The sequence below is a fragment of the Pimephales promelas genome, chromosome 2, assembly GCF_988280905.1.
Source record: "Pimephales promelas chromosome 2, fPimPro1.hap1.1, whole genome shotgun sequence".
NCBI classification, from domain to species: Eukaryota; Metazoa; Chordata; class Actinopteri; order Cypriniformes; family Leuciscidae; genus Pimephales; species Pimephales promelas.
Window position 1 is genome coordinate 17828351 of NC_142770.1, and position 144179 is coordinate 17972529.

The 144179-nt window shown below is 37.2% G+C and overlaps 4 protein-coding genes across 5 annotated transcripts in view; all 4 read right to left on the bottom strand.

The window, feature by feature from the left end:
• pdcd4b (programmed cell death 4b) overlaps positions 1-259 on the bottom strand; it is a 12362-nt gene extending 12103 nt beyond the window's left edge. Inside the window, exon 1 of one of the 2 annotated variants that reach the window (XM_039695076.2) lies at positions 114-259. The gene's annotated coding sequence lies outside the window, so the exon portion shown is untranslated. Of the gene's footprint in view, positions 1-6 lie in introns of both variants that reach the window. The other variant, XM_039695077.2, reaches the window with a different exon arrangement.
• A 4262-nt stretch (positions 260-4521) lies between these two features.
• Positions 4522-77071, bottom strand: rbm20 (RNA binding motif protein 20). Its single transcript, XM_089119145.1, has 15 exons — positions 76980-77071; positions 72968-73120; positions 29768-30782; positions 28935-28996; positions 28451-28548; positions 26443-26528; positions 16577-16720; positions 14403-14534; positions 14246-14325; positions 13179-13788; positions 12000-12080; positions 9103-9661; positions 7835-7942; positions 7346-7467; positions 4522-5260 (listed from the first exon to the last, which is right to left on the bottom strand). The coding sequence occupies exons 1-15, from the start codon at positions 77069-77071 to the stop codon at positions 5192-5194; spliced, it is 3411 nt and encodes a 1136-aa protein (XP_088975271.1). The 3' UTR covers positions 4522-5191.
• Positions 77072-84601: 7530 nt separating this feature from the next.
• Positions 84602-115506, bottom strand: smc3 (structural maintenance of chromosomes 3). Its single transcript, XM_039694725.2, has 29 exons — positions 115305-115506; positions 114687-114762; positions 114540-114578; positions 113264-113331; positions 113056-113127; positions 112642-112721; positions 112481-112559; positions 110529-110646; positions 108861-109036; positions 108231-108311; positions 107642-107806; positions 105593-105714; positions 102892-103105; positions 102676-102779; positions 102316-102415; positions 101529-101689; positions 99937-100078; positions 97362-97512; positions 97119-97271; positions 96431-96582; positions 96180-96338; positions 93282-93389; positions 93086-93194; positions 92734-92981; positions 91801-92013; positions 89792-89980; positions 89515-89692; positions 87495-87601; positions 84602-85321 (listed from the first exon to the last, which is right to left on the bottom strand). Exons 1-29 carry the CDS (start codon positions 115317-115319, stop codon positions 85250-85252), a joined length of 3651 nt encoding a protein of 1216 aa, XP_039550659.1. The 5' UTR covers positions 115320-115506; the 3' UTR covers positions 84602-85249.
• Positions 115507-117086: 1580 nt separating this feature from the next.
• Positions 117087-124106, bottom strand: dusp5 (dual specificity phosphatase 5). Its single transcript, XM_039694959.2, has 4 exons — positions 123615-124106; positions 122546-122688; positions 121976-122195; positions 117087-117795 (listed from the first exon to the last, which is right to left on the bottom strand). Exons 1-4 carry the CDS (start codon positions 123976-123978, stop codon positions 117401-117403), a joined length of 1122 nt encoding a protein of 373 aa, XP_039550893.2. The 5' UTR covers positions 123979-124106; the 3' UTR covers positions 117087-117400.
• Positions 124107-144179: the final 20073 nt, after the last annotated feature.

Consider the following 144179-nt stretch of genomic DNA (forward strand, 5'->3'; position numbering starts at 1 on the left):
TTTTACCTTTATTTTGATGCAGCGCTTCAGGTAAAATCTTCAAAAGTGTAATATGTAACAAAATAAGTTTCTTCCCAACAACAGCCAGTCGATAAAGAACAAATCCCACCAACCTGCTTTCTCGAGTAGCCCAAGTGCGAACGTACTCTCTCTGCTGATGTTGATTTTGTGTTCTCTGCCCAGCAACTCGACAGTGTAACGGTGCCCTTCGAGCTCTCTGATTGGTCAGAATAATAGAGGCGGATAACTAAATGACTAATGAAAATTGAGTTTGACAAAGCAGGTCTTTCTCGTATTTTCTACGAGACGCCTCGTTCGTCGAAGATCGTGACTTTCCGCCGGCCGCCGATGGGCGCTGGAACATAGGTGATGTCATTATGTAATACACTGCGTATGGGTGAGGATGAAGTCACTTTTTCTCTGTCTAATATATTCTTTTACAGTCTATGGTTATCTTGACCCATTTAAAAGAAAAAGACGATGGGTAAAAAAACGATGCAAGGGTTATTTCTTAATGTGCTATACAATAATGTTCATTCAGGGCCATCATGGGACATGATATTTTCCAAAATGTTTATTCAATATTTGCATCAACGCAACCCAAAAATAATTATACAGATTTTTCTTCCAGAAAATGGGATGGTATTATTAACAGAATATAAAACAGTAATATACTCGCATTATAACACACACTCTCACTCAGTTTTTTTTAAAATTATTATTATAATTAAACAAATAAATTTGATAATTAGACATATAAGCATGGTCCAGTTCAAGTATCCCTAAAATCTGACCTCTGTGTACAGCAATGACGAAAAGCAAAATAGTATGACAGACATTACACATAAACAGCTTTCTGTTCAACCAATTTTCTTTTTTTAAGCATTTTGAGATTTTCACTACACCTCACCACCAAAAAGGCACTTTAAAAAAGTGATTATTTCAAGAATGAAACAGATTCAAGACCTGAACACTGACAAAAACAACAACATGATATTCACAAATATTAACCTGAGGATAATTTTACACCTCTTGAAATTTAAATAGAAATTTAAATAAGGCACATCTGAAATCTATAGAGGCAAATCAACACATACGCAAGCTTCGAGTATGAATGAGGCAGATGCAAATGATGTAAACACTACACTTACCAGTGCATTTCACATTCTAATATTCATATTAATATTTTTCACAGTGTTATAAAAATTCCTGGACTGCAGCGGACACACACCTCGCCTTGTGTCTACGATTAAGGGCAGTGTTTTAAAGAGACAGTTTACTGAAAAACAAAATTACGTTTCTCTCTGACATTCTTTCTTTCTTCATAAAACAGAAATGAAGATATTTTGCAGAATGTTCCTGCTTACTTTTTTCTCCATACAAAGAAAATAAATGGGAACTGAGGCTGTTACAGTGTTACAGTGGTTTTTCAAAGCCTCACTCATGACGTGGGAGAAAAAAAGATATTTAATTTAAGTTATAAGAAGATAACTTATTCGATCACTCGTTTCAGTTAAACTGTAATCCATTACTGAATAAAAATTACATCATGAAAATTGTAGTTATTAGCGTAACCGATTACGTGTCACATTTTAGGTAATATAATCGGATTACTTTTTGATTACTTTTGAATATCAAATCAAATATCAAATATGAAACCGATATGAAAATTTTGGCAGATACCGATAATTCTTTATATTTGAAAGCCGATAACCAATATGTAGGCCGATAAATATAAATCCAACTTTTTTATATAATTTTTGAGATCCTAATTACAAAAACAAAAGTCTCACCATCAAAAGCCAAGTCCCAAGTACACAATTATGTCGTTTATGTGTTGCATATATTATATTTTTTCCTTTTTGAAGCAATTTAAAGCCATCATGGTGAACAGTGTACATCTGAAGTGTCTCAACTGAAGGAAATCATTTATCCTTTATCGGCTTTAATATATCTGCAACATTTTCGTATTGGGCCGATAACGATAATATTAAAAATTACCATATATCAGCTGGTTACCGATATGGTGGTTGATATAGACCCCTTCACGGTTGACGTCACAGAAAAAAATGCAGTGCACATGTCGGGGTCAGAAAAGTTCATTCCATCGTGCTGTAACCATAGTTTAAACCAGCTAACGGAGAATTTCTCGTCAACATGCCTACTTGTTGCGTCGATAAATACTAACTTGCGATAAATACTAACGATACTAATATGCCTAACGTTACTATGATTTTTGTTTTATGTATTTTTACATCAGCTATGTACACTGTGCATGCTTGTTCTAACCGTGTGTTGTGTCTTAATGAGTTTTTTTATGTTTTTTTTTTTTTTTTTTTTACATCACGCACTGACGCGATTTCCACACATCTCAGCGATAATTGGTGAAATGACAGACACAAGTTTAGTTTAGCAATAATGACCCTGGAGGAAAGGTGACGGATGCTGGGTAAGTGATTAGTAGCCTAGTCGTGACAGTTTTCTAGGGAAATATAACCATCAAGTCAATCCGTCTCCAATATGATAAATAATTAACGTTATCCTGCCATGCAGGTGCAATTTGCAGTATGGATGTAACGTTAGCCTTCCCGCTTGTTGATCACGACCAGCTGTATATAGAGGTCTTTTTTCCCCTGGCGTTGGCTCGGTAAAACCTCCGCTTTTAACACACAAAAGTCATCGCTTATATCGCTATATAAAACCATCTGAACATGCCCACAAACTGCGTAATTATACGCGTCTAGCGATTTGTAGGGTAATACCCGTGCGATCGGAGTGCAATCTGAGTAGGGGTTCAATCTTCAACTGGCTGGCAGGAGCTACCACTGGCAGGTCACGTGACCTGTCAGTGGCTGACTGGCAGCTGCCAGTGGCTGAGTGGCTGAGTGGCTGAGTGCCTGACACTCTCGCTGAAAGGAAATAAAAGCTGCCAGTTGCTGACTGTGGCAGCTGCCATGAGCGTCCAGCAAGGGTCTGCAAGCTGCCAGTCGGATCACGGCCATTTGACTGGTTTAATCGTGGCAACAGTACCCAAAACACCAATCATACACAATAATAAAGGCATGACATTATATTCATAATAAGAAAACAATTTATTTCCTTTTAGCGAGAGTGTCAGGCAACGCGTTATATTCGCTGATCCGCAGCGGCTGGCTGGATGAGCGTCCAGCAAGCGTCTGCAAGCTGCCAGTCGGATCACGGCCATTTGACTGGTTTAATCGGGATAACAGTACCCAAAACACCAATCATACACAAGAATAAAGGCATGACATTATATTCATAATAAGAATTTTTTTTATTTCCTTTCAGCGAGGCTGAGACTGCGAGTCTAACGCGTCGCCTGACACTCTCTCTAAAAGGAAATAAATTGTTTTCTTATTATGAATATAATGTCATGCCTTTATTCTTGTGTATGATTGGTGTTTTGGGGCCGTTTATCCCGATTAAACCAAATGGCCGTGGGCACATTATACATTATGACATTATATTCATAATAAGAAAACAATTTATTTCCTATAGCCAGTGGCTGAGTGGCAGCTGCCAGTTGCTGACTGGCAGCTGACTGGTGGCTGGTGGCAACTGCCAGTGGCTGAGTGGCAGCTGCCAGTGGCTGACTGTGGCAGCTGCCAGTGGCTGACTGGCGGCTGACTGGCAGCTGCCAGTGGCTGAGTGTGGCAGCTGCCAGTTGCTGACTGGCAGCTGAGTGTGGCAGTGTGACACTTTCAATTTATTATAGAAAACAATTTATTTCCTATAGCCAGTGGCTGAGTGGCAGCTGCCAGTTGCTGACTGGCAGCTGACTGGTGGCTGGTGGCAACTGCCAGTGGCTGAGTGGCAGCTGCCAGTGGCTGACTGTGGCAGCTGCCAGTGGCTGACTGGCGGCTGACTGGCAGCTGCCAGTGGCTGAGTGTGGCAGCTGCCAGTTGCTGACTGGCAGCTGAGTGTGGCAGTGTGACACTTTCAATTTATTATAGAAAACAATTTATTTCCTATAGCCAGTGGCTGAGTGGCAGCTGCCAGTTGCTGACTGGCAGCTGACTGGTGGCTGGTGGCAACTGCCAGTGGCTGAGTGGCAGCTGCCAGTGGCTGACTGTGGCAGCTGCCAGTGGCTGACTGGCGGCTGACTGGCAGCTGCCAGTGGCTGAGTGTGGCAGCTGCCAGTTGCTGACTGGCAGCTGAGTGTGGCAGTGTGACACTTTCAATTTATTATAGAAAACAATTTATTTCCTATAGCCAGTGGCTGAGTGGCAGCTGCCAGTTGCTGACTGGCAGCTGACTGGTGGCTGGTGGCAGCTGCCAGTGGCTGAGTGTGGCAGCTGCCAGTTGCTGACTGGCAGCTGAGTGTGGCAGTGTGACACTCTCAATTTATTATAGAAAACAATTTATTTCCTATAGCCAGTGGCTGACTGGCAGCTGCCAGTGAATGACTGTTGCTGACTGACTGGCGGCTGACTGGCAGCTGCCAGTTGCTGAGTGGCAGCTGCCAGTTGCTGACTGTGGTAGCTGCCAGTGGCTGAGAATTATACTAATTAACTAACTTTGAACTGCACTAAAACATGAAATAGACTGAGGTACTCATCCTATCTACTTTCTATTCTTATTTTTTAACTATTTATTTATTTTTATTAATGATGAACTGTGTGTAGTTCAATATATGCTACTCTTTATGTCATTTAAATTGCCCCTTGGGGATGAATAAAGTGATTTGAATTGAATACTCATTGAATTATGAATAATTTTCTGCCATTTTGTGATTAAATGATCATGTAATCAATAAAAAGTAACTGTAGTCAGATTACAAGTATTTTAAATGTAATATAATCTAATTACAAGTTTTTAACTTTAGGAATCTGATCAAGTAATCCAGATTAATCCATTGTAATCCAATTTTTATGATGCTTTTAAAATTAGAAGTCCCCATTCACTTGCATTGTACAGAAAAATAGCAGCATAAAAAAAAGTTTAAAATGTTTCCAGTGAACTATTCCTTTAAAATATAATATTTTTTTAAAAAAAAATGTTTTTTTCAGAATTCAATTCACATTGCCATGACCTAGAGTACACAAAGTATCCAATTGCTCCAGTTCTCCTTGTGTCCCGTTCCTTTCCTCTTTGTGTTGTGTGTCTCTGTCTCTCCATGGCTTTGTCTCACTCAGTGTGTCCCAACAGTGATGGCAGTCTCAGGTGAGCTTCACTCAGTTTTTGGCGACTCGGTGTGGAAGTTCAAGAGACTTTCCTCCGCCAGCTGCGACAGATACTTCTATAAAAACACAAACAACCCCCCCATTAAATTACACAAACGTCGGTTTACTTTTAAAGGGCAACCATTCAGCCTTGAAGAGCAACAGTTTGGTTTCTCTGACTAAAATGGCTGACTGGCAGCATCTGACTGTTACACTGAAGTAACTCTATTAAAATACAATTTTCAAACCCATACGTTTATGTAATTTATCCACTGACAATATCCAACAGTGGATAAAATGACAAAAAAGACTAATTTTATAGCTTTTATGAATCCTAATTTAGTCATCTGAAATAATAGTGACGGACTTTTTTTTCATAATTTGAAAAAACTGTCTCACATTTTATAAGTGCTACTATTGAGCTGACAAGTATGGACTTTGAGGCAAGTAGAGGTCTGTTTTAATGACATAAAAGTGCCTTTAGTCGAAGAAACTCGTGCAAATGTGAGTCCGACCAAAAAGCGTACTTGTTTACCAGTGAAACAAGGAGAGCTGAAAAAGAAGAAGGTCAAAATGTGGGAGGAAAGCAGGTGTTTCCTGTAGTGTTTACAGTCTCTCTCTCTCTCTCTCTCGCTGGGTTTCACCTGTCGTGCTCTTCTGGTGTTGAGTTCTCACTGTAGTTCTTGTAAACTCAACACAGCTGGCAGACCTCCAGCCGGAGAAGTGAAGTATGAGGTGGCGCTGTTTGGCCGACCGCTCGAGTGTGAGAGACGTGACAACTGGCTGTGGTCGGACTGTGATGATGACGGGGAATGTCCGGCTCCGGGCCGCCTCAACTATGTTGTGTTGGAAAGTGTGTTCGTCTGTCTGTATGTGTGCGTTTTAATGAGAAACCATATCCCACCCCGAGGACCGGGCTCCTTAGATCAGTCTGTCTTACATTGCCGTCACCAGTGGTGGTGAGTAACTAAGTAAGTGTAGTAACAATTTCAGTAACAAGGAACAATTTCCAACAAGTAGCAGTGTAGTGTGACCAAATGCTACATCGATGTTTGAATTTCACATTGTTTGCAAGTGGCTTTAATGCCAAGAGAGCAATAGTCAAATACACTCTGTTAAGTGATTGTCTCAGTCCACTCTGTCCACTTCCATAGTTAGTGAGACTGTAGTTTAGCTCATCGTATATATGTTCTGCTAGAAAGTCTTGTTTTTCAGAAACACTTCACTGATTCGAGTTGCTTCCATGTACAAGTTAGTTAGTCGGTAGTTTAGCTAATCTAATTTTTTGTGAATCCGTTTGTTAGGGAAGAGATTTTAAGGAACGATTTTTTTTGTTATTTTATCATTATTATTACATTTTTGGAATATTATTTCGTATAAACTTTTATTTTGTATATTTTTACTTTTCATGTTAATTTTGTTAGAATTTTTTGTCATTTTGTTATGTGTTTTTGTCGTTTTATTAGTTGTTTTTTTCTCAAATATTGCATAAATAATATTATTTACAGTCGCTTTCATTCATTTTTATTTCAGTTTTATTTATTTTCAGTAGGGCTGTCAAACGATTAATCGCGATTAATCGCATCCCAAAAAAAGTTTGTGTTTACATAATATATGTGGGTGCACTGTGCATAATTATTTTATATATATAAATACACACACATGCTTGTATATATTTAAGAAATATTTTCATGCATATACTGTATATAGATTTATACAATATATAAATATTTTATATATAATTACATTTTTTTTTAAATATACATGCATGTGTGTGTATTTATAGATATACAAAATAATTATACACAGTGCACCCACATTTATTATTTAAACACAAACTTTTATTTTGGATTCGCTTAATCGTGATTAATCGTTTGACAGCCCTACTTTTCAGTAAATAATTTTAGTGTTTCAACTTCAACTTATTTCAGTTTATTGCCAACATTTTAAATTTTCATTTAATAGTTATATATTATTTGATTTCAGCTTTATTTTCAACACCGCACAAGAGTTAAAGCTGTTTAAATCATCGTTGTTTATGGTTTTGTATTGTCGTGGTGACAAAGCAGTAAAATTGCATTTAACTTTAAAGGTTAAGAAAGAGAAAAACATTCATATTTTAACGGAAAGAGAAAGGAAGACTGCATGTTAGTATTTCTGACCTGTAGGTTCCTGTAGTGAATTGTACTCCGACAGTGTGTCATCTTGGCTGTTTGTTCGCTGTTGTAAAACAAGCCACACAGGTTGCAATAAAATCCCGTCCTTGGCACAATGAACTCCACACCTGCCAAAACAACAAAACCAGTCAGAAATCAGAACAACACCAAACCGATACATTTTCTGAGCCACATTCTCATATACTGTGTGTGTGCAGGGGTGTAAAGTCAGCTCTTCTGAGGGAATCAAGTGCGTTAGCTGTGTGGTAATGAGTACACAAGCTCAGGCCTCGAGGGTGCAATTCACACCTCACTCAACAGGATGACAAATGCTCCTCTGACATCAACTGGCCTTAAAGGCTTCAGTTACCCACTGAGAGCCTACATCACAGCCAGAGCCGCTCAAAGCGCAGCTACTATTGCTCATGCTTTCTTCTTCAGGACTAAACAGCGTTTATGTCATGTGCTTGAATCTTTTGACTCTGGTGGACGTACCCAACGGTATGCTGTGTTCACTAATGGCTTTCTCCTGATCCTGAGAAGGTGCCGCAGCACAGATGTCTGTCGCCTGAGGTGAAGGGGCCGGTAATGAGTCGGGGATATCTAGAACAGAAAAGCAGGTGGAATGATGAGTCTAAGCACATGTTATTTTATCTACAGCCTGTAAATCACATTAAACTGCCGCAAAAGGTTCAAAAATGCCCTCTAAGATTTTATATCAAGTAGATTTTAAATGCAGCTTCTACAAAATGAGTTTGAATTTCACAGTTTTTGTACGAAAAAAAAATACATTTTGACAAATAGGTTTTGACAATTCTGACATCATTTACTTGCCTTTGTCAAAAGTTATTATTAGGGCTGTCAAACGATTAATCGCGATTAATCGCATCCAAAATAAAAGTTTGTGTTTACATAATATATGTGGGTGCACTGAGTATAATTATTTTATATATATAAATACACACACATGCTTGTATGTATTTAAGAAATATTTTCATGGATATACTGTATATAGAATTATAAATAATTTATATTATAAATATTTTATTTCTAAAAAATTTTTTCTTAAATATACACCCATGTGTATTTATACAAAATAGTTATACACAGTGCACCCACATATATTATGTAAACACAAACTTTTATTTTGGAAGCGATTAATCGCGATTAATCGTTTGACAGCCCTAGTTATTATCAAAATGTCAAAGCTTTCACACACAACAAAAATGCATGTGTCATCAAGTTAAATTTTTTATTGGCAAATCAAAACAAATTTTAGCAGCTTTCCAGAGTGCAACAAAAAATCCAAATGTGGTTTCGGCAGATATGTCGTTAAGTTACTTTCGAGTACATGCAAAACCGAACATGGTACAAGTGGTGATGTCCGATTCACAGGCAAATGATTCTCAAGAACTTGCTCTTTTTAATGAGTCAAAAGGATTCGCTTTTCAAACCCACTCGTGATTTAATGGTTTGAAGTACTCAGCCAGTGAATCTGAACAAACAATTACGCATTTGGCAAATGCTTTTATTCAAAGCGACATTCATTACATTCAAGGCACACAATTGATCAGTTATTGCTCCATGGGAATCGAACCTATGAACAGCGTTGTTAGTGCAATGCTCTACTTTTCGAGCTACATAAACGCTACCGTAGTTATGAGGAACTGTTAAGAACTATTTGTTAGTAGTATCAGTAAGTAACCCGCCCCAAAACTGGGTTTATATATGCATTACTGACAAACTTATATGACTGTGGGTACCTTTCTTCTGACTGTCCTGTTTGAGACATGGCTCCTTGTTGTCCAACTCTGCCTCCTTTTTTTCGTCATTACTCGAGTCTGTCACTTTTCCACTTTCACATGTGCTGCTGTGGTTTGGAGGCCCAGCTGGTGTGGCTGTGTTGGTCTGTGTATCCATATCAGTGGCGGTGCATGTCTCCTCCAAAGCGCTCTTGAACTCGTGGGACGGGAACTGGTTGAGTTGAGAGACCGGCTGCTCTGGGACAGATGACTTCAGGGGGGTCTCTCCAGGGCAGGACTGAGCACCTCCAGAGCTTTCCTCGGGGACCAAATCCAGTGGTGGAAGGGTAGGAGGGTCCACCACAGTGTCCTCAACTTTTGTTGGGGTTTCTGCAATTGGTTTAGGGCTCTCTGTCGCCGACAGAACGGGCTCAACTCTCTGGTCCTCCTCTTGAAGGTCAGGTAGATCAGGTTCAACTATAGAGTCATCTTCACCTCCGACTTCATCTACGGTCACCAGTTCCTCCATGCTTTTAGGATACCAGCTCTCCTCCTCTCCATCATCTCCACTTTCCAGTCCCTTGGCAATAAATCAATGGAGGATGCATTCATTTGATCGAAAGAGACTGTAAAGTCATTTATAATGTTACAAAAGATTTCTATTTCAAATAAATGCTGTTCTTTCGAACTCCAAAAATCCTGAATGAAAGAAATGTATCACCACAAAAGTATTAAGAAGCACAACTGTTTTTGTCACAGATTGGTGGCTGTAGTGAAGTGCATGACGGAGGAATAAACAAAATAGTCATCAAACTTCAAACACAAGAAACAGGAGAATAACATGGAGAAACACTACCACGCTGATGATACAGGACCAAGAACCAACTCAAACTGAGGGCTTAAATACAGAGTACACAAAAGAGATCAATCAGTTAAACACACAGGAAAACTGTCAAACAGGCAAACAGAAACTGAACCCAATGAAAACTAAGGGAGGACGGGCATCCTGGAGTAGTGGAGCTCAGGGGCTGGAATGGGCTTGTGACTGAGTTCAGGGGTTGGAGAGGGGTTGTGACTGAGCTCAGGGGCTGGATAAAGCTTGTGACTGACCTCAGGGTTGCAAAGAGTTTGTGACTGAGCTCAGGGGCTGGAGCGAGCTCGTGACTGAGCTCAGGGACTGGAGCGAGCTTATCACTGAGCTCAGGGGCTGGACATGCAGAGGGCCGTTTCTTGCGCTTGTGACTGAGCTCAGGGGCTGCAGAGAGCTCATGACTGAGTTCAGGGGCTGTAGTGGGCTTGTGACTGAGCTTAGGGAGTGGAAAGAGCCCGTGACTGAGCTAAGGGGCTGGAGTGGGCTTGTGACTGAACTCAGGGGCTGGAGTGGGCTTGTAACTGAGCTCAGGGGCTGGAGTGGGCTTGTAACTGAGCTCAGGGGCTGGAGTGGGCTTGTGACTGAACTCAGGGGCTGGAGTGGGCTTGTAACTGAGCTCAGGGGCTGGAGTGGGCTTGTAACTGAGCTCAGGGGCTGGAGTGGGCTTGTAACTGAGCTCAGGGGCTGGAGTGGGCTTGTGACTGAACTCAGGGGCTGGAGTGGGCTTGTGACTGAACTCAGGGGCTGGAGTGGGCTTGTGACTGAGCTCAGGGGCTGGAGTGGGCTTGTGACTGAGCTCAGGGGCTGGAGTGGGCTCGTGACTGAGCTCAGGGGCTGGAGTGGGCTTGTGACTGAGCTCAGGGGCTGGAGTGGGCTCGTGACTGAGCTCAGTGGCTGGAGTGGGCTTGTGACTGAACTCAGGGGCTGGAAAGGGCTCGTGACTGAGCTCAGGGGCTGGAGTGGGCTTGTGACTGAGCTCAGGGGCTGGAGTGGGCTCGTGACTGAACTCAGGGGCTGGAGTGGGCTTGTGACTGAACTCAGGGGCTGGAAAGGGCTCGTGACTGAGCTCAGGGGCTGGAGTGGGCTTGTGACTGAGCTCAGGGGCTGGAGTGGGCTCGTGACTGAGCTCAGGGGCTGGAGTGGGCTTGTGACTGAGCTCAGGGGCTGGAAAGGGCTCGTGACTGAGCTCAGTGGCTGGAGAGTGCTTGTGACTGAGCTCAGGGGCTGGACATGCAGAGGGCCGTTTTTTCTTCCTCAGCCTCCTCCTTTGGGCAGGGGTTAATGCAGAAATTCTGGACTGGATTCATGAACTGCAGCGGGCTCTGGAAAACTGGCTCTTGAACTTCACTCAAAAGAACAGGCTTGAGAATATTATTTATCGGAACAAGCTTGGGACTTTCACTCACTGTAATGGACTCTGCAATTTCACTCACTGAAATGGACTTGGGGTTTTCTTTCTCTGAAACTGATTTAAGGATTTATATTCACTGGAAATTCAAGACCTGTAATGGCAACAATATCAATCTGGAGCAAATGAAACGAGTGAGTGAGGTGAAGCAGGTTTGTGTGTAACTCACTGTCAGAGAGAGAGAGAGAGAGAGAGAGAGAGAGAGAGAGAGAGAGAGAGAGAGAGAGAGCAGCTGGTATCGTGTTTCTGTGGAAAATTAGTATTGGAAGCGTTTCAGATATTTCAGTATCAATATGTGTAGCGAAAAATCTATATTTGTGACAACACTTCAAAATGTGACAAAAATGTTTATACTATATATAAAATTTAACACGCCATGATGGCTAGTAGGAGTGACTGCGTTACACGCCACTGCTGAAATCGACCTGCATTTTGCAGGTTGGCGGGTGTTAACATCAAACCCTGTATATGTTGCTTGGTTACTTTCCTGCTCAAGCTAGACATTTATGAAATGCCAATCACAACTTTTTATTATATTTATTAATTTTAGCAACGTAATTTTACGGAAGAAATAAATACAGGCATACCGTAATTGAAACGCGGCACACTGTTTATGTCTATGTGAATGTGTGTGTTTACCTCACTTTCACACTTTGAGGACTCTGCAGGTTTGCTGTTATGAGGAGACACTGATCTTTCTTTTGCTCTATGTTCTTCTTTCTGTAATACATTAAAAAAGCAGTGTTATTCAAATATTGTCTTGAAGTGGATCATTTACGTTCCACTCCTTTTAATATATAACAAAGAATTATATAGGGAATCATAGTTTTCTTAAATCTATTTAATCTATTCTGGTATTAGTGTTACAAGCAAATGTCTAGTTGGTATCAGAAAGGTCTGACTCTGTGTTTATTCATTTAGGCCAGCTTCCACAGAATAAATATGCAATTGTTTTATAATATATTCATTTGATCTTCATGCAATCCTCATTCGTAATCTATATGAATTTTTCCTTTGCCGTTCTCACGACAGCTGTACAAGACATGTAAAGACAACTGTGCCTTGGGTCATGAAGGTCAGTAACGCACCACATGCATCCACTAATACATACTTGCCATTTGTAACTCTTAGGGTTAAAAATGTGACAACGAAACATTGGTGGAAGTCTATATCAGATCAAGTTTATCCCAACTTTTCTGGATTTGGAGTTGAAATATTGTTTAATAAAGCAGTATATTTAAAGAGTTTTAAATAGGACTGTCAAACGATTAATCGCGATTAATAACATCCAAAATAAAAGTTTGTGTTTACATAATATATGTGTGTGTACTGAGTATAATTATTTGTATATATATATATATATATATACATACACACACATGCATGTATGTTTAAGAAAAAAATATAATTTACTTAAAAAAAATTTACATTTACATATAATATAAATTGTATATAAATCTATATACAGTATATATATGAAAATATTTCTTAAATATATACAAGCATGTGTGTGTATTTATATATACAAAATAATTATACACAGTGCACCCACATAGCCTATATTATGTAAACACAAACTTTTATTTGGGGATGCGATTAATCGCGATTAATCGTTTGACAGCCCTAGTTTTAAAGTTCATATATTTGAAAGAGTGTGTAATATTTAAAATAAATATTTTATTATTAATAACATGTTTTATAAAATACATGATCTAAATGATGTGTGTATCTAAAGTGTGTGATTTCAAATTCAGTGACACATTATACGTAGTTGTGTTACAGTTGTTCTTAAAATGCTGTGAAAAGTGTAGGACGTGCCTTATTTTGGGACTCTTTCTCGTCCTCCTCTCGTCTTCGGCTCGACCTCTTGCTGCGTCCTCGGTCTTCATCTATCCGGTTGGAGCCGATGTCGTCCGTCACGTCTGACTCCGAGTGTCTCGGCCTGTGATAGTCTCCACCGTCCCGTCTCTTAGTTTTCCCTTCGTGTCTGTGATGTTGCGGCCTGCTCTGTTTATCAGTCTTGTACAGTGAGTCTTTCTTGTAAAAGTCATCTATGGAGTGGTAGGAGGAGAAGGAGGAACCCAGAGGACTCCCGCGGGGGTACCAGTCCCTCCCCCGCTCGTCCCCGTGCCCCATCCGCGGGCTGATCCGGTCCCCGGTTTTAAGGTAGGGTTTCCTGCGCTCAGACAGCCACCCGTTGGCTCTCTCCTCTTTGTCGTTCCTCCAGTCGTCTCTCTCACGGGGGTCCTCGTCACCTCGGGAATGGGACGTCCAGTCCCAAGAGGCCCGGCGCGGCCCCATGCCGTTGCTCCAGTCAGGCCGCGGGGGACTGTGTGCAGAACTACATGAAGTGAAGCTCGGACTGTGGGAGCGCGGACTCAGAGAACGACTGATTGGGCTGCGAGATCTTGCACGTTCTGGAAGGTACCTACACAAACCAGCAGCGGATTTGAGACAATGATAAAGAAAAATCTTTTTAAAAACACAAATGTACTCTCACTTTCACTTTCTTGGTCTTATGTTAGGGTGATTAGACGCCCCGGTTTTTTCAGAGGACAAGACAACTGAAACCCAGGACTGTCCCCGTTTTACAGCATGTTCAAAACACCAGTAAATACACAGCAAAAAAGCCTAACCATCATAGCCTGCTGGTTCCCAGAGCAGTCGTAGTGATTATGTTCACCAACAGGGGGAGCTGTAAAGCTACATTCATTACTTGGTCAGACGCCACTAATTTAGCCATGAAGAACTGAACCTGGCCCAGAGCAGAGCACATTTTTTGGGGGGGGGGGGGGGGGGGGGGAATGTGACATACAGACACATTATCATAGTGAAATGTATTCTTTGAATAAATGTAGTTTAGAGTCCTTATAAAACATCCTCACCTGTCAGCCTCCTGCACCTCATCTCGCTCTCTCTGGGAATTGATGTCATGGATGATTGAGTCGACATCTTTCCCTGGTTTCTGGATCAGAAAGCAAAACACTATTGAGCCGGGTTTGTTGGAGTCACGTGACGACGATGAGGCGAGACGACACGTACCTTGAGCTGCAGCTCCTTGTATCTCTTGGACATGCGGATCAGGAGTTTGTGTGCGTTGATTGTGGCCGGCTGCAGCTGGTAATACTGAACCATGGCCTGAGCCGCCTCCACGTACGCCATTTCAAGAAAAGCCTGACAGAAACATAAAATCTGTCAAATGGGATCCGAACAGATCTTTTAAGATATTCTTTTTAATTGCGTAATAAATCTTTAAGACAGTTACAAGATCGATTCAATGCCAGGCATTTCAGGCACATGTCAAACTTGGCACTGGACCCAGAATGGGATCCAGTTGGTACTAACAGCGCCAATCAAAAAGTCAATCAAACGTGATTAACGAATCGGGGTGATGGAGACATCATCGGTGTCAGGGTTTAAAGAGTAAGTACATAAATTGCTTGCCTAAATCTATTTCTGCAGCTTGGCAGTATTTACAACAAACAAACTGTACAATAAATCAACTCAGGACACTGCTATCTTAGTGTCAAATAACAGGTATAACAGTTATTTAACGTTATGTAAAAGTTTTAAGTCACCATGAAATAAAAACTTAAACTTCAAAAAATTGTATGGAATATATTAACGTGCCCTCATAATCTTTAATAAAAAATATTATCTTCTCCCTCATACAGCTCATCTCTTTTCTTCTCTGATGATGCGTTTACTGGCGTGAGGGCGGGGCCACCTGTCACTCACATGAGATCAACCAATGGCAAACCACAACCATCCAATCAGTTCCCCATTGACAAAATCAGGCCCCGCCCTACATTTATTCTTGTTCGAGAAGCCGTTTCACTCAAAAGTATGGAAGCTTGTTTCCGCCACTGAATTAAAAAAAAGGTAAGTGTGACTTTATGTCTCACAATTCTGACTTTTTCTCCGAAATTTGTGATATACACTTACAATTGTGAGTTTTTAAGTCAGAATTGTGAGTTATAAAGTCAGAATTGCAAGATATAAACTCGCAATTCTGACTTTTTTTTTTCTCGCAATTGCAAGTTTATCTCACGTTTCTGACTTTTTCTCAGACATACGTGATATAAACTTACAATTGTGAGTTTTAAGTCAGAATGGCGAGTTATAAAGTCCGAATTGCGAGTTATAAAGTCAGAATTGCAAGATATAAACTCGCAATTCTGACTTTTTCTCAGAAATACATAATATAAACTTACAATTGTGAGTTTTAAGTCAGAATTGCGAGTTATAAAGTCAGAATTGCAAGATATAAACTCGCAATTCTGACTTTTTTTCCTCGCAATTGCAAGTTTATCCCACGTTTCTGACTTTTTCTCAGACATAAGTGATATAAACTTACAATTGTGAGTTTTAAGTCAGAATTGCGAGTTATAAAGTCAGAATTGCAAGATATAAACTCGCAATTCTGACTTTTTCTCAGAAATACATAATATAAATTTACAATTGTGAGTTTTAAGTCAGAATTGCGAGTTATAAAGTCAGAATTCTGTCTTTTTCTCAGAAATATGTGATATAAACTTACAATTGTGAGTTTTTAGGTCAGAATTGTAAGATATAAACTCGCAATTCTGACTTCATACCTCACAATCCTGATTTTATAACAAAATTGCATGTTATAAACATATTTTCTCACAATTATTATAGATATAAACTCACAATTGTGAGAAAAAAAAGACTGTATATCTCACAATTATGAGTTTATATCACGCAGTTCAGAGAAAAAAAGTGAGAATAGTGAGAGAAAAAGTCGCAATTACTTTTTTAGTTTTTATTCTGTGGTGTAAACAAGATTTTCCAAAGAGGATAGTCCAAATCTGGATCCTGATCTTTATTGAGTTTGACACTTTCCTGGGTCGACATATTTATTTATTTTATACAACAATCCTACAACAATTTTATACAACAACAATCCTGTCCGTCCGAAAATATAATCCAAACACTGATGAAGAACCACCTAACCCTGGTTGTAAGTCTAAACGTAATGCGTAAAGAGAATATAACTGCACACAGTCGTGAGCACATTTTATTATTACCAACGTTTCGGCACAAGTAGCCTTTGTCAAGGCTTGTAAGTCTAAACTTGGCATAAACTTTAAACTTGTCCATCAAATCTGATTGGTTAATTGGAAGACATTGATGCAGGAACATGTTGTATTTGGTGAAATGAGGTTCTGCCCAACTCGAAAGCTGAGTCATACCTGATGCGTCGAGCGCATGAGGATGTAGTTGGTCACATTGCCGAAAGGCAGCCCCAAGTTGATGACATCATTTTCCGTGCAGCTGCCTTCTGGGAGATTACAGATGTGGACCACGCGCCCAGGACACGCCTTACGCTGAAGAAACTGAGAGAGGATGGGAAGCAGTTAAACATACAGTCCCTTAGATTATCCACACTTGTTCATCTGATCAACAATGTGGGAAATGTTTAAGAGCATTTGAACACATCATGTGATACAAACATATTTGTGGCTAGCAGTAAATGTGTGATCTTTTTGAAACAAACCTGAAACAGTTTGTTAAAAAACACCTGGCCCCTGCTGTGCTCACTAACACCCCCTACTGGTAATACTGGTGGAGCAGGCGAGGGTCTGCACGTACACCAGCAGGATGGGATTTATCATTTAAAAGCATAAGCGCACTGGAAACTTAAACCTGAGATATCAATGTGGGATATCATAAACGTCTCATAAAAATTAACCTCATGTTTTAATTTATTCTTTGAAATTAAATTAAAATAACTAAATTTAGCTAATTAATCCATTGTAAAATACCAAAAATCTTAAATTAATTAAAAAACTCATTAAACAAATAGAAATTTGGATAATCGAAATTACATTCCATGTATTAAAAACTACAGAAAATCTCTCTAATATGTAAAAAAAAAAAAAAAAAAAAATGTTACCACCAAAATTAAACCTAGTACAAAAAACACAAGACTCAAAAAAATATCTAAAATAGATATAATAAATGTAATAATAATTATTATTATACCATAATTTAAAGATTCTAGAAGGGATCTAAAATGTAAATATATATATATATATATATATACATATACATTATCGTTCAAAAGTTTGGGGTCGGTAAGATTCAAAAATTTTTTTTTTAAGTCTCTTATGCTCACTATACGGCTGCATTTATTTGACCAAAAATACAGCAAAAACAGCAAAATAGTAAAATATAATTACTATTTATTACTGTTCTATTTGAATATATTGTAAAATATAAATTATTCCTGTGATCAAAGCTGTATTTTCAGCATCATTACTCCAGTCTTCAGTGTCACATGATCCTTCAGAAATCACTTTTATATGAGGATTTGATACTCAAGAAACATTTATTATTACTATTAAAAAAATTGTGCTGCTTAATATTTTTGTGTAAAATACATTGATGCCACAATTTTACAGTAGCATATACCACAATCTAAAATAAAAATGTACATAAATATTTCTATATTTTGCTCATCATCACATTCTACAAACAATATTTAAAAATTCCATTTTCACATTATCTTTTTATACCTGTATAGCACAATCTACAGTAAATACTAAAAATGTCTAAAAAGAATTAAGTTATGTTATTATTAAAATTTTGTCTCAGTAATAAGCTAGTGAGGTGTGATGTATACAGGGTGTTTGATTGACAGCAGCAAGTGTGAGGGGCGCTCGGTCCACATCAGCGCAGGGTCAGTGTTAACACTGCAATTTACAAACAGTATTATAGTGGAAGGACCACAGAGATCTGCAGAGTGCGTGAGAAGCGATTAATGATCGTGACTGCTGGCTGTGAGAATCAAAGTAGTGAAACTTGTGAAGTTCCTGTAAATGATTCAACCATCAGACTCAGACCGGATCTCAAAGCCGAGACAAAACGCCCGTAAATCAATGTTAATCTGGACATCCTGTCAGACTTTCCCTTTGCCCAAATGTGCCAAAAAGGACTACTTCCATGAACACATACCAAAATAGCCCCCCAAACAGGCTGTTTATGCCTTAGCTATATGCTATTTAAGTTAGAACGTAACTCTGAAGGGCTTCTGTGTGCTGGGACAGTGGCAGTGAAACCCTGAGGGGCTCTGGCTGCTCCTGATTGGCTGGCAACGACTGCCCTCAAAAGATTTTGGTCAACCAAAGCAAGTAAAATTCAAAGCAGAGACAGACAGAATCTCATAATTAGAGAGAAGTGCAAAAAAGAAGAACATCTTCAGACAGGTTTCCCCTAAACACCTCCTTCTGTCTGTCATTGGTTGGCCAAACAGGTTGCTCCGCCCCAAAGTAACGCCATTGGTCGAGTCAGTGTTGACATGGGATTCTCAAACAAATCAATATTTTGAGCATCCAATATAAACAATAACGATTTTAACATAAAATTAACCAACTAATCGCGTAAATATGTCTCCGCATATTAAGTTGCAGCTTTATTTTAGTATTGCATAATTAAGTATTCATTTTTTAAACCCATATTATATTTATATTTTCAAGTTTAGCTCAAGTTTTAGTATTCTTGCGGTTTCATTTCAGTTTTAGTTATTTTTAGTAAATCACGTTAAACTAAATGAAAACGAGAAATGTTGCCTTGACAACTAGCTGAAATAAATTAACGTTTATTTTTATTTCAAGAAACAAAAATGCTTTGGGAACACCATTAGTAACAATGAGCAAAATATTAGCTACAGTATTTAATAATCTTTGTTAACGTAGGAAATACGAATACAACTGTTGTTAGTTCATGCTAGCGCAGGTTCAATAAATAATATTGGTATCCACTAAGATTAATAAATGTTTTTTTAAGAATTATAAATATAATAGCTGTTTTAACATTTTTAATAAATGTAACCTTAGTGTAAAGTTTTCACAGTGCTTTTAAGTTATGATAAAGCATTTTAACCCCACAAAAAGTTACTCTCTTCAGCTTTGAAAATATTTTCCGAATATGGCTAAAGACCCGAAAATGTAATAATGATTGGCAAAACATTTAAAAGGTTAAAGTCACATATGCAAATAAAGACAATAGATATTAATTATAAACTAGATAACCATTAATTAAATGTCTTCTGAATGGCAAAACTACAACAACAACAACAACAACACTGGCATATTCCAAACAAAGAGAGAAAACAGATTAATGTTTCCACAGATAGCACACGTACGTCTGTAAGACGTCTATTAAAGATCATTATCTGGAAAGCATCTGCTGTTTACTAACATCTGATAGACATCTTTAAGATGTCAGTTTAACATACATTCTAAATCATTACATCTTAAAGACATCTTCTAAACGTCTATTTGACATCTGACAGGAAACGTCCTATAGACGTATTGCAGATGAGCAAACACTCTAAAAAATACATCTTCCAGATGTAAACACACAGATCAAATAGACATCTCTGTCCCAGATAGCACAAGCCTATTTGATGTAATATTTACATCTGGAAGAGGTAATTTTAAGAGTGTTTGCTCATCTGCAATACGTCTATAGGACGTCTCCTGTCAGATGTCAAATAGACGTTTAGAAGATGTCAGTTTAACATGCATTCTAAATCATTACAGCTTAAAGACATCTTCTAAACGTCTATTTGACATCTGACAGGAGACGTCCTATAGACGTATTGCAGATGAGCAAACACTCTTAAAAATACATCTTCCAGACGTAAATATTACATCAAATACACTCTGGGGTGATGTACATGTGCTATTAGGGGCAGTATGTAACATTTACCCAGATAGCACAGCCTTTTAGATGTCAAATAGACGTATTTTTAAGAGTGTTTGCTCATCTGCAATACGTCTATAGGACAATTCCTGTCAAATGTCAAATAGACGTTTAGAAGATGTCAGTTTAACATGCATTCTAAATCATTACATCTTAGAGACATCTTCTAAACGTCTATTTGACATCTGAGACGTCCTATAGACGTGTTGCAGATGAGCAAACACTCTTAAAAATACATCTTCCAGACATAAATATTACATCAAATACACTTGTGCTATCTGGGGTGATGAGATAGCACAAAACCCTATTTGATGTAATATTTACATCTGGAAGACGTAATTTTAAGAGTGTTTGCTCATCTGCAATACGTCTATAGGACGTCTCCTGTCAGATGTCAAATAGACGTTTATAAGATGTCAGTTTAACATGCATTCTAAATCATTACATCTTAGAGACATCTTCTAAACGTCTATTTGACATCTGAGACGTCCTATAGACGTGTTGCAGATGAGCAAACACTCTTAAAAATACATCTTCCAGACGTAAATATTACATCAAATACACTTGTGCTATCTGGGGTGATGAGATAGCACAAAACCCTATTTGATGTAATATTTACATCTGGAAGACGTAATTTTAAGAGTGTTTGCTCATCTGCAATACGTCTATAGGACGTCTCCTGTCAGATGTCAAATAGACGTTTAGAGGATGTCTTTAAGCTGTAATGATTTAGAATGCATGTTAAACTGACATCTTATAAACGTCTATTTGACATCTGACAGGAGACGTCCTATAGACGTATTGCAGATGAGCAAACACTCTTAAAAATACATCTTCCAGACGTAAATATTACATCAAATACACTCTGGGGTGATGTACATGTGCTATTAGGGGCAGTATGTAACATTTACCCAGATAGCACAGCCTTTTAGATGTCAAATAGACGTATTTTTAAGAGTGTTTGCTCATCTGCAATACGTCTATAGGACAATTCCTGTCAAATGTCAAATAGACGTTTAGAAGATGACTTTAAGATGTAACGTTAATGATTTACACTCAGATAGCACAAAACCCTATTTGATGTAATATTTACATCTGGAAGACGTAATTTTAAGAGTGTTTGCTCATCTGCAATACGTCTATAGGACATCTCCTGTCAGATGTCAAATAGACGTTTAGAAGATGTCAGTTTAACATGCATTCTAAATCATTACATCTTAGAGACATCTTCTAAACGTCTATTTGACATCTGAGACGTCCTATAGACGTGTTGCAGATGAGCAAACACTCTTAAAAATACATCTTCCAGACGTAAATATTACATCAAATACACTTGTGCTATCTGGGGTGATGAGATAGCACAAAACCCTATTTGATGTAATATTTACATCTGGAAGACGTAATTTTAAGAGTGTTTGCTCATCTGCAATACGTCTATAGGACGTCTCCTGTCAGATGTCAAATAGACGTTTATAAGATGTCAGTTTAACATGCATTCTAAATCATTACATCTTAGAGACATCTTCTAAACGTCTATTTGACATCTGAGACGTCCTATAGACGTGTTGCAGATGAGCAAACACTCTTAAAAATACATCTTCCAGACATAAATATTACATCAAATACACTTGTGCTATCTGGGGTGATGAGATAGCACAAAACCCTATTTGATGTAATATTTACATCTGGAAGACGTAATTTTAAGAGTGTTTGCTCATCTGCAATATGTCTATAGGACGTCTCCTGTCAGATGTCAAATAGACGTTTAGAAGATGTCAGTTTAACATGCATTCTAAATCATTACATCTTAGAGACATCTTCTAAACGTCTATTTGACATCTGAGACGTCCTATAGACGTGTTGCAGATGAGCAAACACTCTTAAAAATACATCTTCCAGACGTAAATATTACATCAAATACACTTGTGCTATCTGGGGTGATGAGATAGCACAAAACCCTATTTGATGTAATATTTACATCTGGAAGACGTAATTTTAAGAGTGTTTGCTCATCTGCAATACGTCTATAGGACATCTCCTGTCAGATGTCAAATAGACGTTTAGAAGATGTCAGTTTAACATGCATTCTAAATCATTACATCTTAGAGACATCTTCTAAACGTCTATTTGACATCTGAGACGTCCTATAGACGTATTGCAGATGAGGAAACACTCTTAAAAATACATCTTCCAGACGTAAATATTACATCAAATACACTTGTGCTATCTGGGGTGATGAGATAGCACAAAACCCAATTTGATGTAATATTTACATCTGGAAGACGTATTTTTAAGAGTGTTTGCTGATCTGCAATATGTCTATAGGACGTTTCCTGTCAGATGTCAAATAGATGTTCAGAAAATGTCAGTTTAACATGCAATCTAAATAATCTTAAAGACGTCTGTTTGACATCTGACAGGTAATGTCCTATAGACGTATTGCAGATGAGCAAACACTCTTAAAAATACGTCTTCCAGACGTAAATATTACATCAAATACACTTGTGCTATCTGGGTATGATGTGTTCAGTGTTACCAGTAAAATGATATTTTTCAGCTGTTGTCATCGCAATGGTTTGAAAACAAACAATAATGTATTGGCAATCTGATTACATCTTTTTATGTAACTGTAAGAGATTGCAGTGGAATACATAGTGCTGTAATACGCATGTCGACTGAGACACAATGCGATTTGTCATGAACACATCATAAATTAGTAGAACGAAAGACAAGCTCTTCGGAGATCCAGTGCACCATATCATGTGACAAATGCATTCTCATCTGTTTGCTTATCTAGAGAGGGTTTAAACTGCTTTACACAAGCCCTGAAGCCTTCATCTGAAACTTAGAGCATGCACTTTCTGAATTTCACAGATCTCCTGGCATTCCTCCCGTCAGAAATCCTTTATCCCCAAGGATCAGGTTTCGATTCTGTGGGCTGAAATCGAATTCCCAGCCTCAGGGCCTCCAAAGAATCCAGGAGCAGCCCACACATCTTGATTACTCGGACAGACGGTTTGATCTGTCGATGCCTAAAATACAACACCCTTTCTTTGTGGACTGATTTTTTAAACTGAAAAGAGTTTCTGCATCCTAAGCTAAAAAAAAAACGAAGAGTTATTAAAGCGCCACCAACGTATAGCTGCAGTACAACAGGTGGGTTTTATAGGAGCTAACATTAACCACTCGCTTCTCCAGTGGACTAAATCATAAATAACTTGGCTAAAACGACCAGCATAAAGAATCTTTGTGCAAGTCTCTGAATCCACAAGCTGGCAAGTGCATTAAATACCATCCTGCACAGGACATGGTTTCAATTATAGGTGGTTTGACGTCTGCGCAAGGTCAGAGCATCTAATCCAAAACAATGCTTCACGCCGTCCATATGTGAGGATCCATCAGTCGCACTCGGGACACGCAAACAGCCGCCCGTCACAGTGCTACTCGCATTACTACACTACACGCAAACAAAGAACGGGCATGACAGAAGAAATAAAAAATAGACTGTCCGAAGATACACCGATGACAAGAGTAATGTAGAAGAAATGCATTATAACAATGAATATATGTCTGTAATTGTAGCCACAGTTATAATCTATTATAATATTATGTACCTATCATCTGCACTGTAAAAAAATATTGTTGGTTTAACTTAAAAAAAGTAAGTAACCTGGTTGCCTAAAAATGGAAAAAGTGAGTTAATACAATGAATGAGATTAAATTATCAGAAACTCAAAATAATAAGTTATCTCAACTAAATAAATTATTTAAGTTGATTTGACAAAAGAAAAAATGTTGTAATAAAAAAATCTTGAAAAAAAAATTTCTACAGTGTAATGTTCAAAAGTTTAGGTTCAGTAAGATTTAAAAAAAAAAAGAAATGAATGCTTTTATTCAGCAAGCTTTCTTTAAATTGATCAAAAGTGCCAGTAAAGACTTTTAAATTGATATAAAAGATACTGTTCTTTTGAACTTCCTATTTATCAAGAAAAATATGAAGCATCACAACTGTTTGCAACAGTGATAATAAATGCAAATCCTCATATTAGACTGATTTCTGAAGGATCATGTGACACTGAAGACTGGAGTAAAGATGCTGAAAATACAGCTTTGAGATCCCTTAATAAATTACATTTTAAAATATATTCAAATAAAAAAACAGTAATAAATACAGTAGGGCTGTCAAACGATTAATCACGATTAATCGCATCCAAAATAAAAGCTTGTGTTTACACAATATATGTGGGTGCACTGTGTATAATTATTTTGTGTATATATATAAATACACACACATGCATGTATAATTAAGAAAAAAACATTATTTATATGTATATTTATATATAATATAAATTATATATAAATCTATATACAGTATATACATGAAAATATTTCTTAAATAAATAAATAAATATATACAAGCAAAATAATAGAAAATAATAATACACAGTGCACCCATATTATGTAAACACAAACTTCTATTTTGGATGCGATTAATCGCGATTAATAGTTTGACAGCCCTAATAAATAGTAATAATATATCACAATTTTGCAGTATGTTTGGTCCAATACATGCATCCTTCGTGAGACTTATTTCAATAACATCTAAAAATCCAACTGACCCAAAACGTTCGAATAACAGTGTACATCTTCAAAGAGTAAAATGCGTTAGACACATAAAACATATCATACTGTATATTAAAGGGATACTCCACCCAAAAATGAAAATTCAGTCATCATTTACTCACCCTCAAGTGGTTGTAAACCTGTATGAGTTTCTTTCCTCTGCTGAACTCAAAGGAAGATGTTTTAAAGAACGATTGTAGAAAAAAAAAATACTATGGAAGTCAATGGTGCCAAAGTTGCAATCGTTCTACAAAATATCTTCCTTCGTGTTCAGCAGAAGAAAGAAACTCATGCAGGTTTGCAACAACTTGAGGGTGAGTAAATGATGATGACAGAATTTTCATTTTTGGGTGGAGTGTCCCTTTAAGAGGCGTGTTATAATGCATTGCACTTAGAAAAAACACTTATTCCTAACCAAGGAATGATTAAAAATGTCGTTTCGATGATAAAGTCATACACTGTTGTTATCTGCAAATGCTGTAACAGTGTTTCTCTCTTGGAAACTTGCTTTCTGTTTATCTCTGCCTCCACTCCTTCACCTCAAAATGGCCCTGCTTTGGTTTACTACTGTACACTGAACTCACATATAAATACAAGTAACTATTATTCTTGTTTTTGTGTGTGTGTTTTTTAAGTGAGACAGTATTAAAATGAATGAATGAATCAGAAATTAATTCTTAAGTTGTAAGATTATATTTAAAAAAGGTTCTGTTAATTTGTAACATTCGCTAATTACAATTACACTAAATACAGTGCAAGCGACTACAGTCGGAAGATGTTTGAGATTCATATCAGTAGCCCGTCTTCTAAAAAAAATTAAAAAAATCTGTGAAAAATTTAGCATCAGATTTTATTTGCTAGAAAGCCAATATAAAAAAAATAAAAACAAATCATCTTTAAGTGGCGAGAAGTTCTTCTATTGAGTAACCGAAATCCAAGTCACAAAAAAGCTTGCTGCAATATGTTGCTACAATTGACAGAACGTGTTTTTTGGGGGGATTTTTGCATATATGCGCAGAAAAAAAAAATGCAATAATATACAATAGTGTTTAAGAAACATAGTTAAACTGTGCTTTGTATTATTTATGGGTGGTAGATTTTTTTTCAAATCACTCAGCACTGGCAGGTCTGGCAAAATGTTAATTTTGGAGGCTGATCCCACAGCTAAATAAAGTCCTTGCACAACAAAAACAAGTGTTCAGTTTTTACACTGAACCTGAACAGTCTAGCCTGGTGCATTCCCACCTCATTACAAAAGCATGATCGCATAACAACTGCTCAGTCGACCCTGTTCATATGTGCATATTCACAACGAAAACGATCCCCAATCGATGCTACTGAACCATGCTTACATGAAACCCTTTCCTAGTAAGCAACGAGTGAGCTGTACAATACTGATCACTTGCACCTGTTCTTAAAGAGCTCTTGCTGTAAAGATGGCTCAGTAGTCCTTTGAATAATAACCGTTAGATAATATAATAAGCACTGAGTAATCTGTCAGTCATTGAAATAGTGTGACCAAAATATACCATGCTCTGTATCTCAACACTCTTGGCTTCTATACAAACCCTGTGAGCTAAAAGAACAATGCCATGAGATAGGCCAACAAACACTCAGAATTAAAGAATGAAACACTCAAACGCCAAATAGCATGTGAATTTAAATGTTTAACTACATATTTATGTCTTAATCCATGTCTTTTAAATGGTCTTTCCCCATTACTAACCTTCACTCCTGAAGTAAATCCCGGCCCTGAGAGAGGAAATGACATGGCTGTGGCAGGCAAATATGAAGCGCTTCCAGTTGAAACATCTGTAGAAAACAGGACAGATGTCAAAACATTAATTATAAATAACACATTTTGAGGGATAGGTCTATTTTTAACAACCATTGGTTGTTCACATCACCTTACTCGAGGACCCACTGTAAAGTCAGACCCCATGAAATAGTTTGACTCAAGAATTTTTGTATGTGTGTTGATAGGGCAGGGAATATTTTAGTTTATTTAGGGCTGGTGTTTTTTAGCCTACAAAACCAAATAAAAGCCACTTCATTTGCAACCAAATCATTTTTTGAAAATGATGTGAAGTAAAAAAATATGACATTGAAGCAAATGAAAGAACGTTAGCATAACCGAAAACACACATTGCTGCGATTACTTCCTTACTGTGCGTTCAAAACCGCCGCCGACTTGAGCTTTCAAAGCGGCCGGAAGTCATTCATTTCCAATGGAAGCTGGCTTTTCTCAGCTGCAAGGAGCGTCAAATCCATCGCCGTCGCGTTTTGGGCGTTTTGAGCGTCAATCAGAAAGTTGAAAGAAGCTCAACTTTATGGTAATGAGCTGTGACGCGGTTCAGCGGCAAAACGCCAGCAACCAATCGGAATATAAACGTCCTTCACGCTGGCTTATTCCCGAGAAATATACAATGTAAACTTTCGTTCCTACCAAAACAACACATTCTCATCCCAAAAAGTCATATAACTGACGTTTTGGGACGTCTTTTGACCATACTTCAATATTCGCCTTTTTAGGGCCCCCTTAAACGTCGGTAGATGGCGATCCCGGGCCGTCATACAACTGACGCTTCACCTTTAACGTCAGTTAGGTGACGGGTTAGGTTTAGGGTTAGGTTTAGGTCTGGGGTAGAGTTAGGATCCCATAACCTCATCTACCGACGTTTAAGGGGGCCCTAAAAAGGCGAATATTGACGTATGGTCAAAAGACGTCCCAAAACGTCAGTTATATGACTTTTTGGGGTGAGACTGTGCTGACCAAAACATTAATTTCGAGTAAATGGAAGAGAAGCTAATAATCGCCGTTGATGGGTTTCCTACAGGTTTCGTATCATTTATGAAATGACGTTGTTTGCTTATGGACCGCACGAGCGCAACTTTTATTTGAAATATTTACGAACGCTCATTTTAAAGCGGGAATGCAATTAATTTGCTCATGGTGACACCGATTTGGCTGCAAATAATAATAATAATAGCTAACTATTTTTTTCCTGACCAAATGTGACCAAAACGGTTATAAAAATGCTGTCATTATAAAAGGTATCTACAATGTATTGCTTGATTTTTCTGTTTATTACATTTCATGTTGTGACATGTTTAAAGCGTCAAAAAGCTTCCCCGTACTTTTTGACAAGCCTCCTTGACAGGGCGGCCAGAGCTTCTTTGACGCTCAAGTCGACGGCGGTGTGAACGTACAGTAATAGTATGCGATAAACAGTACGATAAACATAGTATTGGAAAAACAGCATGCAAAAAGTCCCCGGATGATCTATACTTCTGGCGAGATTCTAGTGTGGGCATTCGATGGTCACTTTACTATCCCCTGAAGCCACGGGAGAAGATTGATGGAAGTGAAGCTATGCAACTGAAGCTGGTAGGTCACATGACAGTAACAAGCTCTTGCTAATGCTAATGCGATCAACATATTGGACAAAACTGTGATTACACCCCATGAGTACAAGATGCTATTTTTAGAAAGAAAGTTTGTGAAACAAAAAATGATGAGTGAATAGTTTTTTTTTTCCAGTTGTTTCTGACAAAAACAAAAGGTGTTAACACACGTCACTCAAGTGTGTGCCAGACTGCAGACACTCCACATTTCCCGCAACTGAAGTGACAGCCCTAAAAATAGAGTCCTCTCTAAAATCACATCCCAGAGTTTTCCATCTCCTGAATTTTCAGCACTTAGATCGAGGGACAAATTAGGAGATTTGACTTACCTTGACTGGCAGCTGATGTGTATGCCATAGTGTTACTCAATGCCATGTTGAGACATCCTTCAGACGACACTGGAAAGTGCACTGCTCCGAGCGGCGGGCTGCGAGGGGGACAGCACTGCATTTAGATCCTAAATCCCAGTGCATCTGGTCTGACTATATCTTATGACACCGTTCAAATTCAAGTCATAACTCTCTCTATATGGAAGAAGACTCTTTATAAAATAACTCTGTGTTTAATATGGAGATTGGTTGTACTCATAAAACGCCTAACAAGAGTATCACAGGCGATGACCTGTAGGTAATAAGGATCAAAATAGACCACATACAAACAAGCCCTTTAAAAATATCTTGCTTCTACACCAGGTTAGCAACGATTAGCCACCCATGCATCAGAGTTGGTGGTTTATCAACATGATAGACACTTAAAACAGCCCAGTACATCAATTGAGGAAGGTTGAAACATGGTATTTTCGTCAGTACTCACCTTTCAGTGTAAAGCGAACAGTTCTGCAGATGTAACTTGCCCTTCACATGCTGGTCCCAGTCCTGAAAACAGCACACACACACACACAAATACACACACAAACACGATACACCTGTCAGACAGACTTCAATACCATCCTTCTCTATGAGACCGAAAGATTCCCCAGGCGTTGCCACAACCTGGACCAATTAGAGAGCTAGTAGTTCACTGTAGAGTAAGGGCAAGCAAGAGTTGAGAACGAATGCGATTACGACAAACTCCTGCCGAACAACTGCGTCCTCCCCCCTTCTAAACCTGCCTCCACTCGACACATGCCAGCTGCCACAAAAGCATTTACACCCTAGTGTAACAAATGAGCCCATTTTAGCCCAGTATCACGAAAACACTCTCAGTTCTTCTGCAGAAGTAGCTGGGGAAAACAGTTGCCAGAGTCGAGACCAACTGGATCTCAATTCTGGATACTGGATGCTGCAGCTGAGACATCTGGATCGACTTATGTAGGTATGGTACCTTAAGTCCATGCGCAGAGTTCAAAGCCTAGCATAAATTCTTGTGTGATTTGTATTCTTACAATCACAATGTTCTGCATTAAACAGGATCCAGTGAGTCCAAAACAGTTTATGATCCAATCTTGGTTGTTTCGATCTCAAGTGGACAGTGCTGAATACAGGCGTAAACTGAATTCAAAATGGTTTCTTATCCAATAAACATTCAGAGTAGTCATAAACAAATGTGACCACATTGAATTTGCAGTGCAAATGCTAATCTATCTTTGAAGTTGGTGTGAATGGTCCATTTATTTTGATCTCAACCAACAAGTCAGATCTACTCACCTTCAAGTTGTAAACCTTCTTTTCACAAATGGTGCACTGATGGGGTAGGTGTAAAGGTGTCGTCCCATGATAGTCATTGAACTGGTGGGGTTGTAACGACAAGGTCACCCCTTCTTCCCCCTGGGAAACCTGTGGCTGCTGTTGAAATCCCCCTTGCCGCCCGATGGGTGGGCCAGTCCCTGGTCCACATGTAGAGTGTAACTTAGGATCCGCTGTGGGTTCCTCAGGGTTATACAACTCTGCCCTCTGACCCACAAACCCTGGTCCGGGTGGTACCCAACCACCAGGACCTGGTCCTTTACCCATATCCATCTTCCCCAAGTTGATCGGACCTTTCCATTGCTCCTTAGTGGCTGATGAAGAAACAGATCCCAGATTCTGATCGTTGCTTCCTCCTATGAAACAAGTTTGTTGTACTGGGGTTTCTTTGGAGTAGAAGTCTCTTTGAAAATTGCTGTGGACATTGTTTCTGGGTTGTGTAGTGGCTCCACCATACTGTCCTCCATCACATGGTTTATTAGCGACCAGTGACGTACCTCCCAGATATCCAAATTGCAAGCGTCGGTCTGTGTCCGTCGAATATGTTCCAGCCTTTTTGCCAAAATCATTGTGCTGACTAGCTTTCTGATTGGACACCCCACTGTAGGCAGAGGGCCTGATCCCCGTGGGATTTGGGTTAAAGCCACCCCCAACCAGTTGTCCTAGGCCAGCATTTGGGGGTGGGAAGGGTATTGGAGGAGGCGGAAAGGCTCTGCCGTGGGCCTGGGCCATACTTGAACCCCGAAGATGGTTGAAGAGAGGCTGGGACATGGCCACATTGGAAAGGACCTGGTTTAGGACGGAGGCTGCGGCTGCAGTATTAGTGGTCTGGGCGAGTTTAAGGCGGTGAAGGGTGAGCTGGGCCTGAAGCTGAGCCAGCTGAAGACCTGCAGGACTCAGCAGCAGGTTCTGACCCACTCCACCATGAGCGCCTCCCAGAGGAGCAGACTTATTTTCAAGCTTTTCTCCTGAGGCACTGTGGAGACACACATAACATTTTGTCAATTAAATGACCATGTGCCACAGAAAACGTGCACAGTAAAAACTAGGCATCAGCAAACACCCCAGACCATTTGATTCTGATTTTGAAGTAATTGCAACCCTCCACAACCAAATTTAACAAGAGGTGACTAAAAACGGTCTTTTTATTTGTATTGTTCATGTATTTAATGTAAAAAGTCTGGCGAGTAAAATAAAAAATGTACTAGCCATGGGCAACTCCAGGTCAGTGTGTTCGTACTTCGTAGAGGATGGAATTGGTTAATATTTCCATAAAACCTTTCTGGCAACTCAAAAAAATCCTCAAAGCTCTGTTCTAGGAACTTTCTAAAACCCAAAAACGAAATGTTCCCATAACATTACAGGAACCAAAAATGGTTACATGGGTCACTATTTTAGCGAAAGCTTTTGAAATGGAATTTTTTTGGGTAAACATTCTTCCTGACTAGACATGAGTACAGAAACTATGACCTCCCTGTCCCAGTTTGAGTGGACTGATTAATGCGCTCACATGCTTGCTAAATTTAGCAAGCACTACTATCAATCAAAATATCTGTGCAAGCCTGATAGCACTCGCTGAGCACACACCCTCCAATCCAAAAGCTGACATAAGTGCCAAAGCCACAAGGAAGAGTTGTAATAGTTGAGAAAGAGGGAACAACAATGTTTCTCAAAGGTACAGGCCCTAATAAGGAGATTCTTTCAACATTTCAGGTGTTCTGGTGTTTCAAATACAGACCAATGTCATGCATGAGCAGTCAAGAAACAACTGGAACAAGGGGAGGCCCTCCGATCCTTTCAAATCTGAATTTGTGCAACTGAATCTTTTGGGGGGATTAACACCTCTCCATAGTAGTTCTGGAGACATTTAAGATTATGACATGGTCTTACAGGAGCCTTTCCAGATCGTAAAGTTCACACATCAATACCAGCTCTAAATAAGTTATCCCTTCTTTCTTTAGACCGCAAAATAATCAGATTAAAGGCTCTTTTTCTTCTCAAATACACGTTTATTTAAAGATTTGTATGTAAACAGTCCATTGCTGTGTTCCAGTTCACAGTGTTCAATGACGTGTGGGTTAATTTAGCTCTCCACTTCCCGTGAAGTGATATGGATTTCTTCCATTTGTGATTTGAGGTGACTCTGACCCTGATTTTGAGTCTCACATAAGTTGGCTGAATACACTTTTAAGTCCTTAACAGGGCACTATATGCTATTTGAACACACCTCTAGAGTAAATGTGAGAACAAACCAACATATCTACACCCAATGCACACGTACCTCAGTATTTCAAGCATTAGTCTAACGAATATAGAGTTGGAGTGAGTAATTGGCAACAGGGCCACATCTGTTTCAAGCACTCCTGATATTCATGGAGGGTTACGGGCCTTGTCTGGGCTTCCTCGAGGCCAACGGCCAGGTTTATTTGGCCCGCCGAATATACTGGTCCAAAGCGGGCCAACTCGGTCTTTTTCAGTCAGATGGTTTCATACACCAGCTAACAAAAGCAATTTTATTTTTTAAAATAAAGAAACTCCAGTTTTACATAAGCTTCCTCTGTTTCTCTGGCTGAAAACATAATAACTGTATTGGGACTGTCGCTGGAGAGAGGAATAAAGCTCCCCCGGTCATGTTTTTATGTGGAATATTTGTAGAAATTATCATTCTTTCTAAATCTGATGTAAACATACAAATATTCAGACACAACTGAATATGTAGGCTATGTATCCTCTTTCTTTTGTGACTTTGTAACTTTATTTCTGTGGGACTATTGTGCAATCTTGAAAAAAATGTCCATATGTTGGTGAAATTACGGGTTTGTGTGACGTTGCTCCAGAGTGCTGTCCTGCTCCAACAGTGGCTATTGACACTACGCAGCAGGAGCAAAACAAGGCTAATCGACTGCTAGAGTTCTATCACGGATTATAGAAAGACTAAACATTTCTTTGGGAGAACAATAACTTAACAGTGTCAAGTTTTATTTAAATTTAAATTTTATTTACTTTAATGTTTCTCAGACCACAAATAAACATACAGATATTAGTTTAATTGTTGTTAACCTGTTAGCATGTAGCTAAGAGCATTTCATGCTTCCAAAGACACGGTGTCTTTGTCAAAAAATTTACTTAAAGCTTAATTAGTGATTAATTTATTTCTCAGATCACAAATAAACATACAGAGATATTAGTTTAATTGTTGTTAGCATGTTAGCATGTAGCCAAGAGCATCTTACCCAGACAGCAAACTGACATTGAATCAACGTGGAAACGACGTCTCTCATGACATCGAAACAACGTTGATTTTGCTCATCGAATTAACGTTGAACCAACGTCAGACGCGGCATTCTTCAAAGTTAAATGAAAATCGAAAATTGGTTTGCTTTCATAACGTTGAAACAACGTTGATTTCAAGTTGATTTTCCGTTACTTTTGAAATAATGACGCGTCTGACTATGGTTCAACGTTAATTCGATGAGCAAAACAATGTCAGATCAACGTTGTTTCGATGTCATGTTTCCACCTTGATTCAATGTCAGTTTGCTATCTGGGTCTGTATCCAAAGGCTCTGTGTCTTTATCAAAAAATGCACTTAAAGCTTAATTAGTGATTCATTTATATTATTTCTCAGATCACAAATAAACATACAGATATTAGTTTAATTGTTGTTAGCATGTTAGCATGTAGCCAAGAGCATCTTACCCAGACAGCAAACTGATATTAAATCAACGTGGAAACGACGTCTCTCATGACATCGAAACAACAGTGATCTGGCATTGTTTTGCTCATCGAATTAACATTGAACCAACGTCAGACGTGGCATTCTTCAAAGCTAAATGAAAATCGAAAATTGGTTTGCTTTCATAACGTTGAAACAATGTTGATTTCAAGTTGATTTTCCGTTAGTTTTGAAAGAATGACGCGTCTGACGTTGGTTCAACGTAAATTCGATGAGCAAAACAATGTCAGATCAACGTTGTTTCGATGTCATGTTTCCACGTTGATTCAATGTCAGTTTGGTATCTGGGTATGCATCCAAAGGCTCTGTGTCTTTATCAAAAAATGCAATTAAAACTTAATTAGTGATTAATTTATATTATTTCTCAGATCACAAATAAACATACAGATATTAGTTTAATTGTTGTTAGCATGTAGCTAAGAGCGTCTCATGCTTCCAAAGGAACGTGTCTCTGTCAAAAAATGCACTTGAAGCTTAATTAGTGATTAATTTACATTATTTCTCAGATCACAAATAAACATACAGATATTAGTTTAAATGTTGTTAGCATGTAGCCAAGAGCATCTTATACTTCCAAAGGCACAGTGTCTTTGTCAAAAAATGCACTTAAAGCTTAATTAGTGATTAATATTATTTCTCAGATCACAAATAAACATACCGATATAAGTTTTATTGTTAGCATGTAGCCAAGAGCATCTTATGCTTCCAAAGGCACCGTGTCTTTATCAAAAAATGCACTTAAAGCTAAATTAGTGATTAATTTATATTATTTCTCAGATCACAAATAAACAGAGATGCTACTTATTATTTCAATAATTGATTGCTGTTTGCACGTTAGCATGTAGAAATTGGCTTCTTATGCCCTGAAAGGCACTTCACATCTTTCTGGACAAGATGTTCATGATAAAGATATATTTCTTTTCTTTTATTACTATAAGCAGTAGCAGCAGTATAAAGGGCAGTAAACGGGTACTTAAAAATGGGTGTATATTACCACATTACTAGACATTCGCCAGTACAATATATCCTGGCATGTGAAACCGCATGCAAAACTGTAATGGAAATCTTGGGCAAAGACACAACATACATAAATTAGATTTTATGGTACAACTGGTCTTTGAGACCCAACAGCTGGTCAACTGTAGCATACCACAATTAAGAGCGAAAAAACTGAGCCAACAATGGATTTAAAAAGTCTAGTTTTATGGTTGGCATGCTATAAAATGATCTTGCATGCAAACGTAATGAGGTTAGGTTTCAAAAACACTGTAACGTTAGTAGCACCTAAGTACCTCAAGCACATTTGCCCATATTTTTTCTTCATTAGCGCATTGCTAATATGTTGCAGTCAGTGAAACTTTCGTGTTGTTGTTGTGTCAACCATTTTTTTAAACAAAATTATTTGTCTTGATTATCATTGACGAAAACTGTGTAAACAAACGTTTTCGTCAGCTATTTCCTTAGCGTGGCTGTGATATCAAAGAGGACTGTTGGACATAACGCCAGTATCGTCCCACCTTCATGACTCAAAAGCCTAAAATACACCAGTGACACACAACACAGCACGCTCGGCTACCACCCGAAAACCAATATGGCTCTCACAGCTGCCTGCTCGCTTCTGCACTTGAGTCGTCTCGCATGAGCAGAGGATCCAGGTGTCAAATGCCCTTCACCAATTAATACAAGCCCGTCTTAAGACAGGAAATGTGCAGAGTATAATTATCCGCTATTGTGGATGCACAATGTCTTTGCACCAATCTGGTCCGTGGGAAGGAACAAGCTGTGTGTATTCCTAGTTAATCCGCGGATAAATTGGCAAGAGAAGAGAGGTCACACCCCCTGACCTCATGATGGGACATGTCCTGAAAGCAACTGTTCCAGTTTATAAGGGCTGAACCTCATTGGCTGGATATGCATGACATCATAACTCAGAGACAGAGCAGTGCATCTGCAACACCTATGGGTGCATTAAAACAGCATAGTGGCTGAAATCTGTTATTGAGATCTATAATTAAAATAGAGCAAAAAATTTATGATAATTAATTATATATGTAAACATACATATGCTACCATTTAAAAGTTTGGAGTTAGGAATTCATTATTGCATTCAACAACGAATTATTGAGTAAATATCTATCTATATACAGTATCTGTCTGTCTGTCTGTCTGTCTGTCTATCTATATATCTGTCTATTTGTCTGTCTCTGTCTGTCTGTCTGTCTGTCTATATATCTATATATCTGTCTGTCTGTCTATCTATATATCTGTCTGTCTATCTATCTCTGTCTGTCTATCTATCTATATATCTGTCTATCTATCTATATATCTGTCTGTCTATCTCTGTCTGTCTGTCTATCTATATATCTATATATCTGTCTGTCTGTCTGTCTATCTATATACCTGTCTGTCTATATATCTGTCTGTCTATCTCTGTCTGTCTGTCTGTCTATCTATATATCTATATCTGTCTGTTTGTCTGTTGTATATCTGTCTATCTATGTAGCTATATATCTGTCTGTCTATCTATCTATCTATCTATCTATCTATCTATCTATCTATCTATCTATCTATCTATCTATCTATCTATCTATCTATCTATCTATCTATCCATATATATATCTGTCTGTCTATCTATCTATCTATCTATCTATCTATCTATCTATCTATCTATCTATCTATCTATCTATCTATCTATCTATCTATCTATCTATCTATCTATCTATCTATCTATCTATCTGTCTGTCTGTCTTAGGTAACTGAAGGCACCGGGGTTGCGGTGCCACCGGCTTGGGCCCGCAATCGCTGCTCGCAGCTATATTTTGTAATTAATATCTGCTAAATTCTAACCCTGCAGTTTTGTGCCTATACCAAAAACATTTGCATTTACCAGAACCGCCTTAAACAGGAGAGAATTAAGAAAAGCCACAAAGTAACTACAACACCTGCAAATATATTTAAGCATAACCATGCATGTTAATTAGTATCACATATTCATTAAGCAAGCATCTAGAATGGGTTTATTGCTATTGTTTTAATTAGAGAGAATGATATGTTGTACGACACTGTATTTACTGTAGTAGTTAACTTTATTTATTGTAGGTTTATGTATTAAATGTTGTGGTGTGTCTGACCATGTTCTGCTGCATCAAAGACTGAATGTTCTCATTGTGGCAACTTTACACTAAAATTGATTTAATGCTCCTTTCGGCTATTAATGTGATTTAATGCTAAAATAATTGCAATTGAACTTTTACAATTTCCACTTTTAATCAATTTATAGATAGATTATACAATCTATATGTTTAGTTATATAACAAAAAGCTGCTGTAGAAATAAAATGTCCAAACTATAATATAAAGTGCAGTTACACTTTACATTTTAAGGTTGAGTTGCACTTTTAGGGGAATAACTGTATACATTTAGGGGAAGGGTTTGGTTTAGTGTTAGTTTATTGTAATTATGCATAATTTACTGTACATGTATTAGCTTAAAATCAAGTGAAACAGAAAGTGCATTAAATATACTCCTGAACGTGAATAACTAATGAACATTTTGACGAATAAATCAGAAGCCGTCTTTCCCGACAAATGTAAGGGGTACAGTACCATATTCAGTTACTGCTTACACGGGCATCAGGTGTCTCACATGTAATGCACTGTATGCACAAGCTCTCTTTTTCCATCGGATTTAAATCTACATAAAGTGTAAACTTACAAATGATCAGCAAAAGGATGTCCTAATGACCACAACTGACTTGTTTTTCTCAGAGAAAACTTAACTGGTGTTTATATAAAGACTCATAATGATGATGTTGTATGTATAAATATCACTGTAAAAATGATATGATCGATAAGTTATGACTCAAGACTATGACTTCAGTTATGAAGTTATAACTCATCAAAATAATAATAAATAAAAGTTATACAAGATTCAACAAATTGTTTAAGTTAGTTTAATGTCATTTAAGTTCAAATAACTTAAACATCCACGTTGATTGTACTTAAAAAGTTTAAGGCAGCAATTTTTGTACAGTGTGTATTTCAAATGCAATTTGTAGCTTTGATTATTAAAAATGACAAAACAAAACTACCAAAAAGTTTTTTTTTTGTAAGACCATAAGAATCCTTTTCAAGCATTCAACACTTAAATTATTATATTTTATTATAAATTATGTTAAATAAAAGTGGAAACGCGTTTCATAATTGTCTGGTCTTTTTATTAACTGGTGTAACTAAATAAAATAAAATGAAAACATTTGGTGTAGAAACAATTTTAACTCAGAAATTGCTTTAAATTTCCCCCAAATAAAGTACATTTTGAAGTAGAAAAAGGAAAATATTAAATCCTATGCCAGAAGCCTTTGTTTTATTCACAACTTTGAAAAATACGTATTTTCTTTTTGATTCAGTTATAATAAATACAGTTTTTGACTTCAATTCAGCTTTATATTTCCCACATCAATTTGTTTTTTCAGTTTAATAGAATTTTCCAAAACTAAAAATCATTAAAAAAAAAAAAAAAAAAAAACTAAACGCAAAAGAAAAAGAAAACAACTGCAATGACCTTGGCTCTGAGACCTCTGAACAACAACTCAACGTTACATTTCTAATAATCACTTTTGAAATTCCACAAGCATCTTTGTCTCGCTGTACAACCGCGCCGGTCTCCTGTAATGCCACACCAAAACATTGAAGCATTCACAGAGGAAACAATAAATTATCCTCCTGAGATGCATCAGCCACAGATTTAAATCACTTTAAAACTTGGCGGCCACTTCATAATCTGAGAGAACACACTGTCACCACATTATCAGGCGCTGGCTCTTACCTCGCTCAGTCCCTTCCCTCGCTCTGCTCAGACCCTATGTACACGAGCTCCACCAATGTGCCTGGAATAGTTCAGCGTCACATGTGCGCAAAACTGGCTGAAGGCAAAACAGGGAGGGCGACGTTATGTGAACTAACACCTTATGGATGAAACCATTCCAAAATGGGACGTGCCCCCCCATCCGATGCATCAAATACACTTTCATTAGACGTAATTGTTTACTACGAAAAACGTAACGTAAAAAATATTGTTGGTTTAACTTAAAAAAGTAAGTAACCTGGTTGCCTTAAAATTTTAAGTTGATGGAATTGGAAAAAGTGAGTTAATAAAATGAAGAAGATTAATTTAATCATCAGAAACTCAAAATAATAAATTATCTCAACTAAATAAATTATTTAAGTTGATTTGACAAAAGAAAAAATGTTGTGATAACAAATCTTGAAAATATATTTTTTTACAGTGAAACACTGTTTCCATTGTGGAACTTTTAATAGTTTTCACTTTTTTACCTCTTTTATTTTTTACAGTAAGACACTTTTAACTTTGTTATGAGGTAGGAGAATAAAACAATCCAAAGATTTGATTTAATTTGGTCTAATTTGGTATTTTGGCACCATATGCTGATTTAAAAAAAAAACTTTTGAAAAACAACATAACATAATTGGGCCTTTTATTACATTCAAATGTTTGGGGACAGCCCAATTCTATTTGAACAGACACTTTCATTCAGCAAGGATACATTAAATTGACTTGACAGGTGTAAGATGATTTATTTATCAATATTGTTTTTTTGTTTTTTTACGTTGGCGAAGCTGAGGTGTCTTTAAAACACTCTGTTGCTCCAAACACACGCACTGTAAAAAAATATTGTTGGTTTAACTTAACAAAAAATTAAGTAACCTGGTTGCTTTAAAATTTCAAGTTCATTGAAATGGAAAAATTGAGTTAATACAATGAAGGAGATTGACTTAATCATCAGAAACTGTAAATATTGTGTTATCTGAACCACATAAATTATTTAAGTTGATTTGACAAAAGAAAAAAATGTTGTGATTACAAATCATGAAAATATTTTTTTACAACGTGGTAACATTGGTGGAATATCACATATCACATGTAAAAAAACATTTCTTAATTTTTCTGTAATTTAGTTCAAGTTACTGAAAATTAAGTAATTGCATGAAATACTGTATAGAACAATTCTATATAAACAATAGTGGATTAAACATCAAAATCTAATGTCGAATTTGTTTTTTTATTTGACTTTCTTCCTTTAACATAATTCTGCTCAGTTCAAGAAGGATTTATGCAATTTTATATGATTTATTTGAAAGATTTAAAAGAGCAGTTTCATACACTGTGAAAAAATATTGTTGGTTTAACTTAAAAAATTAAGTAACCAAGTTCATTGAAATGGAAAAATGGAGTTAATACAATGAAGGAGATTGATTTAATCATCAAAAACTAAAAATATTATGTTATCTGAACCACATTAATTATTTAAGTTGATTTGACAAAAATTGTGATTACAAATCATGAATATATATATATATATATATATATATATATATATATATATATATATATATATATTTTTCTTTTTTTTTTTACAGTGTTGAATGGTGAACTGGTCAAAATTGATATAGGATTTAGAAATTAGTAATCCAACATTATTTAATTACACTGTTGAATATATGATTAGTAGCTTGTGACCCAACACAGCTATAAACTACAATATTTATCATGTACAAAAGCTAAATTAATGTACTTAATCATGAGCTTGCGGATTGTGCAATAAAACTTTTTTTTATATCTTTAATTGGTATAAAGGGGATTTTTTTTAATCTGTTCTGACTCTTAAAAATGACCTTTATTGGTGTAACCTAATGTAGTCAGGTTGAAATATTCACGTTAAAAAGCTTTTAATCAATTTATCATAATTAATTTACATAAAAAACGTAAAAGTTAATTTAAATATAAAAAACAGAATTCATTTTTAGATTGCCCGACAAAAAAGCAAACCACGCAAGTTTAAGAAAGTTGAAAACCACAGTAGGACCTTAAAAACCGAATTAAATTTAAGTCGAAGTGAAACATGAGCAACCCAAATCCAGGAGAAATGTCCTGCAGGAGTCACGTAGGAGTTTGTGGGATAATGTGCGAGGGTTAAATCCTAAATGCGATCCTAGTTTGACAGCATTCTGTCTTTGCCAGGACGCCCACCTGGCTCTGAACTTCACATGTCCCCTTTCTGTGTCCTAGTTTTCACATTTTTAATTAGCAACATCAGTGAGTTGTAATGACAGATGAGTGGTATCACCTGCTTATCATGATAAACTGAAGCGCTGACAGCATGTGGGAGAAAACACAACGCCCTGACAGATCTGATAAACTATTGGGAATATTAACAAAGAACAGCAAACACGTCCAACAGTTGGCCGCAAATGTTGGACAGAATTACTGGCAATATCTGAAAATAGATCATGTTATAATCACGCAATAACAATAAAAAAAAAATACATTATTTCATTTGCTTGATTGTGTTCATTGAAAAGGGTTTTTTTGTGAGCAAAATGTTGTTGTTTTTTCAGTCTTTCAGTTTGTAATAGACTTTGTACTGTAATACTGTAATGATATACAAATACATGTAGGCAACTAAAAAAAACATTTGTTTATCATTCTGTTTTTAAGATTTTAAATGCTCTTTGTGCTTGTGTGTGTGTGTGTGTGTGTATATATATATATATATATATATATATATATATATATATGCTAGCTTACATTATAAAATACAATACAAGTGTATTAGTGGGAAATTCACTAATTGAATTATATTGAATTGTTGCTGCAATATTCATAAGAAACATTTCCTAAACAAAAACACTATTAAAAAAAAATGATGCAGGTCTCAATAAAGGTCTCATATTGAACATAAATTGTGATCTCGATGTCAAGAATGAACACACAGAGGAATTTACTGTATTGCCGTATTCATCAAATAGAATTTCATTAAACTTAGTGACAAACAAATACTGTACTTTTATTATTATACAATAATTTAAATATTATGTTTTATATCAAATTTAATATCGTCAAAATATATTGTAATTTTGGTATAATTGTGCACCAAATTGATTTCAGAAAACTTTATAGAGGATTTATTTACTCAAATCAAATCAGTAAATTAGAGCCTTCTGTGAAATTAAATGTTCTTCCAACGTGGACCATAGAATAAACATTACAAGTAAAAGTACCCATTAACAAGATCTCACACTTACCACCAATAGAAATTTGAGTTTAAATTTAAATTTGAATTTAAATTTCTATTGGTGGCACGTTTAATTGAATGAAATTAAAAAATTGTTTTAAGTATAGTTATATGAATTTCTCTGAATATTTTTCTACATTTCATTTCTAATAAAATTTAATTAAATTAAATTAAATCTTGCTTACAGCTTCATTATTTAATTAAATTCAAACACGAATAAAGTTTTATAAATAAGTTAATAAGTATATAATAATAAGTAAGTTATAATAAGTATATATAACTTAAGTTTTATAAGTTTTAATAAACTTATTCGAATATACAATCCAGGTTCATGTAAGCATTTTATGAAGATATTCCATCCAAAATTTCTGATTTAAATTCAACAATATTTAATTACTAATAAAAAAATAATTAATTCATCTAAATTCAAGACCAGTGAACCTTAAAACTCAGCAGTTTCAAATATGTTGACCCCAGGTTTGCCAGCTCCGTGTAAAAAAATAGCCCAATTTCCATATCCCAAATATCAAAACTCAAGATATGCCATTCCCACACCTTAAAAACATATTGTACAGTCACTGTACAAACAACGACAGTGACCATAAACACAGCTCAAAGGTTCCCTATACACCACTCACTCTCCGGCATGACAAGCATGATCTAACAGTTTTATCTTTGGTAGAATATATCATATTTCAATTCAGGGTTTCAGTCAAATAAAATTCATGCGAAATGTCGAACCTTTAACCTGCAGGAGGAAAAAGATCAACCCGTCGGCAACAGTTTAAAAGCAGCCCAATAACACGGGAACACCGTGGACTTGGAAATTCTGGTCGACCCCAAACACAAGTGGTCGAGCGAGCAGCGAACTGAATACCAGAGGGGAAAGTGAGAGAAATCTTTCCAGCCAATCACAAACTCAACCCTCAAACACAAGACAGATGCTCTCAGTTGCAGAGAAAATATTATTTTTTACAAATTCTGTGTCAAAAGCACACATGAATAAACAGCTGTTTTCACTAACAGTGGTTTAGCAGGATTATTGAGAATTAGTCCTCCTAACAATTTTAATATTATAAATAATATTTTTGCAATCGCTGTTGTGTAAAACTGTACGCATCACAGTTTATTTAGATTATGAATCTGGATGTCGCCTATATTAGTAAAACAATAATAAACAATTATTTAAATATTAAATGACATTTTTTAAATTATATTTTATATGTTACCTTTGCAGTTATCATTATTTGTTTTATGTTTAACAGTTTGCTGATAATTCTAAACAATTAAATGAGCATGCAGAGCTTTTCAAAATGAGAAATGTTCCAGAAGATGGATTTTGTTTGACTTTACTTTTTGCTTTTAGTAGTCTACACAAAAGATGTATGTGTTAAAATTAGTAAATGCACTTTGAATTATATGAAGAGTTTTATTAACTAGTCACAAATGTTAATAAACGCTGTACAAATATATTGTTCATGTTAGTTCATTCTTAAACTAATGTTAAAGAGACCTTTTTGTAAAGTGTTAACAGAATTACACTGTAAAAAATAATCCTGTAAAAAAACGGTAAACTCTTTGCAGCTGTGGTTGCCAGCATCATACTGTAACTATATATACTGTTTTTGTGTTAGAGCATATAGCAGTTAAATTAAAGTTTTATACTGCATTACAGCAGTAACACATCGTATTTTTAAAGTATGATGCTGACAACCACATCTGCCAGTAGTTTACCGTTTTTTTTCAAAGGATTATTTTTTACAGTGTAAAACAGAGTCAATAAACAGCATGTTCAAGCTTGAGACTGTCGACAGTTTCTTTTCCATGCATCATTTTGTTATCCATGTATGTGGTGACAGTCAAATCATATAAAACAGTGAAATCGTCCTCGAACTCGTTCTGTTTTGCCTGCACTCGAGACGGTGCCCAGACAGCAAACTGACATTGAATCAACGTGGAAACGACGTCTCTCATGACATCGAAACAACGTTGATCTGGCATTGTTTTGCTCATCGAATTAACGTTGAACCAACGTCAGACGCGGCATTCTGAAAAAAGCTAAATGAAAATCAAAAATCGGTTTGCTTTCATAACGTTGAAACAACGTTGATTTCAAGTTGATTTTCCGTTAGTTTTGAAAGAATGACGCGTCTGACGTTGGTTCAACGTTAATTCGATGAGCAAAACAATGTCAGATCAATGTTGTTTCGATGTCATGTTTCCCCGTTGATTCAATGTCAGTTTGCTATCTGGGTGACGTGAGCTCAACTGAAAGTCTTCTTTCCTATTGGTTGTCGCTCTCAAAAATCACTTCTCATTTGCATAAAGCTGAAAATTCTCAATTTTTGTCGCTTGTCGCTTGATTCTGTCGCCAACGGTTTCTGTATCTCGTGTCGCCGGATGTCGCCAGCGTTCCATTGAAATGAATGGGATCTTGTTGCTTTGTTGCTGCGTGTTGCTGGCGTCAGTCACGTGACAGTCGCGTGACGTCACCCATAGGAATAACGGTGCGATCCACTTGTCCGTGCAGCACTTCTGTCGCGCCGCGCTCCGCTTTATTCCTATGGGTGACGTAACGCGACTTTAACGCGCCCGCAAAGCATCCCGGGAGGGTGGCGCTTCATTTGGAAAAATGCTGTGCGTCAAAAAGCTGGCCGATGCCCATCTTTACGCAAATGAATTCCGTTCAACGCACGGCGACTATCCAATAGAAGTAGAGCATTATGGAGACGGGGGGGGTAGTCTCTCTTGCATGTCCTCTTTTCTAGACTGGCCGCTGGCTCAAAACCACAGCCATAGCAGTAAACTTGATGAACGCCCATCAAAGTAAAAATGTGGGGAGGCGTCGCGACCAGTGTTGGGAGTAACGCATTACAAAAGTAATACATTACAGTAACATATTACTTTTTGCTGTAACGCAGTAGTGTAAGGCAATACTAATCAATTTTCAGTAATATTTTACTCGTTACATGTTCAGTGAGGCTTGTATTACAGTTGTATTACAGTGTATTGTCTGCTTTTACTTCTTAAAGGCAACAGATGTGAAAGTTTTAAAGCAGTCTTTTAGTGCCAGTTCAGAGCGATCGCGTCTGTAACATTGTTTTTTCCTCATAAATGCGAACACGAAAACTAAAATAAAATGAATATTTTAAGTTTTATGGAGACTGGAGAGCCAACCCTTCCTCATCCGATTTGCGCAGTGCAATTAACAAAATTACAAAAAATATATTTTACCTCCTATTTTTTTGTCACGCATGAATGTGTGTCTTTTCCCTAATATTAAAAATAAAACATAGACTGATATTTGTCTAATGTCTGGAGTCCTTTAAGGAAGTAGCCTATATATGTTTCAATACATGTATTTTCTGAGAATTTTTCTGAGAATTTATCTGCAAATGTCATGTCCATAATGCTGGACTTCCCCAATTTTAAATAATTTATCCTCAACTAGTTTTGTGGTGTAGGTCTACTTATTTTATAATGTTAACTTCAAATAATACTAATAGCCTAATTTAAAGATAAGGCAGCATTGGATCTGGACGGTAAGGAGAATAACGCTGGAGTTGGAAGAGGTGTGTCGCGATTCTGTAGGTTCGTGGATCTGAGTCTTGTGGCGAATCGCGATTTCGGTTTCATATTGCATATCGTTACAGCCCAAAAGTTAAGTTCTACTTAGTTATTTTGGTGAAAGTAACTCAAAAGTAATACATGAGTAATGTAACGCATTACAATTCTGAGACAGTAATATTGTAAGGTAATGAATTACTTTTAAATAACAGTAACAAGTAATACCTAATGTATTACAGTTTGGAAGTAACTTGCACAACACTGGTCGCGACAACACGCGACTGTCGTGTCGGACAAGTGGATCTCTACCGTAAAACGGAGCGCGGTGCGACAGAAGTGCCGCTTGTTGGTGAAGTGAATCTGTGAGCCACGTGAGTGGAGGGAGGGGGGGGGGGGCAATTAGCATATTCATGAACACTTGAATACTAAATGAAGCAAGGGTGGAGTTACATTCAACCTAGGCATGGGAAAAAATGTCTCAGGAAAAAAACTTTTCTGATTTTGGTGTTCAAAGATTAGTTTTAATGGATAAAATTATTGACTTCAGAGGTACTTAACCAACACTTTCTTTAAAAAAATAAATAAATAAACTGTAGGGGATTTTGATCATCTCAGAACTCACTTATTTCTTATTTTCCACTATAATATTATGTGGTCGTTTTGTAATGCTCTGCATGGCCTGCCATAAACAGCCTGTTGTACACAAGCGTCCCAGCATCCAATTCCCAGCGAGGTGCCAATGCGACAGATTTACAACCAGCCATCTGTTGGCATTGAGTACGGACGGCACAACAACCAGCATTTCAGATTCTTTCCCCTTTTTTAGCCACACGTGGCCACAGTGACTCCCAAAACCTTCCGACAGGGAACAACATGACCGATGTAAAACTAGACCTTCACTCTGACGCCAAAACAATGGAGAGGAGGTAAACAACCCATTGTTGACTAAACTAGATTTAAAGCAACATGCTTTGACAAAAATAAGTGAATAAGGGAAATTAAAGCGCGCACACACACACACACACACACTATCTAAAAAAAATTGGGCTATGTTTATTCATTCATCATGTACATTACATTTACATGACAGTCCTGCAATTAAAAAAGTTGTGAAACACACGTGTTTCAATAAAAGTTTACGATCAGTGTTTGATTACGTGATAAAAATAGCAAGAGTCATTCATCAAGGTTTAAGTCGATCCCTGACAAAGTGTCAGTTCAAAATGACTGATTTCGTTCTTTGCCGTGAGCAGATAAAAGGGCAAATCCACTAGATGGTGCTGACAGATTTCTCACTGTCACCAAAGCACCTGAGACAATTGTGAACTAGGATTCACATATGGCCTAATGAGGGCAGTGTGTACTGGAAGACAAATCTACTGGCTGCAAACACACACCCACACACAGACATCTCACACTTCAACCGACTGCTGGCTTCTATAGCTCAGGTTCCTCTTCACAGTGCAAGTCTAGGGAATTTTATCGCTAAAATCACAAATCTGTTTGCTTAGAAAAGTAACAGCACATCTCTCATCATGTTAAGGTATCCGTAGCACAAGCAGTTCACCAAAATAAAATAAAATAAAATAAATATTAAATTGAATTGCATTTTTAGTCCATTCTGTATGAGCAACTCAGTTTGATCACTTGGATAATTTGTTTTTGGTCAAAGCATGAGGCTTACAATGACATAAATATTTGTTATTCAAAATGAACAGATGTTTTAGCTGTTATTGTACAATTATTTATAGGCTATACTATTATCATTTTATTAATATTTAGAAGGTTTATTTTCATGTTTTAAAATTTCATTTTAATTAATAAGCTGTACTTTTGTACAATTTGGTTTTACTCAGTTTAGTTTTCATTCAGTGTATTTTCCATTTTATTGCTTCAACTAAAAGTTCTTAAACAAAATTTGTAGTTTTCGAATTTTTTAATCTAATATTTATATTTATTTCAGCTTTTTTAATTAACAAAAATTGCAAGCATTTTAGTAAATATCAACGCTAGTGTAGTGTTTTTGAATATTTATTGTTGTAAAAAATCGTGCAATGACTTCCATTTATAAGGAATTTATTACTTATTAAGGTTTATAAAAGTAACTAAAACCTTTAAGTTTGCTTCAAACAAACTGCGACACAAGTTAGACATGTTTTTAATGCTTGATGAAAGCACATACCAACTTTAATTTTCTCTAATTTCTAGAGCTGGACCTGATGGACAAAAGTTGCCTAAAGGTTTTGAGTTGACTAAAACTCAATTGACATTTGTTGAGCAGAAATTCATATATGACTCAACCAATCAGATTTTAGATTTATAAACATCACTGTGGTTGGTTAAACACACAACCATAGCATAAAATAAAAATTGAGGAAACGAAAATTTGAAGTTCGCAAATAATTTCCAAGTATAGCTTTAAAGTCCCCGTGAACCGGAAGTTGCAAACGATTTTTCTCCAGTGCTGTGACGTATTTCCAAGTGAAACGGAATATTGAACAGAGGGCAGGGTTTTACTCTAGCACTCCTCCTCTCCATCTCTCGCTCATAGCAAACTAACGGTTTGAGGGGAGTGGTTAAGCGTTTCCCCACCCAAACTGTGAAACCTACGTCATCAGAAAAAGAAACCGTTCCAGACCGGAAGTGACTTTTCAGATTTTGATTAAAGATTACTAAGATAAAACATTTTTTTTAATATTTAATCACTTACACGGATTAATTGTTCACCACAAGACTAGTAATATGCGCTAACAAAGTAAATAGGTTCAATTTTGATTTCACGGGGACTTTAAATGAAACACTCCGACATTAACAACCTAGTCAAGCCAAGCCATTGGAGTGTGTCGGGATTGGCCGGTCGAGCTGTTGGGAGTGTCTGAGCCAAACCCAGTTGAGGAGAGAGAGTGATTTACTGGTCTGGTCTGACTGACACAAACCACAGTCTAGTGCAAGAGCGCACCATATCACAGGCATTTGGAATGTGATTCATAGCGTCACAACCACCTGACGAGCATTTGTTAAAAGGTCTACATTTAGTCATACCATATGGTGACTTTTACTAAGGAATAAAACAGACGTGAGCAAATAGGGCATGGTGTCACATGGATAATCACTTAATTCACACATACAAATCCTGATTCTATAATAATACCAAGCTATAAATGTAAACTACAAATTTGACCCGGGCTGCTAAAAACTGTTAAAAGTGTGTGAGTGTGTTCGCACAAAGCAAGCAGCCAAGCAATCGTCACTGTCAGCATAGAAATAAAACTTTAAGACTGGTTTAGTACCTGCTAAATTCTCAGAGTTATATGCTTTCAGTCTTTGGACAAGAAACGCTGGCTGTGTTCCATAAACCAAGGCGATCTAATGAGAAAACCAAGTACGTTAAAGTCCCCCTGCAGTCAATAACATCCCTTAAAACGCATCTTTGATCACCAAAAAGATATAGTTAAATGTTTTTTCTGGCCTCAATTTTATTTTCATGCCTTAAAATACCTTGAATGTAACTCTACACCTTTGCCTCATTTAGTATACGTGGTTCTATGATTATGCAAATTAGCCCCGCCTCCATTCACTCACAAAAGCTCAGAGATCCACTTGTTGACGATCACACGTTGACCTGATTGGTTATTATTATACGTATTTTTTAGTCTGCATTTGGTTCACTGCCGTTTTAAAAAGAAAATACTAAACAATGGTGTTGACATGACATGACTTTACACAAGGTTTATCAAACATGTAACCGAACCCTCAGTGGAGCGTATAAATAACTACGAATACACCACCAATCTGGCAGAGGGTCAAATATTTACGAATTGACATGAGGTTTTGTTGTTAAATTAATCATGCTGTGTTTTTTGCGCTAGTCAATTCACTGGTATTCACACCTTTATTTACCGCCCAAAAAAATCCTGTCTTAGGCCCCGTCCACACTACCGCGTTTTCGTTTAAAAACGGAGAATTAAAACGAATACAATCTCCGTCCACACCAGCGTTTTATCTGCGTATTACAATTGATCTCCATCCATATTAAAACGACTAAAAACGCGGATCACGTGACCACTCACCAACACTGGGCATGCGCGTGCCGGTGTAAACAGTGGCTGACGAATCAGGGAAGGATTCGACATCATGATTGATGACACCCAATCAGAGTCGAGCGGCAGCCTTTGCGTCGTTGTTTCTAAACTCCTCCGTTTTGTTCTGGCTTCACTAAAACACCCTCTGGAGATTCAAAACGCAAAACGGAGCTGCAGCGTTTCTAAACGTCTCCGTTTTAGGTCTTCGTTTTTTCCGTTTTAGTCTGGACGGGAGGTGCAAACGTAGCAAAAGGTCTCCGTTTTTAAACGAAAACGCAGTAGTGTGGACAGGGCCTTAACCTCAAGTTTGTGTTGCTCTTGGTAAATTGTGTTGGTCATTATGGAAATAATCCGGCTGTGTCTGTGTTCCTTCATGTGCGTCGTCAGGAGGTCAGGATCAGAACTTTCCACTCCCATCGGCGCTTTTATAGGATTGCGCTCTCACGCTAATCTAATGCTAATTTGCCCTGCTTAGAAAATCTTGCCTATGTTTGCATTTGTGTATCAAATGTTTGTATTTGATGATAGATTTACCAAATAAAGTGGTGAAATGCTAGTGAAGTGATTCTAAGTTCACAAACACTAGTCTATATTGGGATTTGATTACGTATACTGTCGTCACCGATAGACTCGTAGGCAAGTGCCGTTGCACTACGGTCGACCCGAGTTCGAGTACTGGCTCGTGGACTTTTTCTGATCCCGTTTCCTCTCTCTCTCCCACCTTACTTCCTGTCTAGTTACTGTCCTATCCAATAAAAGGCAAAAACGGCAAAAGTAATTTTTAAAAACAAAAAAAGTGACAGATCATTTTTTTAATTTATTCATCCAATCTGATTATCAAGTTGTTTAGCTTAGCAACATGCTAGCATCCACTGGAATCGGTCACGAGATTGTTATCTTATTATTTTTTTATTTAGCTGACGCTTTTATCCAAAGCGACGTACAATTGCTATATATGTCAGAGGTCGCACGCCTCTGGGGCAACTAGGGGTTAAGTGTCTTCCTCAGGGACACATTGGTGTCTCACAGTGGATTCTCTCACACCAGAGGCATGTGTCTTATCCACTGCACCATCACCACCCATATGTTGGCACCACCCACATTATTTGTGAGGCGGTTTAAAATCGGTCGCTTGTGAGGTTCCAGTTTAGGATGCTGCCTATATACTGTAGGCGCCGTGGCTACTCTAGGTTTTGGACTGGAGTTCTTAACAGCATGTCCAATGTTCCCTTCAGTCTGAGTGTTCTTGGACACACTACACCGGTTTAGGTCTGGCTCCGACCCCTGTGCTGACAGCCACAGGAAAAAGACGCCCACCTACCTGCCGGCTGCTGACAGTACACGTTACAGCACGTGTCGGGGCCAGAGGCCAGATGATTGCAGAGCGTTTGGCTCTGGGACCACCAGCCTAGGAATATTCTCAGTCCAGCCAGCTCAGCACATCTTCATGTGGACTACAGTCAACATTCACACACTCAGGCCAGCACAGACGGCCTTCAATCTGTTCAGCACTGTCTGAAGTCCAGCACACACACTCTCTCTCTCCTGAAAAGATGGACTTCTTTTTAGGATGTGCACTTCCACCACCTTCTAAAAAAATATTTAAAAGAACATGTGGCATGGTGACCACATCTGGATCAGACAGAAATGTAACCCTATAAAGCCTACTGTATCATATTTGATATGGCCTCTAAATTATCAACGTGATTAAAACTTTACTTGATAAAGTGTTGCACAAAATCTACTGCATGTTGTCTGATTGATAGTTCATTCTTTGCGTTTGCTTTCTAAATGTTTGCGTTCCCCTGAGAAACTTTACGTTCCCTCGCAAAAACATTTGCGTTCCCCCGAGAAACTTTGTGTTCCCTCGTAAAAATGTTTGCGTTCCCTCGTAAAATGTTTGCGTTCCCCCGAAAAACTTTTGCGTTCCCTCGCAAAAACTTTTGCGTTCCTCAGAGAAACTTTGAGTTCCCTTTGCGTTCCTTAGAGAAACTTTGCTTTCCCTTGCAAAAACTTTTGTGCTCCTCAGAGAAACTTTGAGTTCCCTTTAGGTTCCTTAGAGAAACTTTGCTTTCCCTTGCAAAAACTTTTGTGTTCCTCAGAGAAACTTTGCGTTCTCTCACAAAAATGTTTGTGTTCCCCCGAAAAACTTTTGCGTTCCCTCGCAAAAACTTTTGTGTTCCTCAGAGAAACTTTTGCGTTCCCTCGCAAAAACTTTTGCGTTCCTCAGAGAAACTTTTGCGTTCCCTCGCAAAAACTTTTGCGTTCCTTAGAAAAACTTTGAGTTCCCTTTGCGTTCCTCAGAGAAACTTTGAGTTCCCTTTGCGTTCCTCAGAGAAACTTTGAGTTCCCTTGCAAAAACTTTTGCGTTTCTCAGAGAAACTTTGCGTTCTCTCACAAAAATGTTTGCGTTCCCCCAAAAAACTTTTGCGTTCCCTCGCAAAAACTTTTGCGTTCCTCAGAGGAACTTTGAGTTCCCTTTGCGTTCCTTAGAGAAACTTTGCGTTCTCTCACAAAAAATGTTTGCGTTCCCCAGGGAAACTTTTGTGTTCCCTTGCAAAAACTTTTGCTGTCCCCCGAGAAACTTTGTGTTCCCTCACAAAAACATTTGCTTTCCCTCAAGAAACTTTGCGTTCCCTAGCAAAAACTTTTGCATTCCTCAGAGAAACTTTGCATTCCCTCGCAAAAATGTTTGCGTTCCCCCGATAAACTTTTCGTTCCCTCGCAAAAACTTTTGCATTCCCCCAAGAAACTTTTCATTACCTTGCAAAAACATTTGCGTTCCCCCAAGAAACTTTACATTACCTCGCAAAAACATTTGCGTTCCCCCAAGAAACTTTACGTTCCCTCGCAAAAACTTTTGCGTTCCTCAGAGAAACTTTGTGTTCCATCGTGAAAATGTTTGCGTTCCCCCGATAAACTTTTCGTTCCCTCGCAAAAACTTTTGCATTCCCCCAAGAAACTTTACATTACCTCGCAAAAACATTTGCGTTCCCCCAAGAAACTTTACGTTCCCTTGCAAAAACTTTTGCGTTCCTCAGAGAAACTTTGTGTTCCCTCGTGAAAATGTTTGCGTTCCCCCGAGAAACTTTGCATTCCCTCACAAAAATGTTTGCAATGATTTCAATTGATAAGCTTTTTTAACATGCTTTTTGATTATTTTAGAAAAAAGTACAAGATTTCATTGGGTTTCAAAATGTATTCTTTGTTAAACTTTTAATAAAGTGTTGTTAAATCGTATAAGCGTTATGATTTCAATTAATTGGATATTATTTTTGATTACTAAATTGTAAAGTATCAATTAAAACAGTCCTCAGAAAAATTAACAGATATTAAAAAAAATAGAAATTTAGAAAGAAAAAATATACAACAGAATTAAGGAATGCTTGGCATTTAACAACCAGGACCAACTTTTTTATAAAAAAGGTAAAATTATCTGATATTTTAGAGACTTAGTGACTTTGACACACAGTCATGCAGGTCTCATGCTCTACACATGCTGGTCGCACCACGTGACTTTTTCAAATATTAATAAATAATATTTAAATTGTTAGGTGAGCGAGTCCTTTAAAGGAGGTCCCTGAGGCAGGGTGTAAATTTTCGTGTTGACTAGGCAGAACCAAAATAGATTAATTGGCCGATTTGCAGGCTAACCGGTTTTGAAATGGAGCTCATTGCAATGTCACAGTGAATCAAGTTGACATAAGAGAGCATTCTCATCTCTGTATTCATAAAGTGGACTTCAAAACCATGACTTTCACAAGCCATGGTTGATGTTTCCAAACATAAGCAGATTTCATCCGTGTTCAGGGCAACATACTCAAGGCATCAATTCCAACATTCTTTAACCCCCGCCACCCAACACTACGCCCCCTGACCGCCCCAACTACCACCACCCTGTGAGTGAGATCTGTCCCGAGCTTGCGTAGCATTTTACCATCTGTCAGCACCACCAGCCTGTGGATGCCAATCACGCCCTGTCACTCCCCAGTGACACGCCGTCCTCAGCCAATCGCTGCCAAGCTCCACCTAGAAACACGTCATCTCCCACCAATCGGGATCCTGCGCCTCATCCACCAGTCTCTGTCCTCACATGGAAATCTATGCCTTCCCAAATGCACTTGCATGCATTCGCCTTCAGAGACGCAAGTTTCTCTTCGCATTTCTTTTGAGTTTGAATAAAAAAATAAAATAAAAAAACGGAAAAAAAAACTCCAAAACTCGAATCAAACGGCGTGCACAAGTTATGTCAGAAAGATCGTGTTCATGATTTGATGCGATTCTGCAAAGTCGCAGTGGCCATATCATTTTTTTAATGACCAAGTATTACAATTACGATATCAGACATTAGGATTCACTTTACAGCGCCATCATACATTTTGAATTTTTCTTTTACAAGTTTGCGAAGTCCGATTTTTAAAGTAAATTTCATAAGTGGAATTTAGTAAAAATCTTCTTAAAGTGTTGAGTAATCTCTACTTAGTTGAGGGTTACTTTGCAAAAATATGTTTTATGTACATTTAACTCAAACAATATAACACTGAATAAAGCATGTTTCTAAAGTTTACGCTTTACTTAGAAGATCTGAGTAAATATTACTGTGAAGGAAACGCATCTACATGATAGAAGTGATATGGTATCCACCAGAACCATCTCAATACTTACGACATTCATTGGATCACTTTTGAGAATAAATGTCATTTTGAGTGTAAAATTAACAGATGTAACAAAACAGCAAGTTACTACACCGATGATAAAACTGTGTAAATACAGTGTAAAGTGCAACCTTGTTAATAATGCATGATGGGAACACCAGTATCAGAAAGTTGAGTAGGTTTTACTTTACTTTTATAACATTGATATTTTTGCTTTCAATTCTAACAGTTTAAATAGAGTACTATTGTAGAATTTACTTTATTGTTTTTTTATTATTGCCCAAACTTAACTTATTCAGGTTGAAATTACTTTTTTTTTTTCTTTCAGTATTTACTTAATTTAATTCAAATTCTTTCCAAATCTCCAAAAATACATCCTTCCCCAGACGACTTAAACACACCATATTACAACGATTCGCTGGCACTTCATCACAAATGTTGTTTGATTAAACATAAACTTTGAAATTATATGATCAAATTTATGTAAAAGGCCAATCGCTATCATCTTGCTCCTTTAAAACAAATAATTTCTGTATAATTTCAGCTCATCTACCACAGAGTCTGTTATGAACATAGTAAATAAAATATTGCAATGTATGTATAATTATTAATTACCATTTTTTATGTTTTTGAATAATGTCTCAAAATAGCTGTATTTATTTGATCAAATCCAGTATTTTTTTGGAATATTACTACAATTTTAAATAACTGTTTTCTGTGTGAATATATTGTAAAATGTAATTTTTAGTCTTGCATGATCCTTCAAAAATCTTTTAAATATGATTATTTTATGAGTAATATAAGTGAAAAACATTTATTTTAATATTTCATAAATGTCTTTCCTGTCACTTTTGATAACTTGAATGCATCCTTACTGATTCAAATTTAATATATATATATATATATATATATATTAATGTAATAGTGCAGACCCCAAACTTTTGAACTTTTTGGCGTTACGGTAGCAGCTGGAATGATGGAAGTTAGCTTTAAATTGTTGGCGTAGTAATTGTAATTGACGTAATTGTTTAAATTTTGTCAGTGAAGACGAAACAGAAATATGCTGGCTGTATCCCGAACTCTAAATATCAAAGATAAAGCCGGATGCATTAAAGGCAAATCCAAAACCCACATTACAGAATATCTATTCTATAGCCTAATGTCTCTCAGCAAGATGCAATTAAAAAAAAATAACGAAGCATGTGGCCACATGTGCCCTCCACAGAACGGAAACGGTTTATCAAATAGCCATTACAATAATGACTGCAAATACAGAAGATTCCAGAAAAGCTGTGAACAGCTGCCACATACTCAAGGAAGTCGGAGGATCTGTGCGGAAATCTGAAGTAAGAAGGGGCCGCATTAGTGTTGTATCCCTACTGGATTTAATAAAGACTTCCAGACTATCAGAGAAGACAAATGAGGAAGCGGAGGATGAAACTACTGTGACTTTTCCACTGTTGAGCCAGCACACACTGGCAAACAGACAAGACACCACAGCTGTGAGCAGCCGGGACAGAGGCCGTTCCAGTAGACTTCATATTATCAAGAATACACTTCAAGAGCTCGTTTCATCCGACACACACAAGAAGAAGATACTTAGAAAAATGTCTCTGACGTTTGGTCCATACTAGGTTGTTTTGGGACGCTTCATTGGCTTTCGTTACATGGACAAAAAGAATTAGTCAGTTGGACAGGGTTGGAAGGACATGAGTAAAATGTTTGTGTGAACTATCCCTTTAAAAGGTCCGTTCATGGTTGGTTATGGTTTTAAAAATCGTTGTAAATTTAAAAAGAATAGCAGGTTTCACGCCACAGCTATAACGATAACAGCACAGAGGAATGAGATCATTGAAGTCACTTTCAGAATGACTTTTCGAGGTGATGAATGATAAAACACTGACAGCCAATCAGAATCCATCCTGCTTTACGCATGAGCATTAAAAATGACAGACGACAAAACTGCAGTGCTTATAATACACAGGAGGATATTGTGCATTGGTGTGGACGTCAGTATTGTTATCTTTATAGTTATCATTCTTTCTTGATCCGAAATGTTACTTAACAATTTAGTTTGTAAAGTTCAAGCTTATTAAATTCCTTTTTTACGTTTTAAAGCATATTGCGGTCTGCGCATACATAAATTTACAGAAAAGTCGAGTTTCTAAGGTTTTGGCTTATAAAAAAGCCCAACCCGATCTCACGGGAATTCGTACTAATTTTACGAGGTGGCTAATTCGTAACAATTCATACGACATCGCTCGTACAAATTAGTACGATTTTTCTAAATCGTACATATTTTACGAATTGGCCAATTCGTATGAATTCGTACGAATGACCTACCCCTGACCCCGGCCCTAAACCTAACCATCACGTGGGTTTAGACGAATTAGTGAGGTCATACGAATTAGTACGGATTAGCCACTTTTTAATCACTCGTACGAATTTGTACGAATTGGTCGTGAGATAGGGTAGGAAATGCCTTATTACGTTTTAAAAGAATAGCTCACGCAAAAATGATAACGATCCCATAATTTACTCACTGTCATGTCATCCTAGGTGTATAGGTGACCTCTGACCCCACGTATGACATAGGCATAGTGTAAGCTTAGGTGAGAAGCAAAATGACGGTCATGAATTAGAAGTCTAAAACGAGAAGTTTTAAAGGCAATTCTATAAAAAAATTCTAAACACATTATAAATGTTACAAATGTGAGACTGTGAAAAAGACTGTGAACTGTGAAGTACTGAATTGTGGAGTTGGAGCGTTAAACAGTTTTTCACCATTGCTATTTTCCAGATTTTTTGGGCGGGGCTAAAACAGGGCTCGATGACGCACTGGAGCCCATGAGCTCGTGAACACGCCCCTACTACAGGCTACAATTTGCTAGCTAGCTATGCCTTCGACACGGTATGCATAGGCTACAACCTGGATACGATCGTGTACAAAACAGATCGGTGTCTTTACACTCTAAAAAATGCTGGGGGTTTTTAACCCAATTTTTGGGTAAAATATGGACAAACCCAGCCATTGAGTAAAGAATGTACGTAATTTAAAAATGTAACCCAATGGCTGAGTTTGTCCATATTTTACCCAAAATTGGGTTAAAACAACCCAGAGTGTCTTTAAATTTCCTAAAAACGATCACATCAAGAAGAGGTGGATTCATTTTGTGGAGAGCCAACCTTGATGAAGAGCTGAGGATCACCGCCAACACCCGCCAAATACTTGCCGCCTTTTTTATCATTCAAATTCGGCTGGGTGGCTAATAACACATTTTCTGTGGTGTGACAAACTTAATTTAGACTTTACAGGACTTTAAAGACAAATATTGGAGGACTTCGATATTAGAAAAGAGCTACATGATGTCAGGTTAGAGGTCACGCTTCTGCGCACGGCCATTGCCAGTCGGATTACATTTATGGCATGGATGGATGGATCCAGCTTCAAAAACTTGGCCACTATTCAATGCCATTATAAAGCTGGGAGGATGGCTCGAGGGCAAGTCAATTAGTGTATTATTTTCATTTTTGGTTGAGCTATTCCTTTAAGGCATATTGCTGGTGAAGTTCACACATACACACACAATGAGCTTGCACTTTGCACTTCTTTAAATAAGCCCTATTAAAATGAAGTTAGTGCGGCAGTAAAGCCTGAAAATATCACCGGTTGGCAGGCCGCCTGCTTCAGTCCAGTACAGCCACATCTGAATCATCCCACAGTCGCACACACAAACACACACATTCACTTCTAAACACTTGGACGTGGCTGTGGTTACAAGAGGTAAAAACGATATAAATACTGTTTGTTTTCTCACACAAACCTCTCATTTCGTGTCTTAGGCCTTCAATGTGTACTTACATGTACGAGTCATTAAATCATGTTTAATTTGGACTTCTCTGTGCATGCTCTTTGACGTGGACCCCATAGACCTCCATTATATGACTGACAGACAACAACGGTTTGACCTAAAAATATCAAAATTGAAACTACTGCGGAAACAAAGACACCTACATCTTGGATGCCCTTGAGGTAAGCTAAAACATATCAAAAATTAATTTCAAAGTGAACTATCCATGGTTCTGTGAGGAACTGCTCACTGAAATGTTCTTTGGGGGAACCAAAACTGTTTCTTTAAATGAAACTGTTGTTAAAACCCCATTTGAGAACCTCTATTTGTAGCATGTCAATTGCCACCAATGAAGAAAGATGCTTTCTGCAGCCATAAGGTGTTGTTTTCATATCTACCAGCAGGGGCAAACTTACCCATGCTAATCCAACCATGATCCCTTGTGCTCAACTAATAAATTGAATTTAGCATCACAGTCGAGGAGCGTCTCTAACTTTGCATCTGGGGCCCATTTGCAAGTCATTTAATTACGACCGACCATTAAGAGAGGCCCGGGCATCACTTGCTCCCCACAGGGCCCATTGATAAGGCAAGATCAGCCGATGACAGCTGTACACTTTCCAGACCTCGCTGTGCCATGGCCACCCGGGTTATGAGATGTTATTAATACGCTTTTGAAGATCACACAACACATTCTGTCCCATTCACACACATCATTCCCATCATCCACAAAATTGCGAAGATACAGATTCTTCCCATTTATCAGAGGAGGACACGAGCAGGCAACAAAGGCTAATGAAACCGGAGACCCTCTCTTAGACGCACGTCCTCCAACTGTCCGTCCACGTCACTGTGAAAGCTCTTATGAGATAACCGTGGGCTGAGCTGTACTGATAGCAGCAGCTGAGAATAGAGCAGTGATGGCTTGTTTGTTTCCATTGATAACACTGGCCCAGTGGTTACAGAAACAAAGGGGTACAAGAAGATATAATGGTAATTGACAACTTCAGGTGAGCTCAATGAAACTCTAGCCATGAAAGTTGACTAAATTGCATACAACTGTTCCTAAGCGTGATTTTCACGCAAAATGATTCGCGGCATGAGCACGTAACGTTGATACTAGTGGATGATAGTAAACAAATGATTTAGTGTGTAATTACTAATTAGGAAAATACACAGTCAAACCAGCTTCAAATAAGGCTTCTGCACAATGAACCTGTAACGCCACTAATCAAACTTATCCTCAAGCTCTTTACAGATGCCTATTCCCTTGTCTGTGGACATCAGCAGGACCAGGGCAAGCTTAACCCGAGACGGGGAGCTGGACTTCATGATCCACCCATGGCTCTTTACCGGCGGGCTTTTTTCGCCACTGAATAAAAAATAAAAATAAAATAATTGCGACTTTTTATCTCACAATTGCGAGATATGAAGTCAGAATTGTGAGAAATAAAGTCGCAATTCTGAGAAATAAAGTCGCAATTGCGAGATATAAAGTCGCAATTCTGAGAAATAAAGTCATTGGGAGAAAAAAAGACAGAATTGTGACTTTTTTTCTCACAATTGCGAGTTTACATCTCACAATTTTGACTTTATAACAAATAATTGCGAGTTTGTATCTCGAAATTCTGACATATTTTCACAGAATTGTGAAATATAAACTTGCAATTGCGAGTTATCAGGCTAATTCTAAGATATAAAAGTCAGAATTGCGAGATATAAATTATTCTGAGGGGGTTTTCCCCCTCAGAATAATTTATATCTCGCAATTCTGACTTTATAACACGCAATTGCGACTTTATATGAATCAATTCTGACTTTATAACATGCAATTGCAAATTTACATCTTGCAATTCTGATTTATATCTCGCAATTCTGACTTTATAACATGCAATTTCGAATTTATATCTCGCAATTCTGACTTTATACCTCGCATGTCTGACTTTATAACACGCAATTTCGACTTTATATCACGAAATTCTGACTTTATATCTCGCATTTTTCACTTTATAACACGCAATGGTGACTTTATATCTCACAATTCTAACTTTATATCTCACAATTCTGACTTTATATCTCGCAATTCTGACTTTATATCTCACATTACTGACTTTATAACACGCAATTTCGACTTTATATCACGAAATTCTGACTTTATATCTCGCATTTTTCACTTTATAACACGCAATGGTGACTTTATATCTCACAATTCTGACTTTATATCTCGCAATTCTGACTTTATATCTCGCAATTCTGACTTTATAACACGAAATTGGGAATTTATATCTCGCATTTCTGACTTTATATCATGCAATTTCGACTTTATATCATGCAATTCTGACTTTATATCTCACAATTCTGACTTTATAACACACAATTGTGAATTTATATCTCATAATTCTGACTTTATAACACACAATTGTGAATTTATATCTCATAATTCTGACTTTATAACACGCAATTGCAAATTTATATCTCGCAATTCTGACTTTATATCTCGCATTTCTGACTTTATAACACGCAATTTCGACTTTATATCACGCAATTCTGACTATATCTCGCATTTCTGACTTTATAACACACAATTTTAACTTTATATCACACAATTCTGACTTTATATCTCACATTTTTGACTTTATAACACGCAATGGTGAATTTATATCTCACAATTCTGACTTTATAACACGCAATTTCGACTTTATATCACACAATTCTGACTTTATATCTCGCATTTCTGACTATATAACACGTAATTTCGACTTTAAATCACACAATTCTGACTTTATATCTCGTAATCTCACAACTTTGAGAAAAAATAGTCAGAATTGTGAGATAAAAAGTCGCAATTACCTTTCTTATTTTTCATTCTATGGCAGAAACAAGCTTCCATAAAAACCTCAAGTGAAGTGACACGCTATAATCAAGACCAAATAAAACCTATTTTTTAAACATTTCAGTTTTGACTTTTATCCCAGATTTAGAAAAAAAAATGTAAGTATGTATTGTTGAATGGGTGGTTTGTGCGTTCAAAATTTTGAAAAAATATGTGGCAATGCATGCACTGTTTGTTAACACGATCCAATGACTTACACCGTATCTACACTGGATGTGGTACAACTCGACACAACAAGTTTCCGACAAATGGATTAGCAAAGGTCGCTTTGTTGCGGCCAGTGTAGACAGCTTCTAGCTGAAAAAAGCAGATTTTTTTATGCCAATCTGACACTGAACGGAATTTATTGAATTTGTTTATTCGCAGCCATTCCATATCCGACATCTGCCCTACGTCTAAACGCGTATATCCAATTCCCCTTGTGATTCCACCACAGGTCAAGGGCAACCTGTTTGCCCACAAAGATAGCTTTCTAATGTCATATTATGAAGCAGACGTGAATGTACGTGCCACACTAAAACTCACCGATTTTTTTTGTAATCAAGGCGGTAACATACTAACATTATACAGTAAGTGGACCTCAGGAAACATTTAAAAATAATTTTAAAAAATACAGTTTACAACCATTTTAAATACTCAAGAAAACAAATAGACGACTTAGACTGAAATCCTTGCTATATTATTTCTATATAAATATATGTGTTTAATGTGTGAGTTCATGATTATGAATTAACATGATAGAAAAAATATGAATACAAGTTTGCAGCATTACGAATAGTTTTAGTACCGGTAAAATAAGTGATACTGGAAGAGAACAGGAAGTCTGGCACATTCAAGTTTCCGCCTGATCTTACGTTAAAAATGAAGTGGATACCCTCAAGAAAAATATATGATATTCATCAGTACTAAAATTAAAAACATAAAATGAAAAAAATGTCTGATGTTTACCACTTGACTAGTCATAAATTCAAAACTTAAAAAAAAAAAAGATGCATCATATCTTTTGCTGTTGTATCATTACTGTGAAGTTTGAGAGACACGGCAGGTCTACCTGCATTTTTATTCGTGTGTGTGACGTTTTGGGTGTTGTGTAAGACGGGCCGCGGGTGGACATGAGTCACATCGACCCTTAAAATGTCTACATGACTCACTCTTCATAAATCCGCCTGATATTTACATTGTGTGAAGGTGTGAGCTATTTGTGTTCATTCACAATCAACGCCAACCTGCAGCTGTGTCATCCACTCAGACTGCCTCCAGGGGGAAACTTTAGCGGGTTTTGTCATCTTATCAAGTTCAGGTAATAACACCAGACCCACTGGGTCGGCTTCCTCACCGAGATAAACGAAACAAACAATGTTCGGCAGGTGCCCACTGAGTCGAGTCAGAAAAGACGTGTCATAGGAGGGAGCTGTCGCAGGTAGGAAACCGTTTGGGAATGTAAATTCAAGCTTTGTTTATTTAAACATGAATGTCACCTAAAAAATATAGTACAAAATTACATAAATAAAGATAGTATCAATTAGTACAGCAACAATTTTAGGCCAATTAATAAATTCTCATAAATTCTTGTTGTGTTATAATGGAGGTCTATGGTCACCACCTCAAAGAGCATGCACAGAGAAGTCCAAATTAAACATGATTTAATGACTGGTACATGTAAGTACACATTGATGGCCTAAGACACGAAACGAGCGGTTTGTGTGAGAAAACGAACAGTATTTATATAGTTTTTACCTCGTTACACAGATCACTTGGACGTGGCTGTGATTACAAGAGGTAAAAACGATATAAATACTGTAGGTTTTCTCACACAAACCGCTCGTTTCGTGTCTTAGGCCATCAATGTGTACTTACATTTACGAGTCATTAAATCATGTTTAATTTGGACTTTTCTGTGCATGCTATTTGAGGTGGTGACCATAGACCTGCATTATATGACTGACAGACAAGAACGGTTTGACCTAAAAATATCCAAATTGAAACTACTGCGGAAACATAGACACCTACATCCTACATCACCTACATAAAACATATCAAAAATTAATTTCAAAGTGAACTATCCCTTTAACACTACTATGCTAATGATACTTCGCCAGGCACATAAACTTGCGTCCTTGTCGTATTTGGAGCATGTAGAACCTCGTTAGCAACACGTGCAGTGGATTATAATAAAACATGTATACATTAATGCTACTATGCTAATGCTACTTCACCAAGCACATAAACTAGCATCATTGTGGTATTTGTAGTCCTTAACCTTGTTGTAACTTTGATAGACTAAAACACAACACAATGGCTAGTCCCAGTTTAACAATGAAGATAACTGGGTGAACAAGTCCAAGATCAACAGTCCAAGTAAATAATATTCTTGATCAGAACTGACAGGTATGTTGTGTCCGCTATTTTTCAGAGCCTTAGTACATCAACATTAATTTTGTTGCTAATATGGTGAGGAGTTGTCTTTGGCATGGCTGGATGGGTTTGTGTTACGAGGAAGATCATATTGAGTCTTAGAGAAAGACAAGCTGTTACAGGGTTTGTAAAGTGCCTGTAAAACACGCCTGTTGCCACCGTCCTAAATTAACCTTGAAGCCCTCAGAGGCTATACGCATGTTTGACAACTGCTTTTGTGTTTGTGTTAGCATTTAACTTGAAAAAATAATGAGCAATTGTTTACACAAACTCCTATTTCACTTCAGAATAAGATATTTTACTTATATAAAATGAGGCTTTTAATACGATTAAGGTTTCTGCATTGTGAGGACAACAAACACTTACAACATTACTGATCAATGCTTTTACATATATATATATATATATATATATATATATGAAGAGTTCAGATGCAAAAGCCTCTAAATGCCATTTGAAATTTTCTTCTTTAATGATGATTTTTATCAAACTTGTATATTTAAGTTCAGTAATTTCACTTAAATAACAATTAATAGGTAATTATCATTGCCATTTAAGTGAAATTACTGAACTTAAATATACAAGCTTGATAAAAATCATCATTAAAGAAGAAAATTTCAAATGGCATTTAGAGGCTTTTGCATCTGAACTCTTCATATATATATATATATATATATATATATATATATATATATTAATTACAAAAATGTGCTTAAATCATAATGCAAAAGACTTTAAATAATTTTTTTTTCTCTTTTCTTTCAGATAGAAATATGGCCTGGACATTTATTTTGTGATCTTAACCCAAGGATGTAAAAAAGACAGTTAATTCCTTAAAGAATAAAAACAGTCCAGCGGTGACTGGCCATGAGCGAGAGAAAGAAAAAAAAACGTCTAGGTGCCGACACCAGTGGATTATGGGACAGTTATTCCAGACATTTCGATCCTCCTCATTTATCTAACTTGCTGAACAATAGTTACCGGCAACTGCAGTCTTGGCAGCGATCGAAAGGCGACCTATTTTCAACTGTCAGCAAGTCAAACAAAATGTCGGTCACACAGTACACACACTATAGGCCGGTCCAAGTCACATGATCAGAGATGCACACCGCTGTTAGTCCATGAGGAATATCAGGCATTGCTATCCATTAACATCGGCAGCAGTTAGCATCTAAAATTACAAATGGTGAGTAGTAAAATTATACATTGACCCCTGCTGTTCTCTTCCCTTCAGCGCACCTGCTGGTGAAATGTTGGCATTGCCATGCCTGGTAATTTATACACCGAGCACCTGGCCCGACCACGAGACCCCACAGCGCAACCAGCTCGCAGACTCGTCTCTGTTTCAGATGTGATTGAACCTTATACTGGCTCAAAATGGAAAAAGAAGGCTACTCATCCAATATAGTCTGGATCTTTCTTAATACAACACAGATCACTCTCGAGTCTCGATGTCACTGGTTGAAGGAAAGATGATTGATAAAGCGTGAATTTAGGGCCTTGAATGACATCTTAGCTTTCTTAAGAAGTGTCATTGAGCAGCACATATGAACATAAGGAAACAGGTGGAGACAGAAAAAATATGTAGATATTTAGAGCGGTGTCCCTTTTTAAAGGGATAGTTCACTTTAAAATTATTTTTTGGTATGTTTTATCTTACCTGAAGGGCATCCAAGATGTAGGTGTCTTTGTTTCCGCAGTATTTTAAAATATTGATATTTTTAGGTCAAACCGTTCTTGTCTGTCAGTCATATAATGGAGGTCTATGGTCACCACCTCAAAGAGCATGCACAGAGAAGTCTAAATTAAATAACACAAGTGAGTAAGTACACATTGATGGCCTAAGACTCGAAACGAGCGGTTTGTGTGAGAAAACGAACAGGATTTATATTGTTTTTACCTCTTGTAACCACAGCCACAAAGCACCCGCGGAGTCAGATGTGGCTGTGATTACAAGAGGTAAAAACGATATAAATACTGTTTGTTTTCCCACACAAACCGCTCGTTTCGTGTCTTAGGCCATCAATGTGTACTTACATTTACGAGTCATTAAATCATGTTTAATTTGGACTTCTCTGTGCATGCTCTTTGAGGTGGTGACCATAGACCTCCATTATATGACTGACAGAGAAGGGTTTGACCTAAAAATATCAAAATTGAAAATACTGTGGAAACAAAGACACCTACATCTTGGATGCCCTTGAGGTAAGCTAAAACATACCAAAAAATAATTTCAAAGTGAACTATCCCTTTTAAATGTGTCAATTAGTGCCTCCAAATTCTTCTTTTTATAACTACACTATCTGGGCCTAAAAAGCATCTTCCTCCATCGATGCTCATTCAAAAGCTTTACTTGATAGGTTCCCTAAAAACTTGAGAGATTTTTCTTCTTGGCTTGGGTTGTTAGCTGAGAAAAGCACATTACTGACCCCTGAGCTTTCTTTGAACAGGCCACATTTGTTTTAGCTGGACCTAAAGTACCATTTTATGGCATACTGAAGACCTGAGAAGAAAGAATGTGTGAAACACCATAAAGCTGAAATCAATGACAGGAATATTTACTAGAGTACTTAGCACCCTGAACACTTACAAGCCTACAGCATACCCTATAAAGATTTCATTCCCAATCTGTGATGGTGTCAAGTATCAGAGAACTAATTAAAACCGCCACAATCATATTTCACAATCACCCTGAATCTCAGACAAGCTTGAGAATCTGAGATTCTATATTAATAGTTTTAATTATTAAAGTAGTTCACTTAAAAACAAACTTTTGCTGATAATTTACTCACCCCCATGTCATCCAAGATGTCCACGTCTTTCTTTCTTCAGTCGAAAAGAAATTAAGGGTTTTGATGAAAACATTCCCGGATTTTCTCCATATAATGAACTTCAATGGGAACCAAACGGTTCAAGGTCCAAATGAGAGTTTCAGTGCAGCTTCAAAGGGCTTTAAACGACACCAGATGATGAGTTAGGGTCTTGTCAAGCGAAACGATCGCTCATTTAAAAAATAAATAATAAAGTTTAAGTTTTATAAGCACAAATGCTCGCCTTGCTCTGTTCTGTGATGTGTTCGTGACTCTCCTCAAAATGATTCGGTCATCAAAATGAACAAATCTTGTTTCGAGTCATGACTCGAAGGGTGCACCATTTGGGTCCCATTGAAGTCCATTATATGGAGAAAATCCTGGAATGTTTTTCAAAAACCGTAATTTCTTTTCGACTGAAGAAAGAATGACATGGACATCTTGGATGACATGGGGGTGAGTAAATTATCAGCAAAAGTTTGTTTTTAAGTGAAATACTCCTTGAACATAAGACTATTCTACATTAGAAACAGTTCCTCAATGAAGTTTCAATATCTTTGGCTTTACATATAGGGTATTATATCTGTGCCTTGGTGCTATACTATAAAATGGCTCCAGACATCATAAAGGATGGTACAATGGCACAAAATGAACAACTGAGCAAGAGGTTGTAAAACAAAAAAAAACAAACAAAAAAAAAACATGGCAGATGGTTAAACGTGAGATGACCGTATAGATGAAAGCAAAATGCCTTTATGATGAACACACATGCTACAAACTACTCGCACTACACTGGGCAGCAGCATCTGTGCGACCCGGAGCTTTAAGCAAGAGATTTCAAAGTCTTTGAGAGAAACCGTTCACATTCCTGGCATTAAGGCATGACTGGGCTGTAGTCAAAGATCTGTGATATGTTAGTTACGTGAACAGAGGGGGGAGCGCCACACAGAACATGAACATGAACTCAAAACTGAGCTTGTTTACTGGTGCTGTGCATGATTCATTAGCACACAGAAAGAAAAAGTAATCATTCACACAACAATGTTATGCCTCGAGTACTAACCGTAAAATCTGACTGGTTGATGGTTATGTTGTCCCCATCACATTAAAGGGTTAGTTCACCCAAAAATGAAAATGAAGTCATTAAAGGGACACTTAACCCATTTGCATTAAAGGAGAACTCCGGCGCAAAATGAAAAAAAATCGGTACCTAGTCATCCGTTCTCTGAGATTTGTTTTCATGATAATCGAATGTAAAGAGTTTTATCTCTAAAAACTGTTTAGCGTATAATGCTAGTAATGGGGGCATATAATAAGTTTTAAAAAAAGCGCTCGTTTATACCACTAACAAGGCTCAAAATAGCCCTACACTCACACAGTAACATAATGAGGGTCCATACATGCAAAACGAAGCATTGAGAACTTTTTAAGTGTATAGACCGTTTAATAAGAAGATACTTTATGAAGACAGTTCACTTCGCGTATACAGGCAGGAGCCATCTTTGGAAAACAGTCTTGACTAGTCAAACCACGAACGCCTGAGTGAGCTGAACTGTATGAAGTTCGAAATTCTAAACTGGATGAACGGCGTTCGGTCATAAATTATGACTGAATTTCCTTTTTAAATGAAGGGTAATATAATGGAGTTAAAAGGAACAACTGTGAATAAAGGGGCACTTGAGCAAATTGATTGGGATGTTTTTTGGAAATAGGCTCATTTTACCACTCCCCCAGAGTTAAACAGTTGGGTTTTACCGTTTTTGAATCCATTCAGCCGATTTTCTGATTTTTAGAAGAATATCAGTAACCAGACAATTTCTGGTCTCATTGACTTACATAGTATATAAATTTTTTTCCTACTATGGAAGTCAGTGAGACCAGAAACTGTCTGGTTACTGATATTCTTCTAAATATCAGAAAATCGGCTGAATGGATTTGAATGGGACTCTGGGAGAGTTGTAAAATGAGCCTATTTCCAAAAAAAAAAAAAAAGTGGAGTATCCCTTTAAGGGAAAAAAGGTTGGGGGAAAACAGTGTTTCGGGCCAAAAGTGGGCGTGCGTGTGTGTGCAAGGGCCAATCCAGGACCTTTAACAATCAAATAAAGGCTAAATCTAGTTTATAAGCAGATCTGCCTCGTGCCTTGATTTTGCTCAGGGACAGACGTCCAATTAAACTCGGATAAACACCTTCTTTAATTTTAGACCATGTTTACCCAGGGACCTTTACACTTGGCCGACGTGTTCTCAGCATATGTTCGGCACACAGCAAGACTAGTGCCGATACAGCAGTGCTTAATATTACAAATAATTCAATCAAACGCATATAGAGCTGTCGGTGATGTCAGATTGAGCACTTTCTGGAAAGGAAAACCGCATCGGGATTGGTGTGAAGTGGCAGATTCCCATTTCTAATTACATCCAATATGAACTCGTGCAGATGAGACGGCATAATTTATTTGACTAAGCTATAAATGGATACACACGACTGAAGTCATCAGACAAGGTCATGCACTTGGCTTTTCAGCTTTTGACAAAGTAAACAATTTATTGAATAAATAATTGATGATGATAATTATCAATAACAATTTAATCGAATGCTTCCCTACGAATGTGTGCGAAAAATAATACACCAAAGAGTAGTGTGTCAGAATACAGCATTAAAAAAAAAACACAGGCGATAAGGATGACTCACTACTTCTGGTGAGATCCTGAAGTGTGCACTCGATGGACACTTTACTATCCCATGAAGCCACGGGACAGGATTTATGAATGGAAGGGAAGCGACGCTTTATTTCGTTAATGAAATCCATGACGAAATTTGTTCGTTGATGACCTAAGATGACATCGTGACTATTTCAACATGCAATATCGTTGACGAAAAAAGACTAGACTTAGGCCACATTTACACAAAGCCGGGTATTTAGAAAAACGAATATTTTCCCCCTCTCCGTTTTCAAAAATAACATCGTTCACACACCCGCATAAATACGCCGTCGAGCACAATCATAACTATGTCAAACCTATTGGCGGCAATGTAGGGGTTAAGGATAAAGCCATGCAAGCCAATCAGAATCCTGGAATCGATAAGAGAGAACCTAAAACGCCGTTTCTCCCAGTTTACACGGCAACACATAACCGGCGTTTTCAGAAATCTCCACTTTGCCTGGAGTTTTTAGAAATAATCGTTTTCTGTGATAAAAACGGCGTTTTCGTGTAAATGAGAGGGCAAAACACAGGCGAAATATCTGCGTTTTCCCATCGTGTAAACGGGGCCTAAAATGTAGTTTCCAAAAAACTACAAATTTCAAACTTGACCAAAACAAAACATTTAAAATGTAACAATTCCCTTAATCAGAGCTTTTCTGTTAAGAGAACACATTTTCTACCTGGTTATTTTCTTTATATTTGCAATCTGGCAACCCTGCCCACCCTCTATACTGCGGAAGAAGCACTGTGATCTCTGTGTCGTATTTTTGGTTGACTAAATATGATGAAAAAATTATAAAGTACATTTGACACAGGACAGTCTACATACATTTTTAAAAAGCTGATAAAATGAATACAGAAATTCCCTTTCTATGAAATAGCAGAAGTTGCTGGTGCCTTAAAGAGACAGTTCACCCCAAAATAAAAACTCTGTCAGTAATTACTCACCCTCATGTTGTTCAACCCTGTAAGACTTTCGTTCATCTTCAGAACATGAATTAAGATATTTTTCATGAAATCTGAGAGCTGGATCACTCCTCCATAGGCTTCTTAAGGGATCGAAACTGGCCGGCCCAAAAGTAATGAAACACATTGTTGAAATAGTCCAAGTGACTACAGTGGCTCAATTTTCGACAAAAAACAATCGCAAAAAACAAACAATAACGACTTTATTCAAATATTCATTTCCTTTTCTGTAGGCCTCGAGATTTCACATAGTGATATTGCGCAAAGCTTCCGTGTTGTACGTTTGAATAAAGTCGCTATTTTTGTTTGTTTTTTGCACACAAAAAGTATTTTCGTCACTTGATAATCTTAAGATTGAGCCACTGTAGTCACTCAGACCATTTTAACAATGTCTTTAATAACTTTTTTGGCCCGGCCAGTTTCGATCCCTTAAAGGTATACTCCACTATTTTTGGAAACAGGCTCATTTTACCACTCCCCCAGACTTAAACAGTTGGGTTTTACCATTTTCTAATCCATTCAGCCGATTTTCTGATATTTAGAAGAATATTAGTAACCAACATGTGTAAAACCCTTAAATGGTAAATGGTAAAACCCAACAGTTTAAGTCTGGGGGAGTTGTAAAATGAGCAGTGGAGTATCCCTTTAAGAAGCCTATGGAGGAGTGGTCCAGCTCTCAGACTTAATCAAAAATATCTTAATTTGTGTTTTGAAGATGAACGAAAGTAGAGAAATGGGCCAATCTTCATGTTGAAAGTACGCCAGTCGTAAAGCATTAGTTCACCCCAAAATGAAAATTCAGTCAGTAATTACTCCCCCTCTCCTGAACCCTTTAAGACTGCCATACTTTCAACGTCAAGATTAGCCCATTTCTCTACATGTCAAACCAATAGACACATGCTGAGAGGGCAGAACACCACAGCAGGAAACCCACAATCCTACAAATATGGAAACAAACAAGTGTCACCACAAATAGGCTGATAGTGGTTGACACCCGCTGAGGGCCAAGCCTCGCACTTCTTCACCAGGCTCACGTGGCGCCTTGTAGACAAATATTTCCCACTGTATTAGTCACGTTTGTGTGTGAACGTGAAGAAAACAGCACTTGTCCTATGTCATTCCAAACACTGACACTTCCCAAATGTAACCAACCAAACTGGTTTTGATAATTAATGGCCATTCAGTGTTTACCAGCGTCCATCGATCAAAGGAGCTGACAGCACCCGTGTGATATTTGAGAGATCACACCGTCCTGAATAAACTGTCATGTGACCCAAGCCACGAGGGGTCTGAGACTCACAATTTAGACAAATGGCGTCAGAACCATTTGTCCGCGGCAACTACAATTAAAAATATTAGAGGATGACTAAATTAAATGTAAGATTTGCTGATTTTCAGATTTGCGAACATCACATGAAAGTGGTGGCATGTAGAGAGTTCTTAAATGTCATGAAGATAGCTAGCATTGCAGTGTTTTTCTTTCCCCGTTTGGTTCCTTGAAGACTTCACAAATCAAATAAAGCTAATGTTAGCATTGCCACATTTTATGCTAAAACCTTTTGGTTCCCAGATCATCAGATGTGCAAATCCTCTCTCATCTTTGTTGACAATAGAGCATCACAGTCCCGCCCACAGCCCCAGAGAGCGTTGGTGCCGGAAGTAAATTTCCCATTTATTTCTCCCATTGAAATTTTGTAAAATCCATATCTAAAGAGTTTTAGAGCATGTCTGAGGATAATCAGCTACGGCCGAACTCATAAGCATACAACATATCATTTCGAGTGAAAAACGAAGAGGAAATCCCAAAAAAGTCAAGGGTACAAGACTGTGTACATATTTTCATTTCCAAGCAAAGGAACTACTCCTCCCATAAACCACCGCGCCTCACTGAAGTCGACTGAAGCCACCGTGAAAGAGCCTTTTGAGAGAGTTTCGGCCACGTGAACTTTTTCCTCCAGTGAATGTGCAGGGAAACTCCTTTTCCTCGATTTACTGAAGCTTATATGTAAAACGCATTTGCAGCTCCACATGCTAAAACATTGAGCATCTGGCTCGCTCATTGGCTGTGCTGCGGCAACTGCACATCCAATGGCGCGCGGGCGTCTCTGAGGTGCGACCAATGAACTTAGCCCTACGTCATTACACAATCTCTAGTCTTCAATGACCTTCGCGGGGTTTCAGACATGTGACACGACTTCCACCAATCAGATGCATCACTGTGGATTGTGGGATTGTTCAGGATTGTGGGTAATGAAGTACTTATCCAATACATCGCGAATAAAAGGCATTTATGTTAAAACAAGGTTAGTGCCCCATGTAACACAGTCTCAAGACGTCATATAACTGACGTCTTGGGACGTCTTTTGACCATACGTCAACATCCGCCGTTTTAGGGTACCCTTTAACGTCGGTTACATGACGATCCCGGGCCGTCATACAACTGACGCTTTACCTTTAACGTCAGTTAGGTGACGGGGTAGGTTTAGGATCCGATGACGTCATCTAACCGACGTTTAAGGGTATCCTAAAACGGCGGATGTTGACGTATGGTCAGTTATATGACGTCTTGGGATGAGATTGCGCTGCCCCATGAACTTTTGACGTTTATATGAGCATATACAATCGCTTGGTACAGCCGTAGCTGGTTTTAAGTCTACCATGTGGCATTTTTAATGGCTTATATCCCAACTGTCAATGTAGAAATTGTATTGAATGTTTACTTCCGGCACTGGCTGTGGGCGGGACTGTGATGCTCTATTGACAACTTGCTAAGCTAATGGTAGTTTTGCTGTTTTGTTTCTTTACACCCAATCATACAATTGTCAGGCAAGACTTTATTACGAAGAAACAAAACTACCGTTCTCTTACCAAGCTTTCGATTGGATAGGCCAGTTGGATATCCCACATCCCCTTTTTAGCTGAACACTGGCAGGGGTCAGTACACCATTTAACAAAATGGTCGTTTACATGTAGTTTAGTTAGCTAGGGCTTGTTCCAGGACTAAAAACAAGACATTTCTCATCACATCCACACATCAAACAGCACAAAACACGTGTTTCCACAGGGCATTGTGTCACCATATGGATTCATGAGCGCATAGACATGAAACTAATGACAAAAGGCAACCGAATCCGGTGGTCTTAAGATCTGAAGGGACAAAGGCATTCACAACATATTTCCCAGCTGTGATTTCTGCATCCCTGGTCATACCAGCAAACACGCATGCTATGCACAGCGCTCAGGCCTTCACTACGAAACTTTTACTGCTCTTGACGGTGCTTGAAACATCTAGATCCAGCCGTTCAAAGGTCAAACAACACCAAAGACCACGACAGCTGTGAAAAAACAGTAAAATATTACAATGAAAATGAACAACACAATATACCTTTCCAGGGTCATTTTCACACAGCTGTTTACACCAAAGTATCCGGATGAAAAGCAGACGCGCTGTAGCCCAGAATGGCGTCTGGGACTCCCATCAGCCTCACGGTGGGACTTCCGCCTCTGGGTCGGGCTGGCAGAGGGATAGAGAGAGCAGCTGACGGGGGATATATGGGAGAGGAGAGAGGGAGCGATGCACCATGGCGGGCGAGAGGGAAAAAGGGCCAACGCAACAGCCCCGACACATCCTGACAATACCAGTCATAATGCTGCGCTATTTAAAAACAATCCATCAAAAATGCCCATCTTTCAGAGCCCACGACCTACCGCTGGCTGAAAAGCTTCACGCGGGCAGCTGAGGATTCATGCATTAAATGTAGGAGCCAATATGCAAGGGACTGTAAAACAATTAAGCAGACTTCGCATGACTTCTCAAACAGTCACAAAGTTATAAGAGTAACAGTTACAATGACACCGTAACAGCATTGGCTTGATCCTGCAGGATTGCTTCCTATTAAAAGTGTTCACAAATACACTTTAACTGCACAGATTAACTAAACTGCACAAAAACACTGCATTTCCTAATTAGATGGTTCATTTCCCTAACAAATATTTTTGGAATGTGTCTGAAAATTGACTTAATTATGTGTAGAATTATTTTATATATATATATATATATATATATATATATATATATATATATATATATATACACATATTTAGGAAAAAAAATATTTATATACAAAATATTTATATTTATATATAATATAAAGTATATATAAATCTATATACAGTATATTAAGGAAAATATTTCTTAAATAAATATATACAAGCATGTGTGTGTATTTTTATATATATATATATATATATATATGAAGAGTTCAGATGCAAAAGCCTCTAAATGCCATTTGAAATTGTCTTCTTTAATGATGATTTTTATCAAACTTGTATTTTATCAAACTTGTTTTATGCAAACTAGTTCAGTAATTTCACTTAAATTGCAATGATAATTACCTATTAATTGTTATTTAAGTGAAATTACTGAACTTAAATATATAAGTTTGATAAAAATCATCATTAAAGATGAAAATTTCAAATGGCATTTTGAGGCTTTTGCATCTGAACTCTTCATATATATATATATATATATATATATATATATATAATTATACACAGTGCAATTACATATATTATGTAAACACAAACTTTTATTTTGGTTTAATGCGATTAATCATTTGACAGCCCTAATATATATATATATATATATATATATATATATATATATATATATATATATATATTATTTCTTAAAATATTTCTTAAATATATACAAGTATGTGTGTGTATTTATATATATGTATATATATATATATATATATATATATATATATATATATATATATATATAAAATAATTATACACAGTGCAATTACATATATTATGTAAACATAAACTTTTTTTTGGTTTAATGCGATTAATCGCGATTAATCATTTGACAGCCCTAATATATATATATATATATATATATATATATACAAACTTTTTTTTTGTTAGATGCATATGTTGAGGATTTTTTTATTTATAAATATGAAAGAAGAAGAAAACTCTTGGTTAAGGTATTTATCTGGCTTTTTTGACAACAATCAATTATTAATAATTCATTGGTTCTCTCGGTTTTGCATTTGTTCATCATTTTTAGCAAGAAATTATGTCAGCACAATTTTGGGACACACTCATACGAAGTGTTGTGCAAAAACGGAGAATGTTTTAAAATAGCAACAGTGGACGCCATGTCCATACTGGGACAGCTTTGTAACTCTGCAACAAAACTGGCGTCCACATTTCAGTCAGTAACTCACACGGAAGAGTGTCCTGATTCTTCACGTCAAGGGTGTCCTGAAGACTGGAGATCACTGTCATGTCCGCCCCGTTTACAGGGCTAATTTTGTTCGTCTGCACTAGAGCGAGTTATAGCACTTCAACTGACGAACACTAGTAAATTTGCAAGACATAAACATTTCTGTACACGATTTGCCAATCCAACCATCTAAACTATACATCAAAAATATATATGGACTGCACAGTAGAAAATACTAGTTTTTTGTTGCATAATTGGCATTATATTTTGACTAGTGTTGAGTGATATCATAGAGAGACATGTAGCAGGAATGCAATCATCACTTATGTGCACATCAGCACTGTTATCAACAATAAACTAACACCAGTGTCACCAGTAACATCTGCTGGAAACACTGACTGGGAACAAATGTACGTGCGGACTGAATGGACAACCAAGTTCATCATACAATCTCCAGTTGTTTTCTTCTTCATAATTGAAAACATGTAGGATATGACAGCAGATAACTACTACCTTCATTATACAACATCAAAAAAGTCCCATTCATGTTTTAAACGTTAAAATGTAAGAGACATGTAATTTAAGTATGTAACATCATGTGTGTGTATATATATATATATATATATATATATGACATATACTAAATATATATATATATATATATATATATATATATACTAAATATAACTATATATTCAGGATTACATTTATATATTCAGGATTACATTTATATATTCAGAGTTATAACTATATATTCAGGATTACATTTATATATTCAGAGTTACATTTATATATTCAGAGTTATAACTATATATTCAGGATTACATTTATATATTCAGAGTTACATTTATATATTCAGAGTTATAACTATATATTCGGGATTACATTTAATTATTTCCTGTTTGGCCCCCCATATTTACTATACGTCACATACATATATATATATATATATATATATATATATATATATATACACATGATGTTACATACTTAAATTACATGTCTCTTACATTTTAACGTTTAAAACATGAATGTGATTTTTTTTGATGTTGTATAATGAAGGAAGTAGGAAATGAAGAGTTCAGATGCAAAAGCCTCTAAGTGCCATTTGAAATTTTCTTCTAGAATGATAATTTTTATCAAGCTTGTATATTTAAGTTCAGTAATTTCACTTAAATGGCAATGATAATTACCTATTATTTGTTATTTAAGTGAACTTAAATATACAAGTTTGATAAAAATCATCATTAAAGAAGAAAATTTCAAATGGCATTTAGAGGCTTTTGCATCTGAATATATATATATATATATATATATATATATATATATATATAGTTTATATATAAGTTTAGTTTACAATAGTAATTCATTAAGATGATTTACAGCTCAAATAAAATATGTTTTATATAATGGCTATTTTATGAGTATTTTAAAAGTTCAGAGTTCTAAAAGGTAAATTTTGGGGACCACTAAACTCATCGCAAAATACATTTTACAAAAATTCTGTAGCTATTCTCAACACAAACTCTTTAAAACAAATAAATACTATTATTTATGCAACGAATATCACAAGGCGTGCTAACAATTTTATTAACATTTATTAACTTTATTGTTTGCTTTTATTTCCTAGATCTTTTTTCCCCAACACTGAACAGTGGCGTTAACTGTTTTAACAAACGGTGGTAAATATGAACCAAATAAATATATTTTAAGCATTAGTAAAATTATTAGGAATAAAAATGGGTAAGTTTAAATGTAAAATGAGATTACAAATATATATATATATATTTGTAACTTATTACATTTATATTGCTTTAAATCTACAGAAATGCACGTTTACATTTGTGATGAGAAAGCATGACGGAATAAGCAGGAGGAATGATAACAGTTTATGTTGGAGATCTGTGGCTACAATACAGCTCTAATAATACAGAATTACACTTTGGCAAAGACCTCAAAAGTTTCACTCATCAAACCATCCATCATCCCTGTCTTGAGGAACCGTGCCACTTCAAGCACTTACATGATTTCTTACTGTACTTGCTACTCAAACGTGATTTATCCCCCAAAACAGGGACGAACCGCTCGCTAACAAATCGATTTTCCATACATCTCCATGCAACACACATGGCTTTCCCCACAGCAGCACATTCCTCACCTCTGGAGGTGCTCCGCGCACGCTGTCCCGACATTCCCTGGATTTTTTGACTGTCCGTTCTCAAAAACACCCTTGTCCCAAGTTTGGTTCATGGTAGAAAAGACTTTCCACCCACAGGAAAATCCAATGAGTCACTCCCCGATAAGTTGCAGGAGGTTGTTCTGCAGTGAATCCCGACTGAAGTCCTGTGTTTTCTGCGCAGTAACGAATCGGCCTCCAGTGAATCCGGGATCAACAGCGGTAGTGAAAGTTAGCCCTCTCTCTGAGCTCCTGCCAGACCTGCAAAGGTCTAAAAAAAGGGGGCTGGTGGTAAAGCTGGGATCAGAGCTGGAGGAACACAACAGGAAGAGGGACGTTAAAGGCACTTGACCATTTGGGAGTCCCCGAGGGCTGCCGTACACTTTCATTCTCTCTCCAGCCAATGACAGAGCAAGTGTGAGGAATGCCATTAGCCAGTCACTCAAAAGTGCCGGATCAGTTTCGTCAACAGCTTATCAAAGGTCAGACCCCCGTCCGCAAATTATTAACATTTCCGACCATTAACATTTTGCGGGGCACAAAGAGGCCCCTGTCGCACGTGCATGAGCAAAGCCTTTGATTCTCTCTCTGTAACGCTCTGGACGGGAGCATTGACCGCTGACGGACAGTCTGTGCACGGGGTTCTGTCCCACACACTAAACTGGGGATCTCGGGCACGAGATCTTCTCAATGAAACCTGGAGTTCAGACTTGGAGTTCGTTTGAAACTTAATAATGAAACCTGCAGTAATTAATTCTTACTACAGGTGGAGTTCATAAACCAATCTTTCATTTTAAAGCATAAATAGAAAGACAGATGGGTGGATATGATATATAGTACAATTGCATGACAGATGGAATGATATATAGGCAGATATAGAACAATAGAGCGATATATATACACTCACCTAAAGGATTATTAGGAACACCTGTTCAATTTCTCATTAATGCAATTATCTAATCAACCAATCACATGGCAGTTGCTTCAATGCATTTAGGGGTGTGGTCCTGGTCAAGACAATCTCCTGAACTCCAAACTGAATGTCAGAATGGGAAAGAAAGGTGATTTAAGCAATTTTGAGCGTGGCATGGTCGTTGGTCTGAGTATTTCACAATCTGCTCAGTTACTGGGATTTTCACTCACAACCATTTCTAGGGTTTACAAAGAATGGTGTGAAAAGGGAAAAACATCCAGTCCTGTGGGCGAAAATGCCTTGTTGATGCTAGAGGTCAGAGGAGAATGGGCCGACTGATTCAAGCTGATAGAAGAGCAACTTTGACTGAAACAACCACTCGTTACAACCGAGGTATTCAGCAAAGCATTTGTGAAGCCACAACACGCACAAGCTTGAGGCGGATGGGCTACAACAGCAGAAGAGCCCACCGGGTACCACTCATCTCCACTACAAATAGGAAAAAGAGGCTATTAATTTGCAAGAGCTCACCATAATTGGACAGTTGAAGACTGGAAAAATGTTGCCTGGTCTGATGAGTCTCGATTTCTGTTGAGACATTCAGATGGTAGAGTCAGAATTTGGTGTAAACAGAATGAGAACATGATCCATCATGCCTTGTTACCACTGTGCAGGCTGGTGGTGGTGGTGTAATGGTGTGGGGGATGTTTTCTTAGGCCCTTTAATGTCAATCAGGCATTGTTTAAATGCCACGGCCTACCTGAGCATTGTTTCTGAACATGTCCATCCCTTTATGGCCACCATGTCCCCATCCTCTGATGTCTACTTCCAGCAGGATAATGCACCATGTCATTAAGCTTGAATCATTTCAAATTGGTTTCTTGAACATGGCAATGAGTTCACTGTACTAAAATGGCCACCGCAGTCACCAGATCTCAACCCAATAGAGCATCTTTGGGATGTGGTGGAACGGGAGCTTCGTGCCCTGGATGTGCATCCCACAAATCTCCATCAACTGCAAGATGCTATCCAATCAATATGGGCCGACATTTCTAACGAATGCTTTCAGCACCTTGTTAAATCAACGCCATGCAAAATGTTCTGAGGGCGAAAGGGGGTCAAACACAGTATTAGTATGGTGTTCCTAATAATCCTTTAGAGTGGATAGTGAAAGAACGATAGATTGATAGATGATAGAGCGCTATAGAATGATAGACAATAGATCGATAATAGAGTGAAAGATAGAACAATATAGTGATAGAACGCTAGGGATAGATTTTAAATAAACATATAAGCAGACTTAAATAATGAACAGCAAATGCACAAAATCTCCATTGGATTGTCGCGGAGCCGCGTGTGACATTCACTGCCTCAATCCCAGAGTATTCTTGACTTGTAGGAAAGCAGATACTGCTTAGAGAATGACTGACACTGAAACTGCAAGCGCTGGACAAAATGTTCCCCATCAGCAGGACAACTGCACACAGAAACCCCTCAGAAATCGCGCCGGCCACGGGACAGGTGGAGCTGGAGCTCTTCATTCTTAAACCCTTTCTTACGGAGCCATTTCATTTTCTAACGACTTTCTTAACTGTGATAATCCTGTCCACTGTGCCGTCATTTCCACAACAGTTTTTCTGCAATTCAGATATATACAATTTCAGCAGTGAAATGTTTTAGACAAAGGAGTCCACTATTTGATTCTATAAATGTTTAAGTCAGAGTGATATTAAACACCATAGATAATTTGAGGTATCACATTCTGGTGGAAAAAAAACTTTCAAAACAAAAATATGGCACAAATGGCTGTCATGGACATTGTTAGAAGTGTAAAAAATGTGCCATTGCTAGACTGCGGTTCAGAGAAAGGTTCAGCTACAGCTACGAATGCCATTCTTGATAACTCGCCCCTATACACCCCAATGTTTACACCTCACGGGATTTAAACGCTCAAACATCACTCATCAGGAAAACAATAATGCTTCCACTATGCATTGAATATATAATAAAACTTCCAGTTTGTTGCTGTTGCTCCCATAAAGCTCCCGCATGACCTCATAAAACTGCTTTAAAAAGGGAACGAATGCAGTTCCACTCAAAGCGGCAAGCTGTAAATGCCTTTACACATACGGTTCTGATTTACAGGGGTAAAAATGGATCGGCAATGACACAATGACGCCTCTGCGAGGGGTTATATGTAGAGCTCGTAGTTGCTGGGTCAAATTTAAAGGATCTGCAGGTCGAGAAGAGTTTGTGACTTCACTTTTACAGTCGAGTAAATACAACAACTGAAACAAATAAATATGCAAATAAGTGAAAGTATTTAGGACATATTTGGCAGACAGACACGTTCTTGTTGCAATTAGGCCTACCGGAGAGGAAGTTAAGAAGTGTTACTTGCAAGACTAAAATCATTCTGTACTTTACTTTTTGAAGTATATTATTTGATTGCTGGTGGATTCTGCTACAAATAATACTTTTTAATAGGCTATATATAGATGTATTGCTTTAATTAAATGATGATAGAATAAGTAGGGAATTTTTGAATTTTTGATTTGCGACTTAAGTCCGTGAAAGGAATTTAAATGTTTGTCCACTAAAGAAAGCTGCTTTAACTTTAGAAAAAAATCATGCAAGTATACAAACTAATAAATAAATACGGAAGAGGATTAGGGCCTCGAACAACTTTATTCTCGAAATTTAATGAGTTTATTCTCAAGGTTGTATTTTGACTTTTTTTTTTCTGAAATACGACTTTATTCTCGATATTTAATGAGTTTATTCTCAAGATTGAATTTCGACTTTTTTTCTCGAAATTGAACGAGATTTTTCTTGAAACAACTTTATTCTCGAAATTTAATGAGTTTATTCTCAAGGTTGTATTTTGACTTTTTTTCTGAAATATGACTTTATTCTTGATATTTAATGAGTTTATTCTCAATATTGAATTTTGACTTTTTTTCACGAAATTGAACGAGTTTTTTCTTGAAACACGGCGACTTTATTCTCGAAATTTAATGAGTTTATTCTCATGGTTGTATTTTGACTTGTTTTCTGAAATATGACTTTATTCTTGATATTTAATAAGTTTTTTTTCTCAATATTGAATTTCGACTTTTTTTCACGAAATTGAACGAGTTTTTTCTTGAAACACGGCGACTTTATTCTCGAAATTTAATGAGTTTATTCTCAAGGTTGTATTTTGACTTTTTTCTTGAAATTGAAAGAGATTTTTCTTGAAACACAGCGACTTTATTCTCGAGATTGAATTTCAATTTTTTTTCTCAAAATTAAACAAGCTTTTTCTGGAAACACGACTTTATTCTCGATATTCATTGAGTTTATTCTCAAGATTGTATTTCGACTTTTTTCTTGAAATTTAACAAGTTTTTTCTTGAAATACGGCGACTTTATTCTCGATATTTAATGAGTTTATTCTCAAGATTCTATTTGGACTTTTTCTCGAAATCGAATGCGTTTTTTCTTGAAACACAGCGACTTTATTCTCGATATTTAATGAGTTCATTCTCAAGATTGAATTTCGACTTTTTTCTCTAAATTGAACAAGTTTTTTCTTGAAACAACGACTTTATTCTCGATATTTAATGAGTTTATTTTCAAGATTGTATTTCGACTTTTTCTCGAAATTGAACGAGTTTTTTCTTGAAACAACCACTTTATTCTCGATATTTAATGAGTTTATTCTCAAGATTGGTTTTCGATTTATTTTTTCTCGAAATTGACGAATTTTTTCTTGAAACAACGACTTTATTCTCTATATTTAATTAGTTTATTTTCAAGATTGCATTTCGTCTTTTTCTCGAAGTTGAACGAGTTTTTTTCTTGAAACACAACGACTTTTCTTGATATTTGAGTTTATTCTCAAGATTGTGTTTAGAACTTTTTCTCGAAATTTATTGAGTTTAATCCCGCATTATAATGACTTTAATCTCGAGATGGTTTTATTTTTTTTAATATTGCTTGGCCCTAATCCTCTTCCATACTTGCCATGGTAAAAAAAGCGAAAAAGCTTTTTTTTTTTTTAATTTCACATGCATGTGAAATAAATTATGTGTTATATATGCGTTTAAATCTTTTAGCCTACACATCTTTTAATAAATGACACGAAAAAAGACGGCGATTGCATAGGCATCTGAAAGTTCATCCCGTGACAGTGAAGTGACTGGTGTGAAGAGCCGTTAAAACAGCAGCATCTGTTCTCCCAGCAGGCCCCGCTCACAAAACTGACAAGTTTAACGGGACCCCAAAACTATTCACACAAACAGACGGAGTCAAGGGCACTCTATGCTTATAGGTTTGACATGGCACCTGTCAGACAACAAATTAACTCGTGTGGTGAACGACTGTAAAGCAGGGACAGATTTATGCGAGGTTTATCATGGCTTCATATGTTGATTATGTTAGGGTGGCGAGAGAGCGATTCTGGCAGAGAGAAGAGAGACGGACAGGCCCAGGACTCTTGGATCAGTTTAGTGATCATCAGCTGAGTAGATCTGGCAGATAAAACTGTGTTTGCGTTGTTGGCAGATGGAAAAAGGATCCAATATCCCCAGATCATTTTAGTGAACATGACTCACCTTCAACAGAATGAATACAAACCTGTCACAGACGAGCAAGATTATTTCTAAAGCCAGATCTCCAAAATCAACTCTGATCTGCAGAAGCTCAGGTTTGAAAGACACTGGGATGAAAACAATGACAGACTCGTTACAAAATAGAAATAATTCCAATAATATAAATATTTATTGAAATGATAGGCTGTGTTTAAATTTTACCTTGAGATTTTTTTAATAAGGAACAACTTTTTAAAAGCTAAAAAAGCCTATGCTGTATCGTGAATAAGTTTGCGAATTCTCGTCCTGCCTAACAACGCCCTTCAGTCGTTACTTATTCACGATGCAGCACTCCCGTCGAGAACCTTATTGCTTTAATAAAACGGTTTACCACCATAGATGGTTACCACACAATAAAAATGTTACGGCAAAACCTATATAAAAAAATACATATATTAGTGCAACTTTCATGAAGTAAAATCACTGCTAGCCTTCCTTTCGCTAGAAAAAAAAAATAGTCCCTGACCGTGAACAGCAACGACGTTCGGCATACGAGCGTTAAAATCTTTAGCAGATGAAGTTGAACAGAGAAACAGTAGTATTTCCGGAGTAATAATAAACACCAAAAGTAATATTTCTATTACGGAGTAATAATAAACAGTCAAAAATAAACAGATTATTACGGGGAGTATGTGAGACCACCCGTAGAGATCCCTGGTGCCATAGTGAGAGGGGTATCTTATGCGTTATGGGTTAAAAGTTGGCCTTGAATGGAGTTAGTCGATGGACAGTACATAGCCTAATGCAGCAGTGTGGACTGTAAATAACAACTTAAATATATATTTAATATACGCGTAATAGTCTTCAGAAATACCACCGTTTCTCTTATCAAGAATGTAACGCTCGTATTAGCTCTAACACCTCAAAACACGTACCGGTAACATATCCAAAACATGTTATGTTTATTGTTTACCTGTTGCCGAGCCCCGCCTTGATGCAGTGATTGACAGATTCGGCACATGTGGATTCCACACTGCCCAGATGTGGGCCTGATCCGGTCCGACACTATGTTGCTGTCTGGGGACGTGATCGGCTCAGAATGCATTTTCAATGTGCACATTGAATTTTGCTATATTCATTGCAGGACATTTTATGAAAATGCGATCGCAAGTGTCTTGACATTTGAATGACCATTTTTCCAGTTTCTGCTTGAACATGTACATATCTAATCATTTCTGTAATGCATTTTCATTTTGCCACGTATTAGGCATTGCATATTAAAACTAGGGTTGGGTATCGAGAATCGAGTATCGATTGGAACCGAGACTAACTTTTCGTTTTTCCCGGAATCGTTCAAAAGTAAAAATTTCGATTCCTAGTTTTGATATTCACAGTCCGCCGAGTGGAAGAAGAAACCGCTGAACACCAACGAAGAAGCGTCTACCGGAAGTGTTGGTATAACCACGCGAGTCGAACATGAGTACCTTACGTCGGCGATCCAAAGTGTGGCTTCACTTTTCTAAAAATAACGAAATCTCGGCAAAATGCAAAATTTGTGACAAAAGGAGTATTTTTACAGAAGGAGCATTTCCTTCAGAAAGGCCGTTGGTTAGCAAGGTTCCGGAATCGAAACAAGGAATCGGAATCAGAATCGTTCAAATTCAAACGATACCCAACCCTAATTAAAACTAGTGTATGAAATGGCAAATGTAAATGATGTAATTTCATTTTGCACCAAACCTTGCTAGAATGGTAATGTAAAATGTATATTTAAATACAGAATGCAATGCCATACATATTGCATATGTTTCCATAGTAATATGCATGAAAACTCAAATAAAAACAACTGATAAATAGAACATTTGGGAGAAGCAGTCGTGTTTAATCATGAATAAAGCACAGCTGGTGACCAATCAGAATCAAGGATTGGAACTAACTGTTTTATATTTATAAATATTTACTTAAGTTATGTTTAAAATAACTTGCTTGCACTCCACATGACGAAAGCAGCCTCAAAATCGCTGATTGCTTTGCAACCACATAATGATGTAATAATATCAAAACTGTACAATGTGTGTGACGGCGCCCTCTAGCAGCAAGAAACCAGTGGAATCAGCTTTGATAAAGACCAGGGTAATTTTATTCTTTTTGGGTAACAGAATACACATTAGAAGACTATAATCACAATGACCTAAAGAATAAATGAAACATCAACAAAACAATGATAAAAAAAACATGTAAGCTCATTCTGAAAACGCACAAAACGAGCCGCTGTCATACACCACTTAAAAAGGCGAGTATGATGAAACGGCTCATGCTGGTTTATTAGTAAAGAGAGGGAGAACTGGTGTCAAACGGCAGACTGCAAACCACAGCTCTTTAACATACACCTACCAGAGTATTCAGTCTCAGCACACTACAACTGTTCCTTTACTGACGCATAACTTCTGAGTGTCTGAACTTCCTCATCTTTAAATAACTCGGGCTGAAGCCAACTGTGAAGCACGGCACATTTCATCAAATATTAAAAAAAGGTTTTCAGTGTTTTATCCTTAAAATACGAGAATCGACAAAGAGGAAAGAAAATATAAAATTGTAAAACAACAATAAAGTCAGCATATCCTGTTCTGAATCCAAGCAGATTATGAAAAACAAACCTTTGCTTTTCATTCATTCATTCCAACAGGGATTTTAAAAAGGAAACGCACCACTTGAGATGGTGGAGAGAAACAAGGAAAATGAGTGATAGCGGGGTATTGTTTCTCTCAGCCGTGAGTGGTGTCGTCCTCCACAAAGTCCTTGGCCTGCTCTGCTGAGATCACATCGATGTGACTCACCTAACACACACAGAGAGAGAGAGAGAGAGAGAGAGAGAGAGAGAGAGAGAGAGAGAGAGTAAATCTAGGAAAATCATCATCTCCACCTTGACAAGACTTCCATTTATAGTAGAGATGCACCGATTAATTATCTAGTCCGATCCCGATTTATCCATGAGTTTGTCCGGCCGATACCAATTTCATTTTTTCAAATCACTTTACAACACACACAAAAATGTATTTTCTATGTTCTCTTTGATAGAGTTTGCATAGATCATTTTGAATAGATAATCACTATAAAACAGAACTATATAAATTACTATAACAGAACTATATTGAATTATTTTATGTTATTGATCGTACTATTTATTGTATTGCTGTCTTCTTTTGTATAACTATGTATTTTATCCTTGTAAGGTGTCCTTGAGTGTCTTGAAAGGTGCCCACAAATAAAATGAATTATTATTATTTATCCTGTTGTGGGAAATTCACACACATCTAAAGTGCAGTGTTATGGAAGAACCATTTCCTTTTCACGTCCAATAACCAACTAAAAAAAAAAAAGATATATTCAGCATTTAAATTTAATAGCATTTTATTTCAAATAAACATAGACTTGCAGTATAAAGATATTTCTCTCTCTCACACACACAAAGGCCTATTGCAATCACTTGTACATCAATGGCAAGTTATATTTCCCAAACAGTTCTTCTTTCATCTGACACATGTCCAGCCAGGCTAAACAGGACAAGTGGAGCATGTGCAGGGAAACGATTGGGAAATAATAAAAACAAGTTTAATTGGGTATATTTTCTATAAATATTTTCAAGTCTTCATTTTCTTTTCTGACATAGCCTACCTCAGTTCTTGTCAAAACACACCAGACATGCATATTTTTGGATGAAATCATATGTGATGCGATCTGGGAAAACCCGCCTGATGTCACGCTGGTACGTTTTCAGTAACGTTTAAATATAGATTGAATGTCAGTTTTTTTTTTTTTTGTCAAAATTGGGTTTTTATTAAACTATTATTCTATAACATCTAGTTTATCATCTCTGAATATATCTTGGGAAAATTCACTAGTTTAGTGCAGAAAAATAGCGATTTATAATGTCGAGCTGAAAAGACTGTTTCTCTTTAAGAACACACAGGTGGAGCGGAGGGGCGAAAAACAATATCTCCCGTTTAGCTCTTCTTCTCTTAACACTACAAAGACAGTTCACCTATCAAAATAAACCACATAACAGAATAAAGTCCAGTCCTGGGTAAACTACAATGGCACGCAAGTTTTTTATTTATTTATTTTCATCCAGCGTTATCGTGTGGTGTGATGCGGAGCACAAGAGAACAACAGAGTTTGAAGCTGCTCGTATAAACTTCTCGCCTCTCAATCGTCCAATTTCAAAATGGTTTTCACATTTAGATTTTTGAGGTTGTGAGCTTTCGAATGATGCCTAATCTATGATGATTACTAAAATATGTGATATGAAAAAAGGCAATAAATAAAGAGTGCCAGTCATCCCGCTAGCAGGACGTGACTGTTAATTAAACCTGTTTTTCTCAATTCCATTTCTGAAAATCATAGCGATTAGCCAACTTCAGATAACCACAACTTTTGTCACAGACAACCGATAAAATAAATAAAAACAGATTTGGAAAGGGCTTGAACCCTGCTTTGAAATGGCCTCAAAACCTGTAATATGTCAAATTTCATCATGTGGTGGGTTTTTCCCAGATCGCATCACATATTGTCCATCAAAAGTGTTCTTTCACTTTAATTGAGCACAGCAAAAATAGACTGGGTGCCAAAACCACGCTTCACTGCTGCTCACGCGCCGCTCCGGCTCCCGGTGTGAATGCACTCACTGATTAACATGCATGCCGAACAAAAAACGCGCTGCTCCCACTTGCGGTGTGAAACGGCCTTAATTCACGAGGTTTCTCTACATGTGCGTTCCGTGTGCAGTCTGTGCACGTGTGATACTGATGCGCGACGTTAATCATGTGGCGCCCGAGTGCATCGGCATATGTCAGACTGACCGGCCAGTCGCCGATCACGTGAAAATCGTCCGATTCCGGTCACCACCCGATCAATCAGTGCATCTCTATTTTTTAGCTCATTTTCTATGCACAAGACTCGTTTATATTTGCTAATTTCTTCACATATCATTGTGTTAATGATGCCTGTTACCTTGTTTCTGAACTTGACGCCATAGAACTTGTCTGCTGACTCCAGAAGCTCAGGTCTGAAGGTCGTAGTGATGAACTGAGCGTGTCCAGCCAGCTCCACAATCATGTCTGAAAGACACAGTACAAAGCATTGACACACTTATACACCCCAAGCGGAAGCTAGTAACCTCTAGGGCTGCCCCCGATTAAAGATATTCCTAGTCGACTAACACTCCTGCATTTTAGCGATTAGTCGAATAATCGTTCATTTATGATATTAATATAAAAGCTTGCGTATATACAAGGAAAGGAATAGTCCAAAGTTGAAGTTTAACACTTCCATATGACAGAAAATGCTAAAGCATGATATTAGCACGTTCAAACTGAAAATTAAGCGCTTAAAACAGAATAGTAAAGCGTTTAAAGTAAACAACGCTTCCAACACGTTATTGTAGAATAAAAAAAACAGCAATCAGACTGCCTGTGCAAGTGTGCATTTTAATAATTTATTATCAAAAATACAAACTGTAACAGTTAAATGGAAAAAAAAACAGTTTTGAATAAAATAAAATAAATTTCGTTCTTTAAAATAAATTAAATAAACTTATTAGTAACTTAGGCCTAGTACAAAACAAGGCAAAAAATAAATAATACTGTAGCAAAAACACTGTTTGGTATAAAATACAGTGGAAAATTAAATTAATATATTTTTTATATTGTTCAAAAGGAAAATTAATAAACGAACAATTTAATAAATGCACATGGCATATCGCAGAACGCCAAAACTTTTATTGCGAATAAAAAAGAAGGCGGCAAACAAATCAACAGCCTAAGTATTTGATTAAATTGTTTAGAACAACTAGGCTATATTTAAAAAAAATGTGGAACAAATATGCTAATTTAAAGGACAAAAATATCAGAGCAAAGCCGCAAACTGCCATTTAAGACGATGGATGAGTCTTAACCTGAAACAACAAATTGCAAACATCAGACTAATTTTTCTTAGAATAAAAAACGACTTCTGCATTATATAAAAACGAATAAATAAAAATAATATTTATTTATTTGTATAGCCTAACCGTTATAAAAATATCATTTTTTTTGTTTTGTTTTTTATATAGCCTAACGGATCGCAAACAGAAACACTTCAAAAATGAAATTAATTATTCTTACCCAAGCTTTCAATTCGATTTAATTTTTTTCATATTATGTGAGAGGAACACCAGCTTGTCCACATTGTTGGGAAGAAGGGAGCTTCTCGACATGTTCACAATGAAGCCGGCCTTTGAAAAGATGCGCTCTGATGGAGTGGATGTGGAGGCGTTTAGCTGCTTTAGCGAGCTTTGAATATCGATGTTAATTTTTTTGCCACCATGCCAATGGTCCCGAATCAACCTTTGTTTTATCTGCCAAGTACATTTTTAGTTCATCCTTCTCTTCTGCATGCTCTTCCTCATCAATTTTCTTTATTCGGTTCGAGCTCACCCTCCGCAGGGCTAATACTGTCATGATCACTTTCTGGCGCGCAGCTTCTGTAGATAAAATTTCTGTCAGATCCGACACTGTGGAGTACGCATCTTCTCGTTCGTGTTGGTCAAAGAGTGACAAGCTCTTTAAACGTGGGTCTAAGACAACAGCTTGTTGGTCGCGATATTTTCCGATACCTCTCCCACAAGTGCGTTTTGGTATACCGCGAGGCACGAGATCTCGTTGATCTCTCGTTGCTTTGATGTTATGTCATTCACTGACTGCGCAGCCCCTGATTGCGTAATTTTTTCAAGTAATATATATATATATATATATTTTTTTTTGCGACTAACCGACTAATGAAAATGTATTCGACCAAGCCCTCCTCATATCGACTAACATTTAGTCGACTATTTGGGGGCAGCCCTAGTAACCTCCCAAAACCAAACATTTAGTTTGTAGTGAAAAGATAAAACGAACGACGACATGGTAGGATTAAAGAAGAAAAGGTGTCTTTCTTTTCGATGTAGTGGTTTATGTGTGGCTAATGTCAACAATGTATTGGCTGATGGTACCTGACACTGCTTTTCTGTGCTGGGCATCCAGAGCCTGGTCGATTTCATCAAACAGGTAGAAAGGAGCAGGGTCACATTTCTGGATGGCAAAGATGAGAGCCAGAGCGACCAGAGACTTCTGACCTCCAGAGAGCTGCTGCATCTCTCTCATCTCTCCCTGTTTACCCGTGAACGACACCTGACGCACACACACACACACACGGTTTGTCAAGTCTGAGCATGTAATAACTGTGCGAACATTACCACACAATCATTTGATTCTCCATGCTGCCCTTACCCTGATGCCCACGCCAGTGAACTGGTCCACACTGGGCACACTGCTCTGAGAGGACGACCCCCTCTCGCTGTCTCCTCCCTCGCCCTCGTCCTGAGACTGTCCACCCTCAGTGTCGCCCTTCTTCATCACCAGAGTGGCTTTACCCCCGGGAACCAGCTTCTGAAACACCTCGCTGAAATTCTTGGACACCTGCCAAGAGAAAGAGCATTTGATTTAAATAAAAATAAAATAAATACTGTTTTAAACAGAGCCAGCGCTCGACAAGAAGGACTGAAAGGTGCCGGTGACGTAGTTGATGGAGTCACAATCAGGCCAGTGAAGTGTGAAGTTTATAATTCGCTCGTGTTTTTAACCCTCTGCTGTTTAGTCATTTTTGACCACAGCTTGGTAAAGGTCTTGGCACTTGCTTTGTGAACAAAAAAGCATGGACATCATTCAATCAAAACGGTTAAAATAGTCACATTGTCAAAAATGTTTAAAAAATGTTTTGGAAAATAGCATTTTCGTGCATTTTTCACAACACTAAACTGAAACTTCTACTTTGAATTCACTTTTTTTTATTGTCTTTCTTTCAAAGAGACCAAACTTATGTCTGTGCTCCAAAGCATTCAAGATTTATGACCGTTTAAGTTGGAAATAAAATTTTCAGGGCTATGCTTATTCAGCGGTTAACAGGTAATAAATGGATTATTAATACTGCATACTAGGGATGGGCATTCGATTCAATTTTCTTAGTCGATCGTCGGAAGAATTAACGATCGACTATCGATTAATCATTAAATATTTTTATATTCAAATTTAATATTTATTTCACTTTTTATAAATTAAAAATGCAATGAAAATACAAAAATACAGCGTGTTTTTCCTCAATTAGATCTTTATTACAAGCTGATCAACTTGTGGCAGTTAAACTGGGCGTTCGGTTAGGCTAAATTTGAAGATATGCGTGGCGGTGCTCTAAGGCAACTGAACCTGCAGCTGCGAGTTGGCCCTCGTGAGACCCTCGTTTGTTCCAAAATAATAAATAATGATTAAAAATAACTTAAGCAAAAACATAATAACATTTAGATCTGACAGGTTGTGTCAACATGAAACTCAATCAAGGCACGGAGTCGAGAAAGGGTGAGAGAGAAGATTAGCCTACCTGACAATCAATTAGGCTAGGCTACTTAAAGCTTCATAAAAAATAACTCGCATACAACTTCTGCTCCAGTCTACTGACTTTTGTTGAGAAAGATAAGCATGTAGATGACATGACGCGACCGCAACCTGCATAGTGACCGCCAAGCCTTGTTTACACTTTCGCCTGGCTCTTCAGCACGAGTCTCTGCAAACTGCGAGCGCACCTCAAACGGACGAGGTGTTTATACCCGATGCGCTCGCCTGACTGTGAAACACCGAATACCGCAAAGACGTCATTTTTGCCACGCACACCTTCACACTCGTGCGGACACGTCGAGTGTAAACAAATGCTTCAGTCCAGCTGCTGAAAACACCGCTCTGATGATGGGACTGACGTTGCCGACGGGATGCACAGGTACCTCCGCGCTAACATGACCAGCCCGGGGAACACGTTCACTTTCCACTCAAACTACGCAACGCAACAGCATTAGTTTAATGATAATCGACAACAAATTAACGTGATCAACGAAATTCTTAATGATCAAAAATCGATCGTCGATTAATCATGCCCAACCCTACTGCATACATATAATCTATTAACTTAAAATGCCCTTAAAATACAAAAAAACTCAAATATAGTACATTCATTTAATTGAAATAAAAACAAATTGTCATTTTTGACAATGTTAGGAACACCAGAGGGTTAAACTTGACAATTTAAATGCAATTTAAAAATGCAATTTCTGAAAGCTGAAAGAGCTACATTTTTATTGGTGGCTAGATTTGATTTGAAATGTAAACTCTACTTTACAGGAACTTATTATCAACATACAAGAATCCTCCCAGCGGAAGATATTTGAGTAAGCGAGTCTGTCTGATGGTCGTACCTGTTTGAAGGTGAGCTGGATAGCCTCGTATTTGCGCAGCTCCAGGACGTTCATGAGCTCCATGATGGATTTGTATCCTCTGTCCAGCTCTTCCTGCCTCTTAATCAACTTCTCTTTCTGCTCTGAGAAATTGACGAACTGGTCCAAGGCCTTTTTATTCACATGGCTGTACTTTTTCAGCTCTGTGTTGCACTGCTCCAGCTTCCTGAACAACTACAGACACACACACGCAATCATTACACAACACGTTACCAATGAAATAGTATTAAGGGGACATGATGATGGAAAACAATTTGAGATGGGAGGAAAAATTACATTTCAATGCTTTGCGTTCACTGAAGTAGCGTTCTTTGCAAGCAAATGTAGTTTATCCAAGGAAATATAAAAAGTACATTTTTCCAGAACAAATTCACTTGTGCCAAACGTTACCACTTCTGAACCTACAAGAGACGATTCCAGAAGATTGCTAAAGAAACAAGACAGATGTGGCACAATTCAACCTCCCTCCTCAACTCCACGCACTCGAGTTCACCAAGACAGGGTGAAAAAACAGGAGCGCAAGCATGGGGTAATGAAGAATGAGTCACCTCTGTGTAGGAGGGCTGACACACAACAGAGCCCCTGACTGGAGAGGAGGAAGATCAACTAAGAGGGAGAATATGAGACAGGTGGGAGAGCTGCGAGACTGGAGGGGGATGAGAGGAAAAATTAAAGCCAGACATGAGCCGAGGAGGTGGTAAAAGGGTGCCCGGACAAATGGTGCCCTTCATTATGTAATACTCCTTTACGACCAGAAGGAAAAAAGGGTTTGATATTACTGTAAATGAGTCACTGGAAATTATATCCAATTCTTAGCAACTTGACCATAAATTTTGCATTTCAGGGTTAAAAAACAAACAGCAGCAGCTTCAAACGCGTTTTCTGTAGACGTACCTGTTTGAGCGTGAGCGTTTGGTACTTCTCAAAGGCCTCCTGCGGCAAGGAGCCCAGCTCACGGATCTTCTTCATACATTCCTCTTTCTTTTTAAGTAGCATGCCCTGTCTGTTGGTCATCTTCTCCAGCTCCTTGGTGTCATGGTTGATGGCTTCGTTCTGCTCCTTCTCAATGTTCTTCCAGCGCTCCATACTCTTCTGATGATCCTTTATTTCCACCTCCGTCTTATCAATGAGGGAGTCCAAATCTGAAAAATGAGAAACAAATGCATAAAAATTTACTATATATATATATATATATATATATATATATATATTCGATTCGATTGAGTCAATTTGAGTCTTTACTCACCCTCAGAGCGAGCCAGAGTGTCCTTAATGCGTTTATTAATGCCATCCAACTCTGACGTTGTCGCAGTGAGGACGGTTCCTCCTTCAGTTTCTCTCAGTTCATTCAATTCCTACACAAACACACACTTTTTAGTGCACTATATGCCATTGTATTTCACAGAGGTTGTACTGCCAAAAGCGAAAACTGCTATATTCACCTGCTCGACTTGGTCGAGACGCTTGCGCAGGTTCTCGTTGAGGTACGTCTCCACCCTGGTCATGATTCCCTCCAGCTTAATTCGCTCATTCAGCAGCTGTCTGTTGTCCTACAGTAACAAACATTACACACATGAGACACAAACATCTGCAACTGACCCCGGACTGAAGGGCCAAAAGAAACATGTTCGGTAGGGATGCAATGATATCAAAATTTTGCCCAATACCGATAATTTGTTATATTTGAAAGCCAATAACCAATTTGTTGGCCGATATTTATAAATCCAAATTTTTATATAATTTTTGAGAGCCTGATTACAAAAGTATTAATTTTCTGTTTCACTTAACTGTATTTTCCTTTTTTGAAGTGATTCCAAATCATGTTTTTAAGCAATTCAAAACCATCTTGGTGAACAGTGCATGTCTGAAGCTGAAGGAAATAGTCCATTATTTATCAGCTTTAATAAATCAGGCTAATTTTCTTATCGGGCCGATAATGATAATATTAAAAAGTAACATATCGGCCGATACCGATATCGATATATCATAAAAATGTACATATATATTGGCCAATATCGATATATCATAAACATATATCGGCCAATACCGATACATCATAAAAATTAACATATATCGGCCAATACCGATATATCATAAAAATTAACATATATAGGCCAATACCGATATATCATAAAAATGAACATATATCGGGCAATACCGATATATCATAAAAATTAACATGTATCGGCCAATACCGATATATCATAAAAATTAACATATATCGGCCAATACCGATATATCATAAAAATTAACATATATCGGCCAATACCGTTATATCATAAAAATTAACATATATCGGTTGATATCGATATATCATAAAAATTTACATATATCGGCCGATACCGATATATCATAAAAATGAACATATATCGGCCGATACCGATATCGATACATCATACATCCCTAATGTTCATTTTAATCGTTTATTATAAAGTGGCCAAAAGATGTGGCTTTTGGCCATGTGAACATCTAAAATAACAAGTGAAAATTTTATGCATACGTTTAAAGGCCAAGTCTGTGTGAAAATTCAACTGCAGACAAATTAGCACACCAAATGGAAGGCAATACAAAAAAAACAAAGGCTAATGATGTGGGCCGGTTATACAACATTTAAAGTAGCTTTTTAATTGTCTGCTGTGTGTGCCGCGTGTCAGGCTGGAGGTGGTAAAGAGCTGCAGCTGTGGCCTCAGGCTTCAGCGATTATTCTCACACACGTCGAACGGAGCTTCACATTGACTAACTTTTCAGATGAGATTACAGCCTCTGTACGGAGTCCACATAACTGGACATAGGCCTCATTTACACTGTATGGCTCAAGTGACCCAAATCTGATTTTTTTCCTCTCATGTGGCACAAATTGGATATGACCGGTGAACGTATAAGCAGAAGAAAAAAACACATGGATTCCGATTTTATCAGATCGGATTCAGGCCTTACTCAAATCAGATATGTGCATTTACGAGTGCCATGTAAGCAGACAAATCAGATATCCCCCAGTAAATAGGAGTCGTACGTCATTAAAAAAGTGACGTCAACTCAGATGGACACCACCAACTGAGATCACATATTGTAGGCACGATGGAAGACAAAGGATACACACCTTTGGATTTTCTCCGTCATATGAGACCAATGTTTTGATGATGTTTCAAAATATTGTGGAAAGCAAAACACTGGATAATTTTGTTTGCATCTGTAGTTTTACTTCATTTTACGGGTCAGAACGTCCACATTTGGTAGTTTCAGAAGTGTATAGTGTAAATGCAAAAATCGGATACAGGTCACTTTTAAAACATGATGTGAGCGGGTCGCCAAAAAAACCCCGAATATAGTCAGAAAATTGGATTTGGGCATCAAGATCTGCAGTGTAAATTCCTGGCAGAATCGTAACATCTTTAGAGGATTATAACTTCTTACTTATTGCCCTGATGGTCAAAATGGGGATTTCAATTCTTTAGCTATTTTTCTTACATCCACCTTCTATTTTGTGAAGCTCAACAATCTTTTGAAGCACATCAGAACCATGTTCTTTAGTTTTATTCATTGTGATGGATGATTCATGAAATTTGGCCTTTGTGCTTCCTCATATTTAAACTAATGTGAAACAAGAAGTCATGATTGGACAATTTCATGTTCCTAGTCACCCTAGTGTGCTAAAAAGGTAAATATTAATGGGAATATACTTCAGAGACATTTTATTCATAAAAAAATTCTAGGGGTATGAATAATTGTGGCCAACGTGTTTTGGAGAAAAACATTTATTTTATAATGTGATTTCCCCCCCACTTTCAATTCTTTTATTTAAACGAAAGGTTAGAATTTTGCCAATTTTTTTGAATGAAAGATCAAAAGGATAAACAATGAAGATTTATTTTTTACAGCCATTTTATATCATATATATATATATATATATATATATATATATGAAGAGTTCAGATGCAAAAGCCTCTAAATGCCATTTGAAATTTTCTTCTTTAATGATGATTTTTATGAAACTTGTATATTTAAGTTCAGTAATTTCACTTAAATAACAATTAATAGGTAATTATCATTGCCATTTAAGTGAAATCACTGAACTTAAATATACAAGCTTGATAAAAAATTATCATTCTAGAAGAAAATTTCAAATGGCACTTAGAGGCTTTTGCATCTGAACTCTTCATATATATATATATATATATATATATATATATATATATATATATATATATATATATATATATTAGGGCTGTGCAAAAATTAATTGCTAAAAAATAATGGTTCCAAAGTCAATATGCAGTCACAATCTCAAAACAGACCAAAATAAAAGTTCATGATTTTCTCCATAAATCAAGCAGGCCAACCTGTTGCAGCTGTCTGATCTCGTCATTGAGGTCGTCCACTCTGCGTTGGTCTTCTAAACTGAGCTGAGAGAGCAGGTCCGTCCCCAGCTCCGCCTTCAGAGACTCCCGCGTGCTCTCCATGGCGTGCAGGCTGGCCTCCAGACTCTGAAGACTGCGTTGCTGGGGGAAACAGTAGAGAAACCAAATTAAAGACTTGATAGAGAAACAATGGTAGTTCTAGTACTAGCGCATGAAAATATACTATGCGTTACCTTGGGCATGAATGTTTTCTCTGACTGCTGTCTCTTCTCCTTCAGCATCTTCATCTCAGACAGTATACTGTCTCTGGATGCTTTGAACTTCCTCTGCTGGGTCTCGATTTGCTGCATCTGATTCATCAGCTGGTCAATTTCATTATTGATGCGTGAAGAACAGAGTTAAGGAGCTCACAAGAACTTAAGATCCAGTTTAATCCTGATAATCTGCTTCTCGACAGTTTTTAGTCTTATTTGTATAGTATTTATTAATATTATGTAATTAGCTTGTATTTTTATATTTTCTTTATGCTTCTCAGCTTTGCTCATTCTTTGAAGAGCTGTTGAATACTTTTTATTTGGCCTGTTTTTGCTGAAGCTGAAAAGGTGGTTGCATCATCATTAGTTCTGAATTAGTCAGAGTATGAGCCACGCAAATCTAGTGTGATTCGATCAAGGATTGAAATGAATTTCACTCGAGGCCTTAAGAATCACATCCTCATCCCTCCATTACTAATAACACCATGTGTGCAGTCCACACATGACCACATAAACGTTAATGACTAGCTGACTCACTTAGTGATCCCCTATGACCTTGTGTCATCAAGGCCGATTGCACCAGCCAAGAAACACAAAATTAGTATTTTATCCATTCGGTTTCATGCCACAAGTAACCCTGTGAGTGAGGTGTAGATGTGAAGGATATGTTCAATGTTTCTACGCAGGTTCTCGTTGAGTTTGGCCTCCAGCTCTCCAAGCTCCTCCTCGGCCTTCCTCATGTCCTTCTGCAGCTCCAGACGGGACTTCCGCGTGTCGTAGTAGCCGCCGGTCAGAGCGCCACGATGACTCACCTGATCACCTGTTGCACATACCAAAGCCTCACAATGACAAGGGCTCAGAAATCATTAGAATAGTAAAAAACGACACATATAGGAAGACTTGTGTTTACCCTCCAGAGTGATGCAGTCCATGGTGAAAGCTCGAGCCAGCTGAGTGGACACTTCCATACTGCGGCAGATCAGAGTCTTCCCAAACACATGTTTGAAGGCCTTGTCGAAGTTCTGACTGTAACGAAGCTTGCTGATCATGGGGATTGCGTCCTACGGAAAATTAGTATATTTCCACTTAAAGGAACACTCTGACTTTTTGGGACTTTAGCCTATTCACCTTACCCCCCAGAGTTAGATAAGTCCATACATACCTTTTTCATCTCCGTGCGTGCTACAAGTCTGTTTGACGCACCCACCGCTAGCCTAGCTTAGCACAAAGACTGGATGTGACTGGTTGCAGCTTTCATACTAATCCAAATGAGTGGCAAAATAACGCAAACGTTTTCCTATTTACATGTTGTGATTTGTATAGTCACATAATGTACAAATAACAAAGTCAAATGAGACACAGACATCTTTTAACCGTATAAAACCTGGGAACTATTCTCTGAAGGCGAAGCACTGCTACTTTGACGGAGTAATAACCGCATCACCTGAGACACGCCGTGGTGAGGAGCGGAGAGTTCGCTCAGTGTTTGGGTAACAGAGTCAGCAATTTATGAATAGTAAAAGCGTAGTTTAGAGTCATGGGTTTTAGCTCTATTGTAAATAGCTGCGACAGTAAACAGGGGAGGTAACCATGTTTCACAGAATTCCAACTAAAAACGCTGACTGGATGAAGAAATGGCTAACTTACTCTGGATATTTATCCAAACACACCTAAATAGATTATCAAGGGACATTATGTTTGCTCGGTACATTTCAATGGACGACTATTTTGAAAAAATGGAATTTGCCACACGGACCATAATGTGCTGTAGGATAGGCCATCCCATCGATAGCACAGACAGGACAAGTGGATCACCTGCGGCTGAGGTAAGTGTTCCGTTATGTTTTTAGATGACCTACTGTAACAGTGCCTTTAGCCAGATCTAATGTAACGTTAGTGACACTATTATATGATTAGGGTATGAATATGTTTTTATCTTGATGCGGTGCGGACGCGCTTGGAAAAAAAACGAGCGCGTTCACCGCGTTGAACTTGCACCCTGCGCGTGGCACGCCTAGTAGCCTAAATTTGAAATAACCATGGAAATAACGAACTTGCGCGTGCAAAAGGGTACGATAGGCTGTGAGTTCATTGTGCAAAAACAATTTGTGCTATTACTTTCCCCTTATTTTATCCTATAGTAATGCAATACTGTATATTATATAGGCTACTGTTGAATACATTTGGTTCAGCTAATAAATTGCATTTAAAATATATTGATTCCTGTAATAATAATTATTTATTCATGTGATATTTATAAATCTGGGTGCGTTTTTGGTTGGAAATCAATGAAACATGGTACTGTATTACCTGGTCTCCCCTGTTTATTGTCACAGCTCATACAATAAAGCAAACACCCATGATAAACTATGCTTTTCTATCTAACGTTAGTAATTGCTGACTCTTTACTCCAACACTGAGCGAACTCTCTGCTCCTCGTCACGGTGCGTCTCAGGTGATGGTTATCACTCTGCCCAAGTAGCAGTGCTTCGCCTTCAGAAAATATAGTATTTATACGGTCAAAAGATGTCTGTGTCTCATATGGCCTTGATATTTGTACAGTCTGTGACTATACAAACCACAACATGTAAATAGGAAAACGTTTGCGTTATTTTGTCACTCATTTGGATTAGTATGAAAGCTGCAACCATTTACATCCAGTCTTTGTGCTAAGCTAGGCTAGCGGTGGGTGCGTCAAACAGACTTATAGCACGCACGGAGATGAAAAAGGTATGTATGGACTTATCTAACTCTGGGGGGTAAGGTGAATAGGCTAAAGTCCCAAAAAGTCGGAGTGTTCCTTTAACAGAATAGCAAAAAATAGCAATAAATTGATAAATAAGAAATAGAAGTCATCCCCTTTTTAATTACTTCCACAATGTGAAAAAAATAAAATAAAATAAAATACAGGACTTGGTTTTATCCATCTGAAGTTGATTGGATGTTTTAAAGTGGGCATTCCAGAATGAAGCCAGCCTTTTTTTCTTGGGAATATTAGCATAATTTTACCTACGATGGTTATTTGTCAATAGGGCAGCATTACCAACACAGAAGTCACTTTCATTTCACAATGTCTACAGACATAGCAACGGATCTTTTATTCCGTATAGTGACGTACATCCTAGTGAAACGGATCATTGAGAAAATAAAGTAGGGTGGGGACTTGGTTCTATCCATCGGTTGTTCATTAGATGGAGGCGGATCTGAATGCGAGCTTTTAATTGGTTTAAACAGACTAGATGATTGGAGAAGTCGGTATACGTCAACAGAAAGAAGTCTGTCACTTTATTGGAAGGTTGAGTTGATTAAATCACAAGCTCAAAAAATGCTTTAAAAAAGTGAAACGTGCATGGATGAATCGTTTACATTAAGATCAAAAACATGCAATTAGAAAACAGATTGAATTTTCATGTCATGCAGACACTAAGTAAGGGTCCATTTTAAATATCATGTCAGTGGTGACGGTGCAGATGTGGCCAGCTTACGTTAGTCTCAGGGTAAGCGGTGTCCCTGACGTCCAGTTTGCTGAGAGGCAGGAAGGTGACCTCTCCAGGCAAGTTCATCTTATTAAACTCCATCAGAATCTTGGTGCTCACTTCATCCGTTTCCACAATGTGGTAAAACAGCCTGAACAAACACAACTCCATTACTGTCAACTCACTGCCACAAACATCTGTGCGACACATGTGGTGATGCACCGATGTGAAAATTGTGGCCGATACCGATAACCGATATTAATATTGCTGTTATGGGCGATACCGATATTTACCGATGTCAATATCTCTCTATAGACCATTTCACAAGATGTAAACAACACTGGTCCAGAAACACTTCCTGTTTCAGTTTTTAACTGTTTTCTTTATTTCACATGTAAAGAAAACATCTTAAAGATGTTTGTTTAACTTTTTGATTCAGTTTTAAATGTTCTGTTGGTTGTATTTTATCCCAGCTTTTATGTAAAACTGAAACAGGAAGTGCTTCTGGACCAGTGTTGTTTACATCTTGTGAAATGGTCTATAGAAAACACAAAGCGAGGATTAGGGACGCACGATATTGGTAAAACAAAATTACATTGCGATATTTTATTTTACCGCGATATAAAAACAGTTTCTCCAGATGACTTGAAGCTCTATTTGGAAAGAATGAATCATTCGAGAATGATTGGAGTAGTTTTGTCATGGAATAAATCTGCATAGAAACTAATATTAATATAATGTTAACTAATGTAGTTAACTAGACTTTAATAAATGGAACCTTATTGTGAAGTGTTTCCGATTTATGTCTCTCGAGTTCAGTGTTGGACAGATCAGCTGTTTTAACCATTCATTAAAGTGAATCTGTTCAAAGGAGTCATTAGTTAGCGAATCGGACGTGTCATTAATGGACCACGGCACACGTTGTGTGATTATTTAGGACATCGCACAAGATTTGTCTCAACACAGAAAACATTTTATTACTAGACAGATTTTTTTCTGTTTATTGAAAGTGTGGTTTGTCATCTGAATGTGTGGAAATCTTTTCAGAGAAGATAAGGCAATGTTATTTTAGCACAATTCACAACCAGCAGTAGTTCAGAAGAAAAATAAACTTCGGTCTTCCATCCTTTACCATCGTGTATTCTCAAAGATATTCAGTCAACTCAATTCATTAATATGCGCGAGGGAGGGAGAGAGAGCAAGACAGTTTGAAGACGGTGAGAGTGCGCGTGCGCGAGCGGGGATTTCACTCTCTCTACTCGTTCTCTCAGTTAAACAAGCGCAGCAGTCAGTCATCTACATCACTCACCGGTCTAATAAGGCTTTGGCAGGACAAAAATACGCCTTAGACGCGCAAGTTCCAGTCTTCCTGCGCTTGATGTTTAAACTGACAGTTGCTTGTAATATGCGCTCGTGCAAAAACAATCATCCCCACACTCACACTCACACTCACATCTACACACACAGGAATGATTCTCGGCCTGTTCACATCGGCCCTATTTTGACATCGGAACGATACCAATGTGTAAAAAATTGACAATATTGGCTAGACACATGACATTAAGCAGGAAACAATAATAATAAAACGGTGTGTGTCTGACCTGGTGCCAGCGGTCACCTCCACACAGGTGTAGAAGGCAGGCTCGCACTCAAAGTTGTTCATGACGATGCCGTGATAACCGTTGATGACGTGCTGGTTGATGCCCTTCCGGCGGAAATGCTCCAACACTTTATTGATGCTGTCAATACCATTCAAGATAGCCTGGAGGAAAAGCAAACATACAAAACTTTGCACTTCTAAGTTGGTATTTTCATTTCAAGCCCAGATGACGATAATCTGAGTTCTAACATCTACACTGATGTATATTTCTGTAACGCGGGAGAGTTGCTATAATTAGTGACTGACTCAGTCCCTGAGAAACGATCCAGCAGCCGAGCAGAGCTTAGCAGATACGGTTCGGTTCAGCCGAAACAGTGAACTGGTGTGGGCGGCATTATTTTTAAATACATATGCATGTTGGTTACATATAATGAACTCTGAGGTGGACTTGATGAAAAATTTAAGAAAATTAGACATGACCTGAATAACAGAATAGAGTTGTACTGTAAAATAGAATGTATACATTTTTACAGTAAATATTACAATAGTAATTATAATTATAAGTCATATTGATATATAATAAAAATATTTGGCTAAATAGTGCAGCTCTACAAAAATGAGACTGCAATCCTGCAGCTATGCATCTATGTATAGAGCTTTAAAATGCACATTTTCCTTCCAAATATTTTAAGTTTCATTAAATGCTTGCTTTAATCTGCAAAAGCAGGATGTAGAAAGATATCACATTATAAATAAATCATGTACAGATGACTGTTCTGGTTTCTAACCTTCCCGGTGGCTGCTCTCAGTAGCTGTTGTTTCTTCTCCAGGTCTTCTCGTTTGGCTGCCAGCGCCTGCTGCTCTGCGTTCTCCTCCCTCCACAGGTAACTGCAGGAGGAGGGACACAGACACACCCATCAGCTCTGGCTTACAAACACTACGGCTGGGTTCAGCAGGAGACCCTATTCTATAGCCCATCCGTCAAGACTCGTCGTGCTGGGAAACCTATGGCTCGTGGATTATTAATAACTAAAATGCCAGGTGAGGAGAGGAGCGGTTTGTTGAGGTAATAAGAAAGGGTGGGATGCTGGAAAATGGGCCAGACAATTTCCCATGATGCACTGGGAATAAGAACAGGAGGGTCTTACTTTCTCTCACTCTGAAGTTCGTCCTTTCGGTTCTTCACCTCGTAGTACTTCTTATCCAACTCCTCCACTCGAGTCTTCACTTCGTTCAAGTCTTGGTCCAGTTTCTGTCATGTAACGTCATACATTCAAAACCATCCATAATTATAGAAAAAGTAAAAAAAAAAAAATGCTGTTCTCTACTGTTCAATACAAAAACAAGCTTTTGACTAATCTTACAGTGTACTGTTCCAGATTTCTCTCTTTATTGGCCTCTGTGTCCTCCAGATCTTTGTGGATGGCGGCGATCTGCCGTTTCTTGTCGTTGATGGCTTGATCCAGAGACTTCAGCTCTTTCTTGATCCATTTGTCCCTCTCTTCTTTAGAGGTGAACTGGCTGCCTCGGCCCTGCTTGGCATAAAGATCTGTTCGCTCTTGTGTGGCTTGAGCCAGTCTGAAAAAAAAACACACAAACAAACGAATCATATTTCAACTATTGGTTAAAGACACAACAAAACAGCATTTGTAATGCATATGACCTCTAATGTGACATTTTGTGAAATAAAATAATTGAAATAATTTGTGAGAACAAAACTAGAAAAATGTGATTATGGAAAAACAGGCAATATTATTGTCCCAGCCATAAAAAAGAAAGCCAAATGTTAAAGAAAGAAATATTGACAATTTGATAAATATTAGTAAAACAAACTACTTTTATGAAATGACTTTGCGTTGTACTGCACACCATTTTCACCCCTCGTCCCGCACGTCGCATATTGAGGAAATGTCCTGCATTTTCATCAGTCTATCGGTTTTTAATTATCATATTAAGAAAGTCTGCATGTGTTATTTGGCCTTTTTAAGAAAGCATTTTATTTATTATTTTTGCAGCGTAGTTTTCCAACTATATTTAACAGCGCTTCGTCTAAGTAGCCTTCAAATACAACAGCCGTTTTTTATATCTTATCCAATGGTTGAAAAGAAAGCAATCAAAATGTTGACCGGTGATTCGTTCCATGTCGGAAAACAAATGGATAATTCGGTCAATTAAAATGTTGTAATTAAACAGAATTTATCTGTTGTTTAACCTGTTGCCTGCTGTGGTTGTTTTAATTCACATCCTTTCTAAAAATATGAAAGTTTTTGGTTTTTAATATGTTCTTAATATATAAGACTATCTATCTAATTTCATGTTGTTTTGTATTTATTTGTTCATTTTTTACAGCTGAAAGGCAGAATACAAATGTTTTTATTCAGTAGACATGTGCCGGTATTCGGTAATGCGATAAATCGCGGTAATAAATATGCACGATATTGTTATCGCGGGCTCTTCAAAATACCGTGAAAAATAATAGATTCGAATTTAGACTTTTAGAGCGTGCATTAGCTGCTTATTTTCCTTCAACCGCTCAAACACTGCGTGCTGCGCAGAACTCGCGCGCACTCTGATGTAAACAATCCCCACATGTATAAGCAATGTGTGCATGCGACAATGCGCACTAGTCTAATGTAAACAATCCTCACATGGAGTAGAAGCATGACGGAACGCTCCCGACGATTTCCCGCAGGGCTGCCAACTCTCAGACATTCAGCTTGAGACTTTCAGACAGAACGCGGAATACGCGCGCGACGCGCAGGGGTGTTTTGTTGCTGCGTCGACCTGCATCGACCACGCCGGTGTTAAAGTTCAAAATAGTTAAATTTTTTATTTGTAAAATGGCAAATCGCGTTGTATCTGAAGGGCAGCGCTGAACCAAGCGGCCAGCGTCGCGCATTCCGCGTCCTGTCTGAAAGGCGCTTAACGCATTTGACACTTTTCACACGCTCTCCCACAGAGAAAACTCACAGAGCAAAGAGGACACTGACAGACTACACAGGTTAGGTTACTTTTGATATGAAAGTTGTTATTTATAAATTGAAGTTGATAAATCAGCTCTTCTGATCACAGATCGTTGCTCCTCAGTTCAAGTAAACCGATCATCATGTTACTTTCGTTTTTATTTAAAGATACAGTAGCCTACAACTTACCGAAAGGTATATTTACTTGTACATAATAACGATCAATCAGTGTTTTCAAACACGGAAAGAGGTCAGTAACACTGCAGGAGAACAGTTGTGTCACAAAACGTTACATTTACCTCAGGAAAGCCATTTAATGACCAGCACATTAGCTGACTAGGAAAAAAAATAGCAAGGAGTATTTTGCTAAATATTATATTTCATTTCTCTCTGTATGTTTACAGCATTATGTGAGTTTTTTTTTCTTGAGAAACATTAACAGACTGGGGCATACCTAATATTTATTCAAATGAGTCAATATTGAATTAAGACTGAAATCAAATCCAATAATTTAATTGAATAATACAAACAGTAACCTACCAGTCATTGTAACATATTGTCACTAAACTTTAAACAATTAGGTTTAGTTACCATATGTTTTGAAAATCACAATTACACATTGTGATACAAGTTGAGGGTTTTTTTAGAGACCCACAATGCATCTGTTTTTCTTGAGCATTAAAACATAATTTCATTAAAATACCGTGATAATACCGTATACCGTGATAAAAGTTCAATCAATTAACCGCAGCCTGAAAATTTGATACCGGCACATGCCTATTATTAAGTTAAATAGACATTACTTAACAGTTTCAGGGTATGTTTTAGTGTCGGTAACATGTCCCACACAAACTTATAATCGTCCCACATTTGGTTTGTTTGATGGTGGTCACCCTAAATAACAGTGATAATGAATCATCCAATCACAAACCTCTAAAATGATAATGTAGTAGCAATGAGTAAATTATGGTTTTGTGATTTAACGTATATTAGTACGTACGAGTCCCACCCCAACTTCCCGTCTAATAGGAAATTCATCAACACAGGAAAGAAAACTATGTTCCCAACTTCATGGACCCTTTCAATGCTTCAAAAAGTTTACCGGGCAATTCCTCGCTCCTCTTTTTCTTTCACAGCGTTAAACTTGGGTTCTGTTTCCTGGAGCTCCTTCTGTTTTTCTTCAATCTTCTCCAGAAGCTTCTGGCGCTCTTTGAGCAGACGTTTCTGTTGGACAGGAAGTGAGACGTATTTAACCACAAATAGCGGCATCAATTCATGATTCTCTCCTCTTTTAATAGGAAGCCTAAATACATTTTGTGCAGATGCGTGAGGAGGAGGCGTTCATATTTAAATGAAGAAGAATGAAATGCGCATAAACAGGTGTGTAGATTCAGTGTCACGAGCAGAACAAAGGGGATCTCCATTTCAGCAAACCTACACTCACCAATCAAAGGGCAAATGACGCATTTCTGCCTCTCCTCCATAGGAAAACACACACACACTTGGCCAGGTGGGGCTAATCCCTCTGTAAGCCAAGCCGGGATGCGGGAGGGCTGACCAAAAGTGTGTATTTCACACATACAGGGATACACAAGCATTATGTGTGTGTTTGCGTCTGGCTGCGAGCCCGAGCTGGAGTGAGCGTGTGTAGTTAGTGACGCAGACGGAGACACTGCAGACCCTCTGTTCACTAGTGCCTGCCAGCATTTCCTACAGATCTCTGGCTCTCGGTGTGTATAATGCGTGTGTTTGCATTTGTGAGCATGTGTATAAATCCCACGTGTTTGTGTGTGTGAATTCAGTCATTGCTTTGTTTGTGCATGAGCCACTTCAATTCAGTGGCAGACATAAGAAAAGAACAAGCGGGTGGGTATTTGTTTGAGGAAATGGGGCTTAAACTTATGAATGTTTGTATGTCCTCCACAAGCAGTGTTGGGTAAGTTACTCTAAAAAAGTAATTAATTACTAGTTACTAATAACCTCTTCAACAGTGTAATTAGATTACTGTACTAATTACTCTCTCTAAAAAGTATTTAATTACTTTTAATTACTAATTACTTTCAAAATCCCATATCAATCTCAACCAGCTGAAACATGAATCTGTTTTAATTCTTTCAAATAAATACTATAAAATTGCATGAATTATCCTTAAACTGACCAAGGTGGAGAAGGTTACATTACAAAAACATACTTTTTAGCATCAGACAATAGGCTACATTTTGATGTTAAACCCACTATTGTTTTATGTCTGATCTCATGACATTTCACACTTTTTTCATACATATTTTACAATAATTCATACGAATTTGTACGAGTGCGGTCGTAATATTTAGATTCCTCATAAAATGCATACGGATCGCTGTGAGATCGGATTGATCTATACACAGTATTTACCTCAATTACATCAGAAGTAACTGTAATTAAATTACAGATAAATGAAGAGTAATCCCTTACTTTACATTTTCAAGGGAAAAGTAATGAAATTACAGTAACTAATTACTTAGTAATTAGTTACACCCAACACTGTCCACAAGTAAAGAAAAATCGCATGTTATTGAATGTAGCGCTTTCAACTAGAGCTGTGAGAAATAATATCATTGGATAATTTGTCAACCTATTTTATCCCTTGTAATTGAGCTGATATAACAAAAAAAAAAATTGGGGGAGAGCGAAATTAATACTTTTGATCAATTTAATGTGCACATGATGAATAAAAGTGAAATTTATGTTTTTTAGATAAATAAGAAATGTTTCTTGAGCAGCAAATGATCTCATTAGAATGATTTCTGAAGGATCATGCGACACTGAAGACTGGAGTAGTTGCACTGAAAAAATAAGATTTAAAATAATATAAAAAAGAAAACAGATTTTTTTAAAATTGTAATAATATTTCACAACATTTCTGGTTTTACTGTATTTTTTTGATCAATTAAATGCAGCCTTACTGAGCATAAGAGACTTTTTTCAAAAACTAAATCTCCAATTTGATGAACACTAGCGTAAACAACTCGGCTTAAAATGTATTTGACAAAATCAAAGCACTATTTTCTAGACAGTAACTCTCACTTTTCTTAGATTGCACTTCTTCGAAATGTGTGTGTTGAGTGCATATGTGTGCATGTGTTAGCGTGTGTGCGTCTGCTCGTCGCACCCTCTGTTCGCTGTTTCCTGCCAGCTCGTCCTGCAGATCTTTGGCTTTGAGCTCCAGTTTGGTCCTCTGTTTGATCTGCTCCTGTCGCTCGGCGCTCAGCTGTTCTTTCTCCTCCCTCATGGCGGAGATTCGAGCCTTCAGCTCCCTCACCACACGCTCTGTCTCCTACAGAGACACAGAGAGAGAGGTTAGATAAGATGACCCAATGGAAGCAGATTTCAAAATCACATTTTAGGGAATCTACACATTTAGTTACTTTATTTTGAATATGTGGAGCAGACTGGAAGAAAAGTTAACGTGAAATAAAATTGACCCCATTTTCAATCATTGTTCCTGGTTTATTGTGCATGTTAATCTAAAGGGAAAAGGAGTTTCTTTTTGTACACTTCTTCCATGAATCGGCTTTTGATGTGAGACTGCAGAGGCAGGTAATAATAAATCGTAATCTACTAGATTCTTTAAATTTTCTAAAGAAATTGTGGCAATTTTCATGCAAAACGTTTCATCATGATGTTGGGCTGTTGAGGACGGTTGCAGAAGAAACATGAATAAACATCAGTGATGTGTAGATAAGCTCAGTTGAGTTTACCTCCACTTTGTCTCGAGCATCTTGTTGCGCATCTCGCAGCTGTCTCGATTTGTCTCCACAGGTCTCTCTCTTACTGGACAACTAGAGGAGGGAATCACACCTTCTATAAATTATTATGTTAATGATAGATTGTATTTTCAGTCATCAGATTCTTTTACATTTTGACTCTGCCTTAGATTTAATCAACTATGCTTTAGATGTAATCAACTCTATCTGCGTCTGTTGTGTACACAGAAACTGATGGTGTGAATGAAATGAATAAAAAGACTCAGCATTGCTCAGAGTGGATTAGCAAGTTAGATCCTAAAAGGTTTCTATTGTTTGTAGCTCATAGCCTTTATCTTCATGTTTAAAGCCGTCACACTGACAGATTGTTGAAGGAAGACATAATAACATTGCCTCCACCTTCAATAAATTCTTCTCCACAAGAACTGGACAAGCTTACTTATGTATTGGAGAAATCTAATGCATTGGCGAGCCACCCAAATCACTCCTCGGGAACACCGAAATCTAACATTAATCACACATCAGCAACAAAGTACTAAAGTGTTGAATAATAATTTATTTACTGTCACAACCGAATTAAACTTGAGAACGTGATGACAAGTAAGCATTGGTGTGAGTGTGTACCTCATCCATCTTGGCCCGGGTCTCGTTGAGCTCCTGGTTGTAGATGGTGTACTCCAGAGCTCTCCTCATTTTGTCCCATTTCTGGTACTGAGCCAGTTCCTCTTTCTCATCCTCCAGAGTGTGCAGACGCTCCTCGATGTACTTCAGCAGCTCATTAATCTTCTCTCGCTTTCCCTCTGCACACACACACACGAGAAAACTGCATGTCACAAACCTTTGACTATAAAAAACCAACAGTGAAGCATCTACTGCAGTGTTTTCTGCAGTGCTTTAGTGATTCATTCAAAAGATTTGACTCCACTAAATAATACAAAGATATTAAATCGACAACACATTTTCATATGGCGTTGGATGCACGATTTAGAGGAAAAAAGTAAATTTGTGGGAGTAGTTGAAGACAAGTGACTGTTAAAATGTAATTGTAGCATCAAGTTACTTTCAAAAGGTGATCTACTTTATTTTGATCGCTACCATAGACATTAGGGCTGGGTATTGACACAAATTTCACAATTCGATTCGATTTCGATTCACAAGCTTGCAATTCGATTTCGATTCCGATTCGATTCAATATTGATTATTTTACATATCAGTAGGGTTGGGTATCGAGAATCGAGTATCGATTGGAACCGAGACTAACTTTTCGTTTTTCCCGGAATCGTTCAAAAGTTAAAATTTCGATTCCTAGTTTCGATATTCACAGTCCGCCGAGCGGAAGAAGAAACCGCTGAACAACACCAACGAAGAAGCGTCTACCGGAAGTGTTGGTATAACCACGCGAGTCGAACATGAGTACCTTACGTCGGCGATCCAAAGTATGGCTTCACTTTTCTAAAAATAACGAAATCTCGGCAAAATGCCAAATTTGTGACAAAAGGAGTATTTTTACAGAAGGAGGAGTATTTCCTTCAGAAAGGATTATTTCCTTCAGAAAGGACGTTGGTTAGCAAGGTTAGCTAAACTTTTTTGACCCTGCCTCTTAAAAGAATCAGAATCGAGAATCGTTAGAAACCAGAATCGAAACAAGGAATCGGATTCAGAATCGTTCAAATTCAAACGATACCCAACCCTACATATCAGTTACAATAAATGGCAAATTTTCTCAAGGAAATCAAATCTCACGCCACAGCGCCAAAACGCTATTTATGTTTTTGAATTTCTAAAGAAAACAGACGTAATTTGAATATTGAGACTTTTGTTTCATATCAATAGTAACAAAGATTATTGCGATTTTTTGGATGTGCGCAGCCGCGATACAATGATCCATTCATTCAAATGAAACAGGATGACTAATCGATTCTTGAGATTTAAGAAACGATATCGGTTCGTCAAAATGAGAATCGATTAATATCGAGAAATCAATATTTATTACCCAGCCCTAATAGACATCAGTATTTAAGAACTATAAACTCTTATCCCAGTACTTCAGTGATATTTTGATTGATTGTAACAGAAATAAAAGGTTTAATAGACACCGCTGAACCGTTTTCATTTAGGTACAAGAATGTGTGTGCGTTTGAATCGAGATTGCGATCTTTTAAACTATTAATCAGGCGACTCTACAAAAGGTCAACGGCAAATATTTTGCCTTTTATTAAAATCAGCAGAGATGAAAAATGTAATGTTCACACTAATCATACATCTAAACAGAAAAATCTCAGAAGGATCTACCTGTCTCCTTCATGAGCGAGATACTCTCCTCCTTGCGCTCATCATAGACTCTGGTGCCTGCCACCTCTCTGAGCAGCTTTAGACGCTGAGAGTCCGGCGCCGTCGCCATCTGATTGATCTATTATCATGTTTGAGACAATCAAAAGGGTAAAACAGAGTGAGCAAATTCATTTAGAATGAGTAGCAACAGCATTAGTACCACTTTAATCCCAAGAGGCACATTATTGTTTGTAAATTACCATTACTGTTAATGAGAGAGATGCTTTTATTTACTACAATTAGGGATGCACCGATACTAACATTTTGGCTGAAAGCGATAACCGATAATTCTTTATATTTGAAAGTCGATAACCGATATATCGGCCGATAAATCTAATTTTTCCAATTTTTATATAATTTTTGAAAGCCTGATTGCAAAAACAAAAGTCTCACAATTAAAATCCGTTCCCGAACACAATTATAATGTTCTCATTAAAATTTCATGTAGCCGATATGACTTAACTATATTTTCCTTTTTGATTCCAATCATATTTCAAGCAATTAAGATCAATCATGTTGAACAGTCCACACCTTAAGTGTCTCAGGTGTCAAGTGTTGAAGGAAATAATTCATTATTTATCAGCTTTAATATATCAGCCAAATTTTATTATTGGGCCGATGACGATAACATAAAAATGAGCAAATATCGGCCGATACCGATATGGTGGCCGATATATCGTGCACCCCTAACTACAATCCAAGAGGGCTGGAAAACAGCTGCATCTTAAGCGATAACAAGCTTCATGAATAGCTATAAAAATCATTTGTCATGAGAGGAGACACTGGCCGTTTCTCAATACCAAGTACGCAGACTTCGGACTTGCGTCCTTGGTAGTTCAGACTTGCAAGTTCGACTCCGGAGAACGAACTCCCGAGGATGCGAGGACGCAAGTCCGGTTCTTCTGCAAATGGAACAGAGCGTACTTGATCGCGTCACTCAGCACGCTCTACTCTATATTTTAGGCAACAATAAAACGAAATTTGCTACAACTCTGCATCTTTTCGTCAACAATAAGACGAAATATGTTATAAAACACCCCTCTGACTCTTCATTAACAAAAAACAAGCCTATAGCCTATAATAGCCTAATGGCCATGTGGTTCAGGCAACGCGATTCTCTTCACTGCATGTTATAACACAATGAACATGATCTTTTTGTTTTCATTTTAAAAATATGAAACATTGGATTTTTATTGACATTTTCAAACAGAGACAGGGTTATGTCATTTTATTTTATTGTTAATATAGTGAAGACAATATAAAAAAAAATAGCCATGAAACCTTAAAAACTATTTTTTTTTTTTGCGCCATGGAACAAATTATAGTTTAATGAGACCAAAGATAGACTTATACACAAGACGAGTTATACGTCAAGGTTTATCCACTAGACTAGAGAGATCAGAGCCGGCGGCAAACGTCAGAAGCACTAGCCGAGGATAAGCTGTTCCAGTCGGGGTTGATCTCGCTGAGTGTCCGCTGAAGGCTTGGATGTCAGAACTCCGAAAACGTCAGATGCATTTTACAATATAGGCGCTATCTTTATAAATAAACTACAGATTTGAGATTTAAACAACCACATTCTCGCCTGAAATACTCTTAAAATTACATTTCATGACTCAATAACAGTAGTATTTTGATATTTCGCGGATTTTCTCCTCTCCCATTTACGCTTGCTGGTTGGTGCGAGGTGCATTCTGGGTTACCTGGCTATCTCAAGTCCACACAAGTCACCTCTCGATGCATCCTCGGTAAACGGGGCGGATCAAGAACACATCCGGGGATTTGAAGTGGACTTGGCTAGATGCGAACTTTGAATTGGAACAGTACTTCGGCAGCGACTGATGACGTTTCACAAGTCCACAAGAACACAAGTACAGACAAGTACGCATATTGAGAAACGGCCACTAACATACCTTTCCCTGCTTGACGATGTAATAAGGGTTGCTGCGGGAGAAACCAGCACTCTCCAACAGGTTCATCACGTCGTTCTTACTGAAACACAATGCGTTCATTTACAGCTCTAATCATAAGAAGTCTGCTGCTTCTCTAATGCGTTACGATAAAATAAACTTACGTGACCATCTTTTTGTCCAAGAAGTACTGGTCTTTCTTTGCTCCGATGACACGGCGCAGAGACACTTCCTCTTTATCGATCTAAGAGCAATGAGGTCATGTTATTCACCTGCCTTTACTTCAGTCCACTTCCCATCATTTAAGGCCCGATATATTTCAAACGATATACTCGAATTGCAGAGCTCATGCAAACATGTCCACGTCGCTGTAATCAGATGCTTTCTTCACTGTGGTTTTCTCGCACATACCATATTTACATATTCAACTAAACATCGCTCACCTCAGCGTGGACAGCGTTGGGATGTTGCCTAACATTATTTCTATGCAAAAGTATTTTAAGCTTATTTTTACCCCCAAACAACGAAAAAGAGCTTCACCGTTGAGTAGATCAGGGCCTTTAGGATGCATTTCTTACCGGCAGCCTGTTGTCAGAGTTGTCGAATATAATTTCCACAAAAGCTGAAATGACTCGAGGACCAGTGCCTTCCTAAAAAAATACACAAAAGTACATGGTTTAGCATGAATAGTGAAAATTACTTTCACATAAAATTACCTATCAAATAACATACACAGTTGTTTTTATGAGTTTTTAAATTATTGAAACAAAATATACTGTTACTCACGTGAAGCAGAGCCAGACGCTGCTCTGGTCGAAGGTGACTGAACTCATCACTGAGCACAAACTGAATGGCTGATGGGGGAACAAATGAAGCGCTCATCACAAACTATGCACCAGCACTGTCAGTGTTTTGATATATTAAATTACTAAGGGTGCTCTGAATCATTATCAGCAGGTATATAGTTTGATCGGTGGTCTGATTCAGATGATGCAAAACACACAAGACAATTTTTCTTCATGCAGCTAAAATTGCTTCACTACACTAACCGGTCTGGCAGTTCTACGGGTGCCTAAAAAGACCAATAAATTTGTAACGTCTCTGCGGAGATATTGCAACGACATCAAGAAACTAAAGCTGTGATCATTTAGTATATGTCTTTTCTTCACAGCTGTGCGCTTTCGTTCCTCACTAAAAGCCCAAACTTAACAGCATTGATTGTCATGAAATACAGTCTACTGTTGCTAAACTGCAGGATAATATCCTTGATAATAAAAAATGTCTGCATTTCTGTTGATGAAGTCTGATGTTTAACTATTATTTACTTAATAGGAATACTATATTTGTTAATCTCTCAGCTGTTCCTAATCTCTTCTAAGGCCCCGTCCACACTACTGCGTTTTCGTTTAAAAACGGAGAATTAAAACGAATACGATCTCCGTCCACACCAGCGTTTTGTCTGCGTATTAGAATTGATCTCCGTCCACATTAAAACGACTGAAAACGCAGATCACGTGACCATTCACCAACACTGGGCATGCGCGCGCCGGTGTAAACAGTGTTTGGCGAATCAGGGAAGCAAACGTCATGACTGATGACACCCAATCATAGAGCCGAGCGTCAGCCTCTGCGTCATCGTTTGTAAACTCCTCCGTTTTGTCTCGTCCACACTACAACGCCCTCCGGAGTTTCAAAACGCAAAACGCAGCTGCAGCGTTTCTAAACTTCTCCGTTTTAGGTCTTCGTTTTTCCCGTTTTAGTGTGGACGGGAGGTGCAAACGTAGCAAAAGGTCTCCGTTTTTAAACGAAAACGCAGTAGTGTGGACGGGGCCTAAGAGAGGGAATGAAATATGTTGCACATGTTGCTTGCCAATAAATAGAGTCGTCAATTCATGAGAGTTGCTTAACTCTTAATTTGATTTGTTGTTAAGAATAGTAGCTATTATTTATTTTTGGTGATCTACATCAGTGATAATATCGGCCAACACGGATCCCAGTGATCGGTTTTCCCACCCAAAAATCCTGATCGGAGAACCGACCCTTATAAAAAATAATTACTTACCATAAAAGAAGTTACTCTTTCCTGATCCATTTCTTCCAACTGTAAAAAATTATTTTTTTAAACAAATGTTAAAACATTTTTTTAAAGTTTCTAAATGTAAAAAGCAAACAATGTGATTCAAAATGTATAAATCTGATGAAAACATACCTATGACATTGTGTTTGGAGCTGAAGGGGTCAACCACAGTCTGATCTCTGTAGCTGCGAAACCCCTGAATAATAACCTGAAAGACAATTATTAAATATAATGTCAACAGTGTTATAGCAATACAATCTGCTAGAGTGTTTTTTTCCTCCAAATATACTGAAAGTAAAACATTCTCTCAAATAATGAGTGTAATCTAAACAAAAACCTACTGAGATATGTTTGTGTATTCAACACTTTATGTATGAATTACATAATAACACATAACGGAGTTCAAGTACTAAACTGTTAGATGACTATATGAGAAACTATTCTACTAGCAGTATCTTCACATATGATGGGCAGCAGCCAATTAAAGTTAATTTCCATATAAGAGATTTAAAAATATTGAATAATTATGGCAATGTTTGGGGGGTTTGACAGCTAATGCTAAAGCTAATGCTACTTCATTGAAGGCCATACACTCACTAAAACTTACAACCTATCGAGCTCATAATGAACAAAAACTTATGTTTGTGCACATTTGATATCTAAAAATGTAAATAGGTAGTTTAGTAGCATTATTAAACATATATTTCATAATGTTACAAGCAACGCGTGAGTCGCATCTCACTCACTCACCTGTTTAATGTACATGGCGGTTTATGCACAAAACTCTCCTCAGAAACCAGCCGAACAAAGCTGAATTAAACACCCTCCTCCTCAGAGAGAAGAAGGGCTTGAGTGAAGATAAATATGTCTGCACACTGAATAAATTTGTCCGATATTTACTCTTCTGCACGATCAAATTTTATTTTCCCTCCCCTCACGAAGCAGACATAACAATCAAAATGGCGACAGAGGCGGGACGAGCGGAAGAGTCTATTTGACTTTTTAGGGGGACCTCTAAATATAATTTAAAATAAACGTTTAAAGGAGCAGCAAATGGACCGCACGAGCCTCAAATTTTCAGGGCAAATTAATTATATCTGTACAAGTTGATTGTTTAATTAACTCATTGCTTTACTTTAGTTTCATATCTAGTTCGTCCACAACGTTACCCCTATATTGTAAAGTTATATTAGTCCGTCGTGGAAGAGATTGGGCGCCAAGACTGCTGCTGTAGAATAAACTCTTGATGGTATTATTGTATTGTTTCATTTATTTATATTTCCTTTTTCATTTTTATTACATTTTTCTTTATTTTCATTTTCTTTATTTCGCAGAAAAATATGGAAGCCCATTTCCGAAACAATCTATTGATTATGAATCATCCATAGACTGTAAACTAGTTGTTTTATTGTACAGTCACAGTAATGACATGAAAAGTCATAAGTATGATATCGAAATTATTACATACAAGTCTACACTGAGTATTTCTTTTAAAGATATATAGGCTAATAATAAAATGGTGATCATTATTTTAGAATGATCTGATCCAGATGAGATTTGCATTATATTTACATTAATATACAATCAGTCTACACAGAAGAACAGAATCCAAACTTCTCGTCTGATCCGGATCTGGATTCAGTCAGATTTGGTTTGTGTTCCTGCGTGCAGAACTTTCATGAAGCCAAAAGTTTCTTTTTTTCCTTCTTTTTTTCCAAATAGTGGGTGAGTAATTTGCGCTACTTTAATATTGCATCACAAGAGCCTTTATTGCAAATTATTTTTACTTAATCTTTTGTTTTTGTGTGAAAAGGGGCTGATGCTCCACTAAAAGGTATATTTTAGTAGGCTGGATACAGTATCTATACTGATGCCGGATTTATCACAGCAGATGTCACTACTGTTGTGTCTTTTTTTTGCTATAGCTTCTTAAAGGGATAGTTCACTCATTCGACTCCTAAATATGTCATGCATCGGGTCAGAGGTCACTCTTCGTCCAGAACTTTATTCGCATACGCCCGTTACCGGAAGCCAGTGGTTATAGTTTATAAAGCTATAAATAAGGATATTTTTCTTACAAAAACCCATCGCTTCAGAAGGCCTTTATTAACCCCCTGTAGTCATATGTTACTTTTATAATGGATGGGTGCACTTTTTTGAGCTTTAAAAACTCAGGAACTATTCAATGCCAATACAAAGCTTCGAAGCAATAACTTTGATGATGTTTGGCTGTATTATGGGAAAATTTTCATTTTTGGGTGAACTAACCCTTTAAAGCTCATATATATATATTCATGAGGGTGTTTTAGGCCTAACTTGGTATATTGTTTCTTTCATGAAAAAAGCATGTTTCTGTGAATTACTGTTGACTTTCCCCAGGTGAAAAATACTTACTATTAAATGTATTAAAAAATGTATAATAGTATATTTGCACAATAGTTTTGGAGGAATATCTGGAGGATGTGTTTAAAACATGCGTAGAGGAGCGTAAATCAAACCTGCTGATAACAAGCCAACACCATGAACAAAATGTACACTGTAAAAACGTTTATTAACAGATCCACAATTCATAAAAAAGAAACTGTTCTAAAAAAAGAAACACAATAATTTAATTTGCCTATAGGCGCTGTTGATAGGCAGAACATTATCAAGCTAAGGCAGGTATTGCAGTGTAATCATTGTGCAGTGGTTTTCTCTAAGGCAAAAAAAATCAAAAAGCTAACACTGTCTCATGATTTTTTTTTAAATATGAAAACATTTGTATTCCCTGTGATAGTCCATTGCTTTGTTCTGTTCGTCCTTTTATTTTTCAAGTACACCGAGACTGCAGTGAGTCGGCAGCCATTTTAAGGCAGCGCAGTTATTGGACTCAGTTTGAACTGGTGAACTGATGGTTGGATGGGCATTGGTGTCAGGAAGGAGGTAGGGAAGGTGAAAACCGAGGACTTGTAGCTCTCAGTTTCGAGAGTGAAGTCACCACTGAAGAAGGTGGGCGTCTCCTGAGCGGCAGGAGTGATGGATGGAGGCGTGGAAGAAACCACCTCCGACTCGAACTGGAGTAGTTGACCCATGAAGCTAAAATTGGGCGAGATGATGGCACGCCGCTTTCGGATGACCTCGAAAGCCTGCTCCAGCTGCAACCGTTGGGTTTTCATGATGTACGCCATGCAGATGGTGGGAGAACGAGAGATTCCAGCCTCGCAGTGGACCAGCACTTTACCTCCCTTTTCTTTCACACGTTCTGTGGAGAGAAAAGAACATGAATTCATTATGAAAGCTCTTGAAATAACAACAACATTTTGACTTATTTCAAGTCAAAAGAGCTAATTACGGAATAGCAATTACTGTTTTCAAACAAGTTTCCAAATCAAGCTAGCTTGAGAAAAACCCAGACAACTTCCAACAAATTTAGATTTAAAGAGCTCATTCAAGCCCATTTCCAATCCGTCGAAATCGCGGCACCAATCAGAAATGTTGGGGCGGGCTTTACACGATGACGACAGCGCTGGGATTTTGAAACAGATTTTGTAGCCTACATTACAAAGATGGACGCCGACATCAAACATCACTCGTTCGAATCAGCTATCGCGTCTGTTTTAAGCGTTTTGAACGTTTCCTTTTTGTTAAAAACCGAGCAAAGAACAACACTCGGAGATGTTTCTCCGCCGGCCGCCGCTCTGCATACGTCATCTCCTTCATCGCTCTGTGGTGCGTTTTACTGAAAGCATCATTAGCCAACTATGGTCGCAAGTTCCGTCGTTTTCCAATAGAGTTCAATGGAAATTGCGACCAACTTGCGACCATAGTTGGCTAACGATGCTTTCGGGAAACGCACCCCTGATTGGTTTTAGGTCAACCCGCGACCTCTGTTGGTGACGCCCCTCTGGAAAGTACTTGTATATGACGCTTTGCCAGACCACAACTCAGTTACAACAGAGAATGGTCTGGGTTTAACCAGGCTAAAACCAAGCCCCTCATCTGCCACTCAAGCAACTAAGCCACGCCCCAAACGTATGCCATTGGTTGAGCCAGTGTTGCTATGCTGGGCTGGTTAAAATACACGAACAAACAACTCAGTGGTTGCATCTATAGTAGGCGAAAAACAGTATGTGACCAATGAAGTATGTCTGAATTCACAGTACTAAAAAAGTAGGCAAAAAATACCCAGATGATCTACTACACTCTCAGAAAAAAAAGGTACAAAAGCTGTCACTGGGGCTGTACCTTTTCAAAAGGTACACTTTTGTACCCAAAGGCTGCATATTGGTACCTTAGTGGTACATATTAGCACCTAAAATGGACATATTACCACCTGAAATGTATATATTAGCACCTAAAATGGTCATACTACCACCTAAAAAGGACATATTAGCTCATGAAATTGGCATATTAGCACCTAAAATCTACATATTAACACTTAAAATGTACATATTAGTACCTAAATGCACATATTACCACCTAAAATGGACATATTGACTCATGAAATTGACATATCCTGAAATGGACATATTAGCACCTAAAATGTACATATTAACACTTAAAATGTACATATTAGCACCCAAAATGTACATATTAACACCTAAAATGTACTTATTAGCTCAAGAAATGGACAAAAGTTTACCTTTTGAAAAGGTACAGCCCCAGTGACAACTTTTGTACCTTTTTTCTGAGAGTGTATTTCCTGCGAGATTCTGAAGTGTGCATTCGATGGATATAGTATAGTATCTATATAGTAGGATATCTTATAGTAGGCGAATGGTGAATGTAGTACGTCCAGATTACATTCATACTATATAGAACATACTTTTTTAGCGGTCAAAATAAGTACCTACTCAGGAGAGTTTGCGATTTCGGGTGTAGCCAATGTTTTGAATATGCCAAAGACAAAAATGTTCAGACTTGTGGGGGGAAACAACCAACGTTATGGCACATCTGAGCATATCTGGAGTAAAATAATCATCCGGTTATCTTTTCACAGTTATTTTCTGATACAGTCCATTATCGCTGCAGCTAATTCATTTCCTCCCTGACCCCTTTTATCATAATGTCATATCAGTTTCATTTCCACCTAGGTTCTGACTCATAAATCCATATATTCACACACTCACACCATTATGGAAAGCTTAGATTGCATGTATATTTCGAATTCAATACTGCTAAGCAGATTCCAGACTTATTTCTCTCAACGACAACGTGTTCATGTGAGATCCCTCGCTGCTGGTCTCTTAATCAAAATCCGCTGGTGTGAATCACGCCTGAAGCCCATCTGGAGCGAGCTGTGGGCGTCACACTCGCTTAAGCGCCTAAATATTACCACACACTCATTAGCCAACACTTTCAATGGATTGCGAGAGATCAAATGATTATGTATTATGGTCTATATTCAGGTATATGTAAAATACATATTGCTAAGACACTGGATGACATGGTTAAAGCCCCCACAGAGGAGCTGTAATATGAAAACAGGTCACACAGGGAGCTTTACTCATGTGAGTCTCACAAAACTAATATCTAGAGAATATTTCACCGCAAAATCAGCTTATTTTAGGACCATATTTTGTATTGTGTCCAACATTTCCCTCATTACTGCAATGCATTCTGACAATTTATTATTATACTTATTACAACATACAGTAGATATTACTGTAATACAATATTTTTTTAATTCATATATATATAGCAAGCAATCATTACCATTATGCATATTATATAATGATATTATTCATCAAATTAAGTATATCATTTAATATATAAGGGTGAATCTGGACATGTTTTTTTTTGGTTTCCTGAGAATCACCCATAAATCGCCTTTAAATCCCCATGAAATCAAAATTATTTATTGGAATATTGCAGTTTTTATTAGAACTGTTTTTTTCTGTGCACATGATTATTTGTTTTAATTCATGCACCCCCATAATCTTCAATCAAAATAACTTCACCTCCCTTTTTAATAAACAAAATTTGCTTTAAGCGACATCTTTTTTCTTCCCTGATGATGCGTTTACTGGCGCGAGGGCGGGGCTACGTGTCACTCACATGAGATCGACCAATTATCAACCAATTCCTAATGGACAAAATCAAGTCCCATCCTACATTTGTTCTTGTTTGAGAAGCCAATTCACTCGTATATACGTCACAAAGGGAAGAAAAGACCATTGCAACTTCCATTTAATTCCGATTTGAGTAAACACATTTACCTGATAATAAAGCAGTGCACAATCTACAAAACACATGTCAGTCAATTCATAAAGAACACACACGCACACCTAACACCACTAATCATCGACTCATCCACTGACACACTGGCCACGCCTATGATACGTAATATCTTGGATCAGTCTAACTCGTGACTCACAGTGACATGTCCATTTATCACCGTACATGTTTCATCTTATTTGTTTCTGCATGAGTTGCTCTTAATTGCATTTCCCAGAACACAAGTATATCACGGAGTATGTAGGTGTAAGTAAAGGTACAGTCAGGCCAGATTATGGAAATGATGTGTTAGTGAGGCCTGAGGAAGTCTTATTTTTAAACAACCTGAAATAAGCCGCCCTATCTATAGGTCAGTGCTGACTTCTGGGAATGGTTTTACGTGTGACGTTTACATAACATTAAAGATGTTGACTCTCTCTCTCTCTCTAAATATATATATATATATATATATATATATATATTTGGGCTGTCAAATGATTAATCGCGATTAATCGCATCCAAAATAAAAGTTTGTGTTTACATAATATATGTGGGTGCACTGTGTATGATTATTTTGTGTATATATAAATACACACACATGCATGTATATTCAAGAAAAAATTATATTTATATTTACATATCATATATATCTATATACAGTATATACATGCAAATATTTCTTAAATATATACAAGTATGTCTGTGTATTTATTTATATATATATATATAATAATTATACACAGTGCACCCACATATATTATGTAAACACAAACTTTTATTTTGGATGTGATTAATCGCGATTAATCGTTTGATATATATATCAAAATACGATTAATCAAAATACGGCTGTGAAGCGATTAATCGCGATTAATCGCATCATAAATAAAAGTTTGTGTTTACATAATACATGTGTGTGAACTGTGTATAATTATTTTGTATATATAAATACACACACACACGCATGTATATATTTAAGAAATATTTGCTTATATATACTGTATATATATATATATATTTGTACTATACATAAATATTTTATATTTAAATAAAAAATTTTCTTAAATATATACATGTATGTGTGTGTATGTATATATTACAAACTAATTATACACAGTTCACACACATATATTAGGTAAACACAAACTTTTATTTTGGATGCGATTAATCGCGATTAATCGTTTCACAGCCCTAATAAATATATAAAATAGTACATATACAATATTTACCAATAAAATCTATGGCTTCCTGGAAGTGTGAGCTGATGTCTGCCGTGTGACTGTCCTCCACCGGGATCCATTTGTAGTCGAACTGTCCTTTGGCGGGCCGAGAGTCCCTGCGTGAGACGTTCAGCAGCGCTGTTATGCGGAGGTCACTGAGATAGTCCTGTCTACAGGCGTGATAGGCACTGCCCAGGTACAGGAAAGGCAAGATCTCCACCGGCCGGCCCTGAACAACAACAATAAAACACAGATATCAGAACTCACACTCTCTCAGGGATGACCAACTGGTGGTACACAGGCACCGTTTGAATTGCATGAGCAAAGGTCAGACATAAAAGGACCTCAGATGTCCGCTGGGTGTCTTTGAAACTTTGACCCTTTGGTAGACAGACGGTTGTCAACAGCTATAACCTCCCATTTATGTGTATTATACATTATTAAAAGCATTATCATCGACAACATGGCCTGTTCTTTGTATTTCGACTCAGATTTGAGGGGGAGTTGTTGCAGAAATTCCCACAGTTAAGGGGAAGTGGGTAAAAATAGGAAACAACAGTTTGCTTTCTTCTCTCTTACCTGATCATAGTCTGGTTTGTGGTGAGAAGCTAATTTTTCACAGTGACTGCTGACGCCTCTTTCGCTTTTGTCTTCACTCAGGTCCACAGACTTGGTTTCAGTGCAAAGCTCGGGGTAATGGGAATGGAAGTTCTCGTAGCCTCCTGCAATGAGAAACGCGCAGTTATTGTGAGTGTTCAAGGATTGTTGAGTCGTTCGCCTTATCAAGAGCTTCTCGTGTGACTGATCGAGCTGATCAGAGTGTGAGAGGCAAAAAGCAAATCCCACCAACAAAGGGAGCGTGTTCATGAGCTCTTTTCATTCCTCAAAATCGAAAAAAATAAGCCAATTTGAAAATCCGAGTACGTTTGAATCACTGGAAGGGGTAATAATATGGTATGGTATAGCTATAAATATTACTGTGTTGGTTCTCATACATACTTCCCCCTCTGACTCATCCGTCCTTTGACGCACAATGAGAATTTATCTCTTCAAAACCAGACCAAAGCTTGATCTGCTATATCAAACTATCTATTAGTTCAACAGCATAAACTGTGAATGTGTTGTATGATAATATAGCCTATATAATAAAAATGTGTCATTTAAATTTCACATTCACTTTCATTATCATTTATTGCAGCCTATATAATTTTACTAAATATGTAATTCTTTATTTACTTTTAGAATGTCAGGATTCTAAATTGATTTATTTGATCTAAATCAGAAATTACATTATATATATATATATATATATATATATATAGACATCTAGGCTATATATACACATGTGTGTGTATATATATATATATATATATATATATATATATATATATATATATATTTGTGTGTGTGTGTGTGTGTGTGTGTGTGTAGTTTCGGTATTAAAATGTAATTTTAATACCGAATTTCCGTACAATTCAGAGCATATTTAAGAATATATATATATATATATATATTTTTTTTTTAATTTATCCTTGATATCATCAGTCTAAATGTAGACATAACAATTGAATGAAAGTTTTACAATATTTGAACACTCTTGAGAAAACTTTAAACAAAACAGTCGAAGCGTCGAACATTCTTCACTCACCTTTAAGGAAGCAGATGCTCGCGCTACTCGCCAAGTGCGACAAAGAATTAATGACAATCTGAGTGATACTGTCTTTCTTTAGTTTTTGTAAATGAGGTGTTCGGTCATCCAGAGCCACGACCGCGGAGATGCTGCCCTGCCGGAGCCGAAACAAAGCTTCCTCGTCCGGGATGACGAACTGCAGCGGTACCGGACCGCCGCGGGACCTCCGGACCACCACCGAATTCAAGTTCACATTGACGGATTCTTTGATGCTCGAGCTGGAGAAGGAGAAGTACGGTCTACAGTCCACAATAAGACAACTTCCACTCTCTTTCCGTATGATCTTCCGCAGGCGTCGGCAGTCTATGCTGGAGACCTTCATGTTGAAGCGATAAAGTGAAATGTGGAGGACTGCTTTTATTTGGGATGTGGATGTTTCAGGGGTGTAGGTTGCCTACTGTACCCTGTGTACTGTGCCTGAGTCTACATTTCCTCCAAGGGGATTCCGTCGGATCGGTTTTATATGAACGGAACCTCCGGCGCTTGACGTCACGAACCATATATGGACACACGGACACGGGAGCGCGCCTACGTTGTGTTGACTAAACACGCCCTTGGTTGAGAGTGTGATGGAAGAGAATTCTGGACATTTATCATCAGTTCATCACGGCACTTCTCCACAGAGTGTGTCATTTTCTTGTAATTCCAATCCATTTTCCTTTGAACGTCCTTGAAAATATTTAAAAGCGGTCGGCTATGTGGGCTTATGCCGACAAAAAGAGTAGGCCTGTATGATCTGTAAATAATGCCATGTTTTTGCTTTAACTCATCAAAATAAGTTATTTTGTTCAATTTAAAATTATATTTTAACTTGTTGAATACGTTTTATTTGTTATAAAGCCATTTTATTTGCAATTTAAGTTGAAATTACTTAAACATCCAAGTTGATTGTATCCTACTTAAAAAAGCTTTTTTACAGAGACTAACTTTAGCGATATGTATAGCGTCACACTATAAAAAGTGATCAGTTGAGTTAACTTTAAAAAATGTTAGGAAACCCTTTGCCTTAAAAGTAATAAAACTTCATGAATAATTGAAAAAAATTAAGTTATGTGAACTTAACTTAATTTTTGCAGTTTAGTAGTTTTACTTAATAATTTTAAGGCAGTGGGTTTCTTCTCTTTTTTAAGTTTGCTTTATCTGCCGCTCGAGCTCTTTAAACCAGGATGGATTCTGATTATCGTTCATTAGCTGCAATAAATTTTTCCGAAAGTGATTCTGCCAATATCATTCTTCATGTCTTTAGTGGAGTTCCCTAAGTTTTCTTAAATAATTAGAAGATTAATAAAACTTTATGGTAGTTATCGTTGTGGTGTGAATCGCCCTTAACAATAACTATATTAGCGTCCAAACAGCGCACAATATCGTTCTGTCTAAGTGTGCGCAGCAGTTCGGCTCTTTAAAGCAGAATCTGATTGGAAAAAAAAATCATCCCAACATCCAATTATTATTCTTTGTCATCATCATTACAGTTGTGGAGTGGACTTTCCTATTAATGCTTCCCATAATGCCAATTAAAATATCGTTATCGTCCTTTTCTGGCCTTTATTGGTTGCATTTGTATTTGATCTCTAAGTTTAAACAATGCTGGGTTGTTTGAACCCAAATTTAAGTTGAAACAACCCAGCATGTTTCCGAGTGTATATACAGTACACCAAATGAAGCATCAAAACAGATATCAATACAGTGAAAAGCATTTTCTTGGCAGCGCAGGTGAATGGCAAATTACCCATAATAAACTTCCGCTTCACTCTATCCACCTGGCCTATATTTGTTCTTCATAATCCCACACTAATGCGATTATACATCACTAGCCAAGGAAATATACAACAGACCTTTGTTTTCACTCACCGTCTGCATGCACACTGCATCAGTTTACGCAACATAATCAAAATATCCTTTTATTAGCTTATGGGTAATGGTTTTCACTGGTACGAGGGCCCAACATTTCCCAGAATGCATCCCACAGCGAGGAGAGAGAGTGTGTATGTGTGTGTGTGTGACAGGAAGAGCAGGCAGTTGGAGGATTACTGTGGCAGGCCGTCATCCATATGGCCCTGTGTAATCTCTCGGCTGATGACATCACAGTGTGTTGGGGTAACACACGGCCCGCTCTCACTCACACTCGAAAATGAATGGCAATAAAGGCTGGAAGGCAAAAATCACGTGTAATTGCATATAACTGTAGTGTATGAGTGAGTGTGTGTTAAATGAGGATCAATAGAGTCTGAATTCCCTGAAACAAACAGGATTATCTGTGTTTTATTATTATAGTTTTATATACATATATACAGTATATATATATTGTTCTTCCTGTATTGACACCATTATATGAGAACTGAACTGAGCTGGACGATGTCATCACTGTTTTCTCCAGAGCGGCTAAATATATATATATATATATATATATATGAACAACAAAAAATAAAATAAAATTACAGCAAAAATGAATCAACACTGAACTTACTTAAGACTATGACGCCATTTTCTTCTAGATCTTGCTTTGAAACAATCTGCATTGTAAAATGCGCTATATAAATAAAGGTAACTTGAATTGAGTATGAGATAAAAAAAGCCCATTTTATGAGATAAAGTTGAAATTGACATACTAAGTCATATTTGTGAGATAAAAAGTCCAAGTCATAATTATGAAACATGCTAAGGCATAAATATGAAATTCTAAATTATTTGAGATTGAATTTGAGATTAACGTCAAAATTATGACATACTAAGTCATAATTTTGTCATTATGACATAAAATGACATATTTATGAGATAAAGTTGAAATTGACATAAGTCATTTGTGATATAAAAATGTCAACATTACAACATACTAAGTCATAATTATAAGACATGCTAAAGCATAAAAATTAAATTCTATTCTAATTATATGAGATTAAATTTGAGATTAATGTCAAAATTATGACATGTCATAATTTACGTTAAAATTACATAAGTCATAATTTTGTCATTATGACATAAAACGTCATAATTATGACATAAAGTCGAAATTATGACAGATTGTCATAATTTTGAGATATTCAAAATTAAGAGATACTAAGTCATAATTTTGTCATTATGATGTAAAATGACTTAATTATGAGATAGAGTTGAAATTGACATACTAAGTCATATTAGTGAGATAAAAAGGTAACATTACAACCTACTAAGTCATAATCATGAGACATGCTAGGGCATAAATATAAAATTCTAAATTATATGAGATTAAATTTGAGATTAGCGTCAAAATTATGACATACTAAGTCATAATTTTGTCATTATGACATAAAATGACATATTTATGAGATAAAGTTGAAATTGACATAAGTCATTTGTGATATAAAAATGTCAACATTACAACATACTAAGTCATAATTATGAGACATGCTAAAGCATAAAAATTAAATTCTATTCTAATTATATGAGATTAAATTTGAGATTAACGTCAAAATTATGACATGTCATAATTTACGTTAAAATTACATAAGTCATAATTTTGTCATTATGACATAAAACGTCATAATTATGACAAAGTTGAAATTATGACAGATTGTCATAATTTTGAGATATTCAAAATTAAGAGATACTAAGTCATAATTTTGTCATTATGATGTAAAATGACTTAATTATGAGATAGAGTTGAAATTGACATACTAAGTCATATTAGTGAGATAAAAAGGTAACATTACAACCTACTAAGTCATAATCATGAGACATGCTAGGGCATAAATATAAAATTCTAAATTATATGAGATTAAATTTGAGATTAGCGTCAAAATTATGACATACTAAGTCATAATTTTGTCATTATGACATAAAATGTCATAATTATGAGATAAAGTCGAAATTATGACAGATTAAGTCATAATTGTGAGATAAAGTCAAAATTACGACATACTAAGTCATAATTATTCTTATGAGACACACTAAGTCATGATTATTAAATTATAAAATATATGAGATTAAAAAATAACATTATGAATTACATCATTTTGACTTTTTATGTCAAAATAAAATGTCAGAATTATTAAATAAAGTTCAAATTGACATACCAAGTCAAAACTAAGTCAATTATGAAATACTAAGTTATATTATAAGATTTAAAAAACTGAAATTATGACAGAAAGTCAAAATTATGAGATAAAGTTGAAACCGACATACAAAGTAAGAATTGTGAGATAAAATTTGAAGTTACGACAAGTCATAATTATGAGATAAAGTCGAAATTGACATACTTACAAAATAACAACAAAAGTCAGTTATAAAATTTATATCATAAGATTTTTAAAAAAAACTGAAGTGAGATAAAGTACAGATTATGACATGATTATGAGATAAATGGCAAAATTATGAGATAAAAAGTCGAGTCATAATTAAGATTCAAATATTATTGTAATTCAAAAAACCATGGTAAGTTATGGTACCATGTAAGGGTCTGTCTCATTTTAGAAGGCCCTGACACAACATTCCTGTACGTTGATTATCTTCTCCCTGTGTGAGTCATTCCCTTTCTTCCCTATTCTGTCCACAGCATGAGTGTGTGTGTGTGTGTGTGTGTGTGTGTGTATAAAATGCCTTCCTGATGTATGCACGTTGTAGGAAAAAAAATCACAATGGAAAGCGCATGAGTTGTGTGCTCCAGACACAGATGCAGGTGCTTCCTGGAGTCCGACAGAAATTCCTCGCTGACCGATGCATTTCTTAATATATACTGTCAATGATGTACCATGCAGCGCACACACACTCTTCCGTCATGGCTCTTTGCCATTAAGAGGCTTCACACTAATCTAATATATGTGCACTGAGGGCACCTGGTATAAGCTCCGCCCCCATGCTGATGATGACGGCGATGATGATGACAGTGGTAAATATTCCTAGACTCACAGCTGTGTGCCGGTAACACAGGGTCACATTATGACACACGCAGTAAACCATGGATCTTAGCTGATCAATAACAGACACTCAAGAATAGTCAGTCGGAGATGAAAAAGCAGAGGCGTTAAAAGACTTTCAGAACATGGAAACGTTCCCGGAGCTTGAACTAGTGTTCCAGGAACACCACGTTATACATTTTTTCGACTAAAACTGGCCGGTTGCTTTTAATGCCTCATGTGTTTGAAATTTGGCACATTGCGTCAAATCAAACCGAAACCTTTGAATTTATGGGACAATGTTCACTGCCAGACAATCATGTTCATTTGTGTTTCGTAAAGTAAGGCTCCTAAAGCACACACACACACACACACACAGGCCTGAGTCACACAACACACCCCTCTGACTGTATTACTGATCATTCGACTGTTAGAGTCCTATAGGGAAAGAGAGAGATATATAAATGCACCTCGCCTTCTCTATTCAGAAGAACAAAGCGTCTCTAAGTCAGGAGCAGTAAAAATAGCACAGACTCCAGGTGCTCGCGGGCGCTCTCTGATTGAACGAGAAACCACATCGCGGTCTGCGCCTCAGCATGTGTCTATTTTCGGTCACATGTGAGGGAAATATTCAGATTACAGCCAGACTTTGAAAGCTGTGTCTTTTCACATGGATTTAGGCGGACAGTTTCAGAACTAATTTGTTTGTATTATTATTTAGACATACCCAGTAGCTCTGTTTTAAGACCTAGCTACTAGCTACTAGCTAGTTCGCTAACAGGAGCATTAACATTTGGCTAACATTCTGGCAAGGTTTTCTCAAAGTTATGATTCTGAACAAACATTTTTCTAATAATGTTAGTAGAATGTTCTTCAACTAAACTAATTGAAGAACTAATTTGTTTTGTATTTGTTTGTACTTCAACTAATTTGTTTGTATTATTATTTAGACATACAGTAGCTCTGTTTTAAGACCTAGCTACTAGCTAGTAGCTAGTTCGCTAACAGGAGCATTCTCATAACATTTGGCTAACATTCTGGCAGGGTTTTCTCAAAGTTATGATTCTAAACAAACATTTTTCTAATAGTAGAATGTTCTTCAATGAAACTAATTGAAGAACTAATTTGTTTGTATTTGTATTGTTTGTACTTCAACTAATTTGTTTGTATTATTATTTAAACATACCCAGTAGCTCTGTTTTAAGACCTAGCTACTAGCAAGTAGCTAGTTCGCTAACAGGAGCATTCTCATAACATTTGGCTAACATTCTGGCAAGGTTTTCTCAAAGTTATGATTCTGAACAAACATAATTTTTCTAATAATGTTAGTAGAATGTTCTTCAATTAAACTAATTGAAGAACTAATTTGTTTGTATTTGTTTGTACTTCAACTAATTTGTATTATTATTTAGACATACCCAGTAGCTCTGTTTTAAGACCTAGCTACTAGCTAGCAGCTAGTTCGCTAACAGGAGCATTCTCATAACATTTGGCAGGGTTTTCTCAAAGTTATTCTGAACAAACATTTTTCTAATAATGTTAGTAGAACGTTCTTCAATCTGTTCTTTAATAATGTTGTCAAACTTTTGCATTTGAATGTCAGCAAAATCTTCTTAGTAAAGCTTTTTATCAGCTGTGTAGACAGCATTTTTAGGGAACAACATCCTGATGCAAAGGATTTTGCCACAACATTTTAAGGGTGCTTTCACATCTGTAGTGTGGTTCATTTGGTCCAAACTAAAGGCCATTGCACACTGTGTCCGAAATTCGCGTTTGTAATTTTCGCACGTTAAAAAATAAATACGACCTCACGTTATGTCAATGACGCTTGCTGACTGCCTCCGAAACTTTCGTCCGTCATAAAAAAAAAACGAATCGGGTTCGATTTTCTGCGTTTTTCGCATCCGCATTGAGCAGTTTGAATGGTGTTTGATTCAGAGCCACCGAATCACAAATACGAAAAAAACGTGTGAATCTGCTTATATTTAATTCATTATCTGTAAAGTATTTATAAAATATCCAAATGAACAATTTTAGACCAAATCGACTCAAGATGTTTGTGCTATATTGTGTTGTTAGCTCAGCAACATGCTAATATCAAACTCTATTGGAATTGACTGAAATCGGAGCTAAAGTCTTTCTCTCAGTCAGGATCTCTCTGTGTCTAAGTGAGGGAGGGTGGAAAATGACTGGCCGCTGTAAATGGATCGACGTCGAGATGAGTAAGTGGCACAAACTCAACCTCCACCTCAGTAGAGAAGATGCAGTCACAAGATTCCTCACAGGCTCTCGCTAATATTTCTTCATTAAGGCTAAGAGCTGGATCATATAAGTCAGAATAAGAGCTTCAGTTGTTTATTTTTACATGCACAAGCAGATAACCATACGTAACGGGTTAAGAATGAAACATGAGGCAGCCAGCGGAGCTTAAGAATTACATATAATCTGATCACGTTGCTGTGAGTGAATGGCACAGTGGGTCAAGACGGTGTCAGCAGTGGAGAACTGTGTCTTGTTATGTCGCAATTGAAATAATAGTTCACATAACCTAAATCTGTCATTCTGCCATTACCTTCATGTTGTTCCAAACCTGTGTGACTTATTTTAGCTTCACTCATGCAATGTGAGCAGACTGAAGTAAGATTTTGCAATTTAAGGCAACACATTTTTTGTATTATTATTTACACCTGTTGAGAGCAAGAGTGGAGAGGAAGAATTTGAAGTAAAATTTGGTCTGATCATCAAACAAAGTTATCGTATGGCCTGGAATTTAATGGTCTGGACCACTTTAATAATAATTTCAATCTCAACAGCCATTTTTGCTTTTGGGATCTGTTCGATCCGGAAACTGTGACGCATAACGTCAGACTTGCGTTGTTGCATGCTAACATCAAACTCTACTGGATTCAATTGTGTTTGGAGCACAGAGTTGCTGACTTTAATGGAACATCATGTAAATTGTGTTACTATATTTCAATCAATACCAAAAAGCATTTCGAGACCTTAGAATAGATCCTCATTGTTGTTTCTGTATTCCCTCACTTCAATCTTCTATTTAAGTTCATTCTTTTGTTTACGGAAGCACATTCTCATACCTCATTGTAAATGTATGAGCATCTGAGACAATCATCTATGCAGATGACAAAGACATTCAGCTGGAAAGTTTCGAGGGTTTCAGGGGTTTCCCTGAGCAAACTCTAGATGTAAAAAAACACCCTATTGTTCTACCTGGTATGAACTTATTGTCCCGTTTAAATGTGATTACAGCTGTTCTCATTACAGACATACTGACCTCAGACACTTGGTATGTCATATTTATATTCACTTGTTTAGAAAGCCAGTATTGACAGTGTCACTTAAAGGAGAACTCCGACACAAAATGAACCTTTGGTCTAATAAAACATTGGTACCTAGTCGACCGTTCTCTGAGATTTGTTTTCATGATAATCGAATGTAATGAGTTTTATCTCTAAAAACTGTTTAGCGTATATGCTAGTATATGGGGGCATATAATAAGTAAAGAGAAATCGCTAGTTAATACCACTAACAAGGCTCAAAATATCCCCACAGTAACATAATGAGGGTCCATTCATGCAAAACGAAGCATTGAGAACTTTGTAAGTGTACAGACCGTTTAATAAAAAGATACTTTATAGTTCACTTCGTATATACAGGCAGGAGCCATCTTGGAAAACTGTCTTGACTAGTTGAACCACGAACGATGTGCTGAGTGAGCTGAACTGTATGAAGTTCAGCGAACTTCTGAACTGTATGAACAGTGTTCGTGGTTCAACTTGTCGAAACTATTTTCCAAGATGGCGCCGCTTGTATACACAAAGTGGACTGTCTTTATAGCATATATTTTTATTAAACGGTCTGTACACTTACAAAGTTCTCAATGCTTCGTTTTGCATGTAGGGACCCTCATTATGTTACTGTGTTAGTGTGGGGCTATTTTGAGGCTTGTTAGTGGTATAAACGAGCGATTTCTTTTTACTTATTATATGCCCCCATTATACTAGTGTATATGCTAAAAAGTTTTAGAGATAAAACACTATACAGTACATTCGATTATCGTGAAAACGAATCTCAGAGAACGGTCAACTAGGTAACATGGTGTAATTAGACAAAAGGTTCATTTTGCGCCAGAGTTCTCCTTTAAAACAGAATTCTTGGTCATTCACTGTCCAATTCCCTTATTTAATCAGGCATTTGATTAAAGTTGCAATCTTTTCTACACTATTGTGACAAAAATCTGAGTGAAACTGCTTCTCGAACAAGAACAAATGTAGAACAGAACTTGATTTTGTCCATTGGGAATTGATTGGATGATTGTGATTTGCTATTGGTGGATCTCATGTGAGTGACAGTTGGCCCCGCCCAGTAAACACATCATCAGAAAAGAGATGTTTCTGCTAGAGTGAGGGGAGATATTTAGACTAAAGATTGTGAGAGCGCATGAGTAAAAAAGTTGATCGGATTATTCATTTATAAATGCTGCAATATTCCATAAATTGTCCATTTTGATTTCATGGTGACAATAAATACCTAATTTCATCATTTGCCTGTTATTTTACCGCCTACAGTTGCGTTAGAAAGCAGACAGCAATACGATTTGGATGATTCTGGCACAGATAAAGCTGATTCAGTCTTTTGTTTCCTCCTCGGCCGTCTCCACAGGTCACTGCCTTTAATTCTAGCTGAGTGGATTTGGCTTTCTGACTCCCACACATACGGGAGGGGGGAAGAGAAAGAGGAAAACAGGGAAAATGAGAGGCTGAGGGATTTCAGATCTCACCCCATGGCGCGGGAGATTGCTGCAGGCCAGGGCTGAACGGCCCTCCTAATTTCTCTGGAAGACCCTTATTATGACAACCATTTACAATCCTTCATGAAATGTTGTCACAGGGAATGACTCTTCTTGAAGGAATGTTTTGGGTTCAATGCAAGTTAAGCTCTATTGACAGCATCCGCGCCATGTTTTCATTTACAACAGAAACTAATGAATCGTTTCAATGTTGTTGTTTTTTTTTGTTTATTGTGTGTACAATGAAAGCCAATGGGGCACAACACTATAGTCAGATGACTTTTGAAATACGTTTTGAAAGTGTATACCAACACAATTCTACAGTATATATCATCATAGTCTCATGCTAATGCTATTGCTAACACAAATGTTTACGAGCTACTTCATATCCAAGTTATATCCACTTCTCAGCTATGTTTAAAAGACCATTTAAAGCCAGAAAACCTGCTAAAATGTCCCAGAAATGGGAAAGTTGTGTTTGCATGGTAGCAATGGACAGTAGCATCGCTAATAATTGTAAAGCTATCACATTTCGCGTTTCGCGTTTTAGCATTGTTGATGATGTGTTTTACCTCAATATTGTAATGTTTTTATACCTCGTCCGAACATGATGTCTACCGACCTGCGGTTCATCAACCTGCCTTCCATTTTTACTGTATCGTATATGAAAAAATTATGAAGTTGCTTCTATGTAGCAAGATACTTTTGCTACTGTATATACAGCTTGAACTGAAAGCTAACTTCGTTAAAGTGTTTACAGGGCTGTTTACATGACACCATTTTTAATTAAAAACTGAAACTTTGACGGGTTGGCCGATCATTTACACGAAAACGGTGCAAAATTTTGAAAACGGGTTTCAAGTGCAAGTTTTTAAATATGATATCGTTATCGGCTCTGTGTAAACTACAAATCCAGTGACATCATGCACATGTGTATTAACTGTTCATTCCATATGCACGCAGTGTTTCTTTACAAAGTGACATCGCCATCTACTGGCCTGGCATGAATAATACAACCATTTTAGTCGTTTTCGGATGGTTTAGTCGGATGGTTTTGACAACGCAGTCATCTGTACAAAGAAAACACGTTTCCAGTTTTTTGAACATCTTGGATAATTTTCAGTTTGTAGCTTAGCTAGCTAATCTGTATACTTTGCTCAATACCGTTGTTAGGCCTATGTTCTGAATAACCAAACATTCATTCGCCCGGAAAAGTAGTTTCATAACTAAGCTACTTTTGCTAAAGCTGTCAGCTAATCTTAGCTATTTTTTATTGTGCAGTCAGCTAATCTGAATAGCTTGCCCAATAGCATTCTTATGTTCTGAATAACAAATATTCATACGCCCAGAAAAGTAGTTCCACCACTAAAATAACAATGTAGACAATGTATTTAAAATGCAGTTGGTAGCAAAAATGTCTGAATAGCCTGCTCAATTCTGTTGTTGCATAGGCTAATGAATAACCAAATGTCCATCCGTCCCAGAAAAGTAGTTCCAACACTTAGATGTTTCAGACAATACACACATTTTTGTATTGTAGAATGAATATTTCAGCATTTCATGCCTGTTTTTGCCCATAGCCTTCTATAAGTGCATTACTGTACCTATGATTTTTATTTTTTTTGACAAGATAAAACAAGATAGTGTTTTGAACTTATTTTGAACCCTGAACATTTGCAAGTTTCTGTGTATTTTTAGAAAGCCTGATATGGATTGTATACTTCATATATTTGCAGTTGGCATCCCACATCCCTATATTCACGAGAACTATATGAAGAGAATGACTCATTTGTCTATACTCTTGATCTGAGATCCTTTGGGAGGGAATGAGGGATGAAGAATCAGAGGAAGGAGGGCTGGAGTGGGTGTTGTGGAGAAAGGCAAAGGCAACAGACGAGTGACATGGAGGTTTTCAGAATCTAAAAATATCGTAACCTAGTGCCTTCTTTAGACCAGACAGGGCTCTCCATACACACAAACACACTCTTCGCCCACAACGCGCGATACCGTTTTCCCAAACACAACATGCGTCGGCCTTTATCTACATGAGATGAAGAGGAAAGGATGGTTGCTCGTCTGCATGTCCTTGCTGTGACTCACCGTGTGTGCGATAAGCGCGTGGGCGCACACATGTGTGTTTGTGTGCGAGTGTGTCTGGATGTGTTTCTAGGTGACGAGGACATTCTTCGAGACGAGTTTGGTGGCTCTGACAAACTGTAAAACTCTCAGATGTGTGTCGCAGAGAAAAACATCGATTACGCTGTGACAGGCTGTGTGTGTGTGTGTGGTGATTTCAAACCAGTAAGGAATAATATTGAATAACTGGAGTGGGTTCATTTTTAAACACTCTTAAGAAAAGCCTGTGTGAATAAGGCACAATTTTGAATTACTCACTGCATTGTGTTGCGTTTTAGATTTAAAGAAATTGTCCGTAAGCTTGACAGAAATGGTACTGGTAATATTTTTGCCTTACAGTGTATTCTTGCTATATATATATATATATATATATATATATGATAGAAGCTGATAGAAGAGCAACAACACGCACAACCTTGAGGCGGATGGGCTACAACAGCAGAAGACCCCACCGGGTACCACTCATCTCCACTACAAATAGGAAAAAGAGGCTACAATTTGCAAAAACTCACCAAAATTGGACAGTTGAAGACTGGAAAAATGTTGCTGGTCTGATGAGTCTTGATTTCTGTTGAGACATTCAGATGGTAGAGTCAGAATTTGGCGTAAACAGAATGAAAACATGATTTGTAATCACAACATTTTTTCATTTGTCAAATCAACTTAGATCATTTATGTAGTTCAGATAACGTAATATTTTGAGTTTCTGATGATTAAATCAATCTCCAGTTCAATGAACTTAAAATTTTAAGGCAACCAGGTTACTTCATTTTTTAAGTTAAACCAACAATATTTTTTTACAGACAGACAAGGTATAAATATATTCTATTTTTAAAATATTTATATACACAAGTAGCATTACATTGTATAAAAGATTATAAAAGAATAAATAAATAAATAAATAATAAATACCCAGGTGTTTACATTATTGTCTAATAATTACACATTTTTCGAATTAAGCTTGATCAATTATTTTGAATTAAAACTAATGATTTTTTTTTTTTTTGCATGATGATCTTTCGGGCTTGAGGTGAGTAATTTATTTATTTGTTTGTTTGTTTTTATGTAGTTCTCAATTTATTTATTCATATATTCTGTATTTTTTACATTACTTGAACTCAAACTAATTCAAACGATTTCAACTTTTTAAAGTTATAATTACTGAAGCTGTTTAAGTTGAAAACTGAAGTTGAAGTATAGTTTAGAGAACTTAACTTTTTACGTTGAAATAGGTGGGATTTTTTTTTTTTTTTTACAGTCCCCATTCAGCTAAATAACCCTATTTGTGTTCAAATCAGGTGTAAAACAAGGTTGTTTTCTACTGAACTCTTCCTTTAATAAATGAAACTCATAAGTCAAATAGACCCACTTAAAATAACATTAGTGCAGTTTGTGGTGCTCGAGTCGTGTATGATTATATAACCGTATTATTGTTTTGGTGCTAATTAATATCACAGGACAGCACTGTCTGAAAATGGCAGATGAACAGTCTCGGTGCAGACAGACCCGTTGAGTGGGAGGACTGCTGGTGAAGTGCTAAAATCCGCCATCTTATTAAGTATGATTACAATGAGTCAACCACTTAAAAGTAAATACCAAACCTGAGTCACACAAGCGAAATGAGTAAAGCACCACTGGAGTAATGAAGCGGGGTGTTTGAGACCTGATGGGCCCGTCCTCCCCCCCTCATTTATAGAGAATTTATTTTTAAGATATACACCATGGTGTTTTTGCAGCTTTTGAATAATTTTTCTGGAAGTACCATGCCGATGACTCATATGACTGTCAGAAAAACGCAAACACACACAGACACACACACACACACACACAGCCTATTTGAAGATATGTCTCTGAAACAAAGGGTGCTGACGTAACGCTGGGGATATTCAAATCTCAAAAAGGCCAAGGGGAAGTTGTATTAATAGTATTGTATATAAAACCAAACATATATCAGATACAAATCTGTACAATAATTGATCATAATTTGTTTGTAGCAACCATGCATTAAATAGGCTATCTGTGGTAATCCATATAAACATCTTGAAGCTCAATGATTTTTGTGCAGTAACAGAAACTGATGACACTACTGTATTTTGATAAAGGATATCTGTGAATTCCCGTCATTTTAATAACGCTTCCTTATTTTTGAATGCCGAGAACAAATGTTGATGATCCATTTTTGGCATTTGGTTTGATGAGTTTCAATGACAGTCTCTCCTCACACACAATGAGGCAGAAACAACCTTCGTTTCTCCCTCAGTATCGCTTTCGAGATCAAAATGTGGATGTGGAAATGAAAACTAACCCCGAACACCCCCTCACAGTCCAGAAACGGCTGGGAGCAGAGGCGTGGGCCGATGGGGGTTGTCACAGATGTGTGCCCATGTGAAGCTCTTTCTGGTCAGACTGTGGTGACACTGCACCTGTGTAACTTCCCTTTAAAAGAAAGAATGACAGAATGAAAATGACAGAAACATGATGCAGTGGGTGCCCTGAACTCTTGTTACGTGATATGGACAATTTTTCGGAACAATATGTAGAGGTTCTGGTCTTTTTCTTTTTCTCATTTTGTAAAAGGTCACACAAAATATATTTGTGTAGTTTTTGCAGGTGTTCATACTTTCTTTGTCATCCAGGCCTAAAATTATTTTGGCACAATTTCATTGCATTATCGCAAATAAAACAACTGATGTCAAGTAAAACCAACAAAATCCAGTTTCCAAAATAAATAAATAAAATAAAATAAAAAACAATCCAAGCAACACCAACACATTTCAGTAACAAAAAAACAACAACAACAAAAAAAAAAAAAACAATCCAAGCAAAACCAAAAAGTCACTTTTTCAAAAAACCAGCAAAATCCAGTTTCCAAAAAAACAAAACAAAAAAAAAAACAAACCAAAAAAAAAAACAAAAAAACAATCCAAGCAAAAAAAAAAAAATCACTTTTCCAAAAAAAAAAAAAAAACAATCTAAACAAAACCAAAAAATAAACACTTTTCCAAAAAAAAAACCAAACAAAACCAAAAAAATCACTTTTCCAAAAAAAAAAATACAAAAAAACAATCTAAACAAAACCAAAAAATAAACACTTTTCCAAAAAAAAACCAAACAAAACCAAAAAAATCACTTTTCCAAAATAACAATCCCAACAAAACCAAAAAAAAACACTTTTCAAAAAAAAAACAATCCAAACAAAACCAAAAAATCACTTTTCCAAACAATCCAAACAAAACCAAACAAAAATCACTTTTACAAAAAACAAACAATCCAAACAAAAAAATCACTTTTCCAAAAAAACAATCCCAACAAAACCAAAAAAACACGTTTCCAAAAAAACAAACAAAACCAAAAAAAATCACTTTTCCAAACAAAACAAAAAAAATCACTTTTACAAAAAACAATCCCAACAAAACCAAAAAACCCTTTTCCAAACAATCCAAGCAAAACCAAAAAAATCTCTTTTCCAAATAAAACAAACAATCTAAACAAAACAAAAAAAAATCACTTTTCCAAACAAACAATCCAAGCAAAAAAAAAAAACTTTTCCAAAAAAAACCCCAATCCAAGCAAAACCAAAAAATCACTTTTCAAAAAAAAAAAAAAAACAATCCAAACAAAACCAAAAAATCACTTTTCCAAACAATCCAAACAAAACCAAACAAAAATCACTTTTCCAAAAAACAAACAATCCAAACAAAAAAATCACTTTTCCAAAAAAACAATCCCAACAAAACCAAAAAAAACACTTTTCCAAAAAAACAAACAAAACCAAAAAAAAAATCACTTTTCCAAACAAAAAAAAAAAAATCACTTTTACAAAAAACAATCCCAACAAAACCAAAAAACCCTTTTCCAAACAATCCAAGCAAAACCAAAAAAATCTCTTTTCCAAATAAAACAAACAATCTAAACAAAAAAAATCTCTTTTCCAAATAAAACAAACAATCTAAACAAAAAAAATCACTTTTCCAAACAAACAATCCAAGCAAAAAAAAAACCCCAATCCAAGCAAAAAAAAAAAAAAATCACTTTTCAGAAAAAACAAAACAATCCAAGCAAAACCAAAAAATCACTTTTCAAAAAAAAAAAAAAAACAATCCAAGCAAAACCAAAAAATCACTTTTCTTAAAAAAAATCCCCAAACAATCCAAGCAAAACCAAAAAATCACTTTTCTTAAAAAAAAAACAGAAAAAACAATCCAAGCAATATATATATATATATATATATATATTGTATCTAACTTAAAAGTTCGTACACACACATATATTTTCACTATTCAACATTTTAGTTTCAGATATAATGTATAATATTTCTATAATGTTGCTACAATGACATAAATTAATTGCTTTAATTTAAGTCAAAATAATTCTGTAATAATATGACTAAATCAACCCGATTGCATTGTGTTACAACAATGAAAGTCTAAGCTCTGTACACTTCACTTTCACATTGTATTTTACCATTGGGCAACTGACTGAGGACAGTTTGTGCATGTAAGTTCATGCAGCGATCAGCGGGATGATTCGGAGCAAGTGGGGGAGCCGTTTCCTGTGGGCCGTTTCCTCTTCCTGTCTCTCTGAGTGACAAAGACCAGGGGGGGGGGGGGGGGGTTGGCTCTTCCTGTTTAACAGGAAATGGGAACAGCTCTCAGCAGATCTAGACTGGCAACGAGAGGCTGCTATGCGAAACCAGGCATGAGAAACAATGCATATCCTCAAGGCATGTAAACAGCGGTGGCCAATCCCATAGCTCGAGGACTCAACAAGAACAGAGATCGTTTCAACTGTGTCCATGTCGCACTTTGTGGATATCTCACACAAAAAAATAGGTTGTGTGATCATAAAAGGGGGAGTCCACCCACACTTTCCATTAAGAGTGAGAATGAAACCAGTGCGGCGTAAAACCCCCATTCCACTGCATGGGTGCGCAGGGTGGGGCTGAGGTGTGTCTGTGAGTGGTTGAGCCACTGACTAATCTTCTGCTTGAAGTGTGTGTGCGAGTGTGTGTGATGTGGGAAGCTTTTACTCAGCTGTCTTTTTCTCGGGCAAAGCTGTGGCATGTCAGCACATGTTCCCAATACTGCAGTTGTTGTAGGCTAATTGACCTCAATTGTTATGCTAGCATTCAAATACCTTGTTAACATAAACACATCTTCGGAAAACAAATTAATTTTGAACTTTAGCTAATATTCATGAAGTTATGAAAACATTATATTCCCTGAATGTTTAAAATATACAGTTTTCTTTGGCCTAAAGTGTGATTATGTTAGCCTTACTGTGATCTATTAGCTAGAGTGCTCCAAAACAATAACAAAATTCGCATTGAGATATATATATAATCATTCAAAACTGCAGTCTCTCACTTGATCCGCCAATATGGATCTACGATTTTAATGACATCTCCCTGCACTTTAGCGCCTCATCAGATTTTCTGTCCAATCAAATGCTCTCTAGAATCCGAAGCCCCGCCCCCTACATTATAAATAGATGCAGAAGCTGCGGCTGAAATCAGTCCCTTGTTTACACATTTTCTACATGGTGAACGGCACATATTGCACTATCTAGGGGACAGTGAAAGATTCAGACAGTGTAAATATGCTTTCCATTGGGACAATGAAGTCTAGTTTCGTGTTGTCACATGAACCCCCACACAAAGAAAAAAAGAGCGGATCATATGATCGAGTCGCCGCAGAACGGAAAACGTGTCGGACCCATTTGAATTCTATATTGTTACGCAATATGGAGGAGATTAGGAGAAACAGTTAGAGGTTAGAAGGAAACTGAGCTGTGATATAAACTAAGGCCCCATTTACACAAGAACGCTCGCAAGTGAAAACGTAAAAATATTTTATCGGATGTGCCTTTCGTTTACACGGCGACGACATTTTTGGGGCTTAAAAACGCACTAAAGTGAAACCACCCTCCAGAGTGGAAATCTAAAACACGCTCCACCGCCGCGTTCCCGTCTAAACGGTAAAAACGCAAAAGTCTGCTAGACAGGGAAGGTTGTACGCAGGTGTGCAGACTTGGTGGTGTTGTGTGGTAGTGCCCCACATCGCCACCTAGCTGCCTGGAGTGCATACTACATAAAATTTCACACACTTTTGCGTCACCATATGGACGCGGATTTCCCACACAAAACGCTCGCCTAAACGCAGAATAAAAAGTGATGACGCAACTCCACTTTTGCGTTTTCTCTTCAGATCGTTTCTGTGTAAACATAGCCTAAAGCTATTTACTGTTTTGAAAAAAAGGGGAGGAGCTGATCGATATGCCCCGCCCTCTCTTCCTGTTTCAGTGGAAATTACCTCAACACATTGAATAATGCTGTCCCTTTACATAAAGCCACTTCAGTGGGCCTTTAACATTAGGGAAACATTCAATTTGATCATTTTGCAAACATTGTTGGAACATTACTTTTGAATTTACTTTAAGCATTCGGAAACAAGCATTAACATTTAAAAAAAAAAAAAAATTTGGACGAGCGTCCACCAAAAATAGAACTTTCCAAGAACGGTGTATAAATAATGTTTTCGGTCCAACGTTTTGAGAACATTATAAACTTACGAACAAACGTTCTTATAACATTACTGGAAGAAAGTGTGTTCAGAGAAAACCTTGCCAGGGGTGCGTTTCCCGAAAGCATCGTTAGCCAACTACGGTCGCAAGTTCCGTCGTTACCAGCATAGTTCAACGAGTCGGTGTTTCCCGAAACCATCGTTCCAACGAACATTCGCAAACAGCATCGCAAAGTTGTGTGGTTTGAACGACAGCTCTCGACCTGTGGTTAGAGACATCGTTTCTATATTGCATCACATTTGGACGTAATAAATCCTTATCTTGAGCAAAATAAGCAAGCTGACATTCAGTACAACCGGTGCCTTTTATTTAGAAAACATACAAATGTAATTTACATCTTTTAGTTTGTCAAAAGAGTTAAAGTACCGATTTTGAAGAGTACGCATGTGCGAATGGGCTCAACTAAGAAAGAGCCAAATATTGAGTCTGGTAATAAAGCAAAACAACTGAGAACAATTAGAAATAGTCCTCAGATGACATGTCTGTAATTTATATTAAAAAATCTAGCGGTAATTTGATCTCAAACAGTTTCATTAAAAGTAGTTATTACTTCACCATGTGCGAAACCTTTGCGACAATGGGTTTCGAGAAACAGTCGCGACTAGCTAGTTGATTTCTTTAAAGATGCATCGTACTATGGTAGCGAAGCAGCGAGTTACATCGTTGTACGAGAAACGCACGCCAGAACGTTCTCTGTTAGGTGAGATCTTCTGAGGGGTTCTGAGTGGTTGTTATGTTAGCATGTTACTATATGGATGTCAGGGTGTTCTGGATGGTATACTGGCTGGTCAAAAGAGCAAACGAGTCCCCCGGCAACACCACCCAGCCAGGGAAGGAAACGCAAGAGAGACGGCTCGGCTCTGGAGCCCACTGTTTATGCAGCAGCATCCTGCCCATCGCCCCGCTACCCACCGAGAATATGTGTACACACACACACACACAAGGGTAATCACACGCAATATCCCCTCACTACCTCCACACACTGGGGTTGTAGTGAATACTCTACTTTCAGTGTCCTGACAGCACACATTGACGCAATAGCACACACACACACTAAGTTTGCTCATTTAAAAGATAAAAAGAGCAACATGAAGAGACAGAGTATACAAATCAAGGAGATAAACAAAAATGACTTTAGAAAGGTGCAGCGGTTAGCTTAGCAGTTGCGTTCATAATATGATATTTCATATCAGGCTTGCTATCACTGTTCATAAAAGTGGCAAAAAGGTTCATATGCTCCATTTATGTTGCTGAAAAACAGCAGACTGACATGTTTAGAAGGGCGCCACATTTATTCCTTTTGACGTCTGTCTATTGTTGTTACATTGAGCTACAAAGGACTCTGGCCCATTGTGTGTGGGTCCGTTCGCATTGTGGTTTCTCCTCCCATCCAGTATTTGTGTAGCCGAACACGAGTGACTCTGCTCTCTTCGAGCAGCCTTGCTCCCTGAACCTTAGGATTAAAATAGTAAATTAAAATAATAATAATAAATTAGTGAAAACGTAAAACTGACAAAAAAGTGTGCAAAATATTGAAACATTTCTTCATGCTCTTTGTAATCTTAGTTATTGCTTATATTTATAGAAAAGGGTGTTGTTTTCTTTATACATATTATAATTTATAATTTTGTATATAATTGCTGCTTATTTTTATAACATTAATAATTAATAAAATGTTACTAAATAGTATTTTTTTAAGTTTATTTTTAGAATATGTTTTAATGAAAGAACCTTATTTAAATAATTGTATTATTTATTTATTAAAAAATTATTTGTCACACTGCAGTGTTATTTTAACAAACCGCAAAACTAAAAGCTGAGAAATGGTGGAAAAATGACAACATTTAAAATCAGTTTTAGTTTAGTACTATTTTTATACTAGCATATAGCATATAGTATATTAATTTAAGTTTTAGTAATTTGATTTTGTCATTCTTATTAGTTTTAAATATATCTGTAAATACATTTATTTAGCTGACTTTTTTTTTTAAGTTTTAGTTTTAGTCATTTTTGGTACTTCATTTCAGTTGCCAAACCAACATTTGAGTTTTCATTTAAGTTTTTTAAGTTTAGGTTTTTCATCGACTAGATATATATTTTCTTTTATATTAGCTTTATTTAAATTAT

Excerpts from the sequence above, each read along its gene's own strand:
- rbm20 (XM_089119145.1), bottom strand. The coding sequence starts at position 77,071 with ATGAACCAAACTTGGGACAAGGGTGTTTTTGAGAACGGACAGTCAAAA. Across the intron at positions 28,549-28,934 it reads TGTTCGCTTTACACTGAAAG|CCCGCCGCTCGGAGCAGTGC; the intron begins GTGAGTACTGAC and ends TCCCCCTCGCAG. Across the intron at positions 16,721-26,442 it reads GATTTACTTCAGGAGTGAAG|TTTCTTCAGCGTAAGGCGTG; the intron begins GTTAGTAATGGG and ends ATCCTCTCTCAG.
- smc3 (XM_039694725.2), bottom strand. Across the intron at positions 113,128-113,263 it reads AGCGTCTGGCTCTGCTTCAC|GAAGGCACTGGTCCTCGAGT; the intron begins GTGAGTAACAGT and ends GTATTTTTTTAG. Across the intron at positions 89,981-91,800 it reads TCCAGCTCACCTTCAAACAG|GTGTCCAAGAATTTCAGCGA; the intron begins GTACGACCATCA and ends TTCTCTTGGCAG.
- dusp5 (XM_039694959.2), bottom strand. The coding sequence starts at position 123,978 with ATGAAGGTCTCCAGCATAGACTGCCGACGCCTGCGGAAGATCATACGG. Across the intron at positions 122,196-122,545 it reads ACAAACCAGACTATGATCAG|GGCCGGCCGGTGGAGATCTT; the intron begins GTAAGAGAGAAG and ends GTTGTTGTTCAG. Across the intron at positions 117,796-121,975 it reads GGAAGCCATAGATTTTATTG|AACGTGTGAAAGAAAAGGGA; the intron begins GTAAATATTGTA and ends TTCTCTCCACAG.